This window comes from Vanellus vanellus, assembly GCF_965231255.1.
Source record: "Vanellus vanellus genome assembly, chromosome: 1".
NCBI classification, from domain to species: Eukaryota; Metazoa; Chordata; class Aves; order Charadriiformes; family Charadriidae; genus Vanellus; species Vanellus vanellus.
Window position 1 is genome coordinate 63928359 of NC_138905.1, and position 144179 is coordinate 64072537.

Here is a 144179-nt window from a genome sequence, read left to right on the forward strand (position 1 = left end):
CATCTAGGACATCCAGGCATTGCTAAATCTTTAATACTTCAAGTATTGCGATGGCAGTGCCTCTTATTTCTTATGTCTGTGCTACTGTAGTGTGCCTTGATCGCACCTGTTTAGTTAGAATGGTCTCTCTCACTGTCCTGTTCTGTGCCTTCACCTCTCTTCCTTTCTTTTTTTCTGGTACTCTGGGAAGGTAAAACTCCTGCTGCAAGAACCTCTCTTCAGATAATAAAAACTTTCCACAAAAAAAACCCAAAACAAAACGCAAACCAAAACAAACACACCCCCACCCCCCCAAAAAAAAGGAAGGAAAAAGGGAAAATAAACGGTTACTCTGGGCAGCTTAAAAATCAACCACGTGATCATGGCATTTCAAAAAGCTATGTCAAAGGCCTGCAGCAAACACAGCTGAGTGTTCTTGTGAATTAAGTGTGCAGTGCCACCCTATGACAAAGGCAGGTGGGCAGCATCTCATCTGACACGAGGCAAAAAAAGGGCCTTTTTCTGAGTACGTACGTGCACAGCAGGGAGGCACAGGCGGCACGCGTACCTAGTCTCTTCAGTGATGTACGTACCCACAGCACCACCTCCGTGCTACAGAGCGAGTCAAAAGCAGGCTTGTGTACACTCGGATGTCTTCACCATTCCACCGGCAAAATTCTGGCACAATCAGCACTCAATTAATCCAAAAGACTGCCTGCTCTCCCGAAAACTCAGTTTTCATTTAAGATGACACAAATGAAGAGTATAAACCAGTAGCTGGATCAGCCATAGGCAAATACTTCTCTACCTCCGCAATCTCTGAGAGAGAGAGAACCATCTATATACTGTTGTCAGTGTTTCTGGACAGCAGACAGAACAAAAAAAGGTAATTTGTCCTCACCTTCTGGTGATTTTAACAGGGACAGATGAAGGGTTGACGACCCATTTTTCTTTTTTCTTTGCCTCTTCAAACTTGTGTACTTCCAAGTGAATAACGATGCTGGTTGCATTCTGACAACAACATGTTTAGAAATTTGGAAAAATAACAAGAGCTTGTGGACAGAAAGGATGCTGTTTTTCTCCCCTCTAAACACACATAAAGACTGACTGATAGTTGCAAGCAAACGTTTTTCCCTTCAAGACTTTGCCATCCACTCCATTAAACAGAGGTACATCAAACTCGAGACACCTGTTAAACAAAACAGTATAGAAATACCATTGTTTCTTGTTGGTGGTGAGAGAAATGGCACAAAGTATTCTGTCCTTTACTTCCTCCATTAAAAACTCTCAAACAATTTTTTTTTTAAAGTTATTTTTAATACACTCTCCCTTACATTTTAAAATTACCAATAACTTCTTTGGGGGCAACTACACTTTCATTGTACCAGTCAGTATTGCAGGACAATAATATTACACCATCTGTTTTCATGGCTTGTGTTAAATACAGTACAAAGAAATCAAATTATGGCCAGCCACATGCCTTTGGTAAAATTAAAAGTCTGGTGAGATCACATTTTTTTCAAACTCAGAAAGCCACATGTTGAACCCATGTAATGTTTTAAAGTTCAATTCTATACAAACTTCTTTTCTTCCTCAAAGTAAAGTTAAACAGCTGTCACCCCACGCAAATGGCAATTTCTGTGCTGCTCCAGAAGTACGATGAAAGTTTGATACTTCAGAGAAACTCTCCACGTGCCTTCATCTCCATTAGATTTGTGTTTCAGACAAGGGGTAGAAAGTCTAGTAAATATCCACAAACCTACAAGTCAAAGCAGTCGTGATTTTTCCCCTTTTCACAATTAATAGGGATAAATATTCTTAGTTTTTAAAAAGCGTTCCGGAGTAACACATGCGGCTCATTTAAGCAACTGACGGTCTTCTCCTTTGAGACGTTTTTTCCTGGGCTGTACAAAATCATCATCCGAGTCATCAGTAAGTTCTGGATTATCTTTTTCACTCTGGCAGTTGGGTTGTACAGGGAACTTTCTGTCAGGATAAAGGTTCCTTAGAAGTTCTTCAAAGTACGCTTCGAGTTTCATGCCGGCATCAGCCACTTCTGAATCAGGCTGTTGGGTGAAATAACAACATCAATGCATCACGAAATAGCTTTATACTTAGATCACATTAGGCCTTTTAGGTGCTCTTACAGACTCCAAAAATAAATCAGCAGAAAGAGTGGCACCTGTGGAACACATGGTCCCAAAGAGCACAGGCCTGCAAAACAGAGGAAGAGGGGAGATCTTTTGGCCAACACACTCAAATAATTCTCTGACGGATTATCACAGAAGCCAATTGCAAAAGCCATACTGCTTGGGTTCTGAGAGCTATATAAAGAGATACTAAAAACTCTTAAATCCTGATTAAAAAAGAAGTTGGGTTATGCTGTGAAATATATACGTATGCCTTCAGGGTGTTCAGGTCTTTTGGAACGACTGCTTGAAATGCTAGAATTTCTCTAGCTTACAGATCTTTTTCAATTATGGTGAAAATATTACTAGGCTAGATGACCACTGTGACCTGGAAGACTAGGCAGTCCTAAACTCATTCATAGCCACCGGGGCTGATCAGTTTCCTGAAGTGGAGGTCACCATGGCAGGAAGTATTGCCAAGTATCAAGGGTGGCTGGATGAGAACCCCATTGAGGCCACTCAGAGGAGCCTTTACTCCCACCGTAATTCTCTCGCATTTTGTGGTCCACTCAGTACCTGCATCTCTTTTTCACCACATGTTCCCTTATGTTCAGTGGGGGATAATAACAATCACTCAACATACAATTAGAAATCATAAGGGTGAGTACAGACCTCCCAGAATGAAAATCCCACTGAATTTAAGATTAAACCGATGTTTAAACCAAATGCCCACCAATAACCTCTATGATAAACAATTGTCCTATTCTTTACCTGTTGTCCTGCCATTCAGCTAGCTTGTTTGTTACAAAGCTCCTTCCTTGTATGGAAAGATCTCCACTGCATAGTCATCTAACACCACAGTAGTTTCAAATGCGATCTATGTTTTCACTGCAGTCTCATCATCAAAATAAGTCTAATGCAACAAATTCTTGTGTTGCAAGTTCTACCCCCACTGCAATTTGCCCGAAAGCAACTAAGCCTACAAAACTGGACAAAGTATCTGCTTTTCTAACCTCATTAAATTCAGCACAGTTTTGGAAAATCAGTCTGAAATCGGCCACAAAATCTTCCAGCTTTGTGTAGAATGAGTTGGTCACTTCAAGTCTTTTCTTGATGGTTGACAAGTCCATAGGCTTTTTGATTATTTTGTAGTAATCAGGAACCTAAATGGAGAACAAATATTTTCACCAAATGAGGTCATGCTCATTGCTTATTGTTTCATAAACCTTTAGCTCTAAGGGAAAAGGCAAAGATTTAGTCTCATCTTCAAAGTACAATTCTAAGATACAAGGACTGTACTTTTAACATACATGCAGACAGCTTTTAGAGTAACAGTGACATATGCTAGTTTTGCTGGCTAAAACATACTCCTCCCAAATGCCTATTTTAAAATAAAACAAAAAAAAACCCCAAACAAATAAAAAAACCCACCTACATTGACTATATACAATAGAGCAAAGGATTTGGACATTACTTTTGGATGTAGTCAAATGAGCCATCTATTAAGTTTCAAGACCACCATATGATAACTTGCCAACCTACTCAAACGGAGATGGTACGTGGGTTACTTAAAATGAATTTTGGTCATGAAATATGTCCTTAGAAATGGTAGCAAATTTCAGAGTTATCAATGATTTTGGCACTCAAACTGCGGTTGTAGGATTAAGATGTATTCTTTCTTTAGAAAGAATTAGAAAATAAGATATGAAATCCAATGATAATATTTTTATACTTTTTTCCTAAGGAGATTCACATTTTAAGGCAAATGCTATAAAACATAATTTAGTAATACATGACCAGCATATGATTAATCAATTAATCTATTGTGCCATTTCTTATTATTAGACTCTGTGGAATGTTCTTCAGAAGAATTCTTATTCAAATTAAATAAAAGGGGTGCATAGGAGCATGTTACTTATTGATGAATTCTTCTCCCATTATCTTGAAGAACATAGAAGTACTTTTCATCTGATCACACTAGTAACTCTTCTGTGTATCCTTGGACTTCTAATGCACCCAGGTACTGTTTACCACTTTAAACTAATAAATTTCAAGCTCATAATAAGAAATTCAATTTCATATTAGTACTATGGAGTACCCTAATTCTCATAATCAGGTATTTTTAAAAAAAAAAAAATAGCCTGATTTACCTTTTTTAGTGATATCACTCGGCATTGTGAAATCAGCAGACAGTGTTCAAACTTGCTTTTTGTGTCACTTTTTGAAGTATTAAGTAAACTTAGTCCTTGGGGAATTTTACTAGGAAATCCCTTTCCAATGTTTCAACTTTTAACCCCCCTTCAGATAGTTTTAATAAAATTAAACACGTTTAATACACTCAATGTCTGGAAAACTTGACTTTTGATAATGAATCACAACAGGATATAAAAATGCCATTAGACACATGCCAATTATGCTACTAACATAAAATGTAAGAAGTGAGGTACATACTGTGGGAGGAACTGGATCTTGAAAAGCAAGACTCATTTCGTGACAGTAGAGGTATAGCAGCAATCTTTCACACTTCTGTGTCAAGAAAAATAGATACCCGAGTAATTAAGAGAATCCTACATGACTTGTCCTAAAATAACAAACTACAGAAAATACGAAACAGATGCTCAGTACTCTCCCAGCCCCTAAGCAGAAAAATAAGCACAGAAACTGTCTTTGGAAGCAAGATGACCTATCATTACTCGTGGCCTACAGTATTCCTTCTCTGCAACAGATACATCATTATCAACTCTCAAATGCATGCCATGAAACCTCAGACAGTTACTAACAGCATTTGCTGAGCCCAGCAGACATTCCATGGAATATAAAAAAGCCTGTGTGGCTCTTAGGGCTTTACAAATTTTCAGAGATAGCCATAATATTTTTTCCTGATCTGGAAATAGCTGCTCTGTAACTGCAAAGCCAACCGTGCTTTTTGTTAGCAGCAGGAAGGAATATCTTTTCTTTGTGTACCCAAATATATTAAGCTGAATCTTGAGCCTTGAAAGAGATCCTAAAGAGTTTTGTGTGATTTTATGCTTGCTGATCTTTATCAGAATATTTACAGGACTTATAACTTACATTTAAAGGCAAATACAAACAGAGCTAGCTTTTTTCCTTTTAGATAGCAGCACATGTAAATAATGGTTCTACAGGTAGACTAAGACCTCAAATAAAATACTAATTTCAGTGTATTTACACAAGTTGCCAACTGAAACCAAGTAAAACACTGCTGAAAAGTATCCAATACAGCTGAAAATTACTAAAAAAATTTAAAATAATAATGAAACAACTACAAAGAAATAAGAAAGATCAAAAAAGGCAAAAAACTCCCCAAACCCCCCAAGAATCCAAAAGATTCTGTCAAGCAGTTCAACTGCCTGCTCAAAGGCATAACTTTTAACTCTGAAGTTTAAGGGAAAAACGAAAGTTGGAGACCCACTGCTTGCTTTGTAGCTTTTCCACCAGAACACTCAAAGCTGCAAAAGGACAGCAGTTATTCCCAGAGCCTTGCGTTAATCTCTGCAGGATCAGTATTGCATCTCTCTATATCTTCATTGTGAAAGCACCGCCATAATTTTCTTAAAGGATGTTCAATGCAAGGTCAGTTTGTACGAGAGTTCTGTTAGAAACAGCACTTGGTAATTCCTAGAACACAGTCCCAGTTCAGAGCACCAGATCACAACCACTTCTCAGACATCCAGTGTGTGTTGTTCAGCATGTTTACGTGAAGGCTGCTATGATCTCAGAGATTATTTAAAAAGTTAATTCTCCTTTTTTACCACCACTTTTTAAAATATGGATACATTTCAGAATACGAGCAGCAGCACGACAGTACTCATTTCATCCTTACCCTACGGTCTATCGGCGATAAACCCACAGTGTCTTCCAATTTTCTTTTTTCAGAGCTGTGCGCGGGTTTATCACAGTCATATTCAACTTCTGGCTTGGACAAATCCCGACAGAATGTACAAATCCACTCTCCACTAAAGAAGACAAACAGACACATTGACCTCAGTGATGTAGCACACCATTGACAAAAGGCTTTCCACGTATTTCTGGGTAAGTTCTTCATTTGTGGGGTGGTTTTTTCTGCATTGCGCACCGTTTTGTTGGTGGTGTTTTTTTAAACACTACAAAAGGCAGAGAGTGATGGTAAAAATATTTTCTTAGAACTCTATTTTCTTTGTAATGGCCCTGGTGTCATTTATGATATCGTAACAGAAAAATGGTTTGTCGTGACAGACAAATGGTGTCTACCTTTGCTAACACTGAAATTTTTCACTTGACCTCATAGGATTTAACCAAAGCATTAAGAGTTCTGTTTCCTAACTACAGAGAGACTGAAGGAATTGTATAAGCTGAACAGAAGGAAAAGTGTTAGTTTTATATGGTGAGAACCATATATTCTCTCCACAAGCTTGATCTACAACTCTATACAGATTACCCTCGACAAGGTTTTTTGGAAAACTGGAAATTCTTCACTCCCTAAAATTTTCAGATGTCCCCAGTTTTATCAGTTAGTCTAGGAAAACCCTATGGATTTAAATGGCAGCATAAGGTTATGACAAAACCAGACGTGCAAGCTATCTTCACTGATCCTCTAATACAATTAGTGAACCTCAAAGTTTTGAAAAACCTAGGAAGAGTCAATGTTTTTAATATAGTTCTCCACAAACAAAGAAACGTGCATGCTTGCAGCTAACCACAAGAGGGCTGAATTGTACTTCTTACATAGTAGACTGAATTCAGCAATAACTAGTTATGAGATCTAACTGAGTGTATTTACTCAAAGGTACGTTTTAAGGTCTTTGTAAATGGGAAATAGTTTCTGTAGTACCCTTTATTTCGATAGTAAAGCAGAAGGCTTTCCAAGTTAAAAAAAAAAAAAAAATCTTACTGGTTTTTATTCATAGTAATCCAAAGATTTCCACCATCTGCTAGTTGTAGCATAGAGTAGTGAATAATTAGCATCTTCCTTCAAAGAGAGTTTTACCTTCTACTGTCTTAACTTGATGGAGTTATTTATATGACAGTGTCACCTCTGTGCCTGGACTAACATCACAGAAATGATGTGGTAGATATACAAAAATAGATACAGGCCACGATCTAAAGATCTTATGATACAAGAGAACAGGAAACACATGATGGATGAAGGAATGATGCATTTAAATATCCAAGAATCAGGAAGACTGTGGTGGGTTGGAGCGAAAGAAAAAAGACGCAGTGACCTTGTGAAGCTATAGGGGAAATAGTTCTATCCACCTGAAGGAAGAACAAAAAGCAATCATGAAAGTAGTAGACTGACACCGCTGACATAATAATAAAGGAATTATTCTCTGTGTTTGAAGGAACTAATGCTAAGACATCAAAGTTTGTTAAGCAGACTGTTACAGCTGCAAAAAAAACCCACAAAGGTGAGAACAAAACCCTGATACATCTGAAGCCAGGAGGAAAATTAAGCTAACCGCGGTTCCGAAGTCCAGGAACTCTAGCCATGTTTAGCACTATAGTAAATAATATATTTAATACCATATCAGCTTAGATTTTTCTTTCAGTTGTTTATAATTATCGTTATCACTGTTAAAGAAATGCAAATCTTTCCTGTCACCCTTAAAACATTTTATGACAGATTGGTAATCCTGTGGACCAATTTTAATAATAGATGCCATAGATGTAAGACATCTTGCTTAATTGCCAAATAAGGGAAGAGTTTTATTATTGTGGCTTCAAATCTGTAAAGTTAAAATGGAGTTTCGATGCAAATTCCAAATGTCTGGATTCAAGACTTTAAACCTTGAAGGAAGCATTCGTCTTTGAACTTCTTAGGCGGGAGTGTTGACCTGCTTGAGGGTAGGATGGCTCTACAGAGAGATCTGGACAGGCTGCATCGATGGGCTGAGGCCAACGGTATGAAGTTCAACAAGGCCAAGTGCCGGGTCCAGCACTTGGGTCACAACAACCCCATGCAGCATTACAGGCTTGGGGAAGAGTGGCTGGAAAGCTGCCCGGCGATGAAGGACCTGGGGGTGTTGGCTGACAGCTGGTTGAACATGAGCCAGCAGTGTGCCCAGGTGGCCAAGAAGGCCAATAGCATCATGGCCTGTATCAGGAACAGTGTGGCCAGCAAGTGATGGTTCCCCTGTATTCAGCACTGGTAAGGCCCCACCTTGAGTACTGTGTTCAGTTTTGGGCCCCTCATTACAAGAAAGACATTGAGGTGCTGGAGCGTGTCCAGAGAAGGGCAACGAAGCTGGTGAGGGGTCTGGAGGACAAGTCTTATGAGAAGCGGCTGAGGGAACTGGGGTTGTTTAGTCTGGAGAAAAGGAGGCTGAGGGGAGACTTTATCGCTCTCTACATATACCCGAAAGGAGGTTGTAGTGAGGTGGAGGTCAACCTCTTCTCGCTAGTAATAAGCAATAGGACAAGTGGAAATGGCCTCAAGTTACACCAGGGTAAGCTTAGAATGGATATTAGGAAAAAGTTCTTCACAGAAAGGGTTATTGGGCATTGGAACAGGCTGCCCAGGGAAGTGTTGGATTCGCCATCCCTGGAGGTATTTAAAAGATGGGTAGACATGGTGCTTAGAGGCACAGTTTAGCGGTGGTTTTGGCAGTGATGCCAGTTGATGGTTGTACTTGATGATCTTAAAGGTCCCTTCCGACCTAGACGGTTCTATGATTCTTGTACTGGGTTTCACAATACAAAACTTATGTCTCTTAATGCAAGTTTAAATGGAATTTAAGGGCTTATAATTACCTTGGAAAACTCTTCAATGTAGGCACATGACATGAAAGATGGAATACTTTGGGACACTTCTCACAGCAAAGGAGCTCCCCTCCATTTTGACATACTGCACACCAATCTTCATTGGGATCATCCTCTTTTCTGCCCTCCCCAATGTGGGGGGGGCCTATCCATCCTGTCTTCCCACTGGATGTGTTCTCCTGCAGTATCCCTGGCTGATCATCTGTGCTGTCCGGTGCATCTGTTCTTAAGACGGCTTCATCAGAAGTGGAATTATGATTGCTATCTAACAGCAGTGAAGTAAGTATGCTTCTTGAAAAGGTGGCCTGTAAGAAGAAACAAAGGAAGCCAGATAATATTTATGTGAATTTACATGACCCTAACAACAAGTAAACTGACCAGAGTACCAAAGTCATACGCAAGCAGCCATACAACTTGCAACATGCGTGCAAAAATTACCATTATACAATAGCATCAGGCAACTAAACACAAGAAATTAGCTATGAAAGGCTATTTATTGCTCCACTAAGAAAAAATAAAACTGATCCTTCATGCCCCCAAAGTCTAGCAACCTTATTTATCTATATTACTGCACTATGATTAGAAACACTTCCTAGTGCCGCATGAAAATTTGATGTTTGCAAGCTATTTCCTGCCTTCTCAGGTTTTCAATGGATATAAGCAGTCTGATCACACCAGTTAATTAATTGAATTGGCAGGAGAACTACTCTGATTTTGAATTTCACCTCTTCCTTTTATGCCAATATCTTCAGCTCTTCAGTTTTCCCCTGAAAAGTCCCCAAAAGAATACCAGTAATTTTTTTTATTCTCCATAAATACAAAATACCCTCCCCACCAAAGGGAAAGGAGATCTTTATAACTGTTCATATTACATTCCGAGGCCGGGATTCCTCATCCGTTTCTTGCTTCACTATAACAATTGGGAAATCAAAGTTCTCATTTGATGCACTTGACTCCTGTTTAATTCTGATCGGCTCCAACATAACAACCGGGACTTTGTGTGTAGAATCAGCTCCTGGTGGCCTGCTGGAGGAGCTAGAACTGTAAAGGCAAGGAAAAGGGGAAATTAAGAGTCAGAACTGGACACCTTTCGTACATTGATGATCTCTCCAAGACCTCAGGATACTAATCCATCTTGCTTCTTTGAATCCTGAGCACCACAGTATTACTTCTATAGAATACAACATCCAAGCTTATTTCCTTTGATGTATACTGAAAAGGCATTACAAAAAGGGAAAATTTTAATGGCGCAGTTCCAGAACTAGAGAATTACTCATGGTGTGACTTCCCATTAGTGCAAGATTTGCAAATAATCTCCGTTTCTTTTAGGTCATACACAAAAAAGCGCTTCCACTGAACATCATCCCACTTTGGAGGAGATGCAGCTGTATTTTGGGGAAGGCCAGTGCTTCTCCAGAACTGAACTGATCATTGTAAACCACACAGTGAATAAGCCAAATAAAACACATATTTACATTATGTTGGAAGAGTTTCTTACAGCCTTGCAGCTCTACCAAAACCGGGGCCCTTCTTTTAGAAATAGATCTGTCTTTCTTTGTGTGTTTAGTCATAACAGGATGAAAATAGACAACCAAACTCAAAAATATCAGCTTTTTTTTTAATACTAATAATGAAGAATTGTAAATCTAACAAAATTAATTCAAGCAGCAGCAGATCAAATAACTTCTTTTTTAAATGCAAGTAAAACACTCTTCAGACAAACATTTAAACAGTTCATAAGAGTCCTTCACAGAATTTACTGTGTAAATGGAACAGAGCAAAAGGTATTCTATATTAAAAAGTATCTGCATTTCCAATTCAAGTAGGATGAATGTCATCTGATTTTTCTCTGCATGAAAAATTAATCTCATGTCAGATGTATGCTCTAATTTATTGGAACACATTAATGGATCTGCACTCTTCAAACAACATTGTGTAAATCTATTTGTTCATTAATATGCCATCACTAAGGGATAAAAACATTTGTGTAGACTCTCAGTAGATATCTAGTGCTCACTTAACTAACTGTATTATGGCAGAAAATTCTTAATAACCCTCTTTGTAACATCAGTTCCTTAAATCTGAAGTCATTTATAGTTCCACGAGGACTTTCAATATGCAACTTTTCCCTTTAGCTGATTTTTCTGAATTTAAAACCTAATTTAGAATTGGCATTCTTTTAGTAATGCCAACCTAGCCATCATTTCGGGAGTTAATATGTTTTTAGATGTGCTATTAATACATTACAAATGAAATTACTACTTTTAGAATGCAAAGAGTGCTATAACAGCCACCAGGCCTGGCCTATTAACGGAGAAGGTGAGACAAATTGACTTCTACATGCATTAATGAGGGAAGAGACTGAGGCATGTTCTATGGAGGTGGAAGTTACATTTTCTTCTCTCCCACTCTTTCCTTACCTCTCTCTGCTCCCAACACTGGAGGCACTGGGTGAACGGATTGGAGGGTGTATATTTGTCACATTGAGTGCTCCTAGGGTAGAAGGATCAGATTAGAACAAAACCCAGGTCTGTGCCAAGTCTTGAGATGTGACTCAGAGAAGTACACAGGTTTAGGGGAAAAATTCTCCCGCAGCGTCATTTATTTAACCCATATCTCATTTAACATAAATTCATGAGAGGATGAGAAGCATGGGATAATAGAGGGAAGGAGAGGACTAAAACGGGGCCTACATTGCAGGCTGATGGGTCAGTATGTGTGCCTGGCTCACCCCTCCACCTGATCACCACAGGTTATTTTGTCTTACTTTATTAAATTTTGGCAGGTGTCTCAGGAGATCTCCTAGGAAACTTTAAGTCAGACAAGCTGGCGAGTAGGAAGAGTTCTGGGGCCCAGATACAAAAGAGACCAAAGGTCTGGGGACCAGACAGCCAAAAGCCTCGTGAAGGTTATTTTTGCTGAGCGTTGGCCCCGAGAAACCAGAGTGGGCTGTTTGTGCCGCCTGTGAAGGCATTATCCACCTGTCTCAGCTAATCTGCCCAAGTGTCTGAACACCATGTGAGTGTGGAAATGTTGCACGGGTGCTTATTGGGAATTCATACTCACACAGCCTCACTACAGGCCAGACTGGGAAATGGGAGTAAGGAGCAGCTGCTGATTGCCACCAGGCACGGCGACAGGAATCCCCTGGGTCCTTCAAGTGTATCACATTTAGCTACCCATAACAATAACTTCTCTGGTCAACCTATGTCAGCGCTGCACAACCCTCCCAGTGAAAAAGATTTTCTAATATCCAAATTGAACTTGCCACAGCACCATTCGTAGCCACTGTCTCCTGTTACATCCTATCTTGTATCTCCTGTTACATCCTATCAAATACTTGTCTCTTACCACAGCTTCGAGGTTTTAATTTGGTGTACCCCTAAGAGTGCCATTTTTCTATGGATTTCTACACAATTTGCTAAAATCTGTATGTATTTCCTTCCATGTTTTTAAGATCTGGCCACTTATTTTTGTTCACAATGCTAAAATATTGTCTCAACTTTATCTCCTACTACAGTTTCTACAGCTGTGCCTTCATTTTCATATTTCTCGTCTTTGATATAAAATAGAAGTACCTAATTCTGATGTCAGCGTTAACATCCCCACATTAGATTTTTCCACTAGACCGCTTAAACAGAAAATTGCACCATGTTCCAATTACCTGAGAGGCCTGGCGACGGTACTGATGAATTTGGTGACTGCACAGTTCTGTTCGAAGGGGGTTTTGGCTGATTCTGTTCTGCAGTGCCATCCTTCCTTACAACATTATCCAGTGTAATGTTTCCCGAACAATCAATCTAAAAGGTGAGGAAGAGAGGGGAAACAGTTAGTGTCTGGAGGGGGAAAAAGAACGCACAACAATCCCCCCCCCCCCCCCCCAAAAAACATATCACGCCTCTGCCATACTGTTATTTTGACGGTGAAGACCAAAATGCACTTCACCTAACTTTAGTCATCCAAAAAGTGAGGCGGTTACTTTAAAACAGGTCACCTTGCTTTCTCTAAAAAGAAAAGAAATGTCCAAATCTAGAGAGTGCTTCGTTTTAAGATCAGATGATTCTGTAAGTGCCAATTTTTCTCCGTCAGCTACAGAGAAGGCTTACATCAGACAGGTAGTTTTCACACATTGAAGCAAGAGATGAATTTTTATCTGCACCTCTTCTTTTGACATGCTCACATTATGTACTCTAAAATGACCTTTCTAAATATTAGGGGGTTTGCCATACATAAGATCCTGTTTGATAAGAAAATAGGTCACTTTGGTATCAGTTTCCTCAATTATTCAGACACCTCACAAATCCACTGGTATCAACTGCATTGACCACTGAAATTTCTATTTGTAAGATAGACTTATCCAAAGTGGATGCAGAAGCCTCTTTAGCATATTTACAGTGATTTGGGCCATGTATCTTAATAGCATAAACTTAACCGCATACAAATGGAAGAGTTCATAATACTCTGCACAAAAATCAGTATGCTAAAATGTCTCACAGACTCATAGTATTATGGTCGTGTTGTGTAGTTCACCTTTTAAGTCTGACAGGTACTGTGATTCTGTGCTCTACGTACTCTATTTAAAAAATAGAACACTTTTATCTGAGAGTTTATTGGTGAGAAAAGACAGGTGGGAGAAACGGAGTAACAGCCAGTTATGACTAGAAACCCATGACATTTTAGATATCTACAAACCTTAGACCACAAAAATAGGCTCAGCAGTTAATTGAAAGAATAATGTCAACCGCCTAAAACTCAACAGCTCTAATGTGGACCTACGACAAACATGTACTAATAAGAAGAAACTGTGAAAGAGAAGTTTAGAAGCTTAAGAAAAGATGATCTTATGATGCTCCTTCTATCACCAGCTCACAGGCATGTTAGAGAATACATGAAGAAAAGAAGTACCTAAAGGAAAAGATATAAGGAATATATCCAGTATACCAACCATTAATACCTACCTAAGATAGCCCCTTTCAATAAGTTAAAAATGTATTTAAAAAATGTTAAAAATTTACCAGAAATACCATCAGTAAACCAGTGCTATCTATGGACACTGGTAAATGAAAGCTAATTCATTTTTGTAAGTATCATTATGGGGGGACAGGGGAAAAACACGCAGCATGGAAATTAACAAGTCAATTACAATTACAAGCTACAATGTTATTTTTCTTAGTTGTCTTAAAAGTTATCTGCCAGAACAGTTCTGAATATTGCCAGCAAAATGTAGGAAATCTTGCATTGTTGTTTTCTGGAACTGTCTCATTTTGACAAACAGAGCAAGAATTTCAGTCTAAAAGGTTACCACCTCTCACAAACATTAAGATTTACTTCAAAATAGAATCCATAAAACAGTGCTCTTATGTTACACTTACATCAGGAAGAGATGGTAGATTGTAGGAGCTACCCACTGGAGAACTCAAATCTATCACAGGGGGACCATATGTCTTCCCATCACATCCTACAGCACTAGTGACCGTGGGGCTGGATGGAGTAGACGTTGTGCTACTTGCAGTTGAAAGGGCAGTTGAAGTTTGTCCACTACCGATCTGCCACTAAAAAGAAAAGATGATAATCCACAATTCAGCATTATTTTTTTTTCAACAGATTGCATCTACTGCATATACTGGTTCTAACTCAGCAGTTAAACAAGCAGCTTAGTTCAGGAAGTTGAATTTAAACATAAAATTCTGATTTACTCTGAAGTTATCTAATTTCAAGAACCAATCTTACAAGACAAGGGAAGATGACAAGTAGTTGAAAACTATGAATAGAAGAAATGAATGTAAATTCTTAAATTCAAAGCTATATCTCGATGTTAAGTATCTATTAATATTTCATGCTGCACTGACAGTGTTGTGGGAGAAATGTAACAGTTTTAGTGAAATAAAAGCATTACAGATCATAGGCTGAATGCACAACTGTTCCAGTGCTTTATTAAGTAAATAGCTGTAGTGTCACTTGGACACCATCAAGTATTTGATGTTGTGCTTCCCTTAACAACTTAAAGTGATTACGAATTTGAAATGCTGACTGGATCTCCACCCACATATACGTTTAACACCCTAATATTAAGTGCACGGTCAAGTCAGACTAAATTTCTTTCTCATTTAGACATATGCAGTTTTCAATGACTTTAATGGAATTTCATGGCAACCGTAGGCAAAATCTGACTCTGCTCAATTCCTTTTTAGTCAGTCATTCTATTTACTGGTTTCCAGTTTCAGAAAGACATTACCAGATAATGAAAATACTTGAAAGAAAGGCTTGCAGATAGGCCAATCTTCTTTTCAGAGGCACAGAGCTGACTTAGTTTTTGTTACCAGAGGTTCTCTTAGATACTGTACAGCTTTCTTTAATTTAGTTTGAATTAGTTTTCTGACATCATAAGTATTGCAAACATCACCAGTATTGCTCCGCTTGGCAATCAGATCAGATTAATTTGCTTCTTCCCTGCTTACTTCTAGTGACATGATTTTCTCTTTCCTTTCACGTACCTAACAACTCATGTGTTAATATGCTTTTTAATAAAGATTTGCCTTCCTGAACATCCAGAAAACATATGATGTGTCTGCTTCTCCCCCAGTTCAACTGCTGATTAGCTGGGTATTGATCAGTCTTACTCAGCAGAGGTCCCACAATTGTGGACTTTCTTTTCTCTCCTCATGTGTAAAAGTTCAGATTTGGCATATTCTGGAGAATGGTGGCAGCCAAAGCTTTTTAGTCAAGGCTTTTACCTGGTTCCTAGGGAAGTCACTAATATCAAGGTAAATAGTGGGATTTTCTATTTTGTCTATTCACTGATTGTAATGTGCACACCGTGGCCATGTTAAGTTTTGCATAAGCGGCCAGAAATCACAGTAATAGCCAACAAGAGACTGAAACACCTACATAGCACATACAGTGGCTCACTTCCGCAAAGTTTCAGCTGCTTAGAACTGCCAAAATGAAAGAAACTTGACAGTTATCTCATTAAGAAAACTGTGGGTATCTTGTCACAAAGAAAAAGGCAGTCTCTGTTCTAACTGAAAAGCGCTCTAGAATCATAATATAAAAGTAAGATGATAGAAAGCACATTTGATGTTTTCTTTCTACATGGTGAGTGAAAAGGGAAAGAAACTCTACCTGTTTTATAGCTTGCTGTGCCAAGAATGCCATTTGCAATGGGTTGGGCTTTATTGCTTGCCTTGGTAGGTTCTGATGTTGGGGAAATCTCATCTGTTGCGCAGGGAGAGCTGAGCCATTGGACTTGGGGCTATGATTCTGAAAATGAATCAAGCGCGGAGGTGCCTGCATGAAAACAGACAAACAAACAATTCTGCAAGTTAGCTGATATCTATTCAATGTTCCAGAAATGTTTACCAAGTGGCCCTTTTAAACTTCCGAAACTCGTTAACAAATTAGATGCAAACAAACACTACCCCACCATTTATCTGATTGATCCCAGAACACATTGATTTTCAATGTTAAAAACAAAACCTAGTAGTTAGGTTTGAGTCATTCTCATACAATAAATGCAGATACGTCACAAGAGCCAATGAGAGTATTTCCAACTTTGAAAGTTATATGGGAGAGTCACAGAATTTTGTGCAAAATAGCCCTGCGGAAAAAAAGTAATGACAGATTCACTTCTTAATAATTTGACAAAAATACAAAATATGTAGCTCAGCGCTATATATGGTTGGATACCGTATGATATTTTTTTAACGAATAAAAATAGGCTGAGTGCTACCATGCATTTTACCAGACAAGTTTAAAATGCCCATTCAATTCTCAGTAAAGAAAACGTGCTCTAACCCATTTACATAGCCACGTGCTAAGGATGAAGCTATCTGAAGTTATGAATCTAGACTTAATTTCTTTTTTTTTTTCTTATCTTTCTTTACTTTCTCCTTCAGTGCCATGGGGAAAAAGAGAGTCTTCTCTGGAAGTAGTCGTAACTTACCTGATGAGAAGCAGGAGGTTGCTGCATGGCTCCTGGCATTCTTGGATTTGGTAAACCTACTGGACCTGCCCTGCGTTGAGCTTGCTGTCTCTGAGCCATGACCTGTTGCTGCATGTGCTGGAGTCGGAGCTGGGCTAAGCTTATCTGCGTTGGGAACTTAGACAGCTGGTTTGAAGGTAAGCTGCCTGGTGGCTGTAAGTTTGTTTCCATCACAGGGCTCTTGGGCATATGTGGTGGGGTTTCTTTATCTTCAATTACCAAAGAACCTAGTTTAAACAAAGTAAATAAAATGAAGAGCAAAACGTTGCAGTTAGCAGAAATGCTTTTTTTCCACAATTAGTTCTGCTTATACCATGTGTTCTTCGTTCATTAGAATGGATAAACATGAGACAGAGGACTCTCATTTATTTTGTTTGTTTCCCTGAAAAAAAAAAAAAAAAGGTTGCATTTGATAGCAAACTGTCTTGTGCTGCAGCCTCCTCTATACAGTGGATTGTCCTAGGAAGGTGTCCTGGCCTCCCCAGAAGAGCAAGGGAACTAAGTTTCAATGGGAAAGAGTATCCTGATCCAATCAAAAGATTGAATCAAAGACTGAACTGTGTCATAAAATTTAAAGGTATTGCGATCCTTTCCGGCCTCTGCGTCAACATCATGGAATACTCAAATGATAGTCTCAGTTGCCATACACCACCAATTCTAGGATGTGATGGGCACCTGCAGGAGATGCTTTCTCTCTCTTCACTGACTTAGAAGGAAATTTGACTAGACAGGTAACTTTTAGAGATAAATGATTACATGAAACTCTCATGTAAAATTCTGGCTACCTCAGCCAAGAAACATGAAGTCCAACTAGAACAGTTTGATTTGATTCAAGAGAATAGCACACTGTTCGTACGGGAAAAGACAAAGATACTTTCTTTGTTTAAAACAGTGAAATAGGGAAAGTTAGGATCCAAGACCAAGAGTTAAAAAATTCCAATGATCTGTGGAAGGTTGCACAACAGCTTTTCAATACAAGTGGGAGAAAGACACCTCACGCTCCCTTCTCTCCCAGAGATTTAGGGCTACTTCCCAGGAGAGTTCACCTCATGACAGTTTGACAATCCCTGTTACAGCGGAACTTGAAATCACCCTCTGCCACTTCTCTCCTGATGGCAGTCTTTGTGGATCCCATGCAGTCTAGCCTGGCTCATTTGGCGGTAGATTATCTGAAGGAGGAGGAAACCTTCATCCCAAGAGCTGAGAAGCTATGCAAGTAGCATCATTCTAGTCCCCTATCTAGACGTAGGCACAGAGGGAGTCTAGGCCTGCCAACATACTGTAGTCCAGAGCAGGGCAGAAAGCTAACATCAACAATACTATTTTCGTATTGACACTTGGTTATTTTGGTGTTGCATACATTTTAATTATGACCCTAACACATCAGTCAATAAGAAAAATATTAAATATGCTAAACAAAATGGAAAAAAACTACCAACCTATTGCCTAATACCCTTTAAGCAGCCCTCAACAGGTCTAGTCAGTGTTTCCCATAAAGTGGGCAGAGAAAAATGCAAATGAATAATACTGTTTCCCACGTACGGCTGTATGAAATATTTCACTACAGTCAAAATAGACGTTTTGTATTCTTTCTCTAAAAAAAAAGGAATTACCTTGACAAAGAATGGTATTGGCTGTACTACAATCAATGGTCAAATCCATATCACACTTTTATTTTGTTCTCTCCAAGTGTAATTACATCTTCAAAAGTCTTTCCAGACTTAGTATCTGTGGTATAGCTACTTACCCAAAAGTACTACAGAGAAGGATTTCCTTCCATTATTCTAGAAAACCATGGTTTATCATACAATTTTTGGAATTGGGGAGGGGAGGGATGCCATCCAGAGGGACCTGGACAGGCTGGAGAGGTGGGCCCATGCAAACCTCATGAAGTTCAACAAGGCCAAGTGCAAGGTCCTGCACATGGGCTGGGGCAATCCCAAGCACAAATACAGGCTGGGTGGAGAACGGATTGAGAGCAGCCCTGAGGAGTAGGACTTGGGGATGTTGGTGGATAAGAAACTCAACATGAGCCAGCAACGCGCACTCACAGCGCGGAAGGCCAACTGCATCCTGGGCTGCATCAAAAGGAACGTGGCCAGCAGGTCGAGGGAGGTGATTCTGCCCCTCTACTTCACCCTTGTGAGACCCCACCTGGAGTACTGAGTCCAGCTCTGGGGCCCTCAACACAAGGACATGGACCTGTTGGAGTGGGGCCAGAGGAGGGCCACAAAGATGATCAGAGGGCTGGTGCACCTCTGCTATGACAACAGGCTGAGAGAGTTGGGGTTGTTCAGCCTGGAGAAGGCTCCAGGGAGACCTTATTGCAGCCTTCCATTATCCGAAGGGCGCCTACAGGAAAGCTGCGGAGGGACTTTTTACAAGGGCATGTAGTGATAGGACAAGGAGTAATGGCTTCAAACTGGAAGAGGGTATATTTAGAATAGATATTAGGAAAAAAAAAATTCATTCTGAGCGTGGTGAGGCACTGGAACAGGTTGCCCAGAGAAGCTGTGGATGCCCCATCCCTGGAGGTGTTCAAGGCCAGGCTGGATGGGGCTTTGAGCAACCTGGTCTAGTGGAACCAGATGACCTTTTAGGTCCCTTCCAACCTAAACCCTTCCATGATTCTATGACTCTATTAAAACACTTTAAATGTTGTAGGGTTTTTTTTCTTAAATACATTCTGAAATCCATAAGAGAGATATTCTATTAGTGTACAGATGCTATCACACTGCCAGCAACGTGCAACCTGACTAGAATTCAAGCTATTCCCAAAGCAACTTGCTTCTTTACTCAGATTTTAGTTTATTTTTCCTTCAGTGGTTCTTAAATTTGGCTTATCTACAGAAATTTAACATGCCTGATCATAAACATAACAGTCTAAAGGTTGTGATTTCTAAAACCAGATAGATAAATATGATCTAGTTTTGTCTATCGTCTAAATAGATAAACTGTTAGAAGAACTCCTATGCTGATCTATACAGGTGCCATTTCTGTTGTAGCACTTTTCAGAATTTAAGGGAACATATTTCAGCAGCTTATTAAATAAACAAATAAGGAAAAAGAGCCCCAAAACCAAACACAAGAAAAAGCCCCCTTTTGACAAGCATCTCAGTTTAGCAGCAGTTCACAGTTATCACCACACAGTTTGACATTTTGTTTCTGGAAAGAAGAGATTCACTTTCGATTCCTTTCCCAAAGAAAATTATTTACAAACAAGGAACTTGGAGATTTTCCCTGCTATGATCCAACATCCTGGTGTGTGGGGAAGGAGCTTGTTCACCATAACTTCACTGCCATAACACTTTCTTTCTCTGCTGTTGTAAAGAAACATACATTTGCACCTCTCCGTACATTTGTAGAGCTGACGGCATTTTCTGATGAAAGGCAGAAAACGTCCCACAGGCATTTTGCAAAGCATTCTGCACGTGACAGAAAAACAAAAGTGCCCATCAAGCTAACAGTGGAGAGAGAAAGGAAACACGACAGGAGTTCAAAATCCTAAAAAGACCTGTAAACTTTAATTCCTGCTCCTAAGCTAATGAGCCCCCAGGATGCATATCTCTATTAAACTTGGACTTTCAGGCAATCACACAAGCAGGCTACCTGCAAAGCTTCCAGGTTCTGGGATTCACTGGTATCATAAAACCCTAGCAACTTATAGCTGTAAGAAAAACCATAAACACCAATTTGGAGACTAGATCAAAATCTATTAGGATAATGAAGAAGTGGTACCTTTGCAACTCTGTTAAAAACATGCTTTCTCCTGAATTCTACCCCACAACTTCAGGAAAGACAATGTAAAAGCCAGACAACTGTCAAAAAGTAGTGTTCTCCTCCCTGTTCTCCTCTCTGTTCTGTTTTTCTTTGGCATTCTCCTCTTCTCTTCATCTCATTTCTCCAAGGCTTATTGCAAATGGGGGTTCTTGAATATATTATGCTGCTGCTATGGGTTTCAGCTTGGGAAGATGGGATTGAAGTAGAAGAAAGGACTGGAAGATGCAGAATGAGACTGACTTCTGGAATCCTTTCTTAGGATGTGAAGTAGGGTTACAGATTGTGTTCCTCATTTCAGAAGCCAGAAGGCATGTGTATTGCCCAGGAAACTGAAAGCTGCTATTTTCACCATCACACGTACCATTCAAGCAAGGTAAGTTCATTAATACTTTTTCCCATGCAACACACTTCAAATGACTTCTACAGGTAAGGAAATAAATCTAACAAAGTAAACAAGAAATGAATAGTGTGGAGGCTATTTATCTTCACAAAAAGAAAGCTACTTTCCAAACAAGATCATAGATACCAAAGGGCTAGTAAAACTTTACCATACCTAGATTGAAAATATTTTGAGCCCAGAAGCTAGGATCACAGTGAAACTGGATGGTATTGTTAGTCACTGGTGAAGCATCACACCTGGCTCGGAGAAGATACCGTAGTCGATACGTAATCTAGAATAGGAAAAAAACAAGATTCTTTCTTCTCTGGGGCCAGAGCCATGTATCCAAACAGCATACAAAGTCTTTAACAAACCCACCAAAAAAACCCCAAACAAAAACAACAGCAAAAGAAACCCTGAATAAGTCCCTAGAGAATTGAGATCAAAGATGGAAAAATTTGTCCAAGCTACAAATAAGAGGTATTCTTAACATCTTTCCCTTAATCCTGAAGCAGTTTTAAAAAGCAATCAACTACAGCCTAAAGAAAATTAATTCTTCTCCCCTGTAGAAATATATCTCCTTCCACAAACTTGGTCATTCCATTCAATGACTTGAACTTGCAAGTGAAGTACAGATTCACATAACCATTATTGGATTTCCCTCCCCCAAACCTTCCTTTCAAAGAAAAAAATACCCCACCCTTTTGGCAACAAGTATCACAGGGAATTTTCCTTTGTAATAAATTTAAGTTTTCTTCAGAGAGCCAAAGAACAGACTTTATAAACTTTGTCTTTGAAAACTCTCAGATTCACAGATATTTTCAGACTTTTTCGATGCCTTGGTTCCAAAAGACTGGACTATGATTACGTTACACAATCAGAATACTCTTTCAAATGCTCAGTATTTATCTAGTTCCTAGAAGAAAATATTTTCTTGCAGTTATTTCACCAGAAATAACTAACAAGGCACTAATTTTAGAATAACACACAGCAGATAAAGAAAAACTTAAGAGTTCAACACTTATTCTTCTTGATTATTTCCTGGAAAAGTTCAAGAAACATACTTGGCAAAATCATATTACCTGTTTAAAATTATACTAGTTAATTTTTACATAGGAATTTTATAAGACCTTCCAGTTTATGAGTTTTTTTCCTTCAATTTTAGGCAGGTCAGTTTTAGACCAGATGATACAAAAAACATTTAGCAAGACTTAGGTTTTTTTTAAATGACCATGGACATTTTTAAATCCACTGCTATTTTGAATACAGATTTCCCAGGGTATCTGTGTACACCACCAGAATCAAGTATACTGCACTATAGCAATTTTAGTCTTTTGTCCTGTCACCAATACTGGTTGCACACAGTTCTTATCACAGTTTGCTCCATATGTTCCTCCTGTTGGGCACACGTGTATATTGTAGATAAACTCATGACTAGACTAGTTACCCTCCTGCCGGTAAGAGACGTCGCTACCAGCGTTTTGCTTGTGCTGGAGGACTAGGCTGGGAAACTGATGTCTTCCTGCAAACTGTTTAGGGTGCTGTTTCCCCGAAGTACAGACATCGCCCTCCTAGCTGTAACTCTGCATTTCAGTCTGCTGGGCATTCCTCCCAGTTTCAAGTGGTTGGATATGACAGTGCAGAAGTCTCAAGTGCTCCTCTACGCATCACTGTTCAGAAACCGATTTTCCAGATGTCCACAGACACGTTAGCTTCTCAACTCGCAAACGCCACCAACTGTCAGCAAAAATTCAGGAGCCTAAAACTCATCTGTTCTCCTGAAAAATATTTCTCATTTGACAAGGTTTTATGGGGTAGATGGTCTTTTTCTTCGACTGCATGTTTATAAGATTAAGATGCCTGCAACATAACTTGTTTTCTTATATAGCAGAAGTCTTTGTGGCAACACTAAGGAATTATAAACAACATGACTCATTTTGATGCCCTTTTTCTCTATTCAATTAAAAAATATGACTTGCTGAGGCAGTATAAGGCAGGCCAAATGAAATTAACTACTTAAAGTAAGTTGATAAAACCAAGTAATATTCCACTACCTGCTATGGCCTGCATCATTTTAATGGGTATCAAAAAACAAGGAAAAAACACCACAAAAAACCCCAACAAACCCAAACCCAACCAACCAAAAAATAAAATTCCACAAAACCTCCAGTATGTTCTCAAGTAAACAATGGGAAAATAAAGAAAAAACGTTATGATCCGGTTACAGGAATTGGAAAAAAAGGATCCAGCATCTTTCCTCAACATCGTCACAGATTTCTGTCATCAGGCTAGTACAATCTAGTAACCTCTGGACAAATCACGGTCAGCTTTTTGTTTGTTTCAGCTTCATTTTTATCAATTTTTTTAAGTCTTTTACTAGAAGATGAGTCTGATAAAACAAAGCAATACCTTAATTTTTACATTAAAAAGTTGAATAACAGACTCTACGATACGTAAGTCCCACCTTTCTCCGAACTCGGAAGCTGTAACAAGTACTGAAAAGAACCTCAATTATGTAGGACACGTGTCATTTTCCCACTGTTTCATGGCTTCGTGGTTTTCACTCCAGAGAAGAGGAGTTGTCCCTACTTCTGCAGATCTACAACAATTGTATGGTATTGCAACAGGAGAGAATCACGACCAGAGAGCTGAACTATTAGGAACATTCTGCATTTATGTTTAAGGGAAAACCATGAATAATTATATAGAAAATATTCCAATTAGTAGAACGTCATTAAAGAGTCTGGTGTTATTGACAAGTGCGCGCATGAGTATCTGCCTTAACTGTAGTCTCTAAGTAAATGGAGAGAGCAATCTTCCCACCCTTACCAAGCGTTTGCTGTACAGCAGTGCTGTGCTGCTCCCACTGGAAACTGCCCATTTGGAAAAATTCATGACATGTTCCAGCTGTTTAGAGAGACCTGCCACTTCCTGTTGTTGCTGCAGAAGTTTCATCCGATGCTCTTTAGCCAGAGTCTGCAAATAGACAAGCAGTTCCAGTCAAAGGGTTCAATTTACAGTCAACAAGCATTAGCGTTCGTGTTCGTAATTCACAACGATCAAGTGGCTTAACTCGGCTCTTCTAAAAAGCATCCTTGCCCCTGACTGCAGCTATCAAACAGAAGTCAGTATGCATTTATTCAAGATGCATACACAGGACTTTCTGTGCAGATTCCAATCTTCTCTTACAACACATTTCTCTATATGTATGTACCTCTCTACGCATACACTTTTTAAAGCACAATTGGAATTAATATTTTTCCAGGTATCCATTCTAGACCATCCCTTCTATCCATTCTCTCCTTTGATTTGCTATTGGATTGCTGAATTTATGAAAAATTCTGATGGAAAGGCTTTTCATGCATGACACACAGAATTATGACTTGCAAAAGCATGGAGAAAGAAACTGGGCTTGGAGACAGCCCCGATTCACAAAGCAGGGAACACAGATAATAATTACAAACAAAACACCCCCCACCCCCTCCAAAAAACAAACCCTCCGGCCCTCTCCCACCAAACCCCCACTTGCTCAAATAGCTTGTGTGGGACACCTCTCCACTCTGGAATTGTGATAGGGCATGCACAGGTGGCTAATGATAGAAATGGATTGTACTTTAATGTGAAACCACACAAAAAATATTAAGACTGACATTTTTGTTTCTTATGAGAGAAATTAAATTACCTCCAACTGATGCAGCAGAGCTTTTCCCTTTTTGTTTATTTCTACCATCAGTGTAAATATGGCAACTTTAATATCCTGTTCCACCTGCTTTTGATTCTGATTCACTTCAAGAATTCTGTAAGTAGACAGTATAAAAAATAATGTTATTTAGCTCACAAACCCACCCTCCAAACAGTATATAAAACAGTATAAAAAAAAAAAAAATCCTCTAGCCTGTTGCTGAGACTACAACATTTCTCAGTCATATGCACCCGTTCCGTTAATAGATATACCATCAGATACAGTCAGGAAAATTACTGGGAGAAATAGAAAGAGCAAGTACCAGTGACCTATGATAAAATTAATTATCTGGTGGCAAATTCTAATGCCATAAATCTGTAAATTACTGACATCTGCCACTCAGAAAAATTAAATGCTCATTGCAATTTAAATTCTTGGGTTTTAATTGTTCAGCATATTTCTGGAACAGTCCATGGCAATCAAAACTGTTCATGTCTAATTTCCATCTAATGTAAAATGGCAGTCCAGAAACAACACAATAAAAAGATTTTCCAATTTAGCTATTTCAACAATAGTGCTCAGACTCGTAGCAGCAAAGCATAATCTTATATTGTGAAAACGACTACTGCCAAGATGCAAGGGAGAAAAAACGCTTAGCTGCAGCAAAAGAAGAGAAGGGTGTCTGCTGGTTTTTCCCACCTCCACCACCCTCAAAGACAGGCAAAGAGAGAGGAAGAGTTCAAGTTGCACTCAGCATCCCACACTGTGTTGAATCTTCCTGGGTACTGCCTTTGAACTCTGCTGAAGGAGCAAGTTACAAAGGTCTACTGCAGCACACTCTTTACAGATTTATTTTTCTCCTAGGTTTGTAGAACCGAGTGAATAAAGCCCCAAGCATAAAAGTATTACATAAATCTTCAAATATGTGTCACAAGCATTATGAAAACATGAGTCATAACCTTTCGCTTTTTAAGAGGGATCTACACTGGGAAAATAAGCGTGCTGATGGTGGGGGAGAATATGACTGCCTTCTACAGTCTTTATTGCATAAGTTGTTTTGTTGCACCCAAGCTATTGCTGCCCATTAAGTCCACAGGCTGAGCAGAAGAGTTACCTAACACAACCAAGCACATTAAACGGGCAGCAGTCGCTACAGCAAACTGAAGATTTTAGAATTTCTCTTTCTGGAAGGAGAAAAGGAAAGAGGTGCAAAATGCACTAATCTAAACATTTCAAGAAATTACAGTGTATATAAAGTTGCCGTCCGTGTCAGTTTTAACCTCAGAATCTGATACATACCTGTTTTGGATCTGTTTCCCTGTATATTTTATGTACTTAGTCTTCTCCATCAATTTGGTGATTAGTGTCTCTATGATCACTTTCTGGTTCTGAAAAGCTTCTTCTATAAACTGGTACCTGCAGTAAATAATAGTGAGTATTTACATACGCACAAGGTGTGATATACTTGCTAAAAAGCAGAGCATCTCACAAAAGACTTCTTTTATTGAAAAAAGACGCTGCTTAAGTCCAGAATTTAACTGTCATCATAGAAGCATATGTCAGCAAATGCCGATATATTTTATTTTTAGTATATTTGAGCTTATAGTATATTTCCTGCAATTTTTATTTTGAGAATTTAGGATTTTCATAAATATGAAGGGATACTGCGTCACCATAGCCCAATTTTAGCAAAAGAAAAATTAATGTTGTGCTGTAGTCATCACTTTGTAGGTGACAGTGCGTGTAAGCTATTACTTCATGCAAGTAAATGTAAACAATGTAAAAACAGAAGAAGAGAGATTGCTGTGTCAGTATAAGTCAGCAATATTTTAAATCAAGGAACTAAAATCATCAACCATTTGAAGAAAAAAAAGTAGCAGCACATTCTGCAAGGGCCATAAATCCTAAGAAAAGGAGAATTAGAGAGGAAGACTGCAACCATGCAAGAGCAAGGTTGAGCCTATTCCAAAGCAACAGCGGTCAACACTTCACCTATTGATGTTCACCTGGTCAGGCACACAAATTCTTTGGGTGGTTGTATCAGGTACAGCAAGCATATTAATATTTAACCTAAGAGTACATCTGTCCCAGACCATTACTGTATGCGTTAGCCAGCAAGATTATTGTCTTGTACTCAGAAAGTTGTAAATAATCCTACTTCTCAGCTTCTGTGTCTGGTAAGAGATGACCACAGAAGAGCAACACAAAGATTTGAATGTCATAAAAAGTGTTCTCAAATTACAGTACAGCCAAACTTTAGGTTCACTCTTCTTTAAAAAGGGCTCTTCACAGAAAAAATGTCCATTTGATCCATTCTGAAAATGTTTGGTAATGTTCCGTTATATAATCATCTTGTTGAAGGACAAATGGAGAAATTCCACATTAGTGTACAGTTGCATAACACAGCCCCTGTGCTTTCTAAGGACTCTCCGAAGAGCTGTACAGCAACAAATTCTATCCAAATAACTCGACAGTAAAGAAAGGTCTTGTGCTTAAATCACCAGATTAAGAACTGGAAGAATCGGGTTTTCATTCTAAACTATCACATGCTCATCAGCCACACTCTTTTGGATACAATCTCTGTTTATTTGTGGGCTTTGTATCTGAGCAGAAAATTTTATTTTGCATTTTTTTTCAACTGACTGTATTCCATACAGCTAGAGCTACAACCGACTTCAAGCTATCTTCCCACAAGTGCGCAGCGTAAAACATATACTTTGTTCCGATACCTGTGCTCTTTGTGTTCTAGTAACTGACAGTCTCGGCAGGTCAACTTGTCACAGGTTTCGCAATACAACTTCAACTGCTCCTTTTTGTGGTAAGGGCAAAACACAGGTCGCTGACTGGTCACACCAACTGCTTCTGTTGAATAAAGGAAGATGTCAGTCCAGTCTCCTGAAACGGTGAAAGACTTGCATTCTCCTGTTTTTCCTTCCCATATTCCTCACCGAGATGCTAAAAGTGTGTATCAGGCCACCCAATCAAGAATATAACAGCTGTGAGACATTGCAGTTTGAGTTTACTCTTCATCAAGCACGGAGCTAACGCCCGCTCTCATGGAAAATGTCTAGATCCTATTTTACCATAACTTACTAAGGCCCTAAAAAACTATTTACAAATGGAGTAAGCAGCCAGTGCTGTTGCAGCTGCAAAAGACATTGCACAACCAACAAGTTCCTTTCTTAAATGGAAAGGAGATTGCTGACTTAATTTGTTGCTCTGTCCTCTTTCTCAGCCAAATGGACGAAAGGGGGGTTGAGGATATCAAGACACAGGCATTCAAAAGTGTAAAACATACAGAATATAATAACCAGAAGTTACTAACGACCCTTCAGGATCCCATTCTAAATAGGTGAGAGGTCTCACTTCGGTTTCTAGTGAGCAAATATCAAAGAGCAGAGGGAACACCACCAGGTGACAGAAATGAAATCTGTTCTTTAAAGAATTTAACCGACAAAGCCTGATTTCTTTTGAGTTAGGTTGGACGCTGAGTTTGTGAGGATTACGTGGCCTGTAACGAAAAATGGCTTCTCACTGCAGCCCATCCTTCACTGCAGATCGGTAAGATCTCTTTTCCATACCCATTCATTTACTTATTTTCACAAAACCTGGAAGAAGTTATTTTCAGACCGGTATCCTTCAGTCAAAATTCTTTGAAACTGACCAGAAGTGAAAGCCCTCGTTATAGATAAAATTCACAGGACTGGATATGGTGGAATGAAAACAAATACATATTATAATGCATATATTTATAATAATATATAAAAATAATTTCTATATTTACAAGATAAACCATGCAAGTCCAACGGATTTATTAGAACCAGTGGAATGTTTGGCAGCATACTATTACGTTTGTAACTGTCCTACAATATCACTAAAAGACAAGACACAATGGGCATAAGTTGAAATAACAGAGGTTCTCAATGAATAAAAGTACAACCTTTTTTACCACGAGAACAGTCAAGATTTCTCAGAGAGGCTGTACTGTACACCACATCCACCGTTGTCGGTTCTCAAGGCCCAAATGGATAAAGCCCTGAGCAACTTGATCTGATCTTATAGTTGACTGCTTTAAGCAGGAGGCTGGACTAGAGACTAGATGATGTCCTGAGGTCCCTTCCAACCTGAATTATCATAGCTCCTACTGAAGAAAGACACCCCAATTCATAACATACTTCCCTTTAATTTCTAAGGCAAAACATTTCAAACTTAAAATATACTTAGCTAAAACCTGAATGCTGGCACGCTTTATTGCTAACAAAACATGCTTTATTGTCAGAGAGCTGAAACAATAACCTATTAGTGCTCCTTTTGCTGCGGTATACAATAATAAAGTTCATACAAACCGTTTGCTAGGCTTTTATAAAAACTAGACGAGCCAAACGCATAACTAAGTATTTTCTGCAGCTGATCGTTAAAGTTCAGACAATAGTTTGCAGTCACACTAGATGAAAGATAAAATCTACGTGTATTTATTTGTTTAAAACACTTTGCATAAAAATCATATGAAATACCAATCTGTAGGTTTTCTTATCACTATGCAGCATATCTGACAGAAAAAGACTCACAGAAAAAAGGCTATCACACCCCCAGCCGTGACAAAGTCTCCCTTTTCAGTAGCTACATTCTAATGCATCTAATGCTTAAAATGAAGTTTTCTCTTTTGTTAGCTGGATCATTTAAGAGATCCACTTAGATGGAGAGCAGCCAAAGAAACACCAGAAGTGGTTCAAACGGTTACAGCCTTCAGCAACGAAACTAAGTGACTGGGATGCAGAAAACTATTAAAACATATCCATTACCAACCAGAAAAATAGCATAGTCCCACTAATTCGTATGCACCAAAGGGTTATATCATAATGAATCCGTCCTTTGACATTTACTAGGATTAAGGAATACAATTTTTGAAATTTATCAATAAAAGTAAACGTGGTGGTCTAATACAGTTTTCCAAAGCAGACACACATTCTCTGTGAAATTATAAATCAAGTGTCTCACCTGGAGATACTTCCTCTTTCTGTCTTACTGTATGATCCTTTGTGAATTTAACCCTCTGGTGAGCTCTGATGCAGGTCTTGCACAACCATTCTACACATTCCACACAAAACCCATTAGCTTCTGCATTGTCTTCACAGCTTGTGCACACCTGATGTGAGGAAGAAAAGGTAGCTGTTAAAATAAATATGGAATATACATACAAGCTTTTGTTCATATGCAATCAGTGCACTTTTACAGTTTTCCAAAAACAGTGAAATGAGAACGGAAAACTGCCTGAGGTGCAGGAACACTATAAATAACTGCATAAAAGTAATTGAATGTGACTTTTCAGAGAAAGTGGCCATTTTATCAGTGTTACTCTAAAACCTTTACCTGACATGATAAAAGTCCAACCATTACTTTCTGCCTGACACTGCACACTTAGAAGCCGTATAACCTTTACTATATACAACATGCTTTTGTGAAATATTTACTAACTACAGAACACTATCAGCACTGCTCTGATTTTAGAAGCCTCCCTCAGTTCCCACGGAAGCTTTAATTTTAGTTTCTGTTCACCTGCGTAGAGTTTCAAGAAGTACACACAGTATTGAACAGCAGGGTTCTTCTCAAGAATCTGCATCACCACTTAAAGAAAGCATTCCTGTTAAGCTTATCAGTAAAGCTAACCTAGAACAAATTTGCAACCAATGCGTAATAATTTTCAAACTCTGGGCTGTTAATTCCTGGGGCTCTTTGGACTATACCCAAGAGATCTAGAAAAAAAAAAAATTAATTGCAGAAAATAAACCTGATCACAGAGCAAAATCTCTCTGCACAGAGTCAATACACAAACAAGAAGAAATTCCTATGGATGCACAAGTTGAACAACAGGTTGAAAACTATGAATGATGGGACCTGGACAGGCTGGAGAGGTGGGGCCATGCGAACCTCATGAAGTTCAACAAGGCCAAGTGCAAGGTCCTGCACGTGGGCCGATGCAATCCCACGCCCAAACACAGGCTGGGTGGAGAACGGATTGAGGGCAACCCTGAGGAGAAGGACTTGGGGTGCTGGTTGATGAGAAGCTCAACACGAGCTGGCAATGCGCACTCACAGCCCAGAAGGCCAACTGCATGCTGGGCTGCATCAAAAGGAGCGCAGCCAGCAGGTCGAGGGAGGTGATTCTGCCCTTCTACTTCGCCCTTGTGAGACCCCACCTGGAGTACTGAGTCCAGCTCTGGGGCCCTCAACACAAGGACATGGACCTGTTGGAGTGGGGCCAGAGGAGGGCCACAAAGATGATCAGAGGGCTGGAGCACCTCTGCTATGACAACAGGCTGAGAGAGTTGGGGTTGTTCAGCCTGGAGAAGGCTCCAGGGAGACCTTATAGCAGCCTTCCAGTACCTAAAGGTACCTACAGGAAAGATGGGCAGGGACTCTTTATCAGGGAGTGTAGTGATAGGACAAGGGGTAATGGCCTCAAACAGAAAGAGGGTAGATTTAGATTAGGTATTAGGAAGAAACTCTTTACAGTCAGGCTGGTGAGACACTGGAACAGGTTACCCAGAGAGGTTGTGGAGGCCCCATCCCTGGAGGTGTTCAAGGCCAGGCTGGATGGGGCTTTGAGCAACCTGGTCTAGTGGGAGGTGTCCCTGCCCATGGCAGAGGGGTTGGAACTAGATGGTCTTTAAGGTCCCTTCTGACCCAAACCATTCTATGATTCTATGAACAACACCATTTCACATGTTCCTAACATGATTTCATTTTTAACTCCTGCTTTACAATACCTCTGTAGTCATACCTTCAAGGGGGTTTTGGTGGTAAAAATAGTGAACATACTTGTGTAGATACTTGGTAACTACCATCCATTTCTATCAACATTTAGCACTGCTGCAAACCAAAGCCTCGAGATGTCTGAAGATTACTATATGCTACAGATCACAGTGATAGAATTGTGCCAGCAGGGGCAACAAGGAGAAAATTTTAGATTTTAGTTTTTTCAGTTTGATTCAAAAAAATCCAACTTGTGCACCCGCACAAGATAAATATAGATAACTAAAAAGGAAGCAAATATTTATATTCTATGCAGGTAGATAATATATACGTAGAACTATGTCCCAGTTTCCCCTTTAAGAAAAAGAGGAAAATTAGCACCAAACTTGCCTTAAGCCACAAAGCAAGTTACTGACAGAACTGGAATTTGAACATGGGAGTTCCAGATTCCCAATGCTGTGCTTATTCTTCTGGATCATGTTGCTTCTCAAAGCAAATATCTTCTGAGAAATGAAGTTACAACGCAAGGGTTGTTGACCCTCTTGTTGTCACTTGGAGTTTGAAGCAGTTCCTTTTCATTAAAGGTGACCTGCAAAGGAGAAAAAATTGGGCTTGTGCCCCTTTTTCTGTTTCTTTACAAAACAGAGGCCTGAAAGTTTTATTTTGAATTATCTTCTTAAATATTTTTTGATCTTCTGCTTGGTTTTTCTTTTTCTTTCCTCTCTTCTCTTAACAATAAAAATTCTAGTCCTATCCAGACTAGTTGACTAGTGAGAAATATCAAAGTCAGGAAAATGGAAGTACAGCAGTTAAAGGAAGTGAATTGTAATCAGGAAATTAAAAAAAATTTTACTTGCTCTTAACCTTTAATTAGGCCTCAGCTCAGCTTCTTCAAAAAAAAAAATTTAGAACAAGCAAGTATCACAGAGGCACTACTTCAACGTTACATTTTCTCTGTCAGAAACTCCCATGAAAGAAATTCCCTCCCTTCTCCTTTGCTAGCTGTCTCCTCCTCAGGTTTGCCAATGAAACCCTCTGCAGGACTGTGGTGTAAAACTGGATTTATTACATCATTGTAGCCCAAGGATCAGTTGCATCAGCACTGCTGACTGGGCAGTGAACTATTGCAGGGTGAGAAAGAAGTTTTTAAATCAGTCTTGTTGCCAGAAAGGTACGGTGGTGCTACACCCCCAGATACCCAGAGGTGGTTTTGCAAGTTAGTGGAGAACGAAAGATTGGATATTTGTTTTTCAGTGTAAAAAACCCAACAGTGAAAACAAATGTTGTGGTTTAAGCAAAGGAAAAAACAACAATAAAAGTCTTTCAGACATTCTGTAAGTCATGGAATAAAAACAACAGAGAGAAAAAAAAAAAAGGGGGGCAGGAACCCAATTTAAAAATAATAAATAAGAAAAACCCCAACAAAACAGAACACCCCAGAAACACTCCCCACCCCCAGCCTTTCCAGGTCATCATTACCAAAGTTAGGCAGATAAGCTTGCTACGTGACAGGGAATTTCAGTAAGTTCAAAGTATTTCTGAAGTTATTCTTTCCTCCTAGATTCCGAGATCTTTGTCTATTTTATTTTTTCAATATGCTTTAACCCTAAAACATTTTTTTTTCAACTAGTTTGACCTGCTATAGTTGGAATGACATGAAGATTGTGACTCAATAACCAATAATCAGGTGCTGCCAAATGAACTGAAACTCCTCCTTTGTAGTCCCAAAAATATATATTCCAATTTTATACTCTTCAAGCCACCAAGTGGAAGAGAGACAGTTTTCTAAAATTTCTCACAGATATCTTAACTCGTGCTGTCAAAATACCTATGCCTTCTAGGTAGAAACTAGATTTGCTTCTACCTATTTCATATTTGAAATATGCATTTTCAGATACAGCTTGGATTTTGGTAGAACTGGTTACTAGAACAATTCATATTGTTCTAAAGTATATAGAAGTACAATTACTACAAATATTTGTTATACTCTTACAAAGCCTAAAACTTATTTAACTCTCATTTTTGAGACTCATACAAGCAGTGCCTCAGTGATTTCAAAGATTCTCCCTAGTTAACCTGTAAGTCTTTATTCTGGTTAGACAGATGTTTATTTTTAATTGAGTTTTCCTTGTAATTATATTTAATTCATTCACTAGTTTTAGTATTTATAACCCCAGGAAGTGTTCATTCAGCCTTCATTCAAATTTAATGAAAGCTGAAATTACTCAGCATGTTGCAGGTAAGCACTATTTTTTCTGTTGTAAAAGCGTGTGTATTTACTTAAAAACAGATTTACATGCAAGAGTGGAGGTAATAGAGCTGTCTTCTCAGCTACAGTAGTAACTAACCACTCTTCCAATTAAATATACTTTGAGTATTAAAGAGATTAAATAAGCAATCAGAGGTTTCTGAGTTTCAAAGGAAGACAGCGAAGTAGTCCAGAAGAATATCCAGTGAACCAACATTCCAAACTTCACCAGTGTAAATTAGATGCAATGGTTTCCCCTGTTGGACCCCAAAAATATTGATCTCTTGGCGCATACAAAAAATCACCCAAGACAGCGCCTGTCTTTCGGCACATTCTCGCCTACATGTAACTCTAAATACGAACCACACGCTGATACCTCAAAATGCATAAATCCTAATCAACATATCCTCCTTTCCCCAACATCCCATCAACAGCTGCCTCTCTTAGAAGCACAACAAAACTGTGACTCTTCTTGAGTATATTATCCAGTGTGTTAAACCAGTGGCTTTCAAAGACATTTTGGCCACGGCTATAGCTTTGATAAGCTATTTAGCATACTAGTTCTTCTTTGGAAGAATACACAGTGGCTACTCCGACACCATATAAAACTAGAGAAACTTTTTGTTCTAAATTGTCCCCATTAATCGCCCTATTACGCCAGTCAGAGTTGCTGTCTTAGTCTCCAGACCTAGTATCAGATCTAAACTCGTGCCTTCTTTTGTTACTACATTCCCAATATCTCACATAAAGTCCAACTGTTCTTCATTCCTACCAGAACATTTAAAACTCCCAGGTCAGTAACTGGTAAAGATACAGAAAGTGTTCTTAGTATCAAAAATATTTTTACACATGTGCTCTTTTGGACGCAGAAGCTATGAGAATTAGGACCTAAACTAAAATGCACTACAGGCTCAATTTGTTGCAGCAATATCAACGTTATCACTATGATCTTCTTCTGCATTAATCTCACACTTCTCATTTTTACTTTCATGGCTTTTCACACGCATTTTTTTCTGTTCAGTTCCTAAATTTCCCTCACTTGTCTACCCTTTAGTCTCATTCAAATTTAGCAATTGCTTCAGTAACATCTCTGGGGTTTGAAGCTCCTTTCCTCTTACTCTTATGAATCAAGTATAATTAATTTTTATTTTCAAACTACTCATCAGCATCCAATAATTTTGCCAAGTCTTTAAATAAATTATAAAGTGAAAAAAAAAAGTTATAAAGGATCTGCTCTTTCAAAGTATTTATGTCCTAGTTGCCCACAACCTACAACGATTACTGTCAGGAAGATCACAACTGCATCTCCTGCTAGTCTCTTCAGGAAAGTTCCCTGTGCCAATAGCCAGCACAAAATCCTTAATGTTCTCTTTAACGCTAGCCAGGAAAGCCCTTGTGGAACATATACTAGGGAGTTTTACACTTTCTTGATGCTTACATCTTTTGCTCCTGAACTTTTCAGTAGTAATTGCTAGAAAGCAATTGCTAGAAAGTACTCAACTGCCAAAATCAGGCGCAGATAAGGTAAACATGATTTTAGATAGATGGCTGGCGTTTTAATGAGCTCCAGTTATTTTTCTCACCCCCCAATCCCAGGCTTCCTGATATGCCATTCACTTCTACAGTTTTGATAAGATATGCTGAAAACTATTTTAATATTATTACCATTTTAAATCTGAAACAACCAAACGTTGAATTTGAAAGGGTTTTCTTTGAGTTGCTCTTGAATTGAAATAAACCAGTCCTTCCTGACAATGCACACGTACAGGCTAGTCGTAGATATGCACCAGTGGTTCTCAGCCACTTCACTTGCACAGCACCCATGGCCTGCCTCTAATTCTAATTTCTTAAACATCCTGCTAAAGATGCCAAACTATCAAAGCCAAACTAACTGTCTCAGCAGAAAGTTTCTATAAAAAGTTTTTGACAGAGTTCGGATGATCGCTGATCAAATATTTCCTGCAAGTCTCAGCATCTTTTCCACTTTAATTCCTCTGATCTGTTGCCTATCTTGCTACTGGTAATTTTTCTTTCTTTTCTCCTTGCTTTTTCAGGGGCAAAACAAGACAGGCCGCTTAGAAGGATGTATCATCCCTAAACCTCATAATATTCCCCAACAGGACACTGATCTGTTTAACTATTATTGAGTTAACTTTGCTGTTCCACAACAGACAGCTTTAGAGAATGGTGTAGCTTTTTTTTTTTTTTTTTTACGGTTCCAACGTCAAAGTACAAAGGAACGTCCAAAAAGCTTCATTATCATACCAAAATAAACCTATTCAAACAAAACAGAGCTGTACATCATTCATTTCCGACAGGTAAGGTACACATTCATTTCGCAGGCATCTAACAAAACATCTAGCTCCATTAAACAAAAACAAAAAAAAGTCAGCAGAAAAGCACGTGAATTTACTGCTCTCCTGGTGTAGCAAAGTCTGCTGGTTTGCCTTCCACTGCTGCAGAAAGTATGTTCAGCCAGGGAACTTAGCTGAAGAACAGCCATGCTGACTGAACTGCAACACTGCTGGTTTTTGTTAGGAAGAGAAAGAAACAAATATGGAACGGGAGAGTAAGATAGATGTCTTCGAAGGGAACTTAAGGAAACACAAATGCTTTGAAGAACCTCCCTGAAATCTGCCCACACCACTCAACAATGAATGATTCCAAACCAGCTGTTGAAATATGCAGAATTTCTCTGTATCTCTCTCCAGCAGATCAAGATTGGAAGATAAACAACAAAGACATCTCCCTCAGTTCCAAGGAAGTGCCTGAATTATCCTGACATCACTAAGTTTGGTGGATACTCCAACTTTTGATACCCTACGACCCATCGAATTGCACCCAATTTTACATGACTATGACCAACCTCAAGAATATAAAAACCCCTTCTTGAATTTTCAGTTCCTTATCCAAGTCTCAAAGGCCTCAATTCCCCACTTAACTTTCACAGAAAGCAGGAAAAAATTGGGGGGGGGGGGGAAGACTTTGTCACTAAACCCAGGAAAAATAATTCTACTCTATCACCAGTCCCTAAAGGAATATCTTGGAGGACTTGTTATATAACTAAGCAGAGGTTATGGCACAGGTCCAAAAAGAAATTCAGGACTGCTTCTGCATAACAAAGGTGTTTGTTATCCTGCTTCTCTTCCTAATTTTAAAGTCACTAAAAAAATTATGATCAAATTTTCAATGCAGCAGGGACTATTCATTTTCTCAGTCTTACGAGTAGAGTATTGAGAGACTTTGTGTAAATCTCACAACTATGTCCAAAACTCAGATGTCTCCCTGCAACCTCCGGGGGGGGGGAGGGGGAGAAAGAAAGAAACAAACAAAAATCCCACAAAAACACACAAAAAAAACCAAACTTCAAACTGTCCTATATTAAGAGGACACTGTTCATACTTCCAGAGACTCCCAAGTAAATTTCAGTTTCTGGGAAGGTCTATCATTTTGCAGAAATCCAGTTGCGAAATTCCTCATAAGCTGAACACAGCTTAACGGTTTTTGAGACGTAACTTAATTCCTCTTCCTCTGAGATGATGACAGCACTTATGCCTTTAATAGTCAGTGAGCTGGTATCACAAACCTGACTGGGTGCTTTCATCCGCTCCTGAGTGACATACCCATTCCTGTATGTCAGCACAAATTTCAGCTAAGCTTTGGAACAAGCAGACTACACGATAAAGGACCTCTAAGAAGCTGCCCCCAAAACAAATGGATCAAGGGCCAATGATACAGGTCCCTCAAACAGGAAAGCAAAAAAGAGGCATTTTCAAAATAAAAGGAGACCACCACCCAAATGTTAGGCATAATGTTAAAATAGAAGGCACGTAGACAGAGTAACCTTTTTGTACTGTTAAAACAAAGAATGCTGCAACATATAAAGAGGCTGAATTATTTACAGTAAGTTCCTGGAGTTTAATAAAAGCTTTATGAGTAAAGAGATACTTGAGATACTCTCTTGCCAGCTAAAAATGAAGACATGCAATATTTTGATACCAGAGATTGCTAAACTGTGGACCTACGCAGATGTGATTATTCATTTGGTATCGCTTCCACATTAGTACCTTCACCCTGAAAAACCATCATGAGGAAAAAACCTCAGTAATACTATTCTTCCAGATAAGTAGGTTTTGGTTTAATGAGATGGCTGTTATTTGATTGCAAAAGGAAAAAGAGGCAGCCTACATAAGAAAAACAAACAAGAAACCCTACAACATAGCATCTTCCCCAATTAGAATTTTGAGCCTCTTGCTTGGTAATTGCACTGCAGCTATTTAGTGCCATTTTTGTCAGGGCTGAGATAAGAAAAATAAAGTCGATTTAACTAGAGAATTCCATTTTAAATTGACATCTCTTGATGCAGTGCTGTTCAGGTCTCTGCTTCACAGAGTGATTCAAGCGCCCTGTCCAAAGTACAGAAATTCCTATTCTAACACCTATTCCTTACTTTTTATCTTTTGCTATCACAATGAAATTTTATATCAACAATTAAAAATAGTTTTGAATAAGACAACCACCTTCTTCCCATGCATTTTCCTCAATTTTAACTGATTTTCTAGAGTAGCTGCCCTAGGTGATGACTAAGTACTTGAAGTCTTTTTCTGCCTATGAACAGCAAAAAGGCCACACCGCAAGAAGCCAATGATATGCATACACATCCAAAAGGTGTTAACTTGATTACATGTTAATGCACTTACCTGATTCGATTTCTCTACTGTGCTACTGGGAACCTCTGTGGTATCCTTCACAAAAAAGTTATCTATGATGTGTCTTTCTGCGCATTCCTGACCACAAATTGGACAGCGGATAACACCGACTGGGGGGAAAAAAAAAAATCTGATTAAGCCTGCACAACTTAAGGTATATCAAACAACTTCAAAGACAGCTTGTAAGGATAAATACTTTGAAAGGATGTTTTGATACATTCCTGTCAATAAGGTGTGAGTAAAAAGAAGCTCATTCTCATTTATCACTTAAGTAACCTTTACCTTTTATTGCCTGATGATGTATCCTTTCAAGCACGGTCAACCCCCTTTTTATTTCAATCCTATAAAGAATTTGCCCTAATCTCATAGAAAATTGATTCCTTTTCTCTAAAGGGAACGTATTCTCATTGACAATCTGTTGTTATAGAATGGATTCGAGTAAACATATATTAGTGTGGAGTATTACTTAGTGACATTGAGCACTATTACATACACTCACATAGCAGCAGTGTGACATGACTGACTTCCAACCGCGTAATATGAGAAACTGAAATGTAATAAATTCAAAATTAATGAGGCAAGTTGTATAGAGGAAGAACAGACCTGTATTAACATTGCGACTACCTTCACACTAAGCAAGGGAAAGCAAGACATTGGAATAAATAAGCAAGGTCCTCTCCCCCCTCTCCTCTGCAAGGCACACTGGGGAACAATTCTAAGACAATAACATGCTTAGACTCTGGGTTAAAGAAAGAGCTGAGAACCAATAACTCAAAAGGTTAAACAATTAATGGTTTTCCAAGAGAATAAAAAGGGCAAAGTCAAGTTCAAATATTGGGGTTCAACAGCGAGTAGGCTTGACTGAAATGGGAAAGATCTATATAAACATTTTAAAGTAGGCACCTTTCCTAGGTGCAGAAAACGGAATGTCTTCTTAGCACTGAGGCTAAAAGATCTCTCTAAAATGCTACGCATTAGCATCTTGCTTTAAGAAAATTATCAGTCATTACCACCAGAAAAAGAAAAGAACTGAAACTAAGTTAAGTTGAAATAATCACTTAGGACGTGGAATTCATCACGCAAAGCCTACAGTGGGATAGTCATGTGAGTCCACACTGAGATCGATTCTGGACCTACAGCTGCCATTTGAGAGGAGGCAGGATTTTAGGGCCTTAAAGAAGATCAGAGGCGCCATCTAACCCAATGAATTTACCACCAGTATATAATTCATCATTTGCATATTTAACTAAACCAGCATAGGCTTAATTCTGTTCCTGTTTCACTTTCACAATAAAATGTAGAAGTACAGAAACTATTAAATATTTCACTTTCTACAGAAGAACATAACTCCTTACTGTAAGTGCTTCATACAAGATTTAGGTAATTTTTTCATAATATTCTTCCAATATACACCAGAGATTTAACTGGCCAACCCACTATAAAGCAGTTCTCTAATAAAAGTCCACCAGCTTTACTAAATTAGCTCTTCATTCCGGAAATGTAGCCAGCAGTTTTCCATTTGTGTGCAAGGCATTTAACACTCATCTGAAAGGCTAGGATGTTAAGCCTAGTTTTATTATAGTTGCCATTTTGCCAGTCTGCATTTCAAGACACATTTGTGCAGCTTCTTTTAACATACAAATTCTGTATTTTGGTTAAAACTTTTGCAACATTTTTTTATAGCATCATCATGAAGGATAATTAAGAAATCCAACTCTGGTATGTCAGGTAGTTAATAGAACTCCAAGTACTGAATTTCTCCTTTTATTAAGCAAATAAATTTACCGCAGTCAAGAGTGAACAAATCTCCAAATACTCCAGCTACACACTTGCTAAAAAAAAAAAAGATGACTGTTCATATTTTTCAACAGCGCTGATTACAAACCGCCCTCTGTTCCCTCGTTGCTCATTCTTAAGCCTGACAAAGCGCAGTGCTTTGGGGCCAACACAAGTGACTGAGTCGGTCTTTGCCAGCGTTTGGGAGCGGGGTATAGACAGAGAACGAGTCTGGCAAACTGCTTCAGCCATGGATGTGCTTCTCCTGCGTCCCCAGGCTTCACCCTCAGCCCCCGATCTGCTTCACTGACCCAATGTACTACTTGCTTACACTGAGGCAACGTGAGAAGCGGGAAGAGGATGGGAAGGGGCCAACACCACCGCTGAAGATTGAACGTGGAACCACTGTCTTTGAAACAGATCAGTTGCATTAACCTGAACTTATAAATTGAATTGAATTGAAATTGAATTTCAATTGAACTGAAAACATGGCAGGCAAGGAAGGGGCAGGGGACAAGTTAGGAAAGGTACGAACATAAACCAAACGTTTTCATTTGCATCTGCACCAACAGAATACTGCCAACTACCTGTTCAAGAGATCACTTAGAATTTCGAGACTGAGACGGGAAAAGGAGAAAAGGAAAACTGCCCAATCCTCTCAAAATCCTCTGGAAACTTTTTTGAGAATTCCTTATGCTGTCTAGCCTTAAGTCAAGGTTGTCTTCTGCAACTGTGTGTGGGCAAGTTTGCCTCTGTCATAATCCTGAGTTGATGACTGCTACACAAATCAGTTTCAAATCAGGTTTAGTCAACCTCAGAACCACGGATTTAAGTGAAACCACCTAGTACCATGATCCCAGTGTAACAGTTACAGTCAGGTTACACTGTTACGCACACAGCTGACAACATAAGCCTTTTTTGTCCCAAAATGTAACACACAAGTTAGCCAAAGAGCATTACTTTTAGGTCTTTATCTACTATTCTTACTGTACCCAAGGCTCTTTCGGCAACCCACTGAATACTATAAACCAAGCGTAGGTCTTTTCCTCCCCACTCCCTCTCCAAGTGAGAAATGGAAGGTGCAAGCAGAGTGCTCTGTACATGTTTTTTCATGCGTGTTGCATTTAAAATGAGAGGGTGATGGCCAATAACGGTCCCTAGCAAATTCACGCAGGTTCATTTCAGAACTTCAATCTAGCCACCTCAAAGAGACACGCTCGCACGGATATGCTGCGCATCAGAACTGGAGTGTCCAGCTGCGTTCCTTATCAGTTAACAAATAGTACAATGGAGTGCACCGTATAATCACCACACAGTCCTGCAGAACACGGTGAGGAGCTGGTTAGTTCACCAGAACCCACATAACTAAGAGAGACAGACACTAAGTTACTGGGAAGGAAAAATACGGTTTACAACGAACCTAGAATTCAGAGCTTCCTATAGGAAAACAGAGGCAGAAGAGGAAAGACTGTGACTATTTTGGAATTAAATGAAAAACATGGGTAAATACAAAACCAATGTATTCAAAGTTAAAAAAAGAACACTGATTAGATTCAAGTAAAAGACACACACTTTTTTTTTTTTGCAAAGCTTATGGACAAAAATCTCTCAATATTAGCATTTCTACTGATGTTATCAGGGTTACCTGTCATAATTAAATACTAAAGTTCTATTTGGAAATAGTAATTTTCAAGTAAATTCTTACTTTGCAATACTAATTACAGAATGCAGCTTTTTGTATAAAACGATAAAACTACACATAGGCCAAGCAAAGTTTTCAGCCACTCATCCAATACAAATTGTACAGTTGTCATCTATCACAGTTCTGATGGGATTTAAGTCAGTTCATGTTATTTATGTTGTTTACAGCCCAAAACACATCAGCACAACCCTAAGAGCACACACCCACAAAGGCCAGGCTGGAGAAAGTTATAAACAAAAAATACTGGGAATAGGAAGGTTACTTGATTTGTTCATTACCTGTTTCTGAAGATGACACATAACATTTAATTTGTTTCATGTGCAGAGCCCTTTTTTAGACTAAGATTTGGTCAGGTAACATGGTGCATTGGGATTACATGTCTAGGTTTTGGTAATGGGGAGGCAAGGGGGAGCTGCAAACATCTCCACTGTGAGAAGACACCAGGGCCTTGCCCCCATGTCAGACAGAGCCAATTCCAGCCAGCTCCAAGATGGACCCATCACTGGCCAAATCTGAACCCGTCAGCAACACCGGTGGCGCCTCTGTGTACATGTTTAAGAAAGGGTAAAAAATGCTGTGAAACAGCAGCTGAGAGAGAGTAAAAAAAAAAAAAAAAAAAAAATGTGACAGAAACAGTCCTGCAGACAGCCAGGTCAGTGAAGAAGCTGGGGGGGGAGAAGGTGCTCCAGATGCCAGAGCAGATACTCTCCTGCAGCCCATGGAGAAGACCATGGTGAAACAGATTGTCCCCCTGCAGCCTATGGAAGACCACATTAGAGCAGATATCCACACTGCAGCCTGTGTAGGAACCCACGCTACAGCAGGTGGATATGGCCTGAAGGAAGCTGCAGTCTGTGGAAAGCCCATGCACAAGCAGGTTTTCTGGCAGGAACTGTGGCCTATGTGGGACCCACACTGGAGCAGCCTGTTCCTGAAGGACTGTAGCCCATGGAGAGGACCCACATTGCAGCAGGCCTTGAAGAAAGACTCTACAGCGGAACAGATCTTGAAGGACAGTATCCCATGGGAGGAATCCTACACTGGAGCAGGGTGGAAGATGGAGTATCAGAGGGGAACAGTTACGAACTGACCACAACCCCCATTCCCCATCCCCACTCCAGCACTTGAGGGGAAGAGACAAAGTCAGGAATGAAGGAGTGAAGTTGAAGAGGGGCGTGAGGGGGAAGGCTGTTTGGCTTTATTATTATTATTTATGTGTTTGTTTCTCATCATCCAAATCTATTTAATTGGAAATCAATTTATCTTTCTTACATTGAATCAGGTTTACCCATGATAGTAATTGATAAGCAATCTCCCTGTCTTTATCTGTCCTGTTGCAGGCAAAGAAAGAGAGAGCAGCTTGGTGGGCATCTGGCAGCCAGCCAAGGTTACCCCCTCCCCCCCATAGGTGCGTAACTCACCTTAATGGTTCTGAGGGGTTTTTTGTTTGGGTATTCCATTTGTTTCATTGGTTTGAGGGTTTGGTTTTGTTTGGTTTTTTGAAAGCTAAATGCTTTAAACTAGAATTCTCTCTTAGCTGAAGCGGATCTGAAAGACATGCTAGTATGTACGTAACTTTGCAGGTTTTATATAGAGAAGAAAGTGCTCTGTCACGCTGTAACCTTAGAGAGATGTGGAGAATACATAACCCCATGCCAATAACAATATCTATACTACTTTAGAGGTCTAATCCAGTTTAGAATATTGCTAACCATAGAGATCTTATGCTTCTTCCTCTTCCCAAGTAAAAAGGACATGGAAGAGTACTGAGACAGTATCACTGCCCTCAAACTAGTCTACTAGATGACACCATATACTACAATGGCTTAAGAGAAATTTTATTCAAGAGATAGGAGGAGAACTCAGAGAGATGCATACTAGAGTAGAGTCTTTTGGTATCAATAAAAATGGAAACAGTGTAAAATAAATATCAGCATATTAATGACTTGACAGTTTTAATACATTATTCCTATCTCAAATTATATTGTTTACAATATATTTTGTATGTACAGTGATGATTTGATAAAGGAATCACCGACATGGTTTGAATGGTATCCCGGGGTACATTTACAAGAGCGTGGTCAGTAAGTCAAGGGAAGTTATCCTCCCCCTCTAATCTGCCCTGGTGATGCCACCTCTGGAGTATTGCGTCCAGTTATGGGCTCCCCAGTTCAAGAAAGACAAGGAATTACTGGAGAGAGTCCAGTGGAGGGCTACAAAGGGAATGAAGCATCTCTCTTATGAGGAAAGGCTGAGAGACCTGGGGCTGTTTATCCTGGAGAAGAGAAGACTGAGGGGGGAATCTCATCAATGCTTACAAATATCTAAAGGGCAGGTGTCAAGAGGATGGGGCCAAACTCTTTTCAGTGGTGCCCAGCAACAGGACAAGGGGCAACAGGCATGAGCTGGAAGAGAGGAAATTCCATCTGAACATGAGGAAAAACTTCTTTACTTTGAGGGTGACAGAGCAGTGGAACAGGCTGCCCAGAGAAGTTCTGGAGTCTCCTTTTCTGGAGACATTCAAAACCCACCTGGACACGATCCTGTGCAACCTGCTCTAGGTGAAACTGCTTTAGCAGAGGGGTTGGACTAGATGATCTCTAGACATCCCTTCCAACTCCTGCCATTCTGTGAAACCCTTTTTTCCTCATCCAGTTTTCTAGTACAAAGGCTGAACTCAGACCACGGACTGGGATTCATCCCCTCCTAGGTCCTGCAGTAGTAACAAACAGTAACTAACAGACCTGACAGAGGAGTTTGACTTCTTTGGGTTCATAGAGTCAGGTTGGTTTAAAGTCATAACTGACGAACAGTATTAAGACAGATGGCTGAAGCAAACATAGGAGCACACATACAAGCTTTTTGCTAACAAGCCAACAGGTGCTATAGCAAGCAATTAACTCTTAACTTTTTTGAATAACCAAAAGGACAATGATATTTTCCAAAGACATTTCTGCTTGTATTTCATCAAAGAGTTACAATAATATACAGGGAGGAATGCAATACAAAGGCAAGTTAATATAGCCCCAGCATTTTCCTCCTACATTCCACATATGTATTAGCTTTTAATGCTCATTGGCACACTTTTTTCCTCATAAACATTTAATTACATTCTAAACTGTTCCTTAAGCATGCATAGAATGCAATTCCTAAATTAACTTGAGTTAATTAACATTTCCTCCACCGATTCCCTCTGCAAGACGCTTTCCTAGTGCCACAATGAATCAAACTTTTTTTTTTTTTTTCCTTTAAGTGTTAAGGTTTGGAAGCAATCATGAAATAGTTTTCTAACCATGCTTAATCTTATTGCCAACACTTCCTTCCTCTTGCTTCAAGACACCTGCTTCCTGAATTGTGCTGCAATTTACTTCAGCGCTTTCAAGGCTGGGAACCCCAGCTATCTTACTATGGTCTGTTCAAGAAGATTCAAATTCTGAGTAGCAAGATATTAAAAGCCATTTAGTTGATTTCCTTATATAAATTGGCAAGGAAGATAATTCATCCTCTAATAAAACTATAGGAGAAGCAGAGTACGTCATCAAAGCAAGAACTACATTATTGCTTTAAAGGAAAAAAAGAATCCCCAAACTATTTTGCTATTTCATTCCCCTCCTCCCCCCAAATAACCACAGTTTTGATAAAAGGAATGAGGGCAAAAGAGAAGAAAAATCTCAAAAGCTGTTGCAGAGAACATTAACCCATACACTGTGGGATAATGTAATGAAATTTCACTAATCCAAAAATTATTTCTGCTATTGATATTTGCTATACCGAATATATATTCTTCAAGTACATTACCATGTCAGCCCAAACCTAGTATTTTCACAAAAGACAAAAAAATCAGTATCTTTAAAGAAACACTGTCAGAGCAATTATATTGCAGCAGCATCAGAAACAGCATCGGATTCAGGTTAGCGTTTTGGCCAACACTGTTCAGCTTACGCACATTCCTGGATGGTGAGGCTCTACTGCTTATCCTGATTAAATTGGGGATAAGGAGGACCTCTAATTCCACATTAATGTTCTGATGCTCAACTAATTCTTGACCCAATCAATTCTAAAGAGCTTTGAGATATTCGTGTGTGAATTGAACAACAGAGTTAGGTGACTTCCAAGGCCAAGTTATTCTTTAGCGAACAAAGTAATTCTCCTTCCTGATGATTCTCTTAAGGGAAACTTGCTATGATAGCAAATTGCCAGAAATAAAGAGTTGACACTTGGTATATTTAATGATGTTTCCTTTCTGAATGCCTGATGTTGTAATACACTCTAGAGACACAGGGAATAGCCAAGAAAACCAGATCTAGTATTACTTAGAAGAGGAAATGACTTGCAATCAAGCTACCTTTCCTATTCCTCCTTACAGTGTGGGGGGATGGGGAATTGGGCAAGGATGACCTCATATTTTCCTAAAATTGCTTGAAGTAGCATCACCTCCCATCATCTATATCCTGCAGTTTAAAGGAAACAAACACCGAAGAGGATCCAGCGGTGACTCCAGCACACCAGAGCAGCTACAGGACCCGTTAACCAGGCACCTTCAGCCAGTTGTTCCATTTTTGACCGGACTTATCCTTCCCCCATTGCCTGTTTGTTTCAAACCCTAAGTTTCTCTCTCAACCTTTTGTCAAGCTTCAGTCAGCTGCCAGCTGATTTGCCATCCTTCCTTCCAATTTAGAATATTCACTCCTACAGAACCTCAAGAAACCTGTTTTCTGGTCCTAACCATCATCCGTATTATTTACATCAAAGGCAACCTACTGCTTCCTGCCCTGTAGTGCCCTCTACAATGGGGCAAGTGCAGGGGGGAAGAGAACCAAGAAATACCCACAAGATTCATCTGTAAAATAATTGAAAATTTTTCAGTGTATTTGGGATTGAAGCCCTGCAAGGTTTAGTGGATACAAACCAAAAAAAAAAAAAAAAGAAAAAAATCTCAGAAGTAGAGAGCACCAAAAAACCCCATGTATTGTTCGAAAGAGTTAAGGTTCCTCTGTAGCCTTAGCACTGAATCTTCAAAAGGGCAACACTGCAAGGGATAAGATAACATGCATTAGAATGCCTTTCACTGAGAACACTCCCATTTTACATGGGCTTAAAATTTTCCAATTTAAGAATCCTGACAAGAATTGCATAGTTTGCCATCTATTAATAACCGATTATTACATAAGCATCTTCATTCAAAGCTATAAAACAAAGAAATCCATTGTCTATCAAGGGGGAAGAGAGGCTTGAAGCTGTTTCTCCTGCTGTCGCTGCACACTGATGCAAGCTGAGGGAGAAGCTAAGCCCAGGTAGGCAGTCCACTGAGCTTGGAGAGTAGGTAAGTATTTCCAATGTGTCAACGTGTAATTGTTAGGGTCTAACATGAAACCTCTGCAGGAAGTAAGATTTTAAAAGCATCCTTACCTGTTTATTCTTGCTGAGAAAAACGGAGTTCTCAAGTGTCAGGGTTTATTTTTGTCAAAATAATCCTCTAAAATTTTTTTTTTTTTTAAATGAAGCAAGCATTTCCAGAGTGCCCCAGTGGCCAGGTGAAAACATATTACTTAACTTGGGCGGAGTTCCGTAATCATCATCGTGATTATCATGAGGATGGCAAGCGATAAGAACCCACATCTTCATCTACTATGTTTGTGCCGGGATAGTTGTTCCTGCAGCTGTATAGTGAGCTGGATCAAAAGCACATGGCTCTTGGAGTAGGATGTTAGAGGGGAAGACCTCCCCCCTTTTCAGCAGCAGCATCCATGCATACAAAAATCAAGCAGCTGTGGAACCTTACATTCAGACTTTGCTTGAACCAGGCTCAGACACCACGTTGCTAACAGAAGTAACTATGCTGGCTCCCCTGCCCATCCATTTCTATCCCACGCCAACACAAAGATTTAGGCTGCCACGCAGTGAGCTGGATTAGGGAATACGACGTGGATTAAATGGGGCTGTGCCGGGAGAGAAGAGTTAGTTTCCAGTTCTCACTGGCTACAGGATCACAATGCATATGCCTCTTCAAGGAACGCTAGCCTGCATTTTAGACACATAGGGGAAACCATGGCACGTTCCCACTCTCCTTCACAAATTACACGCTGCATCCACTGCCATGCCATCTCAAGCCATTCAGCAGAATGGATTTACGGCATATACTGTACTATTTCCAACTCAGTTCTCAATTTCCCGGGAGTACATTCCAGACTACTGAAGCATCCTGAGACAATAGGAGGAGACTGCTCTGGTCTGCCCCAGTTTCAGCTCATTTGCGTCTTCGCTGTAGCAAACAGGTTTCAGAGCCAATTTAATAAAGCCACTGGATAATCATTTGTGGATCCAAAAGTGTATTTTTGTTTGTAGATGCAAAGTGTTTTACTAAAAAAGGGGGGTATAGGGGTTCCCTTTCTTCAGTACAGATCAGCCAAAAAAAACAAAACCCAAACAAACTAGTTTTGTGAAAGGGAGCTCTCTTTATTATATAGAGTGCTTGGAAGCAACTGGTAACTAATTTTTTCCTAAAATGATATAGTCCTTACAGAAAAAAAATCAATTAGGCTTGCATAAGGCAATTTTCCTCGGTTTTACGAGTCTTGTTCAAAAACTTAACTATACAGATTTCAGAACAGAAAATACTAACAGCGAGTCACACATACAGTTAAATATTTTCAAAAATAGACAGGCTAGTTAACATTAATGGAAGGTATGTTAGAGACTGAAAACAGTGCCAGCCGTAAGATTTTTAGCATAACTACACAGAAAATTAGGGCATTTCAATTGTGACCTACAGAGTCTTTTCTCCTCTCGCTGTGTGTGCAGAGACCATTAATATTTGCAAGGTTTGTCATTAAAATGCACGGGGTTGAGGATAAACTGGTTATATATACAGAGGTCGTGTTTTTCTGTTAAAAAACAAACACTTAGAAAACTTAATTCGAGAGACGATATCGTGTGCAACAACGTCTGAATCAATTTTAAAAATAATTACTGCTTTCCTCTCGATTCTCATTAAGCCAATACTGGTGCTGCAAAATTGGCAACTTCTCCAAACCGGTTTGTTCCAGAAAAAGCTGCTCCTATCTAGTTCTGACAGCCTGCTGCTGCTAGTGGAGGGGAGATAGGTTAAACCAACAAGGAAGCACATCTCAAGGGGAAACTGGCATCTACTGCCAAAACGTACGCCTTCAAACAACCACCGATCTAGCAGATCAATTTATTAAAATCCGAAGGCTTTATTTACCACCCTTTAAAATGGAAACAGATGAAAACCAGAGAAAGACTCCTAGCTGTAATCCCCCCTCTGGAAGAGTGTTACAGGCCAGTTTTTATGCTGCAGTGCATTGACTTTCTTGGAAAGCACTGCAGAGCTGAATTAAAATATTTCAGCTGCTCTGTGAAATGGCTCATTGTTTTTGCTATACGTGCTCCATCTTCAAACATTTCAAATATCGCACATTATACTTCATAAACTGTAAATTTTGCAAGGGCTCCAGCCACTTCTGAATACCTTAAGAAATTCTGAAGGGAGGGTTTAGGTGCACATCCAAGGCTGTCCAATGCATTTCCTTCGACGACAAAATTTTAAGAAGTGTCACAATGGTAACAAAGGGAAGTACTGCTATTGTGGGCTAGACAATATTTAAGTACAAGATGATGAATAAAAAGCCTCACTGCCTTGCAATGAACATGCTTAAATGATGATGCAGAAGCTGCCAACAATTATGCCAATTGTCACTGCTGACTGTGATGAGCATTTCTTTCATGAAAATTAAAATACATTCTTTCAAGTCCTGAAATTGTCAAGTATTTCCAACTTATACGTAACGAATTCAAGCATACAAGATGCAAGGATTTTTAAAATTCAGTGACATTCTTGCGTCGTTTTCTCTGAGCAGCCTAGTATTTAATTTTTCGAGTTGCTAACATTCTGAAAGTGGGTTTAATGCTGTCTAGATTCATACATTGTACTAGAATACCATTTTGCAGACGCTCTAGGTTCCTGCCAACAGTGCTCAAGTCCATTGTATCCATGTGCTTTTGGAACAAGGAAATTAATACCTTTCTCCCCAAATAGCAAGATGTTAGGTAGCATATTGTTATTTCTATTTAAAAAAGATCACTGGGGTAAAAAATTTCTATTACCAGAAACTCTGGTACAGAGATGGGCCCCACCTTAGAGTTGTACATACAACACAGGTAGCAATCATATCTTTGTAGCAAGAAATTTCATGGTCTGGTCTTCATCTTTTAGAGTTCTGTCCTGGTTTGAGGTAAAACAGAACCACTTTTCTGTACATTGGCTTTACTTTGCAGTTAAGCCTCTTCTAACTAACTGAACTCTCTGAAATTAACAGCAAATTGTTCAGACACTGTTCACTCCCACAGTGACAAGACCTGATTGTTTCTAATTTATACCAAGGCATGGTATGTAGAGAGGCTCTCGCTTATATTTACTGCTATAGCACCCAAGGGCAGCTCACTTTGTTATTGGCCCCGTTGAAGGGTCAGAAGCAGAAAGGTGTAGCGGGGTCCCACCTGCGGGGAGGAGCGGACAGGACAGGTGACCCAAAACTGACCAACGGGGTATTCCATCCCATCTGCCTCATGCTCAGTGTAAAAGCTGAGGAAGAAAAAGAGCGCTGCCCCTTTGATCCAATGGCCAAATCCGAGGAGGACTTATCTGTTCATCTGCCTTTGATCCCAGTCTGTGCATTCCGGAATCCAGCTCCCATCCGTCACTGAGTCCAGTCTGGGACTTTCCCAGTGCCTGCCAGTGACTTGAACATCATCCTGGGAGCTTGATACTAGTTTTGTATATATTGTATAAATTTCATTATTTTTTTTTATTTTATTATTATTTCATTAAAATAGTTTAGTTTCTTGTCTAAACTCTTAAAGTCTCTTTCTCTCTCTTCCTCCTTCCCCTTCCAAGAGAGGTAGGGGAGAGCTTCTGTCCTTCATTTCAGTGGCCAGTCCAGCCCAAACCACATTAGATTTATTGGCACCCAAAGTGGGGAATTCAGTTAGTTAGAAGAGGCTTAACTGCAAAGTAAAGTTACTGAACACAAGATTGGTTCTGTTTTTCCTCAAACCAGGACATATAGTCAATTTGCCAGGCCTCCCCATACTTAAATTTTAACCATTGTCCCCCATACCACAAAGTTTTTAACCGTTTAGCTTGCTTGATTGCGGTGCACGTTTCACAATTGTGAATAATCTGCGCAATAGTGTCCATTGTTAAATCCACCCCTTGGTCACGGGCCCTTTTATATGTTGTAGCCCTTCCTGATGACCTGAAACATCATGGGTCCACCAAGCTAAAAATAGTTCACCTTTATGTTCCCCGTCCAAATCTGTCTGGAAAATCTTAGCAACCTGATCCACTCGCTGATTGTTTTGATGTTCCTCAGTGGTCCGACTCACGGGTACATGGGCATCTACACGATGTACCTTTATGACTAATTTCCCTAGCTGGTCAACAATATCTTGCCACAATTCAGCAGCCCAGATGGGTTTACCTCTGCGCTGCCAGTTGCTCTGCTTCCACTGCTTCAACGACCCCCACAGAGCATTTGCCACCATCCGTGAGTCAGTATAGAGATAAGAGTATTGGCCACTTTTCTCACTCAGCAATGCCTAAAGCCAGCTGGATGGCTTTTAACTCTGCATGTTGACTATATGTCCTGGTTCTCATCTACTACCAGCTGAAAGTTCAGTAGTTGCAGTCCAATGCATCTATTACCAGAAATGATAGTTACAAAAAAGTAGGTAAGTAGATTTCTGTTTGGGCAGTTGGAGACAGCCACAAGCCAAGGAACCAAGCCCTTCTGGAAGCCACTGAAAGAGTTGGTTCTTTTTAACCCTGTGTTGAAGAGATGAAAACTGTACTCTAACACGTGACACACTTCACCGTTTCACCCACTTCCTCCATTTAGCTCCAGATACCATCACGTTCCCATCAACACTGAGCAGATGTGAAGGTAAAAAAAAAAAAAAAAAAAAAAAGCCTCGAAAAATAAAGAACTTCTAAGACTCTGAACCACATTAAGGGAATCAAGTTGGAAGCAGTAGGGGGAACAACAGCAGGTAACAGGCTTTAGTCAGGGTATTTCAGGAGAAATGTCATCCAAAAAAGGAATGCCAATGCAATTCAAGGCCTTTGGCCAGCTCACGTTGCTCTCTCTCCGAGTGCTCAGATGCACCCTTACAATCCGTTCTTCCATGAGTCTCCTCCCATTCTCAATACGATCACTGCTCAATAACCGGAAACTACCTATCAGGACTTGGGAAACTAGTCTCTTGGCCCTCATTTTTCAAGCCCTTAGCCTCAGGGGAGCAATTCAGGTGCCTAAACAGACATATCTAATTTGAGAAGGATATCCTGCCTGGCTTCCAGCTACTATTCCAAAAGGAAACAGGTCTCCCGTGGATTGTGTAGTACAGCTGCCAGCCCTTTTTTGAATATCACAGGCATCTCAGAAATTCAGAAGTGGCAGAAGATATTCCAGTTTGGACAGCTGAATCTCAACTTGCCCGTCTACTCTATTTCCCATAACTTTGCTACCGCGATTTGAAATTCCTGGTGCAAAATCCAACTGAGAGGCACACAGAAGATCTCTTAGGTAGCACCCAAACAAACTACGGTCTGTAGCTCCAAAGGAAGTCTTGGTTAAAATCACTTCAGTGTCAACATTCAGAGCCATCAACTTGTTAACTGCAGTGTTTGCTGCATCCATCTGTAACCTGCTATACAGTTAACCGTTTTGAAATTCTCCTCAAGGACAGACAGAACTCAAAAGTCATCAATACCTCTATTATGTTTCCTTCAAACCATCTCAAAATATATCTTACAGTGAGGTAATAAATATAATGGAAGACCCCATCAATTTTACCCGTAAATTGTATATGCAGGGAATGGGTGCTAATTTAGAATAACAGGTTCTGCCTTTATTTAGGTCACTTTGTTTAGTAAAGGGGTGGAGAGAAGAAAAAGAAAGGGCAGGCTGGTATAAAAAAAATAGATTTTTTTGCTAATTAGTGTCTCTTCGCTATATTCTTCAGTGACAATATGATAACAGCACATTTACCACACAAGACCAATGCTTAGGACTTAGATCCCCAACAGCAAGAAAGAGGAATTTAATATGTATTTATCAATGATTTCTCAATATTTATAAAGGCACACTTTTAATCTGTGCTGCAATTAAGCCTGTTATTAATTCTCTCATTATTAATCTGGTAATATTTTAAGGATTTTTTTTAAATTATTTATTTCTTTTTAAAGCTTGTTTTTGACAGAGACAATGAAAGGCACAAACAATATTTGATGAAAATTCCCACTCTGATAAATGTAGTCAATAAGACAAAAAAATAAAAATACTCTTATTTCCTGCAGTTCCCATCAGATAGGTCTGAGTGCTCTGCAAGACACTATTATTGGAGTAAAAAAAATAAAGATTCAAGCCATTTAATTTATTTGAGCAAAACAACCCCAAGATTCCCAAATTCGGTCTGTCTGACTACTTGTTATATCCAAAAGCTGTTTAATACTAAAGCTTGTCACATTCAGAATTTTTGCTATGAAAAAGTAACTCTCAATGGCAGCACGGAAATAACAGATTTACTATGCCAAAGTGACTCCGTAAAGTTAAGCTTTGTGCTTGAAAGATGGATAAAGTTTCTCTGAAGTGCTGCCAAATTTCAGTAAATGGGATTCATCTACGTATTGATTTCCATGAAGTTCCCTTCACAGTCAATGAAGACCTAGGTAATACAGTTAAGCCACGAGCTGTCTCATCCTAAAAGCAGGTGTCTACATTTGGACAGATGAATTGTACCTTTAAAACATCCACACTTCCAGTAACTATACTAATACTCCTATCTACTATTGGGTATCCAGTTCAATGGCAAAAATCCCCCTAGTGTCCCAAAACCAGTAACTAGAGAGGTGTCCTGGTTGGAAGCCCAAACCGCGACAAGATACTATCCCCCAAGTTATCTGCAAGTTACAAGCATTGCACTTTTGGGTGCAGATGTACAGGAGTAAAAAGCCAACTCGCTTCATATTCCTCTGTTATATGTGCCCAGTATCCCACAGCACTGCTGTAAGGGTTCAAAAAGCAAGGTGACCAGCTTTTCCCAGTTCCCGCGTAACACTAAGACTACAAAGCTGGAGCAATATATGCGTCGTGAGATCCACGCAGACTATACAGCCTCCAAGAACCGATATTAATTAAGGAGCAGCATTGTTCCTTCTACTCTGACAATGCATTAATATGAAAATTACTGCAGGTGACTAATAAAACGTATTCCTTCTGGGTTGAAGAGGTGTGATGATTGACCAAGAATAACAATGATTTCAAACAGCTGCCCTAGCGCTCTCAGAAAACAGCGGGTTACAAAGGCAGCAGTGATACTACTTGTGTTCCCACTGCATATTTCCTGATATTCTCTCTTGTAATCTGCAGTAGATAACTGAACCACGAACTAGGCTTTGTTAGCTGATGTGAACATGCACATACACCGAACAAATAAAGTCTTCCTATGGTTTCCCCCATTTCCCCAAAACCAGAAAAGAGCTCCTTTAAAGGTGCTTTCCCAGCATGACACCCTCTGTACTGAGATTGAGGCTTAGGGAAATTAATCTTCTACCAAAACTGGTCTTCATAAATCCCATTTACTTTTCCTTTAGATTCACTTGATCTATTTCCACCTTCTTGTGCCATACTGCCTGAAAGAATTGATCATCTATTAGTTCAGATGATAAAGTTCTGGAAACATTACATTTGGCCTCCAATACCCGTTTGGGAATGAACTAAGATTATACTCCTACTTTATTTTTAAAGAATATTCACAAGGGTTCAAACACGGCGTTGTGATTCTTAACCTACCTGGCTGGCATAATGACAAATGAAAAAGAAAAAACAAAACTACCCCAACTTTAAGGCAGAACAACAGCTATTCTGGCAAATGTTTCAAGTCAGACATCCTGCAGCTTACAGCACCTTCACTATGTTCTCAATAATTTAAATCAGTCAAAAGGCAGCCAAAGAAAACCTTATTAAATCTGATCTCATCCCAGTGGAACTGGAAGCAGGGAAAAAGAAAAAAGCCCACACAATAAATACAATCAGATTGGAACACAATACTACTGTTGCTAAATGGACTTTACAAGGATGTAAGATTAGCCTTTATCTTCTTAAAGGGTCCAGACTACATTCAGCTCTCGCACAAAGGGTGGAGCGGAGGGAAGAGGACTGTCAGTTCAATCCATTTGGGATGCCCATATAGAAAGTATTCTTCATTTTGTCAAAAGAACGTATAGAATGATTATTTTAAGAATAGATCTTTGGCCTCATTGAATTTAAATAGTAGCGATAATAATCTAGAAAACATACAAGCTACCTTAAACTGTGGCTTTGCATCTAAGTTGTAACTGGTCCAAGTTAGAAGGCCATTTCTAAGCAGAAAAAGGCAACAGAGGATCGTCTCCTGATCTGCAGTTGAACCTGCTGTCCTGGTTTGAGTCCATCAAGATAGACAGAATTTTACTGATGGTGCCAGTCCCAACAGTTTATAAAACAAATACCTATCTATCAGGTGGTAACAGCAATTTTGGCAGGTCATTCTTATGACAGAGAATAAGACGCTATTGCTAGGGGTTTTTTTTGTTTTATCTTCCTTGCTAGAAGATGTGGGAAGACCACAGGCCCTCCCGTACATTCCATCCCAGGATTTTCTGAACAGTCTTTCACAACATTGGACTCTGCCTTTGCTATGAAGCAGGGAATTACCATTCTATTTTACAGCTTGGAGTGTAGTATTTGAAGTAAGGGCTGCTAGCATCTCTAGATTCACATTCAGGTAGACTATGGGAAAAAAACCTCACAAACTCACCTATTTTGAGATAATACTCGCTTAGGCAAAGCTTAAAGCGTGAGCTCTGAATCCACATTTGAGCTTTTTGCATAGAGAAGGGACTGAGGAAAAGTGGAGCTTCTCCAAAGAGATCAAGTTCCTTTAACTTTTGATTAAACTAAACAATCCAAGCATTCTAAATTATTTGCGGGTTTCAAAGAAAGATTTGCTAGTCGGACGGTTATTCCCTCATAGTCCCTGCTTGCTACCAGCAATTGGAAGAGAAAACAGAACTACTGAAGGCCAAGTAGCCTGTAGTTGGTAAGCTTAACAATTAATAGGCTAAAACAACTGAGAACAATAGCTGCTAATGCGTGATGAAAGACCCCCAAACAAGACAAAAGCAAGTAAGGAAGAGAACTACTGAGGGCTGAAAACCACCCACTTAAGCAAGCACAGGTACTGCTGGAACTGGGAAGCTGTAAACCCTCAAAAGAGCTACATCTAACCCTGAAGTATACTACCTCCAAGATTTTAGTGTTCCCAGGACATTTAGCCATTACTGAAGCCGTATCGGACACTACACATCATTACACAGCTCTACATTCATTCAGCAAAGCTTGTCTGCTAAACAGACTGTCTCAGCTTCTGACTCATCAGCCCACTACTCTAATTTATCACTTTGGGGCTAGGGAATGCTATGATTTTCAACTTTTACTTGAAAACTATTGAAACAATAGTTACAAGCCACAGAACTTTTCCAAAGGCAAAGATGATTCAAAGCTGCTTCAGCTTCTTTTTAAACCAACTGACTAGAAGGGCAGGCAATTTACACCCCTACATTACTTTAGCAAGTAGTTTACTCATTTTCACGGAATCACAGAGTTTTCAGAGTTGGAAGGGACCTCTAGAGATCATCTAGTCCAACTCCCCTGCTAAAGCAGGATTGCCCAGAGCACATTACTCAGGACTGCATCCAGGCGGGTCTTGAAAATCTCCAGGGAAGGGGACTCCACAACCTCCCTGGGCAGCCTGTTCCAGTGCCCTGTCACCCTCACCATAAAGAAGTGTTTCCGTGTATTTGAACGGAACTTCCTGTGTTCTAACTTGTGCCCATTGCCCCTCGTCCTGTCACTGGCAACCATTGAAAAGAGCCTGGCTCCATCCTCCTTCAACCCACCCTTTAGATACTTGTATGCCATAATAAGGTCTCCCCTCAGCCTTCTCTTCTCCAGGCTAAAGAGTCCCAGCTCTCTCAGCCTTTCCTCATAAGGCAGATGCTCCAATCCCTTAATCATCTTAGTTGCCCTTTGCTGGACTGTCCCTCTTGAACTGGGGAGCCCAAAACTGGACACAGGATTCCAGTTGTGGCCTCACCAGTGCAGAGTAGAGGGGGAGAATGACGTCCTTCGACCTACTGGCCATACTCTTCTCTATGCAGCCCAGGATTCCATTGGCCTTTTTGGCAACAAGGGCACATTGCTGGCTCATGGATAATCTACTGTCTACTAGGACCCCCAGATCCTTCTCCTCAGAACTACTTCCCAGCAGGTCTGCCCCTAACCTATACTGGTGCTTTGCATTCTTCCTCCCCAGGTGCAGGACCTTGCACTTGCTTTTGTTGAACCTCATTAGGTTCTTCTCTGCCCAGCTCTACCATTTTAAGGCAGAGTCCAGGTTGAAAAAAAAAAAAAAAAAAAAAAAATAGTACATTACATAACTTTTGCTGCTCAGGCCAAACTTGCATACTACTCATTTCTAGTAACAGGCCTGTTGTTGCTGGGCTGTTTTATCAAGGCACTGTACCCTGCTCCCACTTCAAAATGGCTTATCCCCCAGCCCCAGCAGAGGCCTGCAGCTCTCTGCCTCTCTTTCTTCCCACCTACTCATTCCCTGCACAGCCACTAGTGTTCCCTCCCCTAACCAGGGTCACCAGCGTTACAGGTACCCTGACCTAGCAAGTTCAGCAGCAGCCTAAGCGTAACGTGAACTTCTGTTAAGCTGGTTTATAGCATTAGTTTAACAAACTTCAACTCCGCACATCCGTAACCACGTCGTGACTCTACAGCAGATGCCTAGAAATGAATGAAGTGGATTAAGCAAACTTTTAAGTTTATTTCACGCTTTCTGAAATCAAGTAGACATCCTAGAAAATACATGGGGTTTTTCCAAGTCAACGTTTACATAAAACCAGCCGTGTTTCTTTTTTAATATGCGCAGTACAGACAGATATGTCAACTAACTGGGAAAACATACAGTCACTTTTCAAATTAGGTAATCATTTTAGTTCAAAGGGTATTTCAGCTCCAGCCTTGTTTTATTCAAATTGCACTATATTCACTTGAGAGACTAGAGTAGAAAGGGGAACTCACCACTTTTAAAAAAAAAAGTTGCCTGTGGCAACTTACTTATTAATCAGAAACAGGAATCTTTCTACAGTCAGAAAGCAAATGGCTCAGTTCTCTTGTCCATGTACTACCACTTATGGAGGGTTCAGCACTGGAGTTGCAGATTTCTTTCTTGAAATGAGGAAGTGCCCATGACCCAAATCCACTTTAGAAACAAGGGCCCTCAAAACCTGTGCGTGCAGTTCGAACAGCTGAGCCTTGCTTACCGTCTTCCTTTTTTCCATAGCCTGCTGATAAACTTCAAAAATAAGCAGAAAGCTTTTTTAACATCAGTCCTCTATCATAAGTTCGTAATGTATGCAAGGTAATACACAACTTTCTCCCACATGAAAGCTTCAAATAAGCATTTACTTGAAGCACTGGAGAGACAGTATCAAACAATTAGGAACATTCCTTTGCTCAACCTTCAGTTTCATACTTGACTTTACAAGACTGTTTCTTGTTAAGAATGGTGTAATTTTCTTAGTTACTTCACACAACTGTTTCCTGCTCTCTTTGATGGTAAACATTTATGTTTTTATACATTCTCTCTGGCCACTAGAAAAAAAAAGAAGAGTAGATATTTAGTCAGTTCAACTGTGACACTGACTTCTTCAAGGCATGTTTGAGCTGCAAGCATATAGTTTAAAGAGTAAGTGACTCTATAGCAACCTAGCTGCCGAGGTAAATTTTAACAGCATCACTGTAATTTTTCTATGAAAACAATTTTTCTGTAACCTTTAAATTAGCCAAACAAAAAAGAAGGCATCATTAAACTGTTAGAGCAGATAAAAGTTAAATAGGAGATAGTAAGTCCAGTAGGAGTTTTTGCTACTATTCACATGCTTTTCTGCTTCCAACCCTCCAGCTTGGTACATAAAGTTAGCTGACCTTGGTCGTTATAGCAATAAGTACAATCAGGAGCCTCTCTGCATACCGTTGCTTGGTATTAACTATAAACATCCTATCTGCTAGAAGCAGATACTGAAAAACATGCCGTTAATTTCAGAGAGTGCAGTTAGTTAGAAGAGACTTAACTGAAAAGTAAAATTACTGAAAAGGAACATTGGGTTTGTTCTGTCTTAAACCAGGACAACAATTCAGCTGGATCATCTGCATAGGTCCACAATGCAAGCTACAGGGGCATTCACCTGAAGAACCCTGCCTGACCAGCACATTATTGTCGCTAGGTAATCAGTGATAACTACTATATTTCATCTTATTGTCAAAATCTTGTGAAAGTCTGAAGTTAGAAATTTAGAAATAACAAATTTTTCATAAACAGTCAGTTATTCATACTGAAATACAGTCACATTAAAATCCACTTTAACTTCTCTTTGGTTTTCCCCTGTCTTTTTTTTAGATTAGATATAATGGGCAAAATACCAGTTTACTGTTACTGGGAAATTCCACTAAATAATATGGAAATTCCACCCACAGCATCTTAACACAAACTCACACAACCCTGGCATAAAGCTTTTCCTGTACAAAAGACCAGCTGCTTTAACACCGCTACACTCGGAATCAAGAGTTCCAGCAAAATTCCTTTCTTAAATATAACAAACTGAGTAAAGTTGAGTGGACGTGGCCACTTTGTAGTACTCGTGTAAGTCAGCAGGCCAACCTAAGAGCCTGCTGCATGGCCTACTAGCTCTTCAGTACGTTTCTCCGATGAACGAGCTGGCCCACAAGGACCACACTCCTTCCTCAACTTGCCTCTTAATGGACATGTGCACCATTTTTTCCCTCGCTCCTCAGACAAGTCATTTTAAGAGGTCTCTCTCATATGCATTAAAACAACCCAATATACTTTCAACTAGATACACATCTGAGAATTTTTAATACGTTCCTCTCCTGTTAGCTTATGATCTAGGATTCCTCTCCATTATCAAAAGTACTAATTGCTTACCAGAAACTTTATCGGAACAGAGATCAGTTGGCCTCTGAGGATTTAAATCTTCACTTAAAAAAAAAAAAGTCTGACGCAACAGTTCAGGTATTTTGAGAACTTCTACAGCCTAACTTCTAAAAGGCTTCTAATTCAAACGAACCCGGCTACATCACTGCAGTTGTTTTAACACTCATCTGATGTTTCTGATGGCTTCAGCTTTTCAATCTCCCACTTTCTATTGGTGAAAGCAAGAATGCAAATGCATCTAACCTACCCTCAAAAGACTATTCTGTACACATACGTAAGATAATAAGCATACGTTATATGCTTATATTAATCATATATCGGAGCAAGCATGATTAAAGCTTCTTTCAGCATCATGTAGTTGTCCACCTTAATAAAGGCTGCATAAGTATGCCTACAGATTTTTGTGGAACTCCTGATAGAAAAGAATGCAGGAATTTTTGGCAAATACATGCTGTATTTCAAATTACACTTGTATAATCAGTATCATAGCCCATCATATATATCTTGAAAGCATACCTATTTCTAAAAGAAGGGCATTATAATTAGAAAAATCAGAACCTTCTCTAGACAGTTTACTGATTATTATTTTAAGTTTTTACTAGTTTCAGGACTTTTTAGCCAAGAGGTTTGTCCATTACAGGCCATCAAAACAATAATATTATACTTCCTCTGTAACAATGCTAAAAGCTTCTCACATATGAAATCTCTAGGGCTCCAGGAGTTTTCAATTCAAAGTAAGCACAAATGAAAAACAGTATGAAAACCAGGCGTATCTTTCCTATGCATATTCCTATAATGCATATTATTTTCAAGCATCAGCACTCCCGAATCTCCTTAAGTTTGTTACAGGTTAAACAATTCAGTTCTTGATGGCACCACAGCAGAAATAAAACTTGTGAAAGGATGCATAGATGCAACCATATATGTGCAAGTGTGAGCATATACCCACACAAATAAAATGTGGACTCTGTAATGGCAAAGATGGAGAGAATTCACTTTAAGCAAGTGGCAATATGAAAGATGAAATTGAAATAATCATATCTAGCAGGCAGATTACATCTTCTTAGACTCTTAAGAACTGGAAGAAAAATTGATCTTCATAAGAAAGCTCAAATTAAGCTATTCTGTCCTTCAAACTGATTAATAAGGATCGTAATCATTATCAAACTGAAAGAGGGAAAGAACATGTTACATACAAAAAATAAGAAAATTTAAGTTAATTTCAAAAGCTGTATTTTCACCGTCAAATGAAATGATGACATCGGAAAGTCCAGATATCGAGATCAGATAAGAGCCTGAAAGAGTTTAAAGCTATCTGGGTAAGGACTAACTGTGGGACATAACAAAACAGCAGGGTTAAGTCTTCATTCCATGCCTTATAGACCTCCAAATTGTATTGATAAATGAGTATTTCTGGGCATTAATAAGCTGAAATATGAAATATGAGCATCACTGAAATCCTTGTTTAGTAACTCTGAAGTATTTATTACTTACTTAACAGCAAGTATTAAACGTATTTGAGTTGTTAGTCCAGACACTCCCCAAGAATTTATATCCTGGGAGTGTCCAAACATTACATGTTTTTAACAGCTTCATACAGAATTGTTTGCTAGTAGGCTTGTCTACAGATAAAACATAGAAAAATAAAATTCCCTCTACTATTTTTGGTATTGACACTATTAAGATTTAATCATGATACCTGCATAAAACTTCGCTACGCATTCCATTCACTAGTTTTTCCCCACACCAGTGCCCAATCTATTTTGTGTACAGATTGGTGATAAGGAACAAATAAGGATGTTTGCAACTTACTTAAATAGTTTTGAAAAGGAACAGACTCTCAATCTATAATGTCACAGTTTTCATGTTTCTCTTGCACATTCAAAAATTCCACAAGAATACTATGATGTCCAGGTGCTCCCCACAGTAGGCACACTGTCCTTTAATTAAGTATAGACTACCACTTAACTAGTCATTGAAGCACCACCCGGCACAAAATTTGGGCAAATAGCAGATTTCTAATAACAGCCTTCTCGTATGCACCAGTTGTAACTCACACAATCAAATAGTAAAGAATGGCCATTTGAGAAACAAAAAGATAGTTAGTAGCAGTGTCTGTAGACACTTGCTTGCAAGCTAGTACCACACTGACAGACCCACTCTTGCACCATTGCCCATGGTCCGTAATGTTATGCAGCTGGCAACCCATTTTTTGGCAATGCAACAACAAAAATATCGCCTGCGTCAAGTAAGCTGCCATTGGGCATTCAGAAAACAAGCAGTGAGTTCTCCAGTGCTAAGACCATTGAAGTCTGTTGCAGAGCTGATTGTGCTACACCATAAACTTCAGGAGCTGGACGGAGATCAGAAATCCCAAGTTTTCTTTTCTACAGAAATTATTTTATTTCAAAACTGAACGCATGTAGTAGTGTAGAGTATATCCATGCCAAACTGCCTTGCTACCAGCCTACCTCTGCAGGAGGAATACCGATTAACATCCACCACAGGAAACTCCTTCACGTGTCTTGACACTTCTCTTTGCCATTACCCATGCTGAACATCATACTCAAGCGAGCAACACTAGAATTCTTAATCCACTCTAGATGCTTACACTTGAAAAAAATTTTCAAGGCACTCCTTTATTAGTTGTTAGTATCTTTGTAGAGAGACAACATTCTTCCAAGTAAACTTGTCTATAGGTTGGAAGTTGAAAGCATGCATTATTCTAGTAAAGTAATAGACTGTTTCTGTTTGGAAACAGTTTACTGAAGACAAAAAGCACATCCAGATTATACTTGAAACTCAGTTCCTCTTTAGCTGCCTTTTCCTCAACTAACTTGGATATTAGCACATCTCAAGGCTGGCTCAGTGAAGCACTTTTCAAGTCACATCCTCTCCTTTGCTCAAGACAGACTCCTTTCAACCAATCTTTCTTCAGCTTCTTTTTGTGCAACATCTTACTGCTGAGCACACGTGCATAAGCAGTCTGTCTGCTTATCTTTCAGGAGCTTTTCATAGTTGGTAATTCCATTGTGTTCCTTACCTAGGATATTCCTTCCAGCACAAATAGCTTCCTTGCTGTTTATTTCTTCAGTTTAGTCACAGTAATCTCATAATTTACATCATGAGAGACATTTACTATCCAACTTTTTTTAAGCTTATACTCTTTAGTTTATTTCTTCAGGTCACACCTCATAAACATTTTGCACAACACATTACCAGAAGAGGTGATAGATTTGCACCAGTTTGTTCTTCCTTCCATCTTCTGAGACCTTAAGAACTCCTCCAAACATAATGTTTTTCTTCAATATAATCAGCTTTAGACACTGACACTTTCTTCCCCCCCCCCCAATCCCAACTTACGTTTACAACTTTTTTATATCAGTTGGAAAACAGAAAACAGCCGATGCACTTTATCAAAGTTAGGCCTTTGCTAGCTAGTACGCAGCCATTGTCATTTTAACTGGGCCGAAACCCTGCAACCCCTGAGCTAGCTGTATCTCTGCCCCCTTTCTCATTTCCAAGTATCTCAGCTTGAAATACCTCCCCATACACCAAAGTTTGTGTTTCTTCTGTTCCTCTCGTATGAGCAATAACATCTCCTGGATCAACCAAGCTTACATATACTGGCTTTGGGTCTCCCAGATTTTTCCCATTCTGGAACTTCTGACTAGGCAGTCAGACTACTACATAAATTACATGCTAAAATTAAAGACCGGATGAATACGCTAAAATATACATCTATGTAGATGAAGAGGTTTAGCATATCCTGCTAATAACACACTCAGGACTTTCTCAGATATTCTCAGGCAAGGCTGTCTCTCCAATTGTTCCAAATATTCCTTTCAATAGGGTGTTCCTTTATGAATTGCTGCAAACATTTTGCATAGTCAAGTTGTAACCTTTCTGGTCAGAACTACTGGCAGGATGGTAAATGTTTCCCAAACGCATTTAAAGGACAGTAGCCAATACTTGCTTAAGAATGACCAATCCGGAATTACTACTTCTTTCTTTATGTAGCATTTTTCACTTGAGCCCCCACTACACATCCCAATAAGCACAGCCTCCACTGATACCTATAGAGAAGCTCAATTCCCATCACACCCTCTTTTCTATTCAAGTTTCTCCAGGATCTTCACCCATTTCCAATAGAGGATGCTTGTTTGCACCTTTTTCTAAGATGACGTTGCCTTTAACAAAACTAAATGACCCACTAGACCAAAGAGGGCTCGGAAAAAAAAAAAAAAAAAAAAAGAAAACACATCAGGAAAGTAGTTTCAGATTGTAGTTTATTGCACATCATCTACAGCGTTGACATTCAGCTACTGTGACAGTACACGAGCTTAGCAAAACTTCCTCATGGCATTCTCCTTTCAGCGCGACAATTAAACAAGTTAAGTGATACATCGACGCATTACCAGCTCCGTCCGGGCTGCCTGTCACCCGGACCGGTGTCACCGCTTGCCCGCCCGGGCGCTCGGACCCTCCCCGGCCCCGCGCCCTGCCGGCGGGACGGACGACACCTGCGGAGCTCCCCCCAGGTGAGCTCCAGACTGCCAGCCTGGAAGCATTACTCAAAAAAAGCCTGTTTTGTTTTGTTTTTTTCTCGCTACGTTTACCTGCCTTCGTATCACCTCGTATTAAGGCGTTCCCCCCCCCCCCGCCGTGGCCCCTTTGGGCGCCCACCGCGGGAGGCTGCCCCGGCCCGCCCGGTGGGGGGAGGAGGAGTGGGAGGGACACGGCCCCTCTCTCCACACACAGAGAGGTCCTGGGAAAGTAAATTACTGCCTTCTTCCGCGGTGGGAAATTTAAAAATAATAATTAACAACAATAATAATAATTAAAAAGAAAGAGCACCACAATCCCCTCGCCAGCCTCGGCGCTGGCGAGCAGCGAGGGCAGCCCGCCCTTGCCGGCTCCGCGGCCGGGCAGCTGCACCCCGCCCACGGCACCCGGTGCTTCCCAAGTTCCTGTCGCGACAGCTCCCGCCCGCCCCCCCGTCTGTCGCGACACATTGGCCTGCGAGGGGGAGAGGGGGGGGAATGGGCGGGAGGACGCAGCACCCCCAACCACAGGGTGCCGCCAGCCAGGCGGAGGGAAGGGGGTCGGGAGCAGAAGGGCCACTTACCGGGCGTGCAGTGCAGGGGTGAGGCCGGTGAAGAGACGGGCGAGGAGGGGGGCGCCGCCGCTGGCGGCGGTGGCGGCTCCTTGGGGTTGCCGGCGGCCGCGGAGGGGATGGCGGGGGGCAGCATGAGGTAGCGGTCGGGCTGCGGCAGGCAGCGCAGGCAGACCGAGTGGAGGCAGGGCAGCAGCTTGGGCCGCCGGCTCTGGATGGGCTGCCCGCACACGCCGCAAGTGTCCAACAGGTTGAGCGGAGCCGCCTCCCCGCCGCGCTCCGCCGGGCCCTGCCGGCTCTCGGCCTCGTTCTCCCCGCTCAGCGCCGTCGCCCCGGTTCGATCCGCCGGGCAGGGCCCCCCCGCCGCTGCCGCCTCTTCCATTGTCCTGCGCCGGCCGCCGCCGGAGCGACGAAAGGAAGGGAGGCGGGGCGGCCCCGCTGCCCCCACCGCTTCCCTCCCGCGCCTGCTGCTTGCTGCTTGCTGCTGCTGCTGCCGCCGCCGCCGCCGCCGCCGCCGCCGCCGCGCCGACCCCCCGCCCCGCGCGGCCCGCGCTGTTTGTGTGCCTGCCCCGCCGCACGACACGGCCAACGGCCGCCCGCGCCCCGCCCCTCCGCCACGCTGCGCCCCGCCCCGCCCCGCCCCTCCCCTCCCCCCACCGCGCTACCCGCCCCACCCCGCCCCTCCCCGCCGTCCCGGCCCCGGTGTCCCGCCCCGCCCCGCCGCGCCACGCCTCCTCCGGGGCCACGCCCCCCTCCACCGCCTACGTGCGGAGAGCGCTTCTCCCGCCCCCACAGGAACCAGCCCGACCGCCGGCGGAAGCCCCGCCCCCGGAGTCCCCGCCCCCTGTAAGCCCCGCCCCGCCTTCTCTCCGGGCGGTGGTAGGGCTCTGCCCTTCGGCGGCCCCGGAGGTGCCCCGGGGCGGTCACGCACCGCTTCCCCGGGGCCTAATGTCCCACCAGCCCACGCAGATTGCCTTAAAGGCTTCCTTTCGGCGCCGCTGGAGCCCGTGGTCCTCTCAGCCCCTGCCCAAGTGTCTGCCCTCTCGTCGGGGTAGAAGGCCCGCCCCATGGCTGGCAGCGTGTGAGCAGCCTGGCAGTGGCTGGGCTAGAGGCCTTCGTCCCTTCCACAAGTCATTAAAGAGGTTGTCCTCCTCCCCCTCTTCGTGTGCAGGTGTCTCTGTAAATGTTGGCCCACGTTCGGTTTGGCAGAGCATATCCATGCTGCCATGCACAGGCACGTCGCCATACTGAAGCTAATTGGCGATCAGTAAAATTAAAGAAGGCAGAAAAAGACCTGGGGGTGTTGGTCGACAGTCGGCTGAGTATGAGCCAGCGGTGTGCCCAGGTGGCCAAGAAGGCCAACGGCATCCTGGCCTGTATCACAGTGTGGCCAGCAGGACTAGGAAAATTACTGTTGCCCTGTACTCGGCACTGGTAAGACCCCACCCCAAATACTGTGTTTGGTTTTAGGCCCCTCACTACAAGAAAGACATTGAGGTGCTGGAGTGTCTGGAGGACAAGTCTTATGAGGAGTGACTGAGGGAACTGGGGTTGTTTAGCCTGGAGAAAAGGAGGCTGAGGGGAAACCTTATCACTATGTATACCTGAAAGGAGGTTGTAGGAAGGTGGGGGTTGGTCTCTTCTCCCAAGTAACAAGCAATAGAGCAAGAGGAAATGGCCTCAAGTTGCACCAGGGGAGGTTTAGGATGAATATTAGCAAAAAGTTTTTCACCAAAAGGGTTGTCAAGTGTTGGAACAGGCTGCCCAGGGAAGTGGTGGAGTCACCGTCCCTGGAGGTATTTAAAAGATGTGTAGATGTGGTGCTTAGGGACATGGTTTAGAGGTGGTTTTGGAAGTGTTAGGTTGATGGTTGTACTTGATGATCTTAAAGGTCCCTTCCAACCTAGACAATTCTGTGATTCTGTGATGGAAAAGTACAACTCTGGTTTTACTGAATCAAATGCTTCAACTTAAGTACACGTGCAGATATGAAGTACTGCTTATGCATTGGTCACAGGTCAATCATCAACAAATCCACATTCCTCAGAATATTCTGGAAGTCTGTACTTAAAATCCCAGAGTGGCCAGCACACTATCCGCTTCCTTGCAATCCCATCAAGACACTGACATTGCTTCTGTAATAAATAGGAACATAAAAAAGCCATACATGATAAAAGAAGAATTTCTCCAGCACATACAACAACTGCGTACAGGAGCATTGTTATGATTCAGCACATCTCACATCCATAATTTACCATGATAACAGGAGAACAATACTACAGGTTGTTTCGGGGTGAGGGGAAGCAGATTTGGCTTTACAATGAGGAACTGTTAAAAGACAAATGTCATTCCCTCCTTAAGATTATCAACAAAGGGGACAAGCCATACCTTCTCAACTCTTGACCTGCCAACGCATAGGGAAAAAATGTCACCAGAAACAGTTTCCTGCAGCACACCTTCTGCCTCCCAGTCCAGCGGCCTCTCTCCCTTTGCTGGGACTCACCAAGTAGGAGGGTAGAGCCCCCTCGTCCTCTTTCTCTGTTCCCACACACACCCCCCTGGCTGTCCAACACCCCGCCATGATGTTCTAACAAATCCTTGTGATGGGAGCTCACAAACCAAGAGCATGTAAGTGTTAATGATGAAACAGGTTCAGGAATTAAAGCTAAGGAGGATGGTACAGGTTCCATAAGATGAAAAAGTAGCAAAAATGCTGTTAGAATGGGTCTGTTGGGAAGCAGGAGGTAACTGAAGTATGTTTGATTAGTTTTAATAGCAAACATGATCGGAAAGTCAGCGAATAATATATTTGTGGGGGATCATGAGACAAGCAAGTCATGAGACCATCAAACTAGATGGTTTCTGTAACTAGTATAAGCTGTTTCTCCAATAACTGTCAACACAGGAAAATAGGGATATTATCAAACGGTACAAAGATCGCTCTGCAAAGGATCTGAGCAGACACTTTGCTGGAAATGCTGATCCCCATGAGCCAGTGTCCCAGAGATTAGTAAAATGATATGATTATGTTTCCTGCAAAGTTTGTTTGCTTGGGATGTTTGCAAAGCTGACACGAACCGTGCTGTAAAATCTGTAGTCGCGTGGCATCCGAACAGCATCCGATTTAAAATAAATGTTTGCACTTGTATGATTTGAATTTGAATGTAGAGCCCTGCTCTCTTTCCTGTTAGTGGTGGCATCGTATAAGGAGTACTCAGGACAGGAGCAAAAAGCATTAGGGAGGGACAGAAACAAGATAAGCAGCCATGCAGTGGAGTAAGACGAGAGTGAAGGAAAAAGCTTTCAAGTGTATCTGCATTGCTCATACAGAATGTGGAAACAATTCACGAAGGATGCTGCACCCCATTATACTCGCCTGGCTGCACTGCTTTGGGGCCACAGCTATGCTGCGTGTGGCCAGCAGGGACCTCAGGCGTAGCTGGCTTGGAGCTGCTTCTAAAAGGCGATGTAGACAAACCCACCATGGGGCAATAGGTGCTTCTGAAAATAGCTGCCGGTTTTGTCTAGTTTCTGTCAGAAGCAGGCTATGACTTGTTGAGTTCTCCGGTGTTTCACTGGGATGAGACAAACCAATGGAGAAAAAATGAAAATGGTGACAAGCTGACAGAGTCATCTTAGAAAGCATGGGAATCATGTTGACTAGCTGCAAGGAACAACCAGAAGTTCAAATTACTTCATCTCTCCTTCCCTCTTCCGTGCTCACAGAAGAGCTTAAGTGCTTGCTAAGCTACTTGTTCCTTCTGTCCACAATATGCAAGTTTTATTAAATTCTCTGCTTCTTCTGGACATCACAATTAAAAAAGAATTCCAGAAGCAGTATTATTCCTCTAGTATTTTGCCTTCTCTTTAGATATACACTTTGTGACCACAATCTAGATGTTTGCCATTTGTAGTCTAGATTCCTGCAACATGCTCCACAAAAAGTTACTGCAGCCGCACTGCCCATGACACAGAATGCAAAGACGAGGATTGGGAAAATGGAGAACCACCCACTGTAAGTGAAGATCAAGTACGAGACCACCTGAGGAATCTGAAGGTGCACAAGTCCATAAGACTGATGAGATAAATCCGCGGGTCCTCAGGGAGCTAGCAGATGAGGTCGCTAAGCCACTAGCCATCATATTTGAGAAGTCGTGGTTGTCTGGCGAGGTGCCTTCCGACTGGAAAAGGGGAAACATAACTCCTGTTTTCAAAAAGGGAAACAAGGAAGACCCAGGGGACTACAGACCAGTCAGTCTCACCTCTGTGCCTGGCAAGATCATGGAGCAGATCCTCCTGGAAACTCTGCTGAGGCATGTAGAAAACAAGGAGGTGATTGGTGACAACCAGCATGGCTTCACCAAGGGCAAGTCATGCCTGACAAATTTGGTGGCCTTCTACGAAGGGGTTACAGTGGCAGTGGACAAGGGAAGACCAACTGATGTCATCTACTTGGATTTGTGCAAAGCTTTTGACACTGTCCCACACAATATCCTGGTCTCTAAATTGAAGAGACATGGATTCAACAAATGGACCACTCAGTGGATAAAGAACTGGCTGGACAGTCGCACTCAAAGAGTTGCGGTCAATGGCTTGATATCCAAGTGGAGAGCAGTGACGAGTGGTGTTCCTCAGGGGTCGGTACTGGGGCCTGTACTGTTCAACATCTTTGTTGGCGACATGGACAGTGGGGTCGAGTGCACCCTCAGCAAGTTTGCCGATGATACCAAGCTGTTTGGCGAGGTAGACACGCTGGAGGGGAGGGATGCCATCCAGAGGGACCTGGACAGGCTGCAAAGGTGGGCCCAAGCCAACCTCATGCAGTTCAGCAAGGCCAAGTGCAAGGTCTTACATCTGGGTCGGGGCAATCCCAAGCACAAATACAGGCTCGGCAGGGAATGGCTGGAAAGCAGCCCTGAGGAGAAGGACCTGAGGGTGCTGATTGATGAGAAGCTCAACATGAGCCAGCAGTGTACAATCACAGCCCAGAAGGCCAACCATATCCTGGGCTGCATCAGAAGAAGTGTGGCCAGCAGGTCAAAGGAGGTGATTCTGCCCCTCTACTCCACTCTCGTGAGACCCCACCTGGAGTACTGCATCCAGCTCTGGAGTCCCCAACATAAGAAGGACATGGACCTGCTAGAGCATGTCCAGAGGAGAGCCACAAGGGTGATCCGAGGGCTAGAGCACCTCTCCTATGAGGAGAGGCTGAAAGAGTTGGGGCTGTTCAGCCTGGAGAAGAGAAGGCTCCAGGGAGATCTTCTTGTGGCCTTCCAGTACCTAAAGGGGGCCTACAGGAGAGCTGGGGAAGGACTTTTTACTAGGGCATGTAGCGATAGGACGAGGGGGAATGGCTTTAAACTGGAAGAGGGCAGGTTCAGATTGAACATTAGGAAGAAGTTTTTCACTTTGAGGGTGGTAAGGCACTGGCACAGGTTGCCCAGAGATGTTGAGGCCCCATCCATGGAGGTTTACAAGGCCAGGCTGGTCGTGGCCTTGGGCAACCTGGTCTAGTGAGAGGTGTCCTTGCCTATGGCAGAGGGGTTGGAACTCGATGATCTTCAAGGTCCTTTCCAACCTAAACCATTCTATGATTCTAAAGTTACCATTCAGAAACTTCAGCTGCGGAAGGAAATGGCTGCTGACCGCCCAGCAGAACTTCCCAATGGAGAGCTGGTGACTAGGAGTTCCTTGCACTCAGAATTTACTTGCTGGCTCTGATTTCTTCCTTTTGTCTCTGGTTCAGTTTGTCTCCTCCCTGTATTTCTAGATTTTTTAGTAGTCAGTCACTTGGCCTTACAAAACGCAACCCTTCCTGGATTACCCCTAAACATCGGCATGTACATTTCCTCCTCCTCAGACAGCCACGTGACACGAGTCTCTTTCCAAAATTTTTTCAGACACCAAAATAAAGCCATGGGGCTTTCAGGGTGATCCAGACAGCTCAAGTTTTATCCTTTATGCAGCAACAGTGAAGGAAGTGGCAGAGGAGACTCAGCACTGTGTCTGTGTCATTAAAAAATGCTTTTGCCACTGTGGTCATCCAAGGGGTGGATATAGCAGCTTTCTGGCCAGAGTCCACTACCAGCCACATGAAGCAGTCACTGGGAGGATCTGCCCCAGAATATACAGCATTTTCTAGTCTGGCTTCTCTTGACAAATGGATGTCTTAATATACGGTTGGGTTTGCTGTTGAGTGAAATCCATAATATAAAAGATGTTCACTGGGGGCAAGACGAGTGCATTAGAAATTCACAGTTATGGAAATGTAATATATTAACCTTTCCAGTAACAGTGAAGAAGGAGAACTTCATGTACCAAAACAGGTGGAATAAGCAGTGAATGAACATAGTGCCTCCCTAGCTATGATGGCTGAATTAGGAATTAATCTAGAATATGGCTTAGGCCTGTAGGCTGCCTTTTTGAACTCCACAGTCAAGGACCCATAAAGCCATAGTGAACTACCTACTTGTCCTCTCAGTCAGGAGAGAGTGAGAGAAGCCTGGTTTGAGTGGTAGTCTTAGGATTTTCAACTTTCTGCTTTCTATACTTCACTCACCCAACACATACACACTCAGAAAAAAACCTTTTCTTTCAAATTCAGGTATGGTTTCTTAGAAACCTTCTTTGTTTCCTATTATATATTCTATTTACCCAAGTCAAATATTGCTTCAGCACCTGCCAAATAACCACTGGCACTCTTCTTTCACAATTGAGAAGAGATTCACTTGACCATCTTGGTCTCAGCTGGAAGCTCACCACAGATGAGGCTGGGTCCAAGATCCTGGAGCAGGCCACCTGCCCTGTAATGTTTCCAGTGCTCCACCCAACGTGCCTTCACTGTAAACTATGGAATAACACCATCACTGCACAGCTTCCCATTAGTTTCATGTTCAGAGAAGTCACTGTGCTTTTCTAAATTAACCCTGGGGTCATCCCCTTAGATCCCTTTTCGTGGAAAAGGAGCTTGCCTAAAGGGAGAGGCAGCATGCCAATTCTGAACACCCAGTATTAGATAAAAACTGCTGAAAATGACTGTGCGATTCACAAATCATTTTTCTTCCAAAATGCATTTTTTAGGGTTAACCTTCACTTCCATAGGAAATTCCACAGCCACACGGAATGAGCATGGCTAAACATGAGCACATCCCAGGCGATGAACCCTAACATTGCTCTACCCAATTATTTTATCAAACAGTTTCAGGTCCCATTTCTAATCCCCAGTGGACCTTTGAAGACCTACATCTCTTCTAGGGATGAGCAGGATGCTGGGACTGCCTCTGCAGAGATGACGTGGTTCAAAACTGAATCTCTTCCCTCTTCTGGGTCCCCGTGCTCCCTGGCTGTGCAGCCTCAGTGGAAGCGGGGCATCTCAGGGTTGCAAGTATAGACCGGCCCAGCGATTATTTAAGAGTACAGTTGCAAGCCAACCCCTGATGAGTTAAACTCAGACATTCATCCAAATAATCAGGCCAACAGACCATATTCCTGAATTATCACAGGGCAGCTCCAAATCCGTCACATCCAGTTTCTTTTCTGACACGTAAAAGGCCAGAAATAGCTTTCTGCAGCAGCACAAGTAACCCTGTTGGGTATTAGACTCATTTCAAGGGAACTTGGGAATTATCCAGTGGGGGCCACAGCTTCTATTGATAAATCTCAGCAATCTCAGGAATTATAAGGTAGGGGGCATAGCTGTAGTGCCTGTGGATTTGAAATTCAATAATAATTGAGTGCTTAGCTCCCTACCTGCCTAAGCACTTCCCTTGCCCCTGTCTCTCTCTGATGAGGGTTTCCTACTTGGGTTCTTGTTAGCGTTAGCGCTGTTGTTAGAAAAAAATGAAGCATTGCAAACTCCTGTTAATATATATGTTTCTGGGAAGGTCCAAAGTGAATTTGGACCTGCAGAACAGTTTCTCAACTCACCTGGCTCCATTGGGAGACTGTAACCCACCAGGATGAGGCTCAGTCCTGAAAAGGGACTTTGAAAACTTCTTTTTCTTTTTTTAGGGAGCGTGAAGGAGGAAAAAAATGTTGCTTTAACAGTCACTTTCAGCATTTGTAGCCATGGTAGTAGGTGAATGCACATGGAAAGGAAGCCCCATAGGACATCTTTTTTCACTTCCCTAGTGTGAGTCTTTAGCTGTAAGGAGAATCAAAATTTCATTTAAGAAAAGATTCCCAGGTTTCAGAATGTGCTTCCGTTCAGATTAGGAAAAAAATTCTCCTATTTTAAAATACTTTGTAAAGAAAAGCTTTTAAGACATAGTCCGGATTTGATTAAAAACTATGTCTTCAATAAAAATGTTTTGTTAGGATTTCTGTCTTTCATTTATTACAATGTTAAATAAATGTTATACTGCAACATAAAGTGTTTGGAATCTTTTTTTGTCCCCAAAAAACATCTAAAAGGCGTTTACCAAATGACCAGAACTTTTACTCTGACTTCACAATTTTCCAAAGTGTTTTTATTAAAAACCCCCAAACTTAAATAATAATAATAAAAAAAAAAAATCCCCAAACCTCTGCAGACTGGAAAGGAAAATGGTATTTATCTCGTTACTAGTATTCCTACTGTCACCTCACTTGCCAACCCCACCTGGTTTTCAGTAATGGCTTCACAGGCTGTGCCATTTTTTTGTCCGTAGATCTTTCGCTGAATACCCACAGTAAGGTACATTTTGTGCCCTTCTTATTCTTATTGAGTGTTAGAGGTTTGTTTTGCCTCTTGTTGACAACAGATCACATTAAATTACTAAGAACAGCCCAGGACCAAAAATACATTCATTTCCACTTCTGTTCTGAAAAGTAACGGTAAAATGGAGTTATGCAATCACATATTTATTTTCCCAATGGTTTTAAGGTCAAATATGCTGAGTTTAAACATAACGGGTGTTTTTTACAAGTATTAATCTATCTGTTAAGCTACTGCAACTTGCAATCTAAAGGTCATGATATTCCTTCACGATCAACAGTACTCCTAATGAACCCTCATTTTTGACCAGAAAGGTCCTTTCTTTCAACTTAGGCTTTCAGAGGCGTCTATATGAATCACATTAAGGAATCAGCTGAGAAGAATAGAATCTGTCTCTTTCACTTCATTTTAAATATTGTGTGTATTCAGAAATGCCCTACTTTGCACACAGGCATTACATCTGTATGAGGGATTTGCATCAGTGTGACTAAATTGATTTTGCTGCATCATTGCACATTTGCTTAATGTAAACAAGGCCTTTACTGTTGGCTATGCTGAACTAACGAGAAAAAAATTTAGCAACAAAAACTTTCTCTATGACTGTTTGGAGATAGGCTTCTGAATACACATACAGGGAAAATAAGAAGGGTTGGTTTGCTTTTACTTGCTGCTACTTTTACAGAGTTGGTTTTCGATGAAGCAAAGCTTATTAGAAAATTCAGAATACGTCAATTTAAGCCAAAGGACCACGCTACAAATTTCCTAGCAAAAAGATATAACTAACCTTATCTTGGTTACTGAAAATACTATTTGCGGTAGCAATTAGCTAGTAAACAAAATGTTCACCTCTTTAAAAGCCTCTGAGCTATTTAGAGTTTCCCTCTCATTGTGTCCCAAGTCTCGTCCACACAACTAAACCAAACCCACAGTGGACGACAGGCACCAGGACCTGCTGGAGCCAAACCAGCTCCTCTGTTTTATTACGCAACTTCTCTGACAGCCCTGAATAGAGGGTGGGACAATGAAATAGAGGATAAACAAGTCACAATCCTGGCTAAAAGCCACAGTGGACACAAGACTGCATTACCTGGAATAACACCTCCCAAGTCATCCGGCCAGCTGTGTCTGCACAGACGTCAAGACTGTTGCACACAAAGTTGAAGGCTCTCACCCGGCCTCTCAGCTCCGAAACCCTTCTTTGCAGTGGGAGACATGGCACTCTGACTTGATTAAGACCCAGGAATTAAGGGATGACATATCCCAAGCCTCTCTCCAATTTTTTCATTCTGTCGTCACCGTTTATGGTATTAATTCTTAGGGGATTATATGATAATGAAATTAAAGAGAATAGATCATGTATAAAGGAATTTAGATAGACAATATCTAAAACCCACACATTTTACTCTCAAGTAGCCTGAGACATTTATGAATCTAGGCAAATACTGAACATCTAAGAGCATTCCCTTCTCAAACCCTTTGTGTTTGGTTAGAATCTGGGGGAGAAGGGTGGCAGACAGGCAAAGTTCATTTTGCCTTTGCTTTTCCATATATGATTTCCAGCTGTAGAGAAATTAGACTTTGGGGCAGGCCATTCTCTATGTCCCTCTGCCAGATTTGAGAGGGAAGTTTACATGCTAAAGTTTTTACTTTCTGCTCTCTTACACTGGTGTAGTGAACAGCAGGACTTGAGGTTTGCATAACGCAAAATACTGTGTGCTGGTGTACAGGCAAAATTGAAGATACTAGCTTTTGTATCTGTTGACTTGCTTTATTTAAAATTTGTAATATTAGCAGAGGAGTCAAAATGAGGCTTCAACTGCATTGGTATGAACCTTCAGAAGTACTGTTAAGGAGAGAAAAACAGACTTAAATCAGGATTCAGTTCAATTTCCTATAAAACCACGCAAGCGCTCTTTCACCTCTTAGAAATGCTCCTACCAAATGTTGTCATATTCTTCCTCTCTTATATTAGTACCTTAGTACATACTTTTGTTTATATTTGGAGCAGTGTCAGCACTGCGCAGCCCTATAATACTGTGACAAAACCTGCTCCTTCACTCACGTGTATTTCCATCCTAAACCAAACGTGTTTAAAGCAAGCAGAGTTTGACCCTAAATTGGAGAGCTTCGTAAGCAGAAGCTATGTATTACAGTCACAGAAATCTGACCTCCAGATCTGTGGAGCTGCATATTTATGATTTTCCAATGCTTGAATAGATTTTAAAATCAACCAGTCTGTAAATACAAGGGAAAATCTAACTGCAGCATTATGAAGTTGTGCAATGCAGCACTCCAGATTTGTTTTCTTCACAACTCTGTAGAACTGTGGGCAATATGTAACTAACTAAATGCCTAATTTATTTCTTTTACTTCTTTTCAAACAAGCCATGCCCCAAAGGAATATCTTAGTGATCTACGGTATCGTGAATTTTAATATATTTTTGGAGGTATGGTTTGACTTCTCAGCTAGGATCAAGGGTGACGGTTCATCCATTAGAGACATACTCTGGGATTAAAGACAACTGGATTGACTTTTTTTATATATATCACATACTTCCATGGGCAAATTAGTGAGTCTATAGCTCTGTTTGCATTTGCACAAAAATAACTTTTTTCTGTCCCATGGGCATGTTGTGAGGGACCTCAAAGACTGAGATGTCTCACATATAGTTGTAATTGGAAGTCATATAAAATGTGCGGCAGGCAGATATCCTAAGTGCTAAAATGAAGTTGGAACTTAGAAGCAATTTCTAATTTGTAATTACTGTCATCCAGTAAAAGATTAAAATAAGGAGAATATTGCAAATTTTTTCTTGGTCTGAAGTAATAACTGGGTGCATTTTTGTCTTGGGAGACAACTCACAGCTAATGACATAATTTTCATTTGAGATATCGACCAAAACAAAGTTATTCCAAGTTATTACTCTTACAGAGATTATACTGTACTAAAAAGAACATAACAAGGATACACAAAATTCAAATTATCGGCAAATGTGGCTCAGCATAACTCCACTGAAGTAGCTAGAGCTAGACCAAGTTGGACTTCCTGACAGTCTGTCCTAGTCTTCCTACCCACAGTTTCTCAATAACTGAATTCTTAGTTCACTTTTACAAAATACATAATTTTATTTCTTAGCTTCTGCTTGATTAATCACAGGTGAGTGGCAAACTGAGAAGGATTAATGTGAAACCAGACCTGGATAGTATCAGTATCAAGCAATGAACATGACACCTCTTTTTCCCTTGAGAAAATAACCAAAATAGGAATGTTTTTTAAAAAAAGTATATTAGCTTAAAAAAAAAGCCACCATTTTCTGATAAAAGGAGATAGCTATGATAAAACTAGATAACAGAACAGTCAGTTGTCCACTGAATTGTAGAAGACAAGATAGAAGCTGCTGTAAATTATTTATGGTTATCCAATAGGCTAGTGCAGAATTTTTCTGTGCTGTAATTTCCTACAGACTTGCCCAGATGCGAATGCTAAATAGCTCAAGTTAACGATTCCCACTTTTGCCACTGGAATATGATGCCACAGTCCAACACCTTTCACAGTTTTGGGTGCATTTGTTAGTGTTTTTCTTTCATTTTCCTACCTCATTTTTCCTACATACGTTATCTATCAAAAAAGAAAAAAAAAAATAATCTCTTCCCATTTCAGTGTTGGCATTTCCAGTATCTGCAGACAGAAGTCTTCACCCTCCAATATTTTTTCCTGAATGTATTCACTGTTAATATTCCATTTCAGCTTTTCCATTCCTTTGCTCACCTTTTGCCACACTTGACTGCCTTCTTCCCAATTTTGCTGTGTTTCTGTTGCAGCCTTCACGCTTCCCGCCAGCGCTGTGCCAGCTCCGTGCAGGCTGCCATATAGCAATCACGTCCCAACAGCATTGCGACGAGATCATGTCAGATCAGAGTCGTGCAGTAGTCATATCAGATATGCCACTCTCTTCTGATACAATTACCTATGATGTGCTGTAGCTGAGGCACAGGGTTATATTAAGAAAAATGCCTCAGGACTTGTAGAGCAAATATAGGGAGCTGGAGAAAAGCAATGTTTCCAATAAAAGGGAAGGGCCTCTTCCACTTCAACAAGGAAGAGGAAAAAAGAAAATCCGTTACTGACATTGCAAGCCACTAAAAATTGAGAGGCTCAGACTTACAAGCAACCAACGATTACCTCGCATACGTCGGTCTTGATGAATGCAGTATTTCAGTCTTTCCCTCTTCAGGCTGTAGTCCTGCGACCATCACCAGCTTGGCGGAGCCGGGAAATGCTGTAGTCAGGCAGAGTGAGGGAAACAAGGCAGATGTGCAGTCATGCTTTGGGTACCGTAAGAGCTGGTGTGGTAGGACCTAAGAATACTGAGAGCTTTTGGGCTCTCTCTGTAACCTGCTTAGCTGAGGACATTGCTTTATGTTGGACTACAAGCCCTTCCTCTCAGGTTGCATGGGGAGCATGGTTTAGATCAATGGGGAGAAGAGGAGAAGAAAATAGTAGCCCAGTTAGAAACATCTCAGTCTGTTTGGCCAGACCAGGAGCCTGGAGATCAAAAGGGTTGGACACATATCAAACAAATTGCACTGAAACAGGGAAAGAACTGGTTTATGGCTTAAAGTAATGGGGTGTCTTGCCCAGATTCTAATGTCTAACACAGAATGGGGAAGAAGGAAAAAAAAAAAAACTAAAAGCCTTATTTGACCACCCTTGGATTCTTTTCCAATGGACTTAAGATTAGGTGAAAAGAGGAATGCCCTAGATAGCCTTCCGTAGCCTGAACATGGAAATAAATATAATTTTCCTATAGCGGTTCACTCCAGCACATCCTTAAACAGCTGATTTCTCTGTTTTGCTTGTTAATAAATATATATAAATATAAAAAAAGAAACAAAGACACACCAAAATCTGCACACAAGAATATATAGCAAGAGGGAAGAGTAAACCACATTGATTGGAGAATGCGTAATAACTGGAGAATGAGATGCTTGCGTAATTTTTCTTATTTGCAATCATATGGAGAAACCTTTCAAACATGGAAAATACCCCGTCTTTTAGATTTTGTTCCAGAGCTTGTCATTACAGAACAGTTTCTCAAATATCAAGTAAAAATAAGCTAAAAAAAAAAGGAGTTACTTCATGGTATCCATTCGAGAATTTTGCTTCATACAATGCGAGTACACTGCCATCCCCTTATATAAAAATATTACCTAGGCCAAGGAAAAATAATGTCATTAGACATAGTAGTTAATACACCATCTATTGTTCTGATACTCACCGAGCATCCCATAGAAATGAAGCACATTTCTATAAAGCCATCACAATTTCTTTTTCCATTCAGCTGCACTAGTGCTAACTGGCGTGTTAGGGCAGGAGTTGATTATGCGGCTTAGGAGGTGAATTGGTTTGTATCCAGACATAAAATGAGTTGTCTTCCTGAATGATATAAGAGGATTTAACTTTGCTGAGTCAAATTTCAGTAAAATAAATAGACCCAGAGGGTCAAATGTATTAAAGGTACTGTGTCACTGTAACAAAACTATATTGCTAAACATGTTTTGGGGTAGGGTTTGAGGTTTCAAATGCATAAATCTTAGCTTGTTTATTCCTGTGGCAAGATGAGCCACACCAAATCTTTTAAACCCTTCATTAACGATAGGAAAAAAAGAGGGAAAAAGAATAAAAATATTTGGAATTCAGAAAAGTAAGGCTTTCATTTTAAAAATCTCCAATTTCCATTCACTGTTAAGAATCTGTATGTGGAAAACACCATTGTTTAACAGGCTTAAAGAGATAGTAAGAAAGACAATTTATTGTTGTTTTTATTTTAGAAAAGAGAGTTATTCAATGTGCTGAGATGGGCTGGAACTGCTACAGGAGCTATTGTCAGAGCCCAGTCCTTCCCTGGAGAGGCAGGCGATGTGAATAAGGGACAAAGAAGGCACAAGAGCTGGAGGGGAAGGGAACTCAGCCTCTCACTCTGGTGTTGGCTCTGAAGAGCAAGTTCATTGCTAGAAAAACTCCAGCGCAGCACATTTTCTGTTGGTCACACGGAAACACGGAAGCTGCAGCAGTGCCCTGCTGTCTCTACCAGAGCTTTTTGGAAGCTGTCTATTAACATCATGGAGGCAGCTCCCCAGAGGACGTAGCTTTAACGTCTCAAGCAGGCTCTTCTTAAAGAGAAAACAAAGAGAAACACACGTGAAAAAGGAAGGAACAAGGGAGGGAAGGAAAAGCACAAACCAGGGGGCTGCGACGGTCTCATTCCTGCTCTCTACCTATCTTCCTGCAGTTGGGGTCAAACTTTGCTCCCTTGCAGCTGACTCATCAGGTTAGGAGCACCAGAGAGGTGGAATATCCCATCCTCTCATGATTTTGCTCATCAGCTAGTCTTACTCTCCAGCATATCCATTTTGTCCCACTAATTCTAGTCTCACACTTTTCTTCTTTACTGGACATGATTTCAGCATAGTCCTTGGGGCTTATCACTGGGTCTTTTTGCTTGAAAAAAACTGTCATTTTGTCTTTAATTTTTACTGACCTTTGCAAATTATTTTATGTAACAGGCTGAGCTGTACACTGGTCACCTTGAACTATTTAGAGCGTAGGCCTTGGCACAGCAGGATCTAATTTTTCTTATTTGCAAGGACATTCCTTATCTTCTCTAAGGAATGGAGGTCTGTATAGTGGTCATTAAAGATATTAGAATGCTTTTTATGAGATTAAATCTTTCAGCCCCGTTGTGCTATCTAAACAATATGAAATTGTATAATTCAGGACTTTTTACTTGACACACATTCTCAAGGGGAACTAGCGTAAAACAATTCAGACATGTCTGATGTGTCTGACAGCCTGTAGGGGAAAATGTGCTGCGCTTAAAAATTCCTGTGTCTTATGTGACAAAGCCTACATCTTGCGAGTTTGGTGCAAGGACTTAAAATCTGATAGAAGATAGCATTTGTGTCAGGGACATGTTGTTTTTATCCTCGTGAAATAAGTGTATGAAAAGGCACGGTGCACGTTTAATAAAGATTACTTTGATTTTACCAGCAAACTTCCCCAAAGGTCCCATTTGCTGTGGATAGGCATCTGCTACCGTGAGCCACAAGAAGTCTGGGCACCCCACTGGAAAGCAGGAGTCTGTCCTTCCTCTGGTCGCAGCAGTCCCTTTGTTTGAATCAAGAGTACAGAGGACAGAGTTGTTCAAATGCACTGTGGAGAAAATCTCAGACAGATATACTGGATCCCAGAGCTGTGCTAGATGGGGAACGAGGTTGGGAGGGGGGAATGGGGAGTTAAGGTGGTCCAACCAAGTAGGCGGGGAGCAACGAATGCCATACTGGGAGTGAGCAAAGAGCTAATCAGATTGGGAGATCGGGAGCTGGGATCCACTGCGACTTGCTGTAGGAGACCGGGTCTGCGATGGAGCAGGAAAGGCAAACGACAAGGCTGGTGAGAGACCGGAGGAGACGCAGCAGGTTAGCTTATATCTGGAGTATACATCTACCTGATTACTTGTCACCCCAGCTGAGAGGCAAATTCTCAGTTCATGTTTCTCACCAGTGCCCATCAGTGATCCACTTCTGGGAGTGCTTTACTCAGAGGATGGCAACCCGTGACTGGTAGTGGCACTTCATTAGCTCAAGTAGCAGAAATCTGTGCTAATTCTGTAGTTCTTATTCTGCTGAGGAAAATGAGGTATCGTGATGGAATTCATCTCTTTCCAGCTTGTTTTCATTTTTCTCTCTTTTTCCTGTTTAAGAAAATAAAGAAAGAATTTGTTAAAGTCCATTACCGAGATTGCTAAGTCAAGCAATTGAAATAGGAAATAGTAAAATCAAATAAATTAATTCATTCTGTTTCATTAATCTTTTCTAACGTGATATTAGGAGCTTATCTCCTCCTCTTATCCCTGTGTGGCCTGATAAGTAATTAGCCCAAACTCATTTAGAGCAGACAATATGCTAATAAAACATAAATATTTCTTCCAGTATGTCTTTTTTCATATGTCTTTGTACACAGGCTTATTTTCTGCTCTCTGTGAGTTAGTACAGTGGGAAAACAAGAATGCAACTATGCAGTCATCCTGATATATCTGCTTGGTACATTGTGGCTGCTGCCCTTGCATTTCATCTCGGTTGTGTCTAGGCTGCGCGCTCTGGTCACAGACTGCCTTTCCATCTCTGCGTGGTATCTAGAATATTTTGAAAGTGACTTATGGAACAATAATGCCAAGGTAATTTCCCCAAATATCTACAAAATAGAAAGGACCCTTTGCTCACTCAGGGGAGTAGCCTAACGCTGCCTAAGAGGAAAATGAAAAGCTAATCATATTTTTCAAATGAAAACAGGGGCCCGTGTTTGTGTCTTGGCTCACGTTCCCTCTCTCTTCGAAACAAGCCTTCACGTTCCAGCTAATGTGAGCTATGGCTGAACCTGCCAGATCCACCTAGAGAGGCAGGGTCTCGTATCAAAAGTCATTGTTTTTGCAGAGATTAAATTAATCCAATATTAATCCAAGAAAATGACTGAAGTTGTTGAAGAGTCTTAGCTGTGCCTAAGGCTTGTGGCTGCTCCGCCCAAGCGACAGCCTGCACAAGAGCAGAGCTGCAGTGGAAATCCAAAGGAGAAATCATTTATTGGCAGATAATAACCAAAATCGCCCCGTTGTTCTCTGCCGTGGGGTCTCTCGGTGCGGCGCCAGCTGTGGTGGCCATAGGACCAGGGCACGGGAGCCGGCGGGGCTGGGCTGGGCTGGGCTGGGCTGGGCTGGGCAGGCAAGCACGCCGCCCATTTAACTGCGTCCCCAATCTGTGCTGGGAGCTTATCTCCACCTCGTATCGCTGCCCGGCCTGTTAGGGAATTAGCCCAACCTCGTTCACAGCAGAGAATATTCTAACGCGGTGTAAGTAAGTCTTCCAGTCTATAATTGAGTGCTCTTAATTATATAACAAAATTGAATGTCATCGCGTAGATATTGCTTCGTCATGGCTGTGTTCGAGGGCCCATGGCCTTCACCTCGATGCTGCCGCTGCACAAAGTACCACATTGCAGCATGACCTCACCCAGGGACCTGTTGTATGATTACACGCAATGTGTGCGGTGCGCGCTCATATGACTGGTGAGGCAAGCGCGAGCTGTGGTTTGCATCCCCTCGCCGCCGTCAGCCTTGCAAGCAGCAAGTGATGCAGGCAGTGACATTTCCGTCAGGGTTTTGATTCCAGAAAACAAGCTTGTTCTTCAATGCACCCCCATTCAGAGAAACGTGTAAATGCACACCAAACTTCTCTTCAGTAGGTGCTTAAAAAGAAGGCGCACATTTAAGAGCCTCTCCTGAATAAGGCTCTTTGCTTCAACTGCTATATACATATAAATACATACGGGCTTCGGTGGGCAGAGTCCCAAATTTAAAAACTATATATATATTTAGCTGTTTAACTTGGAGAACAAGAACAAGCTCATTTTGGAAATGAGGTTAAACCTCTGTGAAAATAGTGAATAAATTCTCATGATGAATACATCTAAGAAACACTGATGCTCCTTTATGGAGGCTGATATCTAAAGTAACAGCAGTCTGTACTCAAAACACAGATGCATACTGCTGCTCGGGACATTGGAATATATATAGCACAAGAAGGTGGAAAAATTTCACCAGATACCATTGAGGCATCTGGGCTATGTGTGAGTCTGATTTTATGAGAAAAGTAGAAGAAAGCTGAGAACAGACTGCAGAGTTTTACTTTTAAAAAAAAGCATAGGAATAGTGGTTTTTTGTTAAAACTTGGCTAAGAAAATGGCTAGGAATTGTAGAAGAGATGATATATCCTGAACATATTCAATGTAACAGGAGTCTGTGTGCCCTCTTATATCAACAGCATCACCTCAAAAAACACACTCAGATCTAAGCTCAAACTTAACAATCTGAAGCTGAAACAACTTGGTAGATCACTCAAACAAAAAAGGACTGCTTATTTGATAGATATTAGTAACCTTGCAGATCAACACCAGATTGCACACCCAAATATTTATGGTTAAACAGCAGAACTGTCTCTAATGCAACATAGTTTGATTAAAGATCTCTCATTCAGTCTAGGTAATAAAAAATAAACCATCGTTGCTTATGACGCCAATAGGCTCCAGATACCTTTGAAGATACATGAAAGGCAAAACCCCTTTAATCAGGGATCATGTAATTTTCACTGTGGCATGACTACCCGAGTCCCACACCTGCCAACTCGTCCTGGTATGGACTTTCTTCCCACTCTATCATGACGGCAGCAGTCACACGGCAGTGCCTTGGCAACAGGCCCCCGGCTCCTTGAAGCATTTGGCAGAGTGCTTTAGTCTGGACATCAGCTACTCTCTGCATCTCTGGAGCAAGAGCTTTATTTTCTTTCCCTTCATTAAGGGGCACAACTATTACCTCCAGTGGCAGCTAATAAAATAAACTAGCTAACGCAAGTGTTGCTTCACAGAGAAAACAAAGCAATTACGGGGAATATATTTGATTCTCTAGGAGCCCTTACGTTATTCTTACTGTCTTCTTCCTGCAGCAAGGCTGGGGCACGCAGGGGGAGATAGTGTCTTCCATTCCTCTCTGTCACTCGTTGGTGTTTCTAGTGGACACAGTTGAGATCGATCACTGTCATTTCTGTGAGGTGAGCCTTCTTCAAATCTCTAATGAGCGTCCTCTTCTTCACACACGCTGGTCTACAATGGATCATTTTGTGGGGGATTCTTGAGGGCTGCCACTCGGAGAACACACACCAAATACATCCTGTGCTCCCTGCTGACGCTGGCGGGCTCTTCAGCGCTATGCTGAGGACAGAGCCCAGCGTTCAGTCTTTTTCATAGGCATGTTTTCTTTCAAGGCATCTAGTTTTCTAGCACCTTTGATGTCTCTACTTTCCCGGGTCTATTTTAGCATTGTATTTGCATGTAAATAATAATTTAAAAAATCTTGTTTTCATTCTGGAACCGAATATCTTGGATTTCCATATGCTGAAATGAGTACGAATGGTGGAAGACTCTCCTATCCTTGCTGTCAGTTCCTCCTAATTACTCAGAAGTGGGATATGGACAGGACTGGCAAGCTGTTCTACTTTCCCAGAATTTGTGTTTTCTAACATGACTTTGATGCTTGGTATTAAGCTTTCAGGGATGTTTGCTTTGATAGCTGATTTTGAATCCTGTTTGGCTTACTTTTTTTGCTAGGTTATGTATCTTCACAGCTTTTTTCAGGTCTATGGCTCAGTAACACAATGCTACTAGCACAATTTACGCTTCCAAGATATGTGCAATCCACCCCATAGTATGCTGCTACTTGTGCTGCCTACACAGTACCTATGTATGATAATGCAAAACAGCAACAGAAAGCAAGCGTACCCTTGTTTTACACCAGTCTTCAAAGTGAACCGGTCTATTACTTAGATGCATTCCCAGATGCAGCCGTCCATCCCTCTCTGCAAGGCCTTGATGATGGAGGACGAGCTGAGTGCTGCAGTTCCACAAGGCGTTCCCAAGGCCGCTGTCAAGTAACCTTAAAAAAATCAATGAAAGTGGTGATAAGCAAAGCCTGTCATTGCATGTGTTCTTTCAGGATGCTCTTTTGTGTGAATATCCAGTTTTCTGGGCCTGAGTCCAGAGGCTGTTCTCCAATTCTGCGTCCATCATCTGTGTCATCTTGTGTAGCATTCCACTGCAAATGACCTCCCCTATAGCGTAGGGCAGAGAAACACTTTCCCAGTCTCATTTTTAAATATTTTAACAACTCCATGCTCCCCCTCATCAAAAGGTGGGTTTTCCCCATATTTTATTTAACAACTTTTTAAATTTTATTTCTGCAGGGACATCATGGGCTCTTAGCATTTCTGCTACTATCAAATCATCTTTCATTGTGTTGTTGCTGCTACCTACTGGACTACAACTTGCTTTTCTGATATCTCTACCGAGCCAGTGGCAATCTGTTGTTTGAAGTCACATCTTCCCATGTCACAGAATCTTGTGTCAAGGTAGGGCTGAGTTTTTGCTGCTGGCTTCTTTAAAATGATTTCCCACCTATTTTATCTCTGTTGTATGCATTTCCCTATCTTTGCTTCTGATCAACCCATTTCCTGTTTAAACTAGCCACACAGGATTTTTGTAACTTGGTAAACAAGATCTGCGGTTTCCTACCATGGCAGGAGCTTCAGTTTCAAGTGTTAGGTCTTTAATATATCTCTGTTCATCTTTCCTTGAACGTTATTTTTCACTGATTTGTCTGCTTTCATGTTCCGTTTTGTAATTCCACACTTCTCATCGGTCTTAGCATTAAAGAATTTTTATTTCTGAGTTTTTATTTTCTATATGATGCTTTTTTTTTTTTTTTGAGCTTACCCAATTTGTTATTATGCCTGTATTGAAGCTGCTGCAGATATATCACATTGTTTCATAAGGCAGTAAGGCAGATTTAATGGCTTGCTCCCACTGAGGGCCCTGCCCAACCTTAACTCCTTCCAATCTTAACCACATGTTCCCACCTCCTCCGCATGCTGTGGTGCTCATCTGTCTCTTAGTCAAACAGTTCAGCTAACTAAATCAGCAGAAAGCCAACCAGTTTAAAAAAACTAATTAGCTTCTGCCAGGTCGGTGAGCTGAAACAGCTCACAGAGATGTTGGACAAGGTCCAACACTAGCTCAAGAGAGAGACTAGGAACACCAGGACAGGACCTGGGAGAGATGGGATCACCTTACGCAGATGGCAGCAGCTAAGTTTTACAGAGACTCAGTCATACTGGGAAGTGTTATACTGAGCATTCTCCCTTTTTAACACCATTTCTCCACCTCACCTACTCTTGGCTCCAACAGTAACTTAAATCACAGAATCACCGAATGATCCAAGCTGGAAGGGGACTCAGGAGGTCCCTCGTCCATCCACCTCACTCAATGCGGGGTCAGTTTTGAGCTCAGATCAGGCTGCTCAGGGTTTTATCCAGTCATGTCTGGAAAACCTCCAAGGATGGAGACTGCCAAACCTCTCTGAGCAATGTGTGCCGGTGATTAATTATCCTCACAGTGATTTTTTTTATTTATTTTATAAATCCGTGCATGGTCAAAGTCAGAATATCATGCAGTACTGTTGCGTTTTCAGCTTCACTGATTTCTAAGTCATTTTCCCTTTGAAGTCCATCCTTCCTAGACTTTTCTGCTTGCCATTACAAAGACCATCATTGATACCACCAGTTATATAGCACGTACCCCAGGTGGTGTTCATGTCAGTATCTATTTCTCAGAGTCTTTTTGCCATCTGGCAAGGTCCACATTTTTAAGCCAGCAAGGTGCTTACACACCAAGGTGTCTGACAACAAGCACAGATCAGTCTCCCACCATTTTGGTAGATCTTTCACACACTCTTACTGTTTTACCAGAAGGCCTAGGTCAGCCGTATGACCCCAGCTCTGCTTTGCCAAAAAAAAAAGGTTACTAAGCTATGAGTGACAGCATATAAACTTAAGCCAAGCAAGATAAATGCCAAAAAAAAGCAGAAACGAGGACAGAAGTGAAATTATTGAGTCGGTAGCAGTCACTCAAGGACTGAAGGACAAATATTAACTGAAAAAGCTCTAAAACCCTGGGGAAAAAAAATCAAAATAGAAGATAGCAACTCAGCAAAACTGAGGATCAGCCAACTTCTAGGAGCAATGGATACTGGCACTTCCCCATGTGATTACCATCTGCCTGACCAGCAGAAACCCAGTGGGTACCTGCATCAGAGGTGGTGAGGGCATTAGTGCTTAGGCTAATAGCATGTTAGTCTCAGCCATTTATTGTGTGTACAATCCAACAAATAGCATAATTGTTGCATACTCATAAATTGTGTTTGTGATCCTGCTGTCGAGTTTCCGTGCACAGGAAAAGACACGGAATAATGCTGAGAGGGTTATACTATACCACTGCTCTATTCATTTCTTGATTGTTATATTCACCTTTGGTATTAAAGTGGTCCATGAAAAGAAGTGGGCTGAGTTTTGTTATTTTATTAATTCCTACTTTGAAGACCATTTTGGAAATGCATGCTTGTGCTCTTCTCCACATTTCTCTGTCACAGAGCAGCATTGTGCAATATCCATTTTGGCGTGTGGGGTGCAATGCATTGCTCAGATCACCTGTTTTGCTGGCACACTTCCTTCTTCTCCATCCTAATTGCCAGATGACGGTCTACCTTCCTGGGGTGACTCAGCCTGCAGGCTGGCTGGCTCGCCCATCATTCCCCCCCCTCCGTCATCCGCACACGGATGTGTGTCAAGGCAGGATATGGGTGGAGATGGAAGCACAGCCCAATTACAGAATCAAGAATGCAAGAAGGAATGCGTGAAATTAATATTAGTAGAGTGCAAACACTGGCTTTCTTCCTAAAATCTTGAACTCTACCCACCTCTTAGGATAGCTTCCAGCAGAGCCAGAGAATTGGGCTGGTGTTGCAGTCTAGGGAAGTGACATTCACGGACGTATAATGAACTCAGGCAATTCACTGTATCATCCATTAGCCAAAGAACTAGCCACTGAAGCTGAAAAAAAAAGAAAGAAAAAAAAAGAACTAGGAACAAATGTAAAGAAAAAATATTTTTTGAAGTTGTAATAAACTATCCATTTGTTTCAGATAAACAAGATTATTAAAAAAAAACTTCAACAGTGGTGGGAATGTCAAGGTTTGGGAGACAATACTGAAGAAGATGAAGAGATGAGAAGAAGTGGCAATTTGGTTTCTTGAGGCCCCATGCTATCCTGTAGCAAGTCAGCTGTAATCCTACAGGCTCATCAAAGAGACAGTTGTCTTGAGATTGGGGCAGGGAGGAAGGGTGAGTCTGCTGTCCCATACATTTTCGCTGTGTGAGCAGCCAGTAATCGGAGCAGTAACCATCTATGACAGGCTGACACCTGGTGATCTGCCCAGCGACAGGACCCCAGCAGCTTGCCAGCATTTGGCTATTTAGTCCAACAGCAGCTCCGAAAAATTTCTTTTTCCGTTGGTGGATCAGTATAGATGCGTGGCTTCACTAGGTTCAATGCAGTCAAAGAAATATATTTTGGCACATGTGCAGTTGTTTATCATGGCATGCAAACATGCAGTGCCACTGTTGCCTCAAATCAGCAGAGTTAATTTTAATACACCCTAAAAGTTTCCTGGAAGCCAAAGGAAATTGAGTTCCAATTGAAAATTAGGCGTACAGGTAAATATCTGACAAATTGAGGCCTGTAGACATGACCTGATGCCTGCTGTCATATGGTTTCTGGTTTACATAGTTAAAAAATTCCTTCAGATCCAAAACTACCTAAACTCTCTCATAAAATGAAGAGGACCTTATTCTTCTCAGATGTAAAGAAAATGCACGAGTTATGAATAGGTGACTACCTATGGCTTTTCAGAATTCAAAAAAGATTACTTTTCCATGCTCATCATTAACCTTAATTAACCTCATTAATTCCCATCATTAATCATTCATGCAAATGAGCAGCTGCCTAGAGGAGAGCAAGACCCAAATCACTGTCGGAGCTGAGGGAATGGTGGGTGCAGCTCACCTTCTTCTCCAGCCTGGGAGCTGCCTGGACACCGAGCACTGAACATTGTCCCGCTGGACAGGAGGTCCACGGGCAGCCCAGACAACCTGCCCTTTCTCCTGCCAAACTGTCTGGAGCTTGAGAAGGAGCTGGGGCTACCAGGAGGATGTTGTAGACAAAGGGCATGAACCCAAGGAAACCATGCTCCAATGATTCCAATACTCCACTAAAACCGAATATATTAACTGCCGGTGGTGTCACCTGATGGGAGCATATCAAATCTGTATTTAAGAAGCAGAAATAATTCAATCACTTACAAGCTAGAGAATCCTACTGGCATCATATGTAGAGTTTTAGAACACATTTTGAAGGAAGTAATAATTGATAGCTGGATAAATGGGAAAGGGATTAAAATGCATGGATTACTTGAGAAGAATAGATCATGCTAGAAATCATTTTCTTCAATAAAAATGGAGACAAACATCCTTTCTGGCTGCTGGAGAAAGAATAGCATTTGGTATAAATCAAGCCTCAAAGAAAGTGTTAAGTGATGCTTGTATAAATATGCCACATTGGAGATGCTGTGCATGCAATACACACTATGGTGATACGCAGTATCATTTAGGAATGCATAGCATAGATAATCAGCAAAAAATAGAGCAGTGAGTAAGGCTGACCATGATCCCTCTTCCTGCTTACACCCTCAAGTCTTTAGAACACATTGTTTGAGTATGATAAGTTTTACAGTTACATTTTGCAGCCAAATTGTATGATATACACAAAGTCGCAAGTGATGGGACTTCATAAGCCTGTGAAAAATATGGGGCCAGTTACATTGAGGACTCTGGAGAGAGAACACCTGAGAAGTTAGGATATGAACCTAGGAAGTGTGTGAAAGATACGAAAGAGAAGAGCAGAATGTTCCTACTAAAGGAGCTGGAAAGGGAATTCCAACATGAGAAAAGCAAAATGATGCAGGCCTGAGCAGATCCTCAGCAGCAGGGACATCACATCCAGCACAGGCGCTCCAGTACATCACCACAGAGCTAGTTGTTAATGTGGCAGTTCAAAGTGACTTGTCACTAAATGGTGGCAATTGTCACTAATTTGAGCAGCCGTGCAGTTGCACACTGCTGACTTGTATGTAAGGGGGGGGGGGGGGGTGTTACATTCTTTGGTAAGAGCAGAATTACTTGTGGTTTGTGCAGCACACCCCAAATTCAGAGAGGTGCGGTGAAAACTGAAAACAAAGTCCTTTCATCCTAAGAGAATACCAATGTAGAAAGACACATTTACCCTTTTTCCTGTGCAACTGTCCCCAAGCTTCCTCCTCCTACATCCTTTCTCAAACCTCCAAAATGCCAGGAAATGTGATGCAGATTTGGTGCATTGCATTCCCTCTTCTGAACAATGCTAGCTGGTCGCTTGCTTTTGTAGGTGATACTATAATGGCTGCCACCAGTACTTTCTGGGGTTATACAGTTGGGTTTTTCCACATTGCTTCTGTCACCTCATGCCCTTCTCTTGGGGAAAAAAAAATGGTCTAGATATAGGTTAAACCATATTGATACAAATGAACTGTTGCCCCCAGCATGGTTCTGTGGACTGAATAGGCTGAATCGAGACACGTTTTCCTCATAAGAGTATATCACTGCAGTAAGAGCATCCCTTTAGGAAGAATTAATTAGAGAGAAAATAGATACTGAAAGAGCCTGAGTGAAATGGGCGAAAACAGAAAAAGAGAAGGAGGTGGCTGGGGAAGGGGAGGAGCTACAAAAGGGGAAGAAACATGAGCTAATCAAGGGGAGAGAGTATACTTTTCATTATTTTGTACATCATCATTGCCAAAACATGTCAGTATCGGTTGTTTGCATTTGCGCAGACTCCTGGCTGGATCTGTGGCAACCCCGTAGCTCCTTCCTTCCAGCCGATGGCAAGGAAGCCACAGCGCGCAGCCAGCTCCATTTCACTCGCCTGGCGAGGAGCAGCATCGTGGGGCCCTTGTTAAAGTCCTAGAGCAGTTTAAGCAGCTTAAACTGCTTTATAAGCTTAAAGTGTCTTAAGTCTTCAAAGCTGCTTAAAGCTATTTAAGCTGCTTAAGACCCTTTAGGCTGCTGGCGTATGCCATAGGGCTGTACGCAACATCCTGGCCTACAAACCAAACAGTCCACCTTCAGGTTTACGGGTCCCAGCAACAAAACCGCCTCACCAGGGCTGTCCTAAGCAAGCTCAGATGAGCTGAGATTTGTTCACTTGGGTCTAATTGTCCCTCTGCACTTTGGGATTAAGGCTGTCCTTGACACCTGACAGGTTTGTCCCCGGATCTCTGAACTTCTGCAGTTTTTTTACTGTTGCTCAACAAGGGTAGGGAGTTTAATGGTAGACCTGAAGCTGGTCAAATTTACTAGGTCAGTATTCATCCATTTGCACAGCAAAATTCACAAGCACCAGTGTTTGTTTATAAGAGAGAAGGTTCTCATACAGTATGAAATCATTATTCTGGTGTCTAAAAGGCACATGTATTTTTAAAAGAACAAAAGGACCAGCAGACATCACTGAAGTATGGCCTAATCATTAAACACCAAACCTAAATATTTCTGAATTTCTCAAAAGTCATATTTGGTCCCGACCCTGATCTTATCTTTGAGGCTTATGACCATCTTTTACCAGACTAAAATAACAATGATGACTACGAACACTTCCAGTGTTTATAGTCATATTTGGGTCAATGCCACAGTGCAATAAGCACAGATTTCTCTAGAAAACATTTTTGAGACGTTTTTTTTTATATTAAGTAGGGATTAGAGTTTGTCAGAAGTTTTACACAGGTTTGAATTTCTAACAAAGAGCACATTTTCTGAAAAACTTTTGCTCAGTTTTCCTATGGGAGTATGATTTTTTAAAGATTTATTTTGACCTAGCACAAAAAATATCATATTGCAGAATGCTACTTTATTTGCACTGCAGTTCTAGTTGGCATTTTCTTGTGTATGCTAGTGTCCCTGGAGGACTGTGGTTCCTATATTGTTCGCTGTGCTCCCCTACCTAAGATATATATGGGGTACACCATGACTGCAACACTTTGGTTTTTTAATGTTGGAATGTTCAGTTGTAATTCAAGCCCTCAAAACTTTCCAATCTTTCCAAAACACAGTTTTTCTCATTCCCATATCCCAGTCTCATTTTTCTAATTTTCCAAATTAGAAAAAAAAAATCCAAATTAGAAAAAAATCCTAAAATTTTGAATAAAAACAATTTCTAAAATTCAGAATTTCTCACTGATCAAGGAGTCCTGACTTGTTAGTTTTAATGAGGTCTGTATTTGTGCTGTTGTTTCACAGACCCACTGGCATGAAAACAAGATTTGTCCTTTTCCATTGGCAAAGATGACTTGATCTGTGTTTATTTTGGGTATGTTTGCTTAATTCCTCATTTAAGCACTATCATAAATGATTAGGTCATTACTGCTCTGGGAAAAGAACTAGTTTAATAATTAACTTGTGCTTGCAAAGCTCTTAAGCAACTCAGAAAAAATACTGTAGATTGCACATGAATCATAGAAATGTAGACTTGGATGGGATCTCAAGGGCTTATGTAGTCTTGTTATTCCTCAATATTTTTAATCAACGCTGTACCTAACCTTCCTGAGGTAAAATAAAAACAAACCAAAAAACCCCACAACACAAAATCAAAGAAAACCAAGTTTTAAAAAAAAAAAATTCCAGAGAACAACCTGCACAATCTTCCATAATGGCTAATGAATATGCCCAGGACCACACATGGAATTTTCAAATGCTTTCTTAGTGAAAACCTGTTATGGATTGCCTTGTAATAACTTGTACGCTTTGTCATGGCTCCAGGGCTCTCAGCCACCTACTACAAAACATTCACATAGTCCATCTCCTAACTTCGAAGACAGATCAAAATTGTGTTGATGATTGTAGATGAAAGTCCCTCTGATTTGTACCTAAAAACATGAATGACAGGGATTTTACAACCTTCTTGGGTAATATATTCCAGTGAGAGTCTTTTCTCCTAGTTACGTTACTGTAATACGTATTATAATATAGCTAAAAAAGTTTCCTTCGCATTCTCCCCATACCTTTAGTAGTCATGAAAAGACATATCACTACCCTCTTTATAATAACCTTTTGTGTACTTGAAGACTGTTGAATCCCATACAGCCTTATATTTTCTAGATTAAAACAAAAGCAAAACTTGCAACCTTGCTTTATGGATCCCATTTTCAAAACTTCCTGTCCTTATTGGTCTTCTCTGGATTGTTTCCAGCTTATCTACAACTTTCTTAAATTATGGTGCTTCAGAGTAAAATACAGTATTTTAGCTGAGGCCTCACCAGTGCCAAGAGGAATGCTAATTATCTCATCTTACATATAATGTTGCGAGCAGAAAATTCAAGAGAATCTAGAATTACATTTATCTCTTTTCCTCAACAGCACCACACTGTTGACTCATTCATGGCCCTCATTAATCACTAGATCTTTATCTGCAGTGGCATTCTGTGGTTGTGCTTTTGATTTTGTCCTCCCAAATGCAATCCTCTGCGATTGTCTTTGTTCAAATTTTAATGTCAGATTTCAGAACCTTTCAGAACCTTTTGAGATACTTTTGAATTCTAATTCTGTCCTTGAGAACTTTTTACAAATCTTTACATGGTGTTATCTACCAAGCATATAAGTATATAATTATTTCTAATTATGTCATCTAAGTCTTTATTGAAAGGCTGAACAGAAGCCTATCCATTAGGAGCTGTGCAAGACTCATCTTCATCATCATTCTAGTGCAACTACCAAACAGTCATGTGTTAGGTTTACATTTAACAGTGGATTGAACTAGGAGTGATTTCAAATGGGGACACCTTTCCCCAGTTCATTTATGAGCATACAGGACAGCCTCAAAAGCCTTACGTAGGTCAAGATATATCTTGGGTCAATATACGGTCATTTCTACTGCTTTGCCTTATCTATTGGACTAGTTGCCTTGTTCAAGAAGGAAATTAGATCAGTATGGCAAACTCACATCAGCTGTTTCTTATCACCTTATTATTTTATGGTGTGTATGCATTTAATTATCAATAATTTGTCCCATTATCTTTCTCGGTATTGAATTTAGGCAGAGAACTCTGTAATTCCCTAGGTTCTTCATTTCCCATTTGTAAAAGCGGAAATGGTTATAACCCTGCAAACCAGGGCTGCAGCTAACAACTTCTTAATAGTGCCCAAATCTGAGCCTGCTGTGAATGTCATGTTTATGAAACCTTATTAAATTTTTTCTCTCCTCTCCTCCTTTTCCCTTCCCTTCCCTTCCCTTCCCCTTCCCTTCCCTTCCCCTTCCCCTTCCCCTTCCCCTTCCCCTTCCCCTTCCCCTTCCCCTTCCCCTTCCCCTTCCCCTTCCCCTTCCCCTTCCCCTTCCCCTTCCCCTTCCCCTTCCCCTTCCCCTTCCCCTTCCCCTTCCCCTTCCCCCTAAACCGTGTGCCATGATGGCAAGATTTAAGGAAAAGCAAGTCTTTAAACCAAGTGGGTGGTTTGTTTAAAATGATTTGCAAAATGTATATTGTAATGTCAAATCTCTGATCATTACCAAAAATTGGAAGTGTGATCCTGACTGTATTTCCCTCTTAGGCTGTGTAGTTGCTGGAGGCCCCAGTGACTTACCTACTCTTCCAGGAACTCTGAGAGATAAATTGAGAGCCCAGTATGTATTAAGTGAATTTCAGCGAGCTCTAGAGACTTGGGTACATCTAATTTATCCAAACATTCTTTTACTTGTTTTTTCCCTCTTCTGGCATAAGTCCTTTCCCTTGTTAAAAAAATAATGATGTTGTTAAATACCTCTCGTTAATGTTTATGTGCATGTGAAGAATGTAGCAAAATAAATAATAAAACATTTCACTCTGCCCTGGCTGTCTGTTATTTGTGCCTCTGCCCTTCTCTTCCTCTAACTTCTTGGTATCTATAGAACCTCTTTTTCTTCTGTTTTATGCTCCAGGAAAGTTGTAGCTCATTTTGTGACTTAGTCTTCTTAGTTTTATCCCTAGATGTTTATGCTGCTGCTTTATTACTCATCTCACTTATGTGCCCTTGCTTTCACTCTTTGTAGGATTTCCTTTTTGATATTCAGGTCACTGGAGAATTCCTGATGCAGCTATACTGGTGTCTTACTACTTATCTCTCTCCCACATCAGGATGGTTTGCTGGTGCACCTACAGCACTGTTTCATTTACTCACAGGTTTATTTTCCTTATAATTTCTTCACACGGGACAATTCCTAGCAGCACCCTGAATTGCTGTGGTATATAGTGGTCATTATTTCAAACTAGCGTCATTTAAAAACTAAACAAAACTGGTCTGTTTCATCTGACATTTTTCACGTGAGAAAAATAACAGGCTTAAAATTGATAATACTTGGCTCTAAGCAACTTAATTATATCCCATTTTAAAGAACTACTTTGCCAATGAAAAAAATACAGGTCAGGATTTCAGCGGGATGATTTATGAATCTGTCATAGTGACAGATGTTTTTCATGTATCTCTGACACCGTAATCTAGAATCAATGTGCTTTTTTTCATGTTTGCTGGTAAAAAGAAATGCAATATATAAATACACGGTTATTTGTCTTCAAGGCCTTGCCATGCATTAGCTTGGAAAACTGGTCTGGTTTTGAGATGAGTTCTGTAGTAAAATCACTTTCATAGTGATATTGTACCACAAAACCAGCGCTGCAGACCCAGTTGGGTGCCCTTACTGGACGCTTACCAGGCTGATACGCTCAAATCCAGCGAGGATCTGACCCACTGCTGCACTCCTCTGAATCTTGGCAGACTTCAGCCATCTTCTCGGTTCATCCTGCAGGCTGAGATTTCTGATCTTAAGCCCCCCTTGTCTGAATTCGGGATTTATTACCTGTACCTCTGGGCTGCTGAGATGCGGTATTTAAGCCTAGTGGGAGAGAGAATCGCTGAAGCATGAATAGAGAAAGGCATTGACTCATGGAGGAAAAGAGGCGTCAAACTGTACCTTTAAGGCCCTTCGTTCTTCCAGCCACTGCCTCACTCACTGCAGTTCAATAGCCCTCCATCTCCAGCCCTTCCTTACAAACAAGAATTGTTCTTGGCACCTTTGTTTTCTGCTTCTGAGAGAAGCTGAAGGGCCAAGACATTAGTCCGATAAAGTGATGGAGCGTCACAGACACATGAATATCTATATACATCCTTCTTAAAGTTTTGCTGATGCAGTGGTATTACGCTAAAGCTTTCTACCAGCGCAGCTCTATCAACCAGGTATTGCACTTCTGTACAGCACAGCCACATTGGTGACAGCTGTGGGATAAACATAGCTAAGGTTCAAAGGTTCCCCAAAACACATCTCATCTTGTCGTAACAGGGAGCTTCCCAACAAAACTTCTGCTTCTATTGATTTTTTATTATGAGGGCATTGCTCTGCTGTCCAGACCTCTGCTACAGTTATGTTTACTGGTTAGTCTTGTTCAGCTCTGAGTTCTCGGAAAAAGGTGCAGAAAACCATCATACTACAAAAGGAATAAGCTATAGGAAAACCACTTTTGCCGTATATGACTTTGTAACCTATCTTTACTAGAAGTGTCACCAGATATTAGTTTACATTGAACTCTTTGAGAAGACCTAGCAGACTGTAGATCTTACAGCTCAAAGTAACCCCAGAAAAGCATGTTACATGGGTATAATTTCCTTCCCAAATCAATTATTTAATAGCTTTTATTCAATACTAGTCTAGACTTTGGTGACTATGCCTTGAATATTTTACAAATGGCACTGTTTTCTGTCACGCTCTATTCTGTGTTCATACACAGAGATCCAAACCCACAGTCTTTGACCACATACATTATTTTTTTTCTTTTGTCATCTATGTTACAGTCATTTTTCCAGAGCATAGTTCTCCCTCTTTTTCCAGCTGTCACAATCATCAGAGGAATGGACGTCTGGGATGCTGTCAACCTTGGAAAAACTACCTTCTTGAAGTCTATTGACCCATTACAAAGTAATAAGTGAAATAAATGTAGTGGTCTTATCTCTTTCCCTGCTGGATAAGATTCCACATCACAAACACCACACTGTAATTGAGAAGCCTCAGAAGCCTTTCAAAAGGGTTCAGCTGTGGAATAGTATAGGGCAACAGAGTTAAAGCTGAAGCGTTTAGGCTTGCATGTTCACTTTTTTTCCTGTGCTCAGCCTTAGTCAGTCCTGTTATTAGCCCAATGATTTTACAAGCTATAAAAATGTAGTGAAACTCATTAAAATGTAGTGAAATATTGCAACAAAGAATATCTGTTAACAGTGAATCCTCCAGACTGGTGCTATTTTCTTATGAACATCTTGAAAAGCACTGAAAACTAGGCTAGGTTAAGATTCAGAGACAACAGTTCTGCACTGAGAGGTGCATTAATGTCTTTTGCTCCTTCTTATGCCTCATTTTTATGAATGTGCTAGGAGATAGATGCAATCATCAACAGGCAATCCAAATACTGCATTTAAAGACCGACTTCCTGATTATTATCAACAGAGGATTGCTGCATTCTGGGGTTTCCTGAATGCTGCATCACAGATTCAACTAAACCAAGTCTGCCCTGCTTATTTCTACTGTGTGACTATAGTGAAGATGCCTGATAAGGAAAGGACATTTTCTACTGTAGATGTCTGAAGTCTTCATGAAGATGGGAGTTTCATTAACAAAGGCACAGCTACATCGATAGGCGCCCAACAGAAACAAACTCGATTGCGTGTGCTCAGGGATTCTGGGATTCGGGCCAGTCTGGGAGCTAGAGAGGCAGAAGAGTGGCTCTCCACCACTGTTGATAACCCCTGACCCTCATCCAAAACGGTCACATGACTTCCAGACCACAGCTGGTGCACAGGACGCAGGTGCAGAGCAAGGGCAGAGAGAAGTGTGGTTCTAGCCCATGTGGCCAGCGTTTGAGATACTCAACCACAAGATAAACTTAGCAAAACTAGAACAGGAAAGAAAATTACTTTTATGAAAGCTACAAAAAGCCTTATTTTCAAGATGGTAGAGCTTATCAGTGTCAGTTCTGCAGAGCTTCAGACATCTGCAAAGTTGAAGGCTCAGACTCCCTTCTTTAGGGTTTAGGAAATCAACAGAAGTTAACCTTCAGGCAATAGACATGCGACTAATTCACTATTGTGGTGCAAATACAGAAATCAAGTTTCACAGATGGTTACTATTTCCACCCTTCCTCAGGGCTGCAGATCTTTCAATTTATTTGGTCTTTTTTAAAAAAACACAAGTGACGCTGTTCAAAGATTTATACTTGCAAAATCAATATATCTGTCAGCTACTACACAAACTTATTTGGGTTTGAAATATTTACAGTGTGGCAGAAAAGCAAAGTGTGAGTGGAGTTCTTTGCGTTCTCATAAAGCTGTCCTATTCAGAAAATGACTTTTTAGTTTTCTCCCTTTTGCAGAGAAGCCAGAAACAATAAGCAGTAATCATATAATTACTTTTTAAACATATACCTTTAAATAGAACCCTGTAGGAAAAAATTAAATAATACAGCATCTGAGAAAAATACTTGATCATGGTCATGAACAGGCATATTCATATACTTTTAAGTCACAACTATTCTGTCTAGCTTAGTTATTTGGTTCATCGGAATAGGGTAGCTTTGGAGCAAATCCCCAGACTGTCCCCACTTGTCACATGTTAGTTGGTTTCTCTAAGTGGTGCTGGTCTGCACAAAATAGATTCCTGTTGGATGAAACCAAACCAGGAGCTCCGCTCCACCACACTCCAACACTCAATGGAGTAGCGGGTCCTAAGTCCTTGTGTGGACTTTCCACTACAAGGACCTTCAGCATGTAGCTAAGGTACACGCATTCCCAGAAGGCTTTCAGACCCTGAAGTGTGGCCTGAAGGAGATCACAGGGTCAAGTACTGCATATATCTTCCTGTTTGCCGACAACTGCCAGTTCTCAACCACTTTAGCAGTGTCTGCTTGTCTGCTGCTTTATCCTCATTCAAACAGACTTCAGATCTGAAACCTTTCCCTTCTCATCTTTCCTGCCTTCTGTTGTTGAACCGCCTTGCTGAAACCGTCTTTCGTTATCTTCTTTTTTGTACTACCTCTTCCTTCTCCCCACTTCTACTCTTCTCTACCACACTGGAAGCTCCCTCTTCCACCTGCCAAAAAATGCAGATAACTACAGCCTGCAGCCCCAAAGATACATTTCCCATGAACCGGTGCCATGAGAGAAAGAGGAGTTTCTCAAGGGGCAAGATAAGCCAGTGGCTATCTCAGAAGGTTGAGAAACTCCCACTAGTTATCACCTACAAGTGGTGAACAGGGCTGCCTTAAAAAGTCAAAAATGAAGATAGTCTTGCAGACCAGTGAGTATAATCAGCAGCCAGGCCTGTGCCCAGTACAGGGAGCTTGAGAAAGTCTTTGGGATGGAGCACACCACTGAGCCAGCATCTGCCTTGGATTTCCATACCATAAATCTCAGTGTCCCCATGTAGGACAGCCTAAAGGAATGTGAGCCCCTGGACATCACTCTTGGCACCCTGGACCCAAGTCCCACAGCAGACTCCTGGGAAGGCACATCCAGGGACACCTCTTCAGCTCCCTCCCCTACAGAGCTGATGGCAGCCACATCCTCTGCCATCAGCCCCAGCTCTGACCTGAGCAAGTGTGTACTCCATTTCTACAATGTCTCTGGAGTAGCAGGTGGGGACAGGGGAGCTGTGAGATTTCTGATGGGATTACAGCACTGGTCTCAAAGCTGTGGAGAAGGGATGGATTTTGCCAGGCTGCTCAGGGGGACTATTGTGTTTTGAAATGAGCTAGAGCCATAAGCTGTAGGAAAAGTCTCCTTCAGAGGAACTGCATCCATCAGAAACCTCATGACCCAGCCTCATCCTGTACAAGTGCCTGGCTCATTGCCAGGGTCCAGGTGAGCTCCACATGGGGATTTGTCATGATAACACGGTTGTCTGAGGCCAGAGAGTGAGCCTCTGCCTGGCTCCTCCTCCTCACTGAGCAGAGCTGTAGGCTTGTGGCAGTCACTTGTTTTATCATTTGAATGCTTTTGCCAGCCTGTTTCTGTTACCTGCACCTCTTCTTCTCGTACCTGTCCTGGGCCTTTTCTTCAAGCCTTGCCTAGTGTCTGCTTTGCGCATGTCCTGCTTGGGCAGTGGCATGGCAAGAGCAGGGCCCATGGGAGCCGATGGCCCATTTTAGGGGGGATCAGGGGAAAAGTTCTTGCCCCTCTGCTAGGGGAAGCATGGGAAGGAAGGTTACCTTGCTTGAGGACTCCTTACCCTTCTTCCAGGACCTAATCAGCCCAGATCCCTGTTTCCTTATCAAGCATAGCTGCTGCCTTCACAGCCTTTATTGAGCTTCCCCACCCCTGCCGCTTTTTCTCCCCACTGCTTCTTGCAGATCTGTTAGTAGGCAAACTACTGCTGTTTGATCACCCCAACTTTTTTCTGCTCTGTGTACCCCCACATACAGTGCAGATAGTGTTCAGGACAGTACTGCTTTCCTGGTACCCCTGTGCCTACAGAGAGGAGGAGGGGGCCATGCATACAGCCACCATGGGAACCAGTCTCCACTGGTCAACCCAGGTGGAAGAGCTCACCTGCATCCCCATGGAGTTTGTGCAGGGTCAGAAAAAAACCATGAGTGGAGATCATTGGGAGTGCTGGCACCAAGTTTGTTTGTGGTGGAAAGCTTATCATCTGGTAGCAAGTTGACCGAACACTTATCCTGCTGCCAGCCTACATGCAGAAAAGGAACAGTTAAACCTTCCAAATGCACTCTTGCTGGCAGGGTGTGGCCTTATGATCAAACAACATAAGGTATATAACATTTCCCACAAAAATTAAACACCATGAACCTTTCGCTTTTGGAAAGGAGGTAGCCATATCCCTGCACCAAAATCTGCTGAGAAATCCTTAAATCTTCTTCAGAAGTTGATCAAAACCTTACAATGCATGTAGTTGCAGCCGAAGTTGGCTAGGAACAGGAGGAGAATATGAATCATGTCAAAGGGTCCCTCTCAATTTAGGAAGTTATGGAGACCAAAGGCTTGGAGAGTTTCACAGATGTCACCTACGGCACTGCTGGAATAAAGTTTTGGGGGTGAAGTCTCCATCATCTCTTTGCTCACAGTGGACCTGCCCACTACAAAGGGATTAATGACCAAGGAGTAAGGCTCAGAGGCTGTGAGACACTATAGAATGGCAGCCACTCATTTGGGCATGGCTATGGGCTCTGAAACCTCATGTGAGGATGGTGAAAATATGGCACCAACTCACAGAAGAGGGCCTTGATGACGCCCTTCGAAATCTTGCACCTGCCACTGGTTATCCTATCTATCTGCCACAGTCAAAATAGTCCTATTCACTAAAATTAGTTTAATATTTGTATCCTACATTCAGAAAACACTGTAATATTTAGGCCTTGACAATGCATTATGGATGGACAGCGGCATTTTTATACTCTTGCAGACCAAGGATATCCAACTGCTCAAACAAGATCTTCTCAGTGCATTGCAAACTTTCAGAGCTTAAAACAGAGCTTAAAACATTACCATTACAATACTGGATCAGCCCCCTGACTGATCTAGTCCAATAGGTAATCTCAGATTAAGAGTAATACCAAATATCCATGAGTGAGCCTTGTGGCTCAGCTGCTACTTGGACAATTGGAGGTGGCTGAACGTACATTGTTGGAAATTTGTCAGGCAGTGATGGTCTTTTAGCGCATCTCCGTAAAGTTGTTAGCTCTGACACAATTAAAAATGTTAACAATGCTATGCCAAATCATTCTTTCAGCTACAACAGCTCAAATCTGTTACTTCCCTGAAGTCCCGCTGTCTTCCTTTTTAATTACGTTTAACCTATCAACAGCTTACCGGTAACAAAAACTGAGAAAATGGCTAAAAATAATTAATTATTTCTTTTGTCTTTTGAACTCAGAGGATGCTAGCTTAAGAAGATAGCGGCCAACAGCTTACCTACCATTTTCTTTGATCGCTTCTATGTTTACTTATTGTCCGGAGAAGTGGATGTAAACACTCACTGGAAATGCTACAGCGTACTCCAGTCCTGCTCTGAGAGAACCTTCCAGTGTGATTTTGCTACAGCCCAAATGCAAACAACCCAGACAGAAGATGTATAACTGTGAGGCAATATTATGATTTTTGCTTCACTCTGGATTGATGAGAAACCAGGTGCCTTTTATTTTCAGTTAGATCTAAATCTGAGACATGGGAAAAAGGAAGATAGTTGTTATCATTTCTGTCATTTTAAGAATATTATTATGGGCCTCAGTTCTCTTTTTCTCACCTTCATCATTTTGTGATTGTGAAGAATAAGTTGTTGTATACTAGCGGAAATATAAACACTTCATTTTGAGATAATTGGTGTCATTTTCCAGACTGGCTTCCTTTTCAGATCTCTTCGTTTTCCCATTAGCCACAGCCAGCCTCTGCACATCCCGTGCCCCTCATCAAAATGCATTTTTTTTTCTGCCTACAGCCCCGCACCTACGGTGCATTCGCCCTCCGATCGGGGTATTATGCATTGCCTCAGCAACCTCTTCTGTATGCGCTGCCCATATCTACGGGAAGTCCGCCGCTCCCTCTGTACCCTTTTCTTTCTCATCTTTTGTTGAAGCCTGCATTTATTTTCAAAGACTCCTCTACTCAGCCTTTCATGTGCCGTGCTTTAAGCCCTTTTATTCCCCTGAGCATTCCCAGCTATCCATTCTTTCCCTGTGAGGGAGGTGGATCTTCCTTGAAGTCATTATTCAGGGAAAGGAGTCTGGGCCCCATTATTTGAGAGTCCCTGTTTGATTTCACAAGTCATTTAAATGAATGATACATATGCACAACTAGCAAATGCTTGTTAAAATGGTTAATTTGATCATTTCTTTTCAGTGACAGTGAGAGAACATAAAAATCACGAAATGAGTAACTGAGCAAAATGGCAAGAATTATGTTTTGTCCTGCTTTCTTTGAAGTAATATTAAATGACAACATAAATCCTATAGAAATACTTATGTGGTATTACTATATCTGCCAGGAGTTCATTATGTCTTACATTATTAGAATGAAAGGCAAAGAAATGAGTGATTAGATTATGATGTTAAAGCTGCACCATTTTTATTTAAGCAATTGCATTACGCAGAGCGCAGCGTGCCAGAAAAATGACTGGTTTGGTGACAGATCTCCTTTTCTATTACAAAGGCCCTTTTAAAATAATTAGCAACAGGGCAGAAAGTAAGATACAAAATATCTTTAAATGTAAGAAAAATGAGAAATTATTCTGATGATCTAAATTAGCCTAAAGCACTTGCTTGTATGACAAAATCACTGCAATAATTTGTCTAACTTAGTGGTCTTCAGACAGGGGAGATTGAACGCTTAAATAGGGTCGCAGTTAGGACAGGAAGGACAGCGACAACACTCTTTAAACAAAATCTCACCACAATCTGCCTCACTTATGCATTGCTTCAGTCAACATCAGAAGATATTATTGAAGAAAAAAAAAAAAAGAGCTTTTTCTTAAAAATAAAACTATCTACCGTCAACTTATTAAAAACATAAGCAATAACTTTCTGATTAGAGTTCAATTAAAAGAGTTCAGTTAAAAGGCTTTGAAAAATGCTACATTGGCTTCAAGTGAACAGCAGGCTAAGTTTCTGTTGCCAAACACTCGGGTGTGATTGCTACCGGGTTTATCAGGAATTGCACCTGTAATCATTTAATGGAGAGAAAAATATGGCCATGAAAATAAAGTCGTGTCTGACAGTGTCTCCAAATAAGCCTGTGACAACTGCTGGAGGTATGGTTGGAAAGCACACCACTAAATTTTGCCCAGCACGTGTACTAATGACAGGCATCCTGTGCTTGGAGACCTCATTTAGGCTTAAACATATTCCTTAATAACAAAGCCTTAACCTTAATGCTGTAATTTCCTACAGGCTCAGCATTTGTGAGCCTCCAGCCCTGGTCCCAAGCTTGCCTCCCTTCACTCAAATAGAGGAAAGGGGCAGCAGTAACTCACCACTTCTCCCTGGCCAAGGACTTCTCCCCAGCTCATCTCCAGCAGCACCGCAGCCAGTGTGGCGCCAAACCCTTTGCCATCACCTTTGGCAGCTCCCGTCCTGGGGGTGTCTCAGGGGCAGCTTCTGTGCAGAAATCCCCAGCTACCAAGAGCCCCTTAGAAGCCATGCGTGGAAGGCACAACATTAATTTAAGGACTAAATTAAAACATTTCTGACTGCAATTGGCCATCAGACTAAATTGCCATAAGGCACTCCCTTTACCAGCGTAAGTGTGATTCCAAACAGGGAGTGTTTCTCCTTGGTGGTTAGTCCTTCCTTGGTGTATTCTCTATGTCAATAACTTTTTTATGCTCTTAACAAGTACAGAGCCATATTTCATGCATCTCTTTCCCGCAGTGATTGGGAAGCAGCTTGAAACTGGCTGTCATTAACCCTGTCTGTGCTTATGTGCAGTATTGCCCATTTGCTAACACTTTCCAGACCAGAGAGCAATGACCCTTTGGTCCGTGTTAAACTTTGAGCTTGTCAAAGTTGTGGCAGTGGGTCCATCTTTATCAGAGAGGTGCTTGCATCTTGGTTGCAGTTTCTTAGCTCTTTCTCAAGTGAGCTGGACATAGTGTCTGAAATGAAAGGTCACCCTTACTGAAGTCCATGCAAAGCAGTGATTCCAGCAAAGTATTCTTCAGGATGTAGAGCACTTTCCTTCCATACACTGAAAAACACCAGTCTCTAATATCTGCGCAGAGATATGCTTACATAACGTGTATTATTTACGCTCGACTTCATCAGTTTTCCATATTAAAATGTGATGATTTCATATTCACTCTATGGCAGCATATGCTGATCATCCTTGAAAATATTAATCATTTTTCTACGCTTTCAATTCTACAGAGTCATTGTTCTGCCATTTCTATCTTCACACTGGATGAAGGCTTACCCACTGGTGTCATTATAAGATGACAGACTGTTACCAGGTCCTTACTAGAGGCATAAAGCATGTGTTTAAAGAATTAAGTTAATAAAGAAATAGGAACTCGGTGGCAGGAAATAGCATTATAGACTTTAGAACACCAGGAGCATAATTAGTACTGTGGCATAATGATGAAAGAAAGCAATAAAATAATTTTACTTCATTCTGTAATTCTTAGAGCAATGCAAATTAGTTTGTCAGCAGGGAAGGATTGGTTTCTTTCCTTTAAATTTCATCTGTCTGCTGTCTTAATGTTATTTTCTTTTAAAAAGATTTTGCAGAACACAGTGCACACTGTACAACTGAATTTTGAATTCACATGAATGAGTGTCCTTTTTCAGGTTGAGAATCTCATCTACAACGCAAATAGGAGAGTTTGTAATGGCTGGAGAAGCAACGGTCCTCTGGTCTCACGCAAAAAAATGTGAGATATGAGCATCAGACTGTGATCTCTGCCAAGCTGTGGAGGCTCAGAAGGGCGGGGATGATAGCATCGCTATACCAGTCTTCAAAGCAAAGAGAAATCATGTTGGTGGCAATATGAAAAATTCAGTGACGAGCACCACCAACATGCTTGGTTATTTAAATTTTGTGGAAAACAAAACCAAAGATTGTCTCATGAAATAATGAGGGAGAAAAATTGTAAAGCGATAAACCACTAGAACAGTTGGAGTAGAAGCATATTAGAAGCAGCAGCACAAAGCAAATGATACCAAGTGCCGTCTCCGTTTCTTACTGATGCCCATGTCAAAACTTCCCCTGCACTACTTGTTATTTCTACCATATATTAAAAACTGATTATTTAATGTACTGATCAGAGATCATTGTGCCACTGTTTTATTCCAAATCTTTCCATTTTTTTGTTTCGCAGACAGAACATGTTGGGCCAAATTCAGCTGGCGCCTGTTAAACAACTGCAAAGCCACTGAAATCAATGCTCTTCCAGTATCAGTACTGCATTTGCCCTGTTACCATTTTACTGTTGGATATTTATTTCCTGTTAACTGTATTTATAATACATTTGCAATACAAAACTGAAACATATTTATTTGCTTTTTATTTCCGGATGATAGTTGAATGTGATCCAATTCTCTGCTTTTTATTTACCTTTACTATTTTCAGCAGGATACTGGAACTCAGATTTCTTTTAGAAAGAGAACAGTCAGTCTGAGTTTCCATATATAGTAAGCCAGTTTGCTGCTATTTCATTAAAACCTAATTTAGACTGAACTAAACACTTCTCTGAACTAATTAATCTGACATGGAAAACTGCAGAATACTAAATCACTAATGGTCCCATTTAATATTAATAAATGTAGGCAGATGTATTGGCATCTTATAGATTCATGTCTATATGGTGTAAAAACACCGAAGAAAAGAGAAGGAAAGGCAAGACCTGACCGGGACATAAGTTTAATGGAGCCAAGGTTGGTCAAGGAAAGGGACTGAGTTCTTTTATGAGAACGGTGGATGGGAATTATAGGACCAGAAGATGGGATTTGGCAATGGGATTTGGGGCAACTCAGGAAGCCATTTAGTCTGTTCCAGATGGCAAAGGCAGCATGGGAGAAGGAGCTCACTGCCAGCTGTGGCGAGACAAGCAGCAGATACACAATATTTAAATTATTTCTATTGAATTACATAAAAAGCCTACATTCAAAGAGTGTTAGGGCTGCGAAGTTGGCTACTCAGAGGATAGGAAATGCCCGATTTAAAGTTTCCCGGACAAATTAAACTTGTAATTCTTATATGCACTATAAAATCTTTAATTACAGGATAGCATATACCTTTTTACAGAGGGCATACATTTAATGAGCAACTATTCATTAGCTTGTTTTATCCTCATTGTTAAGTGCATGGCCCTATGCCTTATTTACTATATCCTATTCAAACACTGCCCTGAATATGCAATTAGCAGTATCCTCATAGGATCTCCCATGTAATTTATTGCTATAGTACTTAGTGCTTCACAAACATTAATTAATGTCTCCAACCTCCTTGTAAGGACAGGTCATTTTTTCTTATTTTTATGGTTGGGAACAGTGTGAGATGACAAAGACCTGATTTCCCTCCCCTCGGGAAACCTGCTTGAAGAAATGACCTATCACTTTTTTCTTTTTCTATCCTGGTGTGAGGCTGAGGCCCCTTCCCCTCCTCCTGCAGTAGCACTGGGCTGGCCATTTGACAAGCCAGTGAATCTCTGCACTTAATTGTTTTGGGGCAGCTCTATCCCTCTGGGCCATCTGCAGCCTGAGCTCTGACCAGATGTTTCCTTGGGCAGCGGGGGGAGAAAACAAACAACTGTCTGTCTGAACCTACTGCTTGAAGGAGAGAAGACCACTGTGTAACCAGAGTCAGGGAAGTGGTCCTTCAAAACAAACCAGCAGCCCCGTGGGAGATTCTGCTCCCACAGCTTCTCACATGTTAGTGCTGGGGGTGTACGATGAGGGTTTGAGTGGTTGCTCCACTTTGCTGCAGCACACAACAGGGGAGCAACAGAGCCAGCAGGCCACCACCAGAAGATGCCTAAATTCCTACCTTGCCCCATGTAACGACAGCAGTACAGCCATCATATAAAGGTCCAGCACTTCCCACCTCTCATGCTGTGGTCTTGCCTGCATGGACCATACGGTCATCCCATACAGCCAAGCTGCTATTCCTGCTCTTCCCATAGCCATAGCTATGGCATCCCATCGGGTCTTGCCTCCTTGCTGGTACGGAGAGAGCCTCTCCTCTGTGCCAGCCAAAAACGTGTCCCTTGAGGACAGCTTGTTTACTGGAGCTTTCCCAGGTTCGTAGCCCACTACAGATGTCCTGGCAAAGTGACTTCCCACACCGATATACTCACTGGGACATTGCTTCTGGCCTGGGGGAAATACAGGCGGTCCAGCTGATTCTCCCACACTCCTAGAAAGATGGGTAGCTGTTTAGCAGGTAAAGTTTGACCTCATCCATGGCTCCCTCCTTAACACGAATGGCTACCTGCCTGTGGGCACTAGCTCATGGGAGTTATAAAGCTGCCCTGGGTCTTACAGAAGTGTGAACTTCTAAAGTTGCTCAGGTGGACTCCACGGTACAAATCCCAGGGAGATCACCCTAAAAGAGACAGGTGTACTCAACTTCTCTTGTCACAGTCCTGCACACCCACGTGATCTACTCTTAATTTTAGAAGTTTATGTTTGCATTGCTCCTTGCGCAGCTGAAACAAGCCTGAGTTACTGCCATAGCCAGTAGGAAATTTTTCCAGCAGGAAATGGCATCAAGCACATTCCTCAGTCCTCTGCCTTCCCAGCCTCATTAAATCCCAGTTTAGCAGAAGCACTACACATATTTCTGTGAAGAGCTGTAGTAGAAATTGTCAGCCTTGGTATGGATGGAGCATGAGTGGGAATTCCTGGGGATGGGAGAACAGGAAGAAGTGGAAGAAGGTATGAAAGAATAGCATGTGTTAATGGCACCTAAATTAGTAGGTCATTGAGTCCCCAAGCATAACTATCTGCAGTTTCTCTAAACACCTAGATTGAAAAAAAAAAAAAACAAAGGGCAACCTAAATACAACAGCCTACACCCACAAAGAAAGACAAAAGAACAATGAGTTGATCAGCAATTTCGCCTAATGACTCACAGAGGTGGGACAACTGGAGAGATCAACGATCCAGTCACTGTCAACTTTTAAAAGGTGCAAAAGACACATTCAAAAACCAACCACGTGGTTGCCAATAATAAGATCAACCCAGAAGACAGGACTAGTACTAAATAACTAGCTTCCCTCACGCTTTGTCACTGCAAATAATCTTAGACAGACCACGTGCCAACACATCTTCAAGCTGCTGAGTACAAAATAAGTGAGTAAAATCTCTGAGAGAATGGACCATGCACAAATGAAACCTGTTATGTACAAAATAAAATCACCTTTCCTTCTTACGCTGTCTCTTTTTGAGGTTTGCTCCATTAGTTGAGCTTTGCAGAACAATTCTGGATGCTGGACACCGTTCCGTGACTCCCTTCCCAACAAGCAGGTGAAGCTGCTCCTACCAGGACCTTGCATTGGCTTGGCCTCGATGTGCACATTGGCTGTGCTTGTTAAACAACAGCATGTGATCCCAGGTGTGATTTCCTGGTGGAAATCAGATTTGAGCCTCAGGTCAGGTGTTGAGGGAGAACACAGTGTAGGGCTTCAAGTGGGCACAGGTGTTATCAAAGCAAGCTCTTGGAATGGTCAGTGTTATAAGTTGATCCCACAAATTGATGCGAGACAGAGTCAATTAAAATTTGGAATATTTATTTAGCAAGCGGCAGCAAGCAAAACAGCGCTGGGCGGCCCGGGAGTCTCACTCCGCCGACGGCTCGCGCCCGGTTCCCGAAAGTCCCTGGTTTTATACTCTTCTTTTTCCGGTAGAGAGGTACTCTGCATCTGCACGACACGACTTGTTGCTAGGGGGTCGTTTTCTGCTTTCCTTTTCCTCCTGGTTGTCGCAGGGATGAAAGATTCATGTCTTCCTCACATCATGTACTCTTCGTCTTCATGAGCCCCCCTCCCCTCCTCCAAGTCTTTTTCACATCCTACTTTGTTTGCATAATCTGACCTTTGCAGTTTTAGCCTTGCTCGCTCAACAGGATGCTGGCTATCTTGCAACAGCAGGTTCAGCAATTGCCTTTTTGTAAAACAATGTGACAATGCGAGTTTCTAGGTTTGGTGAACAAACAGCGCTGAGCTTATCACAATTCCCCCCTTTTACTTTTTACTATTTTGTTCATCAAACCGCTTAAGCGCTTGTGCTTGAGCTTTTATTGTGCTTGAGATAACCTACTGTCCAGACGGTCCTTGAGCGACTGGTTGGATCAGCAAATGATCTTCTGTTACTTATTACAATCCTTCCCCTCTTTTTCTTTTATTTACAAGAAATTTGCTGATCAAACCTGGACAGTACTTCACAAGCTGCATTTAACTCAGAGTTTTCATCTGGTATCATCTTCATTTCTAGTTTTGATTGCTTTATTACCATTAGTTGCACTGTTTTTAACTTGTTCTTAACAAAAGCTACAAATTTGTTAACAATAACAAGGCCCGAAGGTTAAAATTAACCACAGTATTATGAGGGGCCCCGCCAGGGTGGAAATTAAGGTAGTTAACTATGGTGCCAGTTGAAGGGTTGGTGTTCATTTTTTTTTTTTTTGAGGCCGTGGTAGTGAAAGGATACCAGCTTTCATTTCCCCACTGTTTAATACCTCTCTGCCTGTCCTCGTCTACTCTCTTGCAGAGAGCAACGGGATATCAATATCTTCTCGGCAGCAGCAGGTAGTCTTCAGGGGAATTTTTTGGCTTTTCTTTTACCACGCCTTTCTCACTTTAGTAACTCTGCTGTTAATTTATCAATAATTCTTAAATATATTTCCACCGGTTTTGTTGCTGGACCTGTTTCCAGAGGAATCTTACAGCACACTGTCTTAAGGCTCAATACCAGTTAATTTCATATACCTCCTAGGGTTCAGATATTGATAGTTCTCATCCCCAAAATAATTTACAGATTTTTGCTTGACTTTCTGATTCTTGATATGTCAGATTTTTGCGACAATTCATACAGCAAGATTGCATGTTAAACGAGACACATGACCACTTCTTACCAAACTTTGCACACTTGCAAACAACGTAACATAGGTATCCAGAAGTATGGTGCTTTATACATGGTTAAACTATCCGTTACTTCTCTTCTGGAAAAGTGCATTTACCAGTCTTGTTCTTTAATCTTACTCAAAGGTCTCTCGGTTCTGACATCATAGTCCACCTTTCTGGGAAGATAGGTCCTTTTATTCTGCTAGTGTGAATCTATCCTTTCTCCGCTGTCCATACTGCTGTATCTGTGGTAAGTAAAACAACAAAAAGGTCCCTCCCAGCGGGGCGTTAATGATGTTTCTTTCCTGGTTTTGATCAACACCTGATCTCCAGGTTGGATTCGGTGTATGGAAATGTCCAAGGGAGGTCTCTTCTTTTAGTGAGTTCTAAAATATACTCCGTTAAGATTTCATCTTCGACTTTCAGGTGTTTTACTAATATTCTGAAATTGTAAGGCATCCCATACAACAATTTAAAGGGGGATATACCAGTATCTGTTCTTGGTTGAGTTCTAATATGTAGTAAGGCTAATGGCAAACATTTAACTCAATTCATTCTCGTCTCTACCTTTAGCTTGGTTAGATGTTTCTTTATCTCCTCATTCATTCTTTCTACTTTCCCAGAACTTTGAGGATACCAGGGAGTGTGGTATTCCTATTTTGTCCCAAATAATTTAGTTGCTTCTTGATTATTTTGGAGGTAAAATGTGGGCCTCTCTTCCAAGAGAACTTTAATAACTGTTTTCGCCGTAGTTCTTACCACCGAGAAGGCTTCTACAAAGACGATCAACCAAGACTAATAGATACTGATATCTCTCAACCTTCGGTAATTCAGTAAAATCTACTTGTATTTTTTTTTTTTTTTTTTTTTTTCAAATGGTCTTTTAGCCAATTCACGCCCTTCTTGTACTTTTTCTTTAAGTTGTCTTTTATTCACTTTGTGACAGGTTAAACATCTTTCTAAGATCCTTTTTGCTAAACCGTATATCTCGACACAGGCGTAGTTAGTTTCAAATTGATCTACAAGGGCTTGAATTCCTCAATGGGTTCTGCTGTGTAATTTGTTAAGTATGCCCCGGGCTAATTCTTTTGGTAGGATTTCCAAAGGTATGTACCACCTCAAAGGCATACTTGGAATCCATATAAATAGTCCCAATTTTATTTTCTAAAAGTTTTTGGTGCTTTCAACATAGCATATGATTCACAGGCTTTTGCAGACCCAGCCGTATTCAATGGCCCCGATTCTCTTATTCGAAAAGTGTACTTATCCATGATGGCATATCCCGATTTTTGTTTCCCTTCCACTACTCATGAGGAGCCATCCACAAAGAATTTTTCTCTTTCATCTAATTCTTCTTTTTCTAAATCTTCTCTTATTTTGGTCTGTAGATTTATTAACTGGAGACAGTAGTCTTTCTTTGGGCTCTCCGTATAAAAATTGGGCCGGATTTTGAATGGAAGTCATTTCCATTTCTAATCTAGGGGAGTTAATCAGAATTTTCTCATACTTCGACAACCGACTGTCAGTAAGCCATTTATCAGCTCATTGTTGCAACACTCCCCGGATGTTATGGGGGGTATATACTTTCAGTTCACCTCCTAAGGTGACTTTTCCAACCTCCTTTATTAATAATGCGGTTGTCACTACCACTTGCAGGCAAGTGGTCCACCCCTGGCTTACAGGATCTAAGATTTTAGAATAATATCTTACAGGTTTTCTCTGCCCTGCCCATCCCTGGGTCAAATCCACATATGTTGTTCTATTATCCACATTGATGAAAATTTGAAAGGGTTTACGGATATCAGGTAAGTTGAGGACAGGTGCTTCTATCAATTTTCTTTTTATCTCTTCCCAACGCCTCTTTTCCTCAGAGGTCTACTTTACTAGTTCATTTTTAGTTAATTTCATTCATATAAATATTTTACTTTATTACTATAATCTTTTATCCATTGTCGACAGTACTCTAACAATTCTAATTGTCTTGTTTGCCTTTTATTAGTAGGTATTGTTAGAGGCAAGATTCCCTTTACTCTTTTGGGATTTAATTTCTAATGCCCCTTTGTAAGCCAGTGCTCTAGATATTTTACTACTACTTCTGTAAACTGTAATTTAGATCTTGAAACTTTTAGTCTTTGGAGACTTAGAAAATTTAGCAACTTAATGTTTTCAGTTCTAACATCTTCTTGAGTTTTTCCAGCAATTAGTAAATTATCTACATATTGTATCAGAATCAACTCGTGATTTAATTTATAGGATTCTAATAATTGCTCTAAAGCTTGTCCAAACATATTTGGGGATTCTGTAAACCCCTGGGGCAAGACGGTCCACCGTAATTGTTGTTTTCTATGTGTTTTGGGATTTTCCCATTTGAAGGCGAAATAATCCCTGCAATCTTCCTCTAAGGAGGAGGCCCAAAAGGCATCTTTTAAATTTATGACACTATACCATTTGTAATCTGGGCTTAATTGATTAAGTATAGTGTTATACCAGACAATAGGACCCATCCGGCTGCTTTACGGGCAGGATGGGAGTATTGTGAGGAGACATACAGGGTTTTAAAAGTCTTTGGGTCAAAAATCTCTAGATTATTGGTTGCAACTCTTCTCTCCCTTCTCTGGAGATGGGATATTATTTTATCTTAATTGGTTGGTCTGGGTCTCTTATGGAGACTGTGATCGGTTTAATTTTTTTTTTTTTTTTTTTTTTTTTCACCGATCTTGGGCTATACTAGGTTTCTGGATTAATTGTGGCTTCATGTTCCGCAGTTAATAAGCATAATTTTACTTTTAGTTTCTCCTGATCTACTCTCAAATTAATTCCTAATTTTACTATCAGGTCTCATCTCAAAAAGTTATATTCAGCTTCTGGAACTAATAAAAATGTTCTCACTCCATATTTATTTGGAGTTTCTATTGTTACACTTTTTATCAGGGGCACTTTAAAAGTTTTCCTCTTTGCACCAATTACTCGGAGTTTTTGCTTTGATTCAACACATCCAGATGGTAACCTTTGGACGGTTGATCTTTTCGCGCCCAAGTTCACAAGGAACTCGGACACTTCGTGTTGGGGACTCAATTTTAACTTCATTTAGGGCTCGGTGACTTTACGAGTCCCCAGTAAATAGAAACTTTGACCCCTCTAATCTTCATTAAAATCTTTTTGTCTTATATTCCTTTTCAACAATGTTTTTATAAATGTCGGGGGGGGTTATCTTTCCTTTGATATTCACTAAGAGTTTTATTTATATTCTGTCTTTGAGGAACAGATTCTTTAATTTCTTGATCAACTCTGGTGCGCAGATCCACCATATGAGTTTTATGTTCAGTGTTTTGATTAGTCCAGTTTGGCCACTGTAGTAGCCATTTAATGTCTGCGCCTGGACTATGTCGATGTTCACTCTCCTCTATTATAAAAATTCTTTTTTTGCTTAGGGCGAACACACAAACTCTGCACCTCACTCACTCAAACACTCACTCAGTCGTATAAAAGAGCCTATTACACTTCTCACTCACACCAAAAGATTTTCTAATTAAAACAATAGCTAGTTACGTGTAACTTAAATCTTAAACTATTTGCCGTTTGCCACTAATCTGCACCAAGATAGTCAGACTGTTACCACTAATCTGCACCAAGGTAGTCAGACTGATCACAAATCTAAATTGGCCAATATAAACATTTTCTTATTTGTTTCTTTCTCTCCATATTTCCATACAATAGTGAATCAATTTCACTTTGTCCTTACCCCGCCTAGAAGGGGTAATCATCCTAATATTTGATCATTAAACTCAACGGACTGTCTGGTGGTATTTGGGGAAGTCTCACATGAGGTCCCAATCCACCCATGGGATCAGAGGGCTTGCTCTTCCTCTGTCCCATCTTCCGGAGTGCCTTCTTACACACACACACACGCTCCCCCTATTCGTGGCCCAGTCCCTCGCGGGAGATGGGAACCGCACTACTAAGGGGTCCGCACTCGCTTCATCCGGTGGACTACTAAGTCCGGTGGACGTCTCACATTATCACACTCCGGGATACCCAACCCCAACCGAACGGATAACCGGCCTATACTCACGCGTTCCTGCGTCTTCGTTCGGGGCTTCGTGCACAAAGATTACAGGGTTTGCCGGCTTTCTTTTGCTTGTTGCCGAATTTAGGGTTCGTCGGTAGAGGATGTGATGCGATAGCACCCAGCCAGGGCCGCTGAATTTCAGCGGGGCGCCTCCCCGTATGGGGCTTCTCACCAGATTGCCTCTATCCGAGTCACGGCACCAAAATTGTTATAAGTTGATCCCACAAATTGATGCGAGACAGAGTCAATTAAAATTTGGAATATTTATTTAGCAAGCGGCAGCAAGCAAAACAGCGCTGGGCGGCCCGGGAGTCTCACTCCGCCGACGGCTCGCGCCCGGTTCCCGAAAGTCCCTGGTTTTATACTCTTCTTTTTCCGGTAGAGAGGTACTCTGCATCTGCACGACACGACTTGTTGCTAGGGGGTCGTTTTCTGCTTTCCTTTTCCTCCTGGTTGTCGCAGGGATGAAAGATTCATGTCTTCCTCACATCATGTACTCTTCGTCTTCATGAGCCCCCCTCCCCTCCTCCAAGTCTTTTTCACATCCTACTTTGTTTGCATAATCTGACCTTTGCAGTTTTAGCCTTGCTCGCTCAACAGGATGCTGGCTATCTTGCAACAGCAGGTTCAGCAATTGCCTTTTTGTAAAACAATGTGACAATGCGAGTTTCTAGGTTTGGTGAACAAACAGCGCTGAGCTTATCACAGTCAGGAGCAACTAATGTTGAGAGACTATGAGGATGTTTTCACAGGTAATGAGGATTCTGCCCTTGAATCTGTTAAGGATCAGTTAGTCAAAGAACTCCTAATCAAAGAAAGCAAATATTGTTAACACTCTCGAAGAGAAACATCCTGGAGTATATGAGCATACGGACCTTGAAAAAACTACTAATCTACATGTTTTGAAAAGTTTTCCCAACTTGGCAGAAAAGTGAAAATTCTGAATGTCCTAAGCTGAACTACCTTCATTATAATACTGAAAATCACGCCCAAAGGTCAAGAAGACCCTAGCCCAGGCAAAGACCCTTCCCATGAGCATGCATAAACCATATGTAAATTACTAACCAATCAAACATAGATAAGAGGTACTAATATCATAATGATGTAGTAAAAGGTGTATATAAACTGCATGGAGAGTCCTGTTCCATGTGCTTGATTTGTGGGACACCACCAAGCACTCAAGCCTTGCGCAACTCAAAGAAATAATCAATGTCTCATCCTGGCATATGAGATTCGCTGTTGCACACCGGGTAACGAAGCCGATTCTTCGGACAACACAGGCACATGGCTCTGGCTGTTGTGCAGAGACAGAGCGCGCTCTGCTCCCCGCAAGCCAGCAGCTGAGTGTTGCACCACGAAAGTTGCACAGATTGCAAAAAGAGGAACTCACCCATCCACCATCACTCCCTGGCCCTTCTCATTAGGTCCTCCCTAACCACTGACAAGTTGTGTCAGAGTCACCTCTACTGTATGCAGAAAGGTGACATCCATCTCCACTCCCAGACGCCTGACTATTGCAATAGTTTTGGGTCGCCAGCCACTACTACTGAGGCACCCGCTAAGCTTCACAGGTCGGGGAGGGGATCTTAAATACCAAAGTCTACAAGCAAGACACCCCTCCCTGGCCTATTAATGGCTTTGAAAACTCCTGTAGCTAGCGTGCACATCTTTAAATGTTTTATGAGCATGTGATAGTCACCCATTCATCATTTATGATGCACTAAAATATTTTGCAGACTACTGTGTCTAATACTAGAAAGTGTTAATAAGTATCAGTTACACAGTGAGAATTACGACTTTCTTACATATAAGAGTGTCATAATTCTTGTGACATCAGCATAATTAGCATTTTAATTTTCAAAGCACTTCAAATGCGAATGAATCCACATAGGACTTCCTTGGCAGAGGTAGTTGCTGAAGAGAAATTCCAAGCTATTCAATTTCCATGCAGCACTGGGAATGTGAGGTTGGGTTACAGCCTTATGCCATCAGGCCTGGAAGCTCTGCTTACATGTGAATGTGTAGCACACACTGTAGCTGTATTTTTTTTTTTATAGAGTACTCTGCTTTCCTTAAAGATGAGCTTTTAGTTTGGGGTCCATGAAATTACTGTTAACAGGCAGCACTCAGACACAGTGGCATTTTGCTTGTTGCCAGGCAAAATAAACTGCTTCCGTGCACGGCTATCTACAAATAACATGTTTGGTTATAACCATTGTTCACATAGAATTAAGTTACTTTCTATATCTAACAGCTAATCCTTTATTGTAAAACAGTTCCATGCCATCGTAAGCAAACAGAAAATAGCGATAAAGTAAATAACGAAGGACCGGTTTGTTTTCTCTGCCTTATTTCAGCAGTGCAAAGGGACTCCAGTGAGAATGATAATCACGGCCAAAGCCATTACACAGCACAGCTGTGAAATTAGTCTTAACAGTCTGAAGCAACAGCTACACATTAGGTGTGTTCTTTTCCAGCCCAGTCAGCACCCGTATCTGGGTCGTTGCACAAACAACCATTCTGGCACAGAGGGCAGAAAAGAGCAGTGTGAAAGAGGGTGGGAAAAGAGCTGAAGGGTAAAACACTTCTTCAGTCCTCACCGCCACCAGGTGAAGATGTTCAGAGGAGCAGCCTTATGCAAACAGTCCTGCGGAGTTCATCTTTTGGTAGCAGTTTGTGGGGTCCTTCTGATGTCTAAAGAACAAACTTAAAGTTTATCAAGAAGTTTCAGTTGGGACGTGGTTGAGACATCAAGGAATATACCTAACTTTGAATAGGATGTGAAACAAAACAGTGTGTCTTCTGTGTTCTTTTGCAGCTGCTGACTTAGACATAAGATAGCAAAAAATATAACTTCTGGAGCAAATTCCAGCCCAGAGTGTAGTATCTCAAACTAACCTTGGGTAACTATAATGCCAAAATACACCCCCCTTTGTGAATAATGAGCATGCTAATCAGGTAACCTCCCTAAATGTTTGAAACATGAGCTTAGAGGCATACGTATAGTTAGGAGTGGTGAATGAACCATTATTAGCCAAAGCTGTGTTTTATCATTATAAATATTGAGCGGTGGGAAACGTGAGGTGTGCTGGCTGTTGTCAAATGCCTGGCACCTGATTCTGCAGAATTGAAATAAACCCAAATACCTCGACTCTGTGTGTTGATTGGCTCTCACACACTGGGTGAAGAATCCCGATTTAGGAACAACAATTTTGGTGACCCAGATGGGACATCATAAGTCCTTGCCCAGATTGTCTTGCCATCCCTGGCGGCAGAGAATTGGATGGGACAGGACTTCAGCGTGCGCCAGTCAGTCAATCGGGGACTCCTCAGAATCTCCTCTGGTGTCACAGTGGCGAGCGACTTAAAGGTGCAGTGCTTAAGAGATATTTGTGCAAGGTTGAAAGGGGGGGCAAATTCCTGGACTTGAGAGTATTAAATTTAATTACTTCTGCAGAAAATTATAAAGTTGTAGATAGACACTTGGTAACAGAGGAAAAGGTTACCTTTGCTGACAAATCAAAGTCAGAGCCAAGTATGCACAGAGGAAATATTGGTTTAGGTGTAAATGGAGTAAGGGATCAAGCGAATTCATGATTCCTCTCCGTAGCCCTTTGGGTTGTATTTAAAAAAAATGGAACAAGTTTGGAGGAAATCTGGTGACTTGCAGGAAAATTAAACGGTATTGTAACCAATGGTGTCCAAATTATAAATTCGATGATGATGAGCAATGGTTGAAAAATGAGTCTTTACAATTTAATACTGTATTACTGTTTTGTCACTGTCACTGACTGGGAAAGTGCCTTACGTTGGTGCACTTATGACTTTATATAGAGCTCCAAATACTCAGAAAAAGTGTGGATTAAGAGGAGATATGTTAATGCCGTGTATTGAGGAGAAGGAGAAAAAAAAATAAATGTCGGTATATTGTGCAGGGGATGAACACGAGGATGTTCAGTTGCTGGTTCCCTCTTGCCCACCTCCCTATAACCCTGAGGTAGAGACAGGAGAAGAACGGGGAAGTTCAGGGGGGCATCACGAAAAAGGGAAGAAGGAAAATGAAAACTTTGGCCCCATTTCAAGTAGGACCTGGGGACACTCCCAAATGGCAATACAGGCACCCTTAGACAGGCAGTAGGGGTAGACAGTATGCCAGTTTGTGTACATGTCCCATTTACTGCTTCTGACCTTGTTAAATTGGAAACAATCTGTTGGATCATACCGAGAAAACTCTGAAGGAATGTATCAGCTTTTAGAAATTATTATGTTGACTCACAGCCCCAAGTGGGGAGATACGCAGGCTTTATTGAATACCTTTTTGACTGCAGAGGAAAGGAGAATGGTATTAGATAAGGTGAAAGAAGAGGGAGGAAAAAGGAACAGGCAGGAAGATCCTGGTCAGTGCCTGCATTTGGGGGAAGACCCAGAATGGGATCCAAATGCTGGGTTGGGGGGAGCTGAACTGAAGCAATATCAGCAGCTAATACTATATGGAAAACAGTATGGGGCCCCAAAACCAAAGAATCTGTCTAAACTGTATGAAGTTAGACAAGAGCCTGAAGAAAGCCCGTCAGCTTTTTATGAGAGATTATGTGAAATAGCTAAGAAGTGGGCTGACTTAGATTCAGAAGAGAAGGCAAATCAGAAAAAGTTTAACATGCTGTCTATAGGCCAGTCATCGCAAGAAATAAGAAAATAGTTGCAGAAAGTAGATGGAGCACAGGGAATGTCTGTTTCTCGGTTGATTGAAATTGTTTATAAGGTATATAATAATAGAGAGGTAAAGGAGGAACAGAAGGAACAAGAAAAGATGAAACCGCAAGCCTCTCTTTTGGCTGCAGCATAGTAGAGGTGGGACAAGTGGAAGGAGAGGAGGAGGTGTTACGGTAAGTTGGCAGAAACAAAACTTTCTAACACTTAATTTGAAGTTTAGAAAACAGGTGCTTCTTTATTACAGTGCTGGACACACAGAGGATCACTCCACCTAGCGTGTGTGCCAAGTTGCTCCACCACAGAAATTATATACAATCAAAATATACATATTCATCATATTTCTGAAAAAAAAAAAAAAACAAAACCCAACATATTCATACAATTTTCCGAGAACTGGTTAATATATGTAAATGTCTGTGATGCGTGCCTTTTCAGGTACACTGGTGGTCATCCAAGACCCTCTGGTGGTTGTCCCTCATTGTGTCTGCTAGTTGAACCCGATCTTTGCACATGCTCGGCTTTGTTGCAAAATTCCATTCCCCTTTTAATCTTGGAACCTCCAAAAGATTTTCTCGGTTTACTAACCAGGCCTACAACTTATCACTTTCTTGACAGGTATATCAAAGCTACATCGTTTAACAGTTAATTTGTAATTAAATCATAAGTAGATCATACCTAGTTACCATTACACAAATTATTTATCACAAAATACATATCATGGTTTTGATTTTCATTGATTGGTCTCTTGATTATACAATTCTATCAATATCCATACCCAAAATAATCAGTGGTTGTTTCTATTAATATCTATTGATTGGTTCTTGATATTTAAATCAAGATGGGAAGGGTAAGGAGGTTTCCAAGCAGCATCACTGGTGCATAACAAGTTTCTATAGTTACAGGACTCAAAACAAAACTCCTTTATTCAATTCTTCATTGTTTCGTCCCATTCCTATTAGTTTCTTGATACAAAACAGTAACTACCTGGTGAGGGTCCTATGGTTACAAGTTTCAAAACATACAACCTTCTAACATTCTATTTCTACTATAATCAAATTTGATGATTTTACAAAAACGGGGAAAGAGGCAGAGGGAGTCCCAGGGCAAGACGGGGACACGGAGTACGAAGAGGCCCTCCTTGGGGCTTAAATCAACGTGCCATTTGTAGACAGGAAGGGCACTGGAAAAATGGATGTCCCTGTAGGGAAGAGAAAGAAAGAATCAATCAGGGGATGCCAATCTTATCATGTTAGAGGACTCAGATAATAAATGAAGGGGACTGGAGGGGGGGTGGGGTTGGGGGAGAACATTAAAGCATCCCCAGCGGATCCCCTGGTTCCAATAAAGCTGGGGAGTGAAACAACAGATTTCCTGACAGATAGTGGAACAACTCATTTGGTAGTGACTAGTTGTAAAGGACCCTTAAGTAAAACTACAATACCAATTGTTGGGGCAACAGGAGAGAGAACTTTGTGGCCATTCTTGCAACCTGTGGAGTATACAATCGGAGGCACTAAGTTGACTCACGAGTTTCTACACATGGCAGAGTGCTCCCTTCCATTGCTAGGACAAGTTTTGTTATGTAAATTGAATGCTCAAGTAACCTTTTCTGAGAACTCTGTACAGCTGCACATCCCACATGAGACAGCTTGGAAGTCTCTAATCTGCTTACTGGTGGATAAGACTTTGGAGAAGCCTGAGAATAACATCCCGGATATGGTATTGAATGCGGTAATCCCTTTGGTGTGTACTTCAAAGAAACCAGGTAAAGTAAAAAATGTAACCCCACTTAAAATAGAACTTAGTCCAGGGTAATCCTGGTGAGGGTAAATCAATACCCTATTAGACTGGAAGGCTGCAAAGCACTGGAGCCCTTGATAAATTTTTTTATACAGTATGGACTACTTAGAGAATGCCAGTCTGAATTTAATACTCCTATTCTACCAGTGAAGAAACCTCACTCTCAAGAGTATAGACTAGTACAGGATTTAAAAGCAATAAATAAAATAACTGTGGATATACACCCTACTGTACCAAATCCTTACACTCTGCTGGCCTCAGTATCTGAAACAAATGCTTACTTTACTGTTCTGGACTCAAAAGATGCTTTCTTTTGTATCCCGGTGGATGAGCAAAGCCAGACAATCTTCGCCTTTGAATGGGAAAGTCCTTTAATGGGAAGAAAGATGCATCTGTGCTGGACTGTGCTCCCTCAAGGACTCAATACCTGCCCTACCCTATGTGGCAATGTGTCAGCAAAGGAATTAGAACAATGGTGAAGTGGTAATAACAATGTAATTCTTTTGCATTATGTAGACCATAAAAAAGGGCTGATACAGAAAGGACCTGCATGGAAGCGATGACCAGTTTACTAAATTATTTAGGATTAGTAGGATACAGAGTGTCTAAGAAAGCAACCCAAATAGCAAAAGGGGAGATTCGCTGTCTGGGTTTCAATTTATCGAAGAGATGATGGGCACTTGGAGAAGAGAGAAAAGAAGCTATCTGCAGGATAGCAGTACCAAAAACTAAGAAACAACTGAGGGGGGTTTTGGGAATTTGGCTGGATTTTGTCGTATTTCGATCCCAAATTTTGGACTAATGGCTAAATCACTATGTAACGCCATCAAAGGACAAGGAGAAATAATTCAAAGAAACAGAAAAGCTGATTCAGCAGCTAAGAAGGCCACCTTGCATGAACAGGTGATCAGAGCCCTGGCAAAAAAATCGACATGAAACCTCCTCAGTATTTTGAAAAGGAGGATTGATTGGTGGAAATGCTGAAATGTTCAAAAGACATGGAATGGTGGTGAATAGCTCCAAACCAGCAGGTTCTCACTACAGCTAAAATGATGGAAGTCCTCCTTAAGAAATTACATGAAGAAACCCATATGGGAGCTGATGCTATGATAAGTAGTCCTAAAATATATGCTATAGGATCGAAGATACAAACAAGCGCAGATGTAATAGTTAAAAAGATGCCAGACTTGTTGCGCAAACAATCCCAAGATACAGAAAAAGCTGCCTGCAGGTGAAGTGAAAAGAGGGATAGCTCCTGGGGAACACTGGCAAAATAGATTTCTCTGAGTTGCCAAAATGCAGACAGTACAAATATCTGCTTGTTTTGGTAGACACCTTTTCCAGGTGTCTGGAAGCTTTCCCTTGCCACACAAATCAGGCTAGAGAAGTTATCAAAGCTCTGTTAAAAGAAATAATTCTTAGATTTGGAATTCCTGAGGAGTTTTCCTCAGATAATGGGCCTCATTATATTTCAGAGGTGGTCCAGGAAGTGTCAAAATTTCTTCAATTTGAATGGGATCTATATATTACATGGAAGCCACAGCCTAGCAGGAAAATAGAGAGAATGAACCAAACTCTCAAGAGATAACTTTCAAAGCTGTGTCAGTAAACAGCTTAAATGGGGAGACGTTTTGCCAATTGCCTTGATGAGAATCAGAATCACTCCATGAGTCAGGGAAGGAGTGAATCCTTTTGAAATATTGTATGGAAAATCGTATCCAGTTAAAAGTCTGGGAACTCAAAGTTAATGAATGCATATTAAAGGAGAGAGAACGTTAAGGAATTATTTGTTGTCTCTTTCGTGTATGTCCACATATGACGCTCATCTTGCCACTTAATTCCCAAGAACTGGATCTCTCACGCAGGTCCCTTGATCTTACCTCTTTTTACAGCAAATCCTGCTTTCAAAAGAATCTTAATTATTTTCTCACCTATCTTGAGAATTCTTCTGCTGTATTACGCCACACAATGATGTCATGAATGTATTGTAGGTGTTCTGGAGCTCCACCTTTCCCCAGTGCAGTCTGGATCAGGCCATGGCAAACAGTAGGGCCCCACTCCTGGGGCAGTCAATTCCAAGTGTACGCGCCACCTCTCCAGGTGAAAGCAAACTGTGGCCTGCACTCTGCTGCTGAAGGAGTACAGAAAAAAGCATTAGCAATGTCAATTGTAGCATACCATTTGTCTGCCTGTGACTCCAGTTCATCCTGAAGTTCTAGCATGTCTGGCACAGCAGCACTTAGTGGTGATGTGACTTCATTTGGGCCACAATAGTCTACTGTTAATGTTCAGTCTCCATCAGACTTTCACACTGGCCATATAGGGCTGTTAAAGGGTGACCGAGTCTTGCTGATCACTCCTTGGCTCTCTAGCCAATGAATCAGGTTATGGATGGGAATCAGGGAGTCTCGGTGCGATACTGTCGTTGATGCATCATGGCAGTAGCAATTGGCACCTGCTGCTCTTTAACTCGCAGCAGTCCCACAATAGAAAGGTCATCTGAAAGACTGGGTAAGGTAGACAGCTGTGTAATGTCCTCAGTCTCTACAGCTGCTATACCAAAAGCCCACCAATACACTTTTGGGCCTTTGAAATACCCTCTCTTGAGGTAGTCTATGCCAAGGATGCACACAGCATCTAGGCCAGTCACAATGGGGTGCTTCTACCATTTATGCCCATTAGTCTCTCTTCAACCTCCAATACAGTCAGTTCTTGAGGCCCACCTGTCACTCCAGAAATAGTGATGGATTCTGCCCCTTTATGATTCAATGGCAATAGGATACACTGTGCACCAGTGTCCACCAGGGCTTTATACTTCTGTGGCTCTAACGTGCCAGGCCACGTAATCCACAGAGTCCAATAAACTCAGTTGTCCCTCTCCTTCTGGCTGGAGGCAGGGCCCCTCTAAAGTTGGCAACAACATCTACAATTAGCAGATGAGTTCCTACCCAGAGTGGAGAACCACTCCCTTGTGGACTGGAGCCGTCATCCTCCTGGAAGGATTTTTCTTCTATCTGTTTTACCTTGCAACTCAAGTACTCGTGCCTGTAGGGCTGAGTTAGGTTTTCTATCCCAGTTACTCATGTCCTTTCCATTGCTGCAGAGGCAAAGCCACAGGAAATCTCGGAGCAGGTTCTGTTTCTCTTTAGTCGGTCTCACAGGAGGGCGTTTTTTCCTACCAGCTGCAGCATGGGTCCATTCAGGGGAAGAGCGGGATTATTCCTCCATCCTCGACAGTTTATCAAACAGTTTCTCATTTTTCTTAGTAATTTTCTCATATTGCTCAGCCATTCTCTTCGTCATTTTCTCAATCACTTTCTTGTTTTGCTCAGATATTCTCCTGGTCATTTTCTTAATCATTTTCTCAGTTTTCTCAGTCATTGTCTTGAATTTCTCAGCCAGTTTTTCCATAGCTGCCACAGTGAGGGGATGAGAGAGACTGTCTTCATACTGTCGTACTTTGTTAGCCACTTCATTTACAGTTGGTGTGTCAGCATAAGATCTTCCCCAGACCATTGTTGACAATGTGAGGGAATACATTGATGATGCACTCTGCACAAACTTCCTCAATAAACATCATTTGCATAGCATTTCATCAGGGTCTACATTCACTCATGAGTCACCATAAATTATCTCTTGCATAGCCAGTTCTCTCAGGTACTTCATACCTTTTTCCATGTTGGTCCATTTGCTTGGACGGCATTCAATATCATCCTTAAAGGGATACCTGCCCTTTACAGCTCACACCAGTCACCTCCAGAGACTAAGAGTGTTTGTCTTTCTCCCAATCACTTTATCGACAACTCCATCTCTGGCTAGGTTTCCCAACTGCCTAGCTTCTCTACCTTCTAAGTGTATGGTATCAGCCCCATTGTCCCAGCATCAGAGCAACCAGAAGATAAGTGTCTCGCCTTTGTGATGACTAAAATCCTTTCTCATATTTCACACATCCTTCATAGAGAAGGATTTAATGATTATCTCTGCATCAGAGTCCTCCTCCTGCGTTGATGCTGCCTGAGAAGGACCCTCTCCTGGATCTTCATAAGAAGAACTCTCTCCCATGCTATCTGGCTTGAGCTTGTCTTTGTCTTAGGGTGCAGGGGAATGAACTGACCTCCTTTTCTGCTACCTGGTCACCGGGGCAACTTGTACCAATTCTGATGGAATTTGAGTAGCAGCAGTACTCCTTATCAAAGCAGCTGGAGTAGTGACGGTGCTCATTGTCGAGGATGGAGTAGCTCGTGCTGGTACGTGCAGTGGAGTAATCTCTGCCAGCACAGGCTGCGGAGGGGCTTGTGCCGGTGCAGGTGGCAGAGTGACTTTTACCGCAGGCTGCAGAGTGGCCTGTGCCGATACAGGCTGCGGACTGGCTTGTGCCAGTGCAGGTGGGCAAATTGCTTGTGCCAGTACAGGCTGCAGAGTGGCTTCTGGGGTTTGAGCGGCAGCAGCGTATGTCATATAATACCTACTCCTGAACCGATTCTTAGTAAGAAAGCACCCCTACAGCACATTCAGGAAAACTAACAGCAAAATCGTGATTTTAAGAAAGTAACATTCATTTTCGAAACAGTCCAAAAGGTTTTCATACCCTCGTTCTGATGGCGTCACTTTGGCATAGGCATTAAAGGGCAAAGTATACCTTCCCCAGGTAGAATCGACCATGTGATTAGTAATAGAATCCATTACATGATGCCTGAGATATGCAGGTAGAACCGTTATTCAGATAATCATATTATACATCTGTATTCTGAACGACACCAAAACAGCACGTTTAAACCACTGCATACAAACACAAAGAGCAAACAAACCATGCGAAACATTTGGCAGGTTAAGCAATGTTACATCAATTAACTTTAAACAAAGCTCTCTAAAGACATGATGTAACATTTTGGTTAAGAATGATACGATGTGAGCTGTCTGTTTAAATCTCTGAGCAAACTGGAATTCTAACTATTCAGGCAATCTATCAGAGGCCTGTTCAAGCCCCGCTCAAGCCCCACGTTGGATGCCAATAAATCTGTCATGGTTTGGGCAGGACTGGCCACCGAGACGAATGACACATGCTCTCTCCTACCTCTCTCTCTCCAAGGAAAGGAGGGAGAGAGAGAAAGAGACTTATGGGTTTAGAAGGAACTAAACTACTTTAATGAAGTATTAATAATAAAATAAAAATAAAATAATGAAATATATACAAGATATACAAAACCAGTATTGAGCTCCCAGGATGATGATCATGTCACCAGCAGGCACTGGGAAAGTCCCAGACTGGATTCAGCGATGGATGGGAACTGGATACTAGCTCTAGATTCAGGAAGGTACAGATTGGGATCAAAGGCATATGAACAGAGCCCTCCTCAGACGTTGGCCATTGAGGAAAAAAGAGCGCTGCCTCTTTGATCCCTCAGCTTTTATACTGAGCCTGAGGCAGATGGGATGGAATACACCGTTAGTCAGTTTTGGGTCACCTATCCTGTCCGCTCCTCCCCGCAGGTGGGACCCCTCTACACTTTTCCACTTCCAACTGGTCCAACAGGGCAAGTAACAGCGAGCTGCCCTTGGGTGTTAGAGCAATAAGTATAAGCAAGAGCCTCTCTGCATACCATGCCTTGGTATAAATTACAACTAATCAGGTCTTACCACTCTGAGAACAACACTGTGTCCACAATTTGCTGTAAATTTCAGAGAGTTCAGTTAGTTAGAAAAGTTAAAATTACTGAACAGAAAATTCATTCCGTTTTACCTCAAACCAGTACAGCATGTTTTGTTGTCCTTACATAGGTATCTTAATCAGTGAGGTCCTCTGCCCCTGCGTTCCGCGGTACATGAATTTCAACCCGGAGACTTGGTTTATATTCACACCTGTAAAGAAGAGCCATTGAAAGAAAAATGAAAGGGGTCCAACACCATTTTGTTGGCCACTTACCCAGTCATGAAAGTAGAATGAATCAGCTCTTGGATTCACTACACATTGTTTAAACCAGCCCCACCGCCAGAACCCAAAGACGAGTGGAGAGTGGGTCCCAGCACTATGACTATGCTGTCCCACAAACACGTTATGAAATGAAGGGTTACACATTTTTTGTTCTATTCCAGGCTGTAGGATCGACTATGTTTCTCCAAAAATGGGATCGGTCAGAAAATGTGTGGGAAAACTTGGCAAAAAAAACATTGTAAATACCACCTCTTTTTGTTTAGCTAGGGGAATCTCTATAGAAGTTTTCTCCTCATGTTTGATGGGAGTGCAAACCCCACCACACATTTTAAAAAAACCATACTTTGTTAAAATTTGTCAAGGTAAATATAACCTATCGTGATAGAGATGACCCTACATAAAGAAGAGGGAATGCTCAGGATCAAAGCAAAAGGAATGTTTCCCACAGAAACTTGTGTGCAGTTTAGTTGTAAATTGCCCAAAAGATGTGAAAATATAACTCACTTCAGACCTTCTCTAAAATGTAATAAAATTGAGTCAGTGGGCTGCGCGTGGGCACATACTGTGCTTCCCCTAGGATGGTTTCTCTTCTGTGGGAAAAGGGCTTATACTTATATTCCTCCTAATGTTACTGGAGGACCTTGTTCCTTGGGATGACTAGCAGCCTTACCTCCTGATAAGAAGCAGTTACAAGCATAGGAAAAAAAGGGAAAATGGGTGAAGAGACGAATTCACACTTTACTGCAAGACTGTGACTCACAAGTAATTCTTTGGAGTCCAAGTGAAATAGCAGCTGCAGCAATTCTAACTCCAGGAGTGGGGGCAGCAATGAATTATCGTACAATAAAGAGAACCGCATGTGTATTAGTGAAAGATATAAGTTATACCTCTCAGGCTTTAGCATCCTTGAGTGAAGAAATGTCACAACTTAGAGAAGCCACCCTAGAAAATCAAGCTGCAATTGACTTCTTACTTTTAAGACATAATCATGGATGTGAGGAATTCAAAGGAATGCGTTTGTTTAATTTGTCAGATAATTCTTAGCTAGTGGAAGAGAAGATATAAAGATTAAAGGATTTGGCCTCAAAATTCAATGAAAGGGAAGGAATACATTTCTCTTGGTTAACATCATGATTACCTAACTTCAACTGGTTAAAACAATTATTCCTAATCATTGTCCTGATAGTGACAATCTTAATTTTAAGCTGCTATATGATCCAATATTTACCATTTTGCTTGAATTTAGACAAGCAAATAATCAAGAATAAAAATCCACAACAAATATTATTGACCAAATATTAATGATGATTATTTTATAGAAATTATAAGACAAAAGGAAAATGAAAGGGGTTATTACTGGAAGACCATCAAAAAGCCGAAGAGTGAGACTTAGGGGAATGTAAGAAAACAGAACCATAAGTCATAAAGGGGGGTTGTGATATCTAAAGAACAAAGTTTAAAGTTTATTGAGAGGGTTTGGTTGGGACATGGTTGAGACATCAAGGAATGTGCCTAACCTTGAATAGGATGTAAAACAAAACAATGTGTCTTCTGTGTTCTGTTGCAGTTGCTGACTTAGACATAAGATAGCAAAAAATATAACTTCTGGAGCAAATTCCAGCCCAGAGTGTAGTATCTCAAACTAACCTTGGGTAACTATAATGCCAAAATACACCCCCCTTTGTGAATAATGAGCATGCTAATCAGGTAACCTCCCTAAATGTTTGAAACATGAGCTTAGAGGCATATGTATAGTTAGGAGTGGTGAATGAACCATTATTAGCCAATCAGCTGTGTTTTATCATTATAAATATTGAGCGGTGGGAAACGTGAGGTGTGCTGGCTGTTGTCAAATGCCCGGCACCTGATTCTGCAGAATTGAAATAAACCCAAATACCTCGACTCCGTGTATTGATTGGCTCTCCCACACCGGGTGAAGAACCCTCATTTAGGGACAACACTTCCTTGTGGTCATTAGGATGCAATATTTTTAGAACTGAGCAGTCAGAGGACTGTGGTAGTATGTTCAGGAGAAAGTCCAATCTTATGAAATGGCTGACAAAATGTAAACATTAGGTGACAGCTGATCAAATAATAAGTCTACACAATCTAGCCGCAGTTTAGCCGCAATATGATAAAATAATACAGAAACAGCTTTATAGCAGTATATAGCCACAGCCATCAAGTAATTTCTGCAGATGTATAATAAATGCATACAATACCCTGAAACTGCTCATGTTATTCAGAATTGAAGTGAAAACTCAGAGCTGTTTTTTCCAGTCCTGGATGCGGTTATAGTAACAATGACTTCAAAAAGGACTTCGGTCTGATCAGGTATTGCAAAATAGCGGCTATCATTTTCCCAGACAGAATTTTGGTCTGGCTGCAAGAGAGGGAATTATCCTCTGTGCTTCCAAAACCAGCTGAAACCCATTTGAGGTTTTCCTCAGAGTTTGGGATTCACCAACCTGGTGATTCCTGGCAAAGCTTAATATTAACAGTTGTCACTGTTCACTCAACTCCTTCTCAGATTTTGGCTAACACAGTTTATGCTAAGGCCTGATGGGAGCAGCACCATTAGGTCAGAGTAAAATCACCACGTGTGCAGGACAGGAGGGACATGAAGAGATAAAGCACCATTATCACCTGCAGATTGCTGTCTCCTGCAGACATCATCTTCGCGTGTTGGTTGTCTGGCAGTTTCAGAATCCGCTAACTCATGGAAATGGCACAGACCAAACTTCCAAGCTGGGAGGTATAAAAAAGTCAGCTTAACCAAAAACTTTGGATACAGATCCAACAGCAGCTGGACTTCTGAGGCTTCTGTGCTTCCCGAGGTGATGCAGAAGATGCCCGCACCAGGATGGAGGAGGAAGAATGAGCACTCTCACCGCCAGCTAGGTAACTATTTTGCTCATAGGTGCATGAGTTGAGTTACAAGTTGTGGGTTGCAAGTTATGAATTAGAGAACCTGTAATTGAGAAACCTTATGACTTTCTTGATAAACAAGTGGATTCACGTGATTGACTAGTCTGTGCAAAGGCGCTTGAGCCCTTGTTTGTTGTGATTGTTTCTTTCTTAATGAGCTCATAAAATTAAGTTTAATTTACAGAGTACGTTGTCCTGTAAATTTGAGAAATCCAAACGGACCGTGACAACAGCCTTCAAAAGTTCTGTTTATTTCAATATGGCTTGGTCTATTTCAGCACAGAAGAGTGAATGACAAGTTGAATTAATTTACTTCAATTTATTTTGAAAAAGTAAATAATTAGCAAAACCCCGCAGCTGAGGCCTTATACATATGAAAGTTTGCCCACAGCTAGCCAGGTGGGTGAGCTTAGGAAGCTATATTCCCTATTTTGTTTACATAAAATGCCTATGAAGCCAGAGAGATACAGACCCCAAATAAACCTATTTAAAACCAGATTGGACTAGCTGTTATGTTTTCTCCCAATCTACTACACATCTGCCTTTGAAGCCTGGAATTTAATCATTTCTGCTCTAAGTTTCACTATAGGGTTTCCTACGTGACATTGGCAAACTTCTGTCACTTATTTCTAGAGATGTCAAAACTTCATACAACATAGCTCTGATGCTAGTAGAAACTTTGAATTTAATTATACCGCTTTGCACTTTATATGATTTGACCAGGGTGAACCATCTCGATTAACCTCTTCACCAGCCTTTCTAGACTGCTTCATTTGTCTGTCAACAGCTTCTCTTATGATTGCGGTAATTATCGTTGCAACACCCTAGGAGTGCTTTTTTAAGGAGACTCAGTTCCTTATCTGTGATTTATTTACAAGCATGGTCTCATGCCAAGAATTTATAGATAATCATATGGTCTCTGTTTAGGCATGTAGCCTATGAGTAGTACTAATTGCTTGTAAAACGTTAAAGAAAAAAAAGCTGAGTTTGAGCCAGTTCAGTGAATTTTTACTGAAACGGTAAAGAAAAGGGAGGAAACAGAGCCGGGATCTTCCTCGCTGGTATTCTGTCATGCAACAGACAACTTTTACACCAAGTGATCCCTGAGAGCTTCCAGAAAGTGTGTGGATGCTGGCTTAGGGTGCTTTTCTTTTCAACACTGTGTCAATATCCCTGATGGCTTATGACATGCCTTGTAACTGTTCTTGGCAGTGGACCAATACGGTAGGTGCTGTGTTGTCAGAGGAGAAAAAGGTCCTGGCCCTCAAAGCTTCCTGTATCCCTACACAATGCAGACAGAGTGAGATGGAAATCCTGTCCAGGCACACTGGTGCCAATAGCCACAGCCACAGCCATGGATCCATGGCTTGAACATTGGCAGTCTGCTGTGCACCCAGTCTACCTCAGGGTGGAAGAAGAGTGTTGTCAGGCCTGGTGAAGTATGACAGCCAAGAAAGTGACAGCTAATGCGGTAGCCTACAACACAGGGGATGGCAGCCCTTCTCACCTGGCCAAGGGATGGAGCCGTGGAACGGAGGCAATCGCTCACACGGAAGATGCCGGGGATGGCAACCGCACTGTTTGCAGACACGCTGGCTGGTCACACATAAATGGCGCTGAAGAAATGTGGCAAGAGAAAACTAAACAGAAGGTCTGTCACATGACTTGTAATAATAAATATCATGTTGTATAACCCCATCCCAGATGGGCAATAGAAGCAAATAGTCACTGGCAAGGTAAGGCAGACACAGACAGACACACCAAAGAGGGAGTAGAAGCAGCCCCTGCCTATAGCTGGTAATGACCTTTTTTCCCTGGATGGACAAGAAGCAAATCTGTGCATGTTCACACACACACACACACACACACACATTACAATGCCCACACTCTTACAATGCTCCACCTCTGAAAATAACTCTGCTGTTGTGCAGACTTCTGTTTAAAACGAGCAGAACGGGTGACACAAATGCAGCCTGCTGACCAAGCACGCATGCTCTTGTTTAGGTAGGATGTGCCATGCCACTCATTCAGCACAGTGCTCAGAGATGGGACCTATGGGCTTCCCAGCACCACCACAGCAGAGGTTGGCCAACACTTGTCTTCTCACGCTTCTCAGGATAATATAAAATCTCCCCTAATTTAGCAACATGTTTATAGAGGTTCTGCTACTAAATTTCCTGTCTGGGAGGTTTTAGCTGGTTTTGTATTTCCAAGACAGCAAGTCAACAGCAAGCGTTACCTCCTCAGCCAAAAGTCACTCACCAGGCATCCCTAGCTCTCAGTTGCTATTGTGGTTTTGCTTGGACTGTAATATCCTTTCCTCTGTTGCAGCATTTATTATTACCTTCTTCACTATAGATACCTTACATACCCGTAGCAGCCAAAAATCAAAGGAGGCATTTCCCAAATAGGTGGCATGCCTTGTGAATCTGTTGAGACTGACTCCATTCCTCACCAGAGAAAATCAGTCCCAATTTATGTTCTTTGAGCTGAGTCTCACATCACCGTAAAATCCCAAAGCAATTTGTCTAACAACTATCTGTTACATTCAGCTTTTATTACTGGCAGGCTTGCAACCCTCAAAGGAAGCGGTTTCTGAAACACGTAGTGGGAGGGCTCTTTCCACATCCCCCAGACAACACACAACCTCTGTCACAGACTCACCTGGGCCCCTGTTCTCTGCGGTGGGCCTCTGGCACCTCAGGGGCCGGAATTTACTGACCAGTGAAAGTCCGTGTCATGGTTCCACCTAATTTTGGCTCTAATCTGCATGCAGTCCATGGTCAAAATGTCCCAGCTTCCAAAATTCCCCACTGCCCAAAATATTTTCAAATTTCATTTAATCCTCAATAATCTCTGTCAAACCTTGGTCAGGCCGTTGCTCCGATCCTAACCAAAACAACTCATCCCAACGCCCCTGCTTACGGAGGAGCACCCGCTGCCATTCCCATGAAAGCCCCCTGCACCCACCTGGCACTTTCCCTGCCTCCTGCAGCCTTTTAATTGCACTCATCCCTCCCTCCTTGCGTTGCCGCTCCTGAACTCCCCAGATCAGGATCTGCCGCTTTCCGACTACGGATTTGTTCTGGTTGACATCCAGCGCAACGCTCTGCCAGGGGGCTCAGCCAGCCCATCCCATATGGCTGTTTATATCCCTGGATAGGCTTTTGCTGCTAATCAGGCTGACCTGATTCCCATAGTCTGCTTTTCCAGGGGCGTTTCTGCCTAAGACCAATTGCCAAGGCTGGGGGAGCTCACGCTGCGACTCCAGCGCACCTATTAGGGCACTCAAATCGGCTGGTAGCAGACAGGCACGCACAAGCCCAAAATCCCTCCCTTTGAAGGGCAATAGCCTAAAATCTGCCTTCTCTCCTTCAAAGAAGGCTTCTCCTTGCAGCTTAATAATGGTGCATTTTCTAGGAACTTTTACTGCCTCAACCACTAAAAGCATTTCAGGTATAGAAGGCAAGCAGAGACGTCTGCAGCTTCCCTAACCCTGGACCTTGTAGCAGGTTGGTGCACGTGGACATAGGCCCACGCTAAGCCCCGGACGTAGATGGTGCTGCTGGAAATGCAAGAAAAGGTGGCCAAGGCAGCTGTCTCCCAGAGACACCGGCTTTCTTCAGCTGTGAGGAGTTTTCCTGAGCCTGGGCAAAGACTGAGTTATGGTAGCTGGTCCTGAGCTCTCTCCGGCTGTGGGAACCCTCATCTGTGAAATCTGAAGTCTATAGAATATCCAAGTTGAAATAATAATTTTCAAAGAAAACAAAGTAAGAGGGTTTTGATGACCTAAGATCCCAGGACGCAACTTGTTGCCTGGCTTACTCCTTCTCACCCTCTTGCAACATCATCTCAACTACTTTGAATCAAAAGTTCAAAGATTCTTTGGGAGTTCGGGTTTTAAGAACACCTGAGAAACCTGCAATGGGTTGTTCAGTAAGAGGATCTGCAAGAGGTGGCTCTGCCAGTCCATCCTGAGGGATCAGGCCGAGCTCTGGGATGCTGACATGTTTATCCTGGACATAAACACAGTCAGAAGGAAATTGCCATAAAAAAACAAAGCATGAAAAGCCATATAGGACGTCGCTACACCCAAAACGTGTCAGAGATGAATCAGCTTTTAGGTTTGTTAAGCTACAGAGGAAGATTTCATCCAACCAAATCCTGCCATACTTGGCCAAGTGACCAAGTTCACATAGGTCCAGCAGGCTGTGCCAGGCCAGCCACGTGGAACAACCCATCCCATCCTATCCCCTTCCTCTTCTGTCGAGCCACCAGGGAGGGGCTCAGCCACCAGACACAAGCAGAGATCCTCAGTCCAGTGGGAGGTTTCAACCCCGGCAGCAGTGAGGGTTCAGAGGTGGGCTCTAGTCTCAGTGTCACATCAATACCCAGTGGTGGCCGCCAGAATGACATGCCAGCCATGACTCGTATTCCAGCTGCCTCTGAGAACAGCAGTGCAACCAGAAATAGGATCAGTGGGGACAATGTCTCCATTAGGAGGAAAGCATTAGCCATAGTAATGAGGAATGAGCCTATAAACAAATTTTACTATCGAGGGATCCATCTGGCTCTCACCAGCGAGCATTTGCATGGCTCCCAAGTATTTAAAAGTAGAATTAATAAGAATCTTTTTCTTTCATCAGTTCTAGGCAGTAGGAGGAACAGTTGATTAGTTTGCTTGTTAAAGTATTACTGACATACCGTACTGCAGTTTTCAAACAATCAGACCTTGATTAATTTTGGTCATGTAAATAAAATCCTTACAAGAATTATTTTCAAGCCTATTTAACTCTGTATATAAATGCAGCATTATTTTCAAACTTCAGCTTCCCTTGCCCCAGCAAACTAAAGAGTATGTTTTCATGCACATGGCACAGGAAATGAAGGGCTCTTATGGGAATATTTAAAACTCACTTTTGCAGACAAAGCAGACTTCGAAAACCTCATTCAAAAGGGTCACTTTTTCAAGATTGGAAGGGGCAAATTATAAGCCTTGGAAACAGCATTCATCCTCCCAAAATAATTTTGTTTTAGTCACACTGTTTACTGGATATTTATAATTCACACACAGAAGATTAAAGGTGGATGAACGGAAGGATATCAATTATGCAGAGTTTGGGAAATAACCCCAGATCCTGGCTTTGGAGAGAAGTTCATTGGAAATTCTTGGTGAGAATTCTTATTTCCATAATAAAATAAAAAAAAAACAGACATCTTCCAAGTGCACTGGACGCGCTACAGTGACCTATGCCCACAAGTACGTGTACTTTGGGAAAAGCCCAGATTACCAAGCTTCTGGGCCAGGGAACAAACCAACAGCAACAGAAATGTTTCTGGGCAGAGATGGACTCTTGCCTGGAGGACTGCAGGCTTCCCTGGCAGAGCCAAACATCCTCAAGGCAAGACGTGTTTCCAGAGCATGCAACACGCCAATCTAAATATAAATCTTTGATTCGTCTCTCCTTGCACAGTTTCACACTTGTGTTTTAACTGAATGTTCCTTAATGAAAAGGGAAAGGGCCGGGGGAAGGAGCAGTATATTTTCCAAAGTTAAATGAAAGCAAGTGCGCGAGGGAAGTGTATTGACAGCAACACCCACTCTGCAAAGGCACACTATTTGCCTCAGTCCCCATTAGCCTGTAACTCTAATTGCAGAATAAGCAGGGGAGGGCCAAGGCACAGCTAATAAAGGATCTGAATAGTGTCAGGAACTTTTAGATCATCAAGGAACAAAACTGAAATGTTCTTCATCAGAAAAAACAAAGGCAAAAGAAAACCTGTAAAAGTAGGAGACTACCTCACCAATAAGGCAGAAAGAAAATACAAGAATCAGTTCAATAGCAAGAGGGAAAGGTCTGGGGGGTGTTTTTCCATCAGCAGTGAATTTGACAAAAAAAATTGGAAACAATGAATAAATTCAGGTTGAATTCAGCTAAATTCTTGGCTCAAAGGAGAGTACAGGAAGAGATTTTTGAAGATGGCAAATCCTTCCATTTCAATGTTTTTCAAATAAAATTTTGTAACTTATTCAATCAAAGTGTCATTCAATTAAAAAAAAAAAGTCAAGTAATCAGAACACAAAACATTCAATTTTGGGGGAATGAAACATTTTGGTTCATTCAAGGTTTTGGCATGATGAGTTATTTGGTTTCATTTTGCCAAAGAAAACTTCAGAAAATTCTGACCTAAGACATTTTTTTCCTGCTTTTTCCATTTGGCCTCTGAACAAAAAAAAACCCCAAAGCAGTATTTGCCCAGATCTATTAGAGTCATTGAATGAAATGATGGCGAGGTAACATCATTTTATCATAGCAAAATGAAGACACCAAAGCATCAGATTAATCCAAAGCAGCTGTGTGCTGTTTTATGCTTGCTGACAGCTGAAGGAAATACAAAAGGACCGATGCGATGCCACACGTGGTGAATTCCAGAGTATGATCTATGTGTCTTGAATCCAAAGGTGGTGGAGACTTTCTCTCCCTCTGTGCTTTCCTTTTTTTCCTCGGCTTCTGGCAACACATAGCAATGATTGGTATACCATTAGCGAGGCAGACAGGTGCTCCCCAAACCTTTTTTACAAATGGATTTCACTGACTGACAGCGGCTGCCTTTTACTAGCACGAGTATTGTCTTGGCCTTCCAGGTTATTTATCAGTGCAGTGCTGCAACATAATTCATTTCGAAAGACTTAAGTCATTTTAGCGGTAAAGTTATCTGAAGTCCTTTCGATTTTTGTGCACCCTCACTTTTAAAGCTGAATGTTCTCCGGTAGGTGAGAGGTGATGGTTCACAAGACGGGCTCCCGCTGCCCTCTCTGCTCCCACTTGTGCAGCTCCTACGGCCATTCCTGCTACCATTGAGGCCACCGCTAGGACCAGTGAACTGCTGCCGGGGTCAGGAAGAGCAGCATGACTGGAAACATGTTTCAGTCCTTTTCATGTGTATTTGGCAAACCTAAGTTTTTAGAGCTCATTTCTCAGCGGGGGGGGAAATCCCATATTGTCTTCACCAGAAAATATATGTACACAGAGCACAGAAGAAAAATAACGAATGGGAGCTTACAGAGCCGTTAATAACGCAGGCAGAGTCCTCACAGCACTCTGCTTCCAGCAGCAATGATCTGTCCCCATCTTCATGATGGTCCGTGTCTGGGGCTTGGGGGACTGCGAGCAGCGTTGGCTGCTGGGTAAAGAGCTGTTTCATGCCCCCTTCATGCTCCCTGCTGCGTGTCCATCAGAGAATGGCTCTATCTTACGTAGAAATAAACTAAATAACGTAAATAAAGAAAGAAAGTAAGCGCCAGTAAGAGATCTCTTTTGAAAAGCACCCTGTCAAACCTGCCACTTAAGCGTTTCATGAAAATATTAGTAAAATGCAGTGTGGACTACAGTCAAAACAGAAATAGTTTTCCTGACACAACAGTAAGCAAGAGAAGCAATGGAGCAATAACAGAAATGATGAATTAAAGACAGGGAGCGTAGCCTTTTAATACTCATGCAAGAGCTTAAGAACATTATTTTTGTACTGGCAAGACAACTGTAGGTAGAGTAATATAGTAAGGAGCAATATTTTCAGTGGTTATTAGCCCATTGGACAGCACACGTGACAGCCAAGCACTTTGACAATGATATTAAGATTTGCTGAAGACCACCTGTGAGGGGATAAAGTGATTTAGAACAACATTTTATGGTCTGGTGAATCTCAAATTAGCATGCTATGGCTTACGAGAAAGGTCCAAAGATGAAGCAGGGAGAGAGAGGACCTAACAGGGAAATGTCTACTTTTTCATGTTTAGGCTGATTGCAGAATAACTGTCAGATGTGTAATGGTACATATTGTAAATCCACGCTTAGTCATATTTTACAAAAATATGCCATGTGGTACGTAGTAAGGTAGTATTAAAGCAGAAATACTCCTGTCGAGAGGCAAAGATACTGTAGCCATTGGCTGAAACATGGATAGAGGGTAATAATTTACTGGAAGGAAGATTTGACAAGAAGCCAGGTAGCATGCACACACTGGTAGCATTGCTCCCATTCCCACACCCCTGTAAGCAGTTGTTCCTCAAAAGAATAACTTCAAATTTAGAAACATGATATTTCAATTTATTATTCAGCACACGGCACACATAACAGGTGAGAGTTTCACTTCATGGAGTTCAGGTTTATAATGAAAGCATAACTCAAAACCACATAGGCTGTATTGCAGATTCACCCAGCGTGGGTCTGGTAACTATGGGCAGCTGCTTTGCAACAAATCCTAAATAAAGGATAGAAAACTATTTTCATATTTATTGAACTTTTCTCTTTTGAAACTGAGGAGTCACAGATCACATCCTTGATGTTGTGATGAGAAAGGAAGACAATTTCACTTGTTTAGAGAACGTAAAATCTGAATATCTGTTTTTGAAGACACTTACATTCTTTGGTTACGGATGTAGATTGAAGTCTTAAAGACCATCTCACCAGCACTAGAATCTATTCCCACTGCTGCCATGAGTGGAACAGCAGGATAGCAGAGTTTGGAGACCCTCCCTTTAGACTGTGGGCTTATCAGGACTAAATTACCACTGCACCCTTCAACCTGGAATCAATTTTTTTTTGTTTCACAGATACGCAGAACAAACACCGTGGACACAGTGTAACTTACATGACGTCACTGCAACGGGAGTGCTGCTGTCTACCGCGCAGACGATGCACCTTCACCCCAGGGACTTGCCTCCTGACATGACTACGCTCCCTATGAGGAGCCCATTTTGAAATGTTACAGCAGTGGGCTGCATTTAAACTACTGTTTACAGAAGACCTGAAAATAGGCACGCAAGCAATTAATATTCCCATTCATGTTACTGGTTACTTGTATCAGGCAGACCAGACTGCCGAGGGGTCTCCTCACTGCATCCCATAAAGGCAGGTGACATCTCCAGGCTTGGGCTTAATTTAGGCAGGCAAGAAGTCAAGCGTGCGTTGCTGGAGCTACAGTGACATGGCCTTCAAGGCACTGCGTGACCAGCCTACCAGGTACAGAGCAGATGTTGCTCAAGTTAAGCATGTGAGTTGGTGTCTGCAGTACTAAGACTAGATTTTAGGCTCCTTGGTCCAGGAAAAGCATGTTCCCCTTTGTAGAGCTGAGGTAAAAAAGCTACAACTTCCAAACGTGACAAAAATCTCTACTATAAATCATGCATTAGCTTTCTGTGCAAAGTCTTACAGGTGACAGAGAAGCAGATGGGTTTTGAGTCATGTCTACATATGTTTCTCAGCACAAGAGGTTCCTGAGGAAGTTTCTAGGCACAAAGAACATAAAAAAGATCATATAAAATTCTTTCAAAGAGGAAGAAGAAAAGATGTCATTCCAGTGACAACTTAAAAAAAAAAATCAAATACTGATAAAGATACTTCAGCATATATTTAAAGCTGAGTAGGAGTTTCCTGGATTGAGACACAAATGAATACATGAAGTTTTGTGTCTTCTTTTCTTTTTAGTGGTTTTTGAGCAGGTTGTCACAGGGGCCCCTGAGAATACACCCATAGGATGACAGCAGAAGCCTTGAAAGTACAGGCACAGGACGACTCCAGAGGTAAAAGCACAAATACAAACGGTCGAGGATGGTCAGTAAAGGAATGCAACCCTGAGAGCTGGGCAGGGCTTGCTTTAGGGCATAACAAAGAAGCCATGAGAAAGGGAGCAAAGAACTTACGTTGAATAGATATAAACCATCTCCTATATGGTAAAAATGCAAAGGAAGGAAAAAGAAGGAATGAAAAAAAAAAAAAAAACAAAAACAAAAACAAAAAAAAACCCACCCTCTGTAAGATTGGGAACGCAGGAAGAGCAGAGCAAGAGGAGGTTCCCCCGCCCTGTGCCCAGGCAGTAAAAGCATCGTGCCCAGCCGGCACTTACCCACAGCAGGTCCCGACTGCCCTTCTGTGGAGGAGTGCTGTCCTACTGAAACTCAGCAACTACCCATCGAGTACTAGCTTTTTTGTCCGTGGGTTAAATAAACTACAGTTATAAAGAGTTGCGTACACCTGCATGTGTTATACATGCGTGTGATTTCTGCTCCAGCCTTCCCAGACAACGAGGTGATTAGAACACGACACCAAGTTGGACTAAAGGTAGACACAGCCCAGGGGTATTTTGAAAAATTAATTATAAATGTGAAATAGTAAAAAAAAAAAAAAAAGAATAATCCACAAAACCTCTAAGCACTTAAAGATTTATAAAATGGTCTAAACTTCAGATAATGAGTAAATAATTCATTACACAAGTAATTCCAAACAATAAGATGCATTTCCTTGCTCGAGGAATTCCTGAAATGAAGCTTGGCAAATGCAATGAAACTATGAAAAGAACAGCATTAAGTCCAGAAGGTTCTGAATTTAACAGGTTTCTACCTCAACGTGAGACGGGAATTATTATTCTGTCAGTCTTTCTGGAATGATATTAAGATTCAGATGCCGAGCGTGGCAATGGAGTGCGAAGGCTCACTGTACGCCGAGCAGCTCCTCACTGCACCTGTTTACGATCGATTGTCTCATTATCATTTTGCACAGTTGGAGAGAGCACAGCTAAATTCGCCTTTGGAGAAAACTGAAAATTCACCAGGCTTAATAACGTCCCTTTCATCTGCAGCCCCTCGTACCGCTTCCCAGGGGTCGGGAGGTGCCACGTGGATGTAACAGGGAGCTTTATTGCCCGGTGCTGGGTGGCAAAGAATTGCATCAGAGAAGTCTTCAAGCTGCCGGATCGGCAAGTGCCTATGATAGGGCAGAGAAATAAGAAGCCATGCCCGCATGATGCTTTTTGTTTTGTTTTGCTTTGTTTCCCCAAATGGATAAATCTAACCAAGAACAAGGATGGAATAATATACGGAGAGGAAGGAAGCAGGAAAATCATTGTATTTTTTATGTTTTCTTAAATCATAATAAAATGCCATCCCTGACTATTTTCATCCCTTTGGCCAGGTGGGCTTCACACTATGGTGCACAGAACCAGAGTTTGGGCTTCACGGCACGGCTTTTTGCTTTCTGGGCTAGTGAAGGCTGGAGACCCAGTGCTGCTGGGCTGCTCGCTGCCTTCAGAGCTGCCAGGAGGGCTTCAGGCACCCCTCCAGGCACTTCCCAAAGTTGACTCGGGGAGTAACTTTGAGGGGTAGCTTCCTATCCTCTTGGAAATGCCCTTATTACAACCAGAGCACCATAAGACAAAAAAAATCCACATGCTGTAGAGGTGCATTTTATTGGTACTGATGTTCCTCCTGACAATATTTGCAACCCCTTATTTCTTGTGTGGTTCTTGTATGCACACTGCTGAAAGCAAAATTTATTTGCACATAGTGAAAGCTTGGCAAATAGCCAAATATATTCACCCAAAAGAGCCACATATAAGAATCACGCGTGCAGAGACTGCTAACCATCCCACAGAAATAGGTGACCAACCACAAGCCCCAAAATAGCAAATACCCAGTGAAATAGTTGCAGCACTGGACTATGTTTGCATAAATTATTCAGAGAAAAATTCTGCATATTGAATACGTACAATGTTAAGGCAGTCTGGGAAACTCTGTACACATGCATTTTTCCTTTTTGCAGAGTTTTTTGTCACTTGTTCTGCTGGTCCTCTTAATTCCCTCTCTCCTCGCAGCCTTTGCAGACAAAGGTGTAACTAAGTGTCCTTTTAAGTCAGAGTCTGATCAACTCTGAACACTAAAAACAATGGTTAATATGAGTAAAATGGTTAAATCAGGATTCCTTCATTACAACAACTGCTCATCTGTTGTTAACAGATCCTATTTTCTTGATACTGAAAACGCTTATGGAAAATGAATGCTGAGAGCTGACTTGTTTTATCTGTCACCAGTGCATTGCACTGGATTTTGGTTGCCCAGATCCCACACTAACCAGCCTGTAGCAATCTATCACTTGCCCAAAAGCTGCTCGCTTCTGTAAGGTGAGATAAAGTACCAAAGGTCCAAAAAGAGGCAGCTTGACACCAGTATTTATTTCCTGTGATTGATCCAGCACAATGCAAGTGGTACCACGCAACAATTTCAGTTCTTTTCTAGACTGAAAGTATGCAAGAAAAATAAATATTCCTTTCTTAAAATTCACAGGAGAGGTTGAGGATTCTCTTGATTCATCATGACCAGAGCATTTAATTCTGTTCTGACAAGTGCATTAATTTAAGTCAATTCATCTTGCGTGGAAAAGATATGAATCAACCAATTTAGTTTTATTTATATACAGTAGTAAAAAAGAAAAAAGAAAAAAAATGTAGGCAAAAAAAAAAAAGATCTTATATAACTTTTCTTCTACTTATAACTCTAGCAGCAAATAAAGAATAAGTGTTTTGTTCAGGGTTGTAAATTCTCCTACTAATAGTGTTCCCTGTGGTACTTGTGCATAATGAAACGAAGAAGCAGCAATGATAGTTCGTTCCTGAAAGGAGAAGAGGCAGAAAATTAACGTCTGACAGGTAGAAAAGGACAACCACAGAAGGGGAAGGCTGCAAACAGCAGAGGTCAAATGAAAGGAATAAAACAACCTACAACTTCTGAGAGGTTTCAGAGGCAGAAGCCCTCCATTTTACAGTTAGTAAAGCCCCAAGCAGAAAGTGATTAACTTCTGGCCACCTGCAATCCTTATTTTCAACGCTGAATTCTGTCCAGTGTCTCAGGATACATCTTCATGGCACAATATCAGGCCACAGAGAGATCCTGAATGAACTCGGTTGAGGAGCTAAAGCAACTAAAGCCCTTCTGAGAAGTGTATTAAGAGCATGACTTTATCCTGGCTAGACTGCTTCTAGTCCTGAGAGGACGATTGAATATAAATCTCTCAAGCTCTAGAGAAAAATGAAGCCATTGGGTGCTTGTGTGCTGTCTGCACGATACAGTATTTTTCCATCTAGACAAACTCATCATTGCCTTGACCAATGATGACTGTTTCTTTTGTATGGCTAACTTACAGACCTAGTGATGTAGGTATTATTTCAATTATTATGGGAAAAGAAATATAAATAAGAATAAAATCACTTTAAGAGTAAGTGGATCCACAGAAGTCAATAATAAAATTCACCGCTTATCTCAATATTACAAGAAGTTCATCTTTACAGCCAAAAACATCCTTTCAAAAAAGATGGAAAGGTCAAATTAGCATCAGGAACCATGTAGTCCTATTTGTGGTAAATTTATGACTTCTATACCTCTTAGGTATAACAACTTCACAATTTTTAGTACATTTATCAAGTACATGAATCATTCCATCTCCACTTTTCAGGTACAAACTCAAATGCCCCTCAGAGAATGTCAGGATACTTAGCATCTAACCTTAACCAATTTCCATGGCAAACAAATAGGCTTTATACCTTGAAGAATCTGACACTAAATTATTCCTATCAGGTCTTATAAGTAATAAACTGCAGAATAGAAAACTGAATCCAATTTCCCAAGTTCAAGGCTGGCATCTTCATCTCTGGACAGGTTCCCTCTCCTGCGTGTTAAAGCAGCAGTCTGGAAAAGGAGCCACGTGGTGTGTATCATAGAATAATAGAATTGTTTAGGTTGGAAGGAACCTTTAAGATCGTCCAGCCCAACCATTAACCTAACACTGCCAAAGCCACCACTAAATCACGTCCCTAAGCACCATGTCTACCCATCTTCTAAATACCTCCAGAGATGGTAATTCCACC

The 144179-nt window shown here is 41.3% G+C and overlaps 1 protein-coding gene across 2 annotated transcripts; it reads right to left on the reverse strand.

Annotated features, from left to right (window-relative positions):
- Positions 1 to 1296: 1296 nt before the first annotated feature.
- TRIM24 (tripartite motif containing 24) lies at positions 1297 to 65596 on the reverse strand. Of its 2 annotated transcripts, none has more exons than XM_082493247.1 (19): positions 65150 to 65596; positions 38391 to 38509; positions 29688 to 29835; positions 27419 to 27551; positions 25989 to 26105; positions 24690 to 24804; positions 23837 to 23983; positions 21182 to 21299; positions 16912 to 17075; positions 15990 to 16154; positions 14240 to 14419; positions 12532 to 12667; positions 11288 to 11360; positions 9740 to 9908; positions 8859 to 9172; positions 5953 to 6085; positions 4560 to 4634; positions 3122 to 3271; positions 1297 to 2045 (listed from the first exon to the last, which is right to left on the reverse strand). In XM_082493247.1, the coding sequence occupies exons 1-19, from the start codon at positions 65517 to 65519 to the stop codon at positions 1836 to 1838; spliced, it is 3036 nt and encodes a 1011-aa protein (XP_082349373.1). In that variant the 5' UTR covers positions 65520 to 65596; the 3' UTR covers positions 1297 to 1835. The 2 variants fall into 2 exon arrangements, with proteins under 2 accessions (XP_082349373.1, XP_082349372.1); XM_082493246.1 differs by having other exon boundaries at positions 16810 to 17075.
- Positions 65597 to 144179: the final 78583 nt, after the last annotated feature.

Excerpts from the sequence above, each read along its gene's own strand:
- TRIM24 (XM_082493246.1), bottom strand. The coding sequence starts at position 65,519 with ATGGAAGAGGCGGCAGCGGCGGGGGGGCCCTGCCCGGCGGATCGAACC. Across the intron at positions 38,510-65,149 it reads ACCCCTGCACTGCACGCCCG|TCGGTGTTATCCGCTGTCCA; the intron begins GTAAGTGGCCCT and ends TTTTCCCCCCAG. Across the intron at positions 3,272-4,559 it reads AAGATCCAGTTCCTCCCACA|GTTCCTGATTACTACAAAAT; the intron begins GTATGTACCTCA and ends TTCTCCATTTAG.